Here is a 112,574-nt window from a genome sequence, read left to right as displayed (position 1 = left end):
GTTTGTACTAGAATCTTACTATTAGTGACTGAAACTCCAGATTAACTAACTTGGGAAAGCCTCAAGTGTCTTTACCTCAAACTTTCCCGTTGTGGCTCAGTGGAAACAAATCCAGTGAGGAACCAAGAGGTTGCCAGTTTGATCCCTGGCCTCACTCAGTGGGTTAAGGATCCAGCGTTACCCTGAGCTGTGGTGTACGTCAAAGATGTGGCTTGGATCCTGCATTGCTGTGGCTGTGGTGTAGGCCGAAAGCTGTAGCTCTGATTCAAGCCCTAGCCTGGGAACCTCCATGTGCCTTGGGTGCAGCCCTAAAAAGACAAAAAAAAAAAAGTCTTTCCCTTTTCTATCTGGATTGAAGAGTAAAAACAATTGTATTTCCCTTTAGACATTATTACTAAAGTGCTTTTTGCTGACTGAAGTGGTGCTCTGAGCTGAACTTGGTTGTCTCCCTTATTGTGGCAGAAAAGATAATGAGAGTTGGGAGTCACTAAGCCCCCACTCAGGAAGGAAATCAGACCAAGTCGTGAAATAGGGAGGGACTGGAAGGGGGCAGGGCAGTGGTTAGGAGGGGCCTCTTGGAAGAGATGTATCAAGGGGATCAGGTTCCGGAAAGCTTTCAGGATGAGCATCCTGTATGTCATGGTTTTAAAGGCCTGCATGGTCTTCTTTGCCCCTCCCATCAAAGGTGGAGTCTGGATCCCACTGCTGGATGTAGGCCGGTCTGGTAATTTGCTTTGATCAAAGGGAGTGCTTCTGGGAGTTCCCGTTGTGGTGCAGTGGAAAAAAAACCGATTAGTATCCATGAGGATGAGGGTTCAATCCCTGGCCTCCCTCAGTGGGTTAAGGAGCTGGCATTGCTGTGAGCTGTGGTGTAGGTGGCATATGCGGCTCGGATCCTGCGTTGTGGGTGTAGGTCTGATTTGACCCCTAGCCAGGGAACTTTGATATGCCATGGGTGCAGCCCTCAGAAAAAAAAAAAAAAGTGTTTCTAATAAGCTTGCTCATGGCCCCTGCTGCAGCCATGGGAAAAGCCTGCTGGAGAAACTGCAGCAACAGCCAGCACTGACCCCCAGACCTGCGACTGCTGGTTGCCCACTGCCACTTGCTGCCAGGTAAGACCAACCCAGGCAGCTGGCTCAGAACCACGAGGGACCAGAGTGAGGGCTGTCCCAGGTCTGTGCAGGATGTTGCTTTCAGTTACTTCACTGGATTTTCATAGTTTGGGTTGAATGTAGATGAGTTTATTTAAAATTTCCAACATCCTAAATAACAAAACTTACATAATTCTAATACATAATTTACTATATTAGGTAGTTATGCGTTAAAATCAAAGTTGAAGTTACTGAAATAGATAAAATCCGTTCAAGTTTCCAGTGTAGAATGTGTCACAAAGATAGGGATTAACTAATGCAATGTTGACAGGTTTTCTTTTGCTAAACGTTAGAGAAGAAAGTTTGTTCTGACTTCTGAAATGTAAGGAACAGTTCTGCTGGATAAAATATTTACCAAAAAAAGAAAAAAAAATCTTAGAAGCACTTGGGAAGCTGGCAGGCAAAAACCCGAGAACCTAGGAACCTAGAAAAGGAGGCCCTGTGGCTTGATGCTGTGGAAACTGAGCCATGCTTTCCAAGGCCCCACACAGGAACCCTAATAGCTATGACCTCAGGGGGTAACCTGACTGGATAAAGGCCAATTAGAAGTAAGCCTGCTCTTAGCTCAGGGAACTATATCCAATCACTTGTGATAGAACATGATGGAACATAATATGAGAAAAAAGATGGTATCTGTATGTATGACCGTGTCACTTTGCTGTAGAGAGGAAATTGGCACAACATTGCAAATCAACCATAATTTAAAAAAAAAAAAATTTAAAAAGGAGTAAGCCTGCTCTGCTGAGGTGGGGAGGAGAGTAAAGAAGAGATAGGTCAGAGGAAAGAACGGGAAAGGCAGAGGAAGAAGGGATGAGGTGGGAGAACTGAGGCACGGCCAAAACCCCGTCACTAGGATGGGGAGAGAGACTGCCCCCCAGTGTTCATGTGTTAGAATAACCAGGTGGAGTCTCGCTGGCTGGCTGTGTTGACAGAAGACATGCTTTAAAAGGACAATTCAGGGAGTTCCTGTTATGGTGCAGTGGAAACAAACCCAACTAGGAATTATGAGGTTTCAGGTTCGATCCCTGGCCTCGCTCAGTGGGTTAAGGATCCAGTGTTGCTGTGGGCTGTGGTATAGGCCACAGATGTGGCTCAGATCGGGGCTGTAGCTCCAATTCAGTCACTAGCCTTGTAACCTACATATGCCGTGAGTGTGGCCCTAAAAAGCAAAAAAAAAAAAAAAAAAAAGGACCATTCCGTACAGGAAACTAAAAGGTGATAACACAACATATTTTAAGTTTTTTAATTTTTATTGATATATCATAAAAAGTCCATTTCAGTTCAGTGAATCTACATATATGTATGTGTATATATATATACGTATATGTTTTTATATATATAAAACCACTACCCATTTCAGTTCAGTCCATTTCAGTTCAGTGAATCTACATACATATATGTATGTGTGTGTGTGTATATATATATATATATATGTATATGTGTGTGTGTTTATATATATAAAACCACTACCCAGATCAAGATATGGAACAAGGCTGACACTTTCGGTAAAGGGCCAGATAGTAAAAATTTTAGGTTTTGTGGGCCATGCAGTGTGCAAATGAATGGACATCACTGTGTTCCAGTGTAACTCTTTTTAGGAAAACAGGCAGAGGGAAGGATTTAGCACATGAGCCATAGTTTGCCAACAACATACAGAGTGTTTCTAGCACCCAGAAAGTTCCCTCATGCCCTTCCCATTCAGAGGGTAACCACAAGTCTGGTTTCTATCTCTATAGTTTAGTTTCACCTGCTAACATCTGCCTTACACCCTTTTATGTATGTGTTTTATTTCAAGAATTTAATAAGAGGTCTTGGGATTTCCCATAATGGCTCAGCAGTAATGAACCTGACTAGGATCCAAGAGGACACAGGTTCGGATCTGGCGTTGCTGTGAGCTGTGGTGTAGGCTGCAGACGTGGTTTGGATCCTGCATGACTGTGGTGTAGGCTGGCAGCTGCAGCTCCAACTCGACCCCTAGCCTGGGAACTTCCATATACTTCAGGGCCCTAAAAACCAAAAAAAAAAAAAAAAAAAAAAATTTAAGGTAAAAAGTCTGGCTTAATGAAAAGGATTTATTATAGAATGATTTTATTTTTGAGCCTGTCAGGAACAGAGTGCAGTGCATTGATTCCAGCGACAGGGCTGTGTAGTTAGGGGTAGAGGTAGAGGTCTTTTGTGAGTGGTCAGACTTGAGGTGGGCGTGACAGCTCAGACCTCAGCTCACCTCTTTCAGAATTTTTCCTTTTACCTTTGCCTTTCAACATTTTGAATGTGATGTGTCTGGATGTGGGTCTCTTCGCATTTTTCTTTCTCTGAGTTTGTCATGCTTCTTGGCTGTGCGTTTTTAGACAAATGCTTTTTGTTGAATTGGGGGAAGTTTCCAGCCATTAATCCTTAAAATATTTTTCTGTCCCTTTTCTGTCTCCTCCCCTGGTACTCCATCATGCATATGTTGGTATGTTTAGCGATATTCCACAGTGTCTCTATTTCCCTTCATTCTCTGTTTTTCAATTTCTTTTCTTTTCTTTTTTTTCTTTTTCTTTTTAGGCCCTCACCCTCAGCATATGGAGGTTCCCAGGCTAGGGGTCAAATGGGGAGCTGCAGCTGCTGGCCTACACCACAGCCACAGCACCAGGTCCAAGCTGCATCTGCGACCTACGCTGCCCCTTGTGGCCATACCAGATCCTTAACCCACTGAACAAGGCCAGGGAGCAAATTTGCATCCTCGTGGAGACTATGCTGTGTTCTTAATTCTCTGAGCCACAATGGGAGCTCCTGTTTTTCAAGTTCATAATCTTTGTTGATCTATCTTCAAGTTCACTAATGTTTTTCTTCTCCCAACTGAAATCTACTATTGACCCTTCTAGTGAATTTTGTCATGCACTTTTCAACTCCAGAATTTCTATTTGATTCTTTTCTTACCCTGTTTACCTCCTTATTGACCAATACCTCAGTTCTCTGAGGAGTGACTGTTCTCATGACCATCCCTTCAATTCTTTAAATGCTCAGCAGTGTTTGGTCTGAGGATCTGGTGTGGCTTGGGAATGTGTTCAGGCCTGTCCAGTCCCACTCTGACTGTCCCTGAGTGGGTGCAGCCTGCACGCTCCTGGCCCCCAGGGCTGAGTGGGATCCTGGGATGGCTCTTCTTAGCTCTTTCCCTTGTTAAACTTCGAACTGGGCTGCCATTTTGCTTTTTGCTATTGGTATCCTGGAGCCCCCAGCCCCCTCTTAACTGTCTGCCACCAAGATCGCTCTTGATTTTGATAGTCCCCTCAGGCACAGATTTCTCCATTCTTGGTACCAGATAAAAAGTCAGTGCTCTCCGTGCAGAGCTGCTGAGTTGCCATTCGCAGAGCCTGGGGCAGGACTCCTCCATAAGTAGGTGCTGGGAAGTAGGGGGGCTGGTAGCCCCCAGTCTTCTCAGAGCACACCTTCCAATGTGAAAACTCCACCCTGTGAGCAGGCTAGTGCAGGGGCGATCAGAGCCCCCCCGATTTTCAGCCTCTTCCCCTGGGGCAGAGCCCTGGACCACGGGAGCCCTTCCTCTCCTGGCTGCAACTGCCCAGAGCAGAGCTTCTGTCATGTGACACGGGGAGTGGGGGCAGGACAGGATCGCCTGTGACTCAGATGCCACAGGCGCTCACTCTTCTCATTAACATGCAGATTTTCCTGAATAAATGTCTCTCCATTTGCTGTATGCCTCTGGGCACATTTTCAGAGACTAAGTTATTTGGTCTGTATAGATAGTTCCCAGCTAAAGCACTGTTTCACTGGCAGAGGGTCAGCTGAGCTCTGCACCTTTCCATTCCAGAAGTCCCTCCCTGGCAGTCGTTTGAGCCTTGGCTGGGCTGCTTGGAGTCCAGTGGTTCAGCCAGAGATTTGTAGGGCTTTCATGCAGATACCATGAGGCTCTCTTTTCTAGAACTTTCCCATTTACTTCCCAGGGTCTGTTTGTCCCCAACTCTGCCCTCTGGTTCTGCAAGCCAGTGAGCTGGCCCTGAGCTCAGAGCCGTAAGAGTGGGAAACCCTCCCTCTTCTTCAAGTCTCTGCTCCCCTCCAAAGACTTCCTGCTGTGGGTCATGCTCCTGGATTTCCAAATTTTGAAAAATATTTTTGTCCAGGAGTTCTCTTGTGGTGAAGCAGTTTGAGGATCTGGCATTGTCGCTGCTGTGGCACAGGTCCAATCTCTGGCTTGGGAACTTAGACATGATGCAGGAGCAGCCAAAACACACACACATATATAATTTGTCCAGAATGGTTGTTACTTGAAGGAGGTTGTTATTCCAACAGAGCTACTCACTAGACATGGAACTGTGCTCCATCTAGTGTATCATTGGTTTTAATGAAGATCAGGGAAAATGTTCCATCATGAAGACATAGAAAAATTTTTTTTGAATTTTGCTATTTTTATTTTAAAAAGCACATTTGCAAGAATGCATTTACCTTTATATCATAAAGAGCCAGCAAAGCAACTAACAAGGTGGAGGGGGGTGGTGGTTATTTTTTTTGAGCAAAGCCTCCAGTCAACAGACCATACAGCCAGAGGCCTGTTTCAGCCACAATCAAGCATTTCTCACAGTGACCAGCACTCAGATTAAGAAACCGGCTTCACAGATGCTCTGCATAGGTGGGACTTGAGTTCAACCAGATTTTTCTGCTGCATACCCGATCATTGTATCATACTGCATTATCTTAGAAAGCTAAGGACAAAAAAATCACAGTTGTTATCCCAAAGAGAACCATGCCATGCCCTACCTGGTAAGTTGGCATAAATTCCACATGCCAAGGGCGTGGCCAAAAAAAGGTGAGCACAAAAACCTTAACCTCTTGATGTGCAGTGATTTTGTGGGGTTTTCTGGGTCTAGGGCATAGCGAACCTTTAGAAGTCAGCTCAGGAGCCTACCTGAAAAGGAGTGTTATATTTAGAGCTGTGATTTCCCTTCTTATCCTTCAGAAACACTCACAGAAGGCTCCCAGGTGGCCTCAGTTGCCCAGGTGTTGACAAAATACAGGTGCACAGGACATCAACTCTGGCCTGGAGTCACCTGTGCCTCCTGCAAGCCTCCACTCACGGAGGAGAAGGCAGGCAGGTGTGAGGGCTTGGCCGGGAGCACAGGAGAGCATCGAGCTCTGTCCAGAAAAGTGACCCAGTGCCGCCCGCACGTCCATCAGCTCACGTGCTGTTGCTTATGTCACCACATCCTAGGCTGAGCATTAAATTCCCAGGGAGTCTGGGAAAGGGTCAGAGAGGAAGGCAGCTGCCCTGGTGCTGACTGCGGCTTCCTTTTCGATAAAAGGCCTGATGCAATTTCAGTCCGTCAGAGCCCTAGTGGAAGCTGCAGTCAAGTGTTGTTTATGCTGAGACCCTTAACGTTTCATATTTGACCCACTGCACTTGACATAAGATTTCCTCCCGGATCACTTTATCGTGAGCCGGCTCACCTTGCTTTGGGCTCCACGTGACAGAAAGTTACAGCCTTGGAAATACCATTTTTTTGGCTTTGGCGGGTATTGGCTTGATGTGGGATCTGAGGTCCCAGACCAGGGATTACTGCCCCTGGCTGTAGCCGCGAGAGCGCCAAAAGCCAAGCACTAGGCCACCGGTCAACTCCCTGACACCAACCCTTCATTAACTCGCGGTAATTGCACTTAACAATTAAATACACAGTGAAAGAAAGATCGGTCTATAAAGATAGCATTCAAAAGGATGTTTCCACTCGGATTGTCCTTGCGTGATTCCACGAATGCACAACCACCTCCCACTTCGGGTTCCAGGACCTCCTTCCCTAGGCCTCAGGCACAAGCGCGGAGCAAGGCTGTAAACAGGTGTGGGCGGCACAGGTAGCAGGCGGGGCCGGGGGCCGCGGCGCCCCCTGTGGGCGGGGCGGGGCGGGGCGCGGCGGGGCGGGGGCGGGGAGCGCAGGGGGAAAGCAGCGCGAGCAGGCCCTCTAGCGGCTCAGATGTCCTTCCCGCAGTCGGGGCACAGGATGTCATCTCTCTCGGTGACGAAGCCTCGCCCCACCAGCGACAGCGAGCACTTCTTGCAGTTGAAGCAGTCGTTGTGCCACTGCCGCTCCTCGAAGGAGATGTACTTGGTGCCGCCCAGTCCTGTGGGCGGCGGGGAGGGAGCAGGTGAGGATGGGGAGGAGGCGGGATGGGAGGATGGGGGGGGAGTGGGGAGCGACGGGGGGGGGGAGGAGGGGGGGGTGGGGAGCGGCGGGGGAGGGCGGATGGGGATGGGGTTGAGGGGGAGAGGAGGGAGGGGAGGACCAGCGGCGGGGGCGGGGAGGGTGCCCTGGCTGGGTCGAGTCCAGGCCCCGCCCGTTCATGGGCCTGGGTGCTGGGCTGCACGCCTAACTCGGATTCTGGGCTCGGGTGGGGGCGCTCTTGAATGAGAAGCAGAGAAACACTCCAGAACAACACGACAGTCACCATAATAAGGAGCCGACTGCGTGGATTTGCCTGTCTCACCGAGTTTCACTCCGGTGAGCGAGAGGCGGGGAGCCTCTCGCTCCTTGACGGGGCGCCCCAGGCCTGGAGTTCCGAGGTCCCGGGCTCATGGACAAGGTGCTAAAAGGGGCGCAAGGGAGGATAAACCGTGTCTCCGTGGCGGAGGGCACACGGAGACGTACGTGGACACAAGTCAGGGCTCCAGCGACCGGTGGGAGGAGGGAGGTTGCAAAGCTGTGTGGACAGCAGGGAGGGAACAGGAAGGGCGGAGCATTTCAATTCGGGGGCTTGACTCCCACGCCTAACCTCATGGAGTGCTTAAGGTACCCTGCCGCCTATGACCATGTGGTTGGTCCGTCTAGCCACCGAGCAAGAAAATGCAGACAAACACGGGGTTCTCTTTGGTGAAATTTGGATCACGAATTCCAATACTTTCCAGAAAGAACAGTTCAGTTTGCCACACTGAGAACAAAGGAACCACACTGGCTACTCCATTCCTAATCATTGGCGGTCTCAAACTAGCAGAAGGTCTGTGGTTCACCCCACAGTTGCCGCCTTTAGTAACATAACTGCCTGGGCCGACCATGGGGCAGCTTCAGCCTAATCCCCTGGGACGGTGATGACAGCGCTGGGCGTAAACCCAGCTCTCTTTCCTTTTTGGCTGCACCGAGGCATGTGGAAGTTCCTGGGCCAGGGAACGAACCTGCACCGCTGAGGTGACAACACCAGATCCTTAACCTGCTGGGCCACCAGGGAACTCTGCCAGCTCTCTTTCTGATACCACACTCCCTCTGCTACTCATGGAGCCATACAGCAAAGCTTTTCACCTCTCTCCCTAAAATCTTAAATGCTAAGGTACTGACTGCCTTTACCAACCCTGAGGCAGAACCAAACCAGGGATTTAGGCCAGAAGGTCTCAAGCTTTTCTGTGTATCTGAATCATCAGAGAAGCTTTTAAAAACTGTAACACACAGGTCATCTCCGTAACAATCAAATCACGGCCCAGGCAGCTGACATGTTTGAAGCTCACCAGGGGTTTAAAAATGTGAGCAGGACTTAAATTCATTGAGTAATAAAAAATAAATAAATAATAAATAAATAAAATAAAATGTGAGCAGGACTTGAGTCTGCCTGGCATCTACTCTCCACACTGAATTATTGGCAAGTTCTGTAGTTCAGCTAGATTGGGGCTCTGGCTCTGCCCCAGTCTTGGGGGTGGGGTGTGAAGAAACAGCCTGGAGCCTGCCCCCACCCTGCAGCTTGGCCTCAGTGGGAAGGTCTCCCTGAGAAGCCAGGGAACATCTGCTCCTCACAGCACAGCCGCGGAGCCTGGAGACACCACCTGCCCCATGCCTGTGCGGCTGTCACATACACACAGCCTGCGGTTTGGAGGAGAATCCACGCAGAAGCAGAAATAAACCTGTTGAGAACAGACCAGAGCGTTTCCGGGAAACAGGTGAGCTAGAGGGAAGGGACCAGCAGCGGGACAGGAAAGCTGGTTTCCCCAAGCTGGGGAGACCCAGAGAATCCAAGCACAGTGATTCACCTTTTTGACCTTCAGAGGCAGGGGCGGGGCCCCGGGACACTCACCACTGATGGGGTTGGCGCAGCCTGTACACTTCTTGGCGTACAAGTCGCAGAAGCAGCCCAGGCAGTAGGCGAACTCGTCACGGGACGTGAAGCGCTGGCCGGACAGTGGCTTCTTGCAGGCAGTGCACACGAAGCACTCCCTGTGCCAGGGCTGCTCACGGTACGTGACGCCCCCGCTGGTGATGGGCTGGGGGTGCAGAGGGGCCTCTCAGCTTCCCGCAGGGGCCCGCTCCCCTGCTCATCGGGCTACTGCCTCTGGAGGATGCAAAGCAGGCTCCTCGCCCAGGACACGCTCCCCTCCAGACTGGCCCCACCCCTTCCCCAAGCTTCCAGGCCTCTGCTGCAGACCGAAGACCCCCGCTTCCACTTCAAGGCGCGAATACCAGGATGTCTGCCGGGACAGCGCTGCCTCCTGGTGGGCAGGTGAGGCTGGGAGACTGCGGCTCGAGGCTGGGGTTTGAACTCACCCCTTGACCCTCCCAGCCCCTTTGTACAGACCCTCTGGCCTCCAGGATTACCCTTGAGTGGAGGAAGGAAAAGGCTTAAAAGACACGGTGGGATGTTCCTGTCACGGCTCAGCGGTTAACCAACCGGACTAGCATCCATGAGGATGCAGGTTCGAGCCTTGGTCTCCCTCAGTGGGTTAAGAATCTGGCGTGGCCATGCACTGTGGTGTAGGTCGCAGACGTGGCTGGGATCCTGAGATACTGTGGCTGTGGTGTAGGCTGGTGGCTACAGATCCGAATGGACCCCTAGCCTGGGACCCTCCATATACTTCGGGTCCGGCCCTAAAAAGACAAAACAAAAACAAGAAACAAACAAAAGATACAGCGGGGCTGACCTCCACCCTTGGCCTGGCTCCTTGGAAGGTATGGGAAAGAGGAGCTCAGAGCCTGCCTTCTCACCCCATCTTGTGGTCTTAGGGCACTGGGAAGCCATAAGGAACAGACTGTGCCTCGATTTCATCTAGTACTTTCTTTTCATTGGCTGCTCTTCGTATTCGTTTTAAGATGGACAAAGAACAGAACTAGTGAGGCCTCCATCGATGGGGGGTCTCGGCCTCACGGCCGAGGGCAGCAGAGATGGAGTGCAACCATGGCACATTAGCACGTGCGTGCATTTTGCAGCTTTAGTGCTGCTGCGTCATTGCTCCTTCCGTCCTTCCATAATGACAGATATTGCTTCCATTTGACATAAGTAAACCGAGACCCAGAGAAGCTGGCTCACCTGAGCACACACGGCTAGTTAGCAACAAGTCAGGAGCCAGAGAGCCTGAGCCAGCTTCTCTTCTGTAAACCATGATGAACCACACAGTTATGTAGCCACAGATAGTTTGCTGGGAGCAGACTCTATGCACCTGGGCTGTGAGGTCCCTGGATGAAGAGTTGTGTCTGAGATGTTCCTGTGCCTGGAAAGCATGCCCCTGACACCCAGCACCCCAACTCCGTATCCCCCCCTCCATCACCATCAGCCTGCAAGTGGCTCTGCAGGACTGAGATACAGGAGCGGGCATCCCACCCAAGGATGGAGGGTGAACGCTCAGAAGAGAATCCTGGGAGAGAAGGATTTTTTTTTTTTTTTTTTGCCTTTTAGGGCCACACCTGTGGCATATGGAGATTCCCAGGCTCAGGTCGAATTGGAGCTACAGCTGCCAGCCTACACCACTGCCACAGCAACGCCAAATCCGAGCTGTGTGTGTGACTTACACTACAGCTCATGGCTCCTTAACCCACTGAGCGAGGCTAGGGATCGAACCCACAACCTCATGGTTCCTAGTCAGATTCATTTCTGCTGCGCCATGATAGGAACCCCCAAAAGGAAGAATTTAAGTGGTAAAGGAAAATGGAACTGAGACAGGGAACTGAGACAAGGGCTCAAGGCAAGTTAGCAATGCCTGGCCATGGGTAGGTGCAGGCCAGGCAGCAGCATGCCAGTCAGGGTGCCGCAGTGCAGGGAGGCAGCTCCGCGGGACCCACAGGTGATTCGGGGCAGCTGCAAGCCCAGAGCCCAGCTGGCTGGTGACAATGGAGCAGTGGGGGGGGGGGGGGCAGGAAACAGCCTGCAGGGTTGCAGGCCTGCCAGATTTCCACTTCTTCTCCCTGCCCCACCCACCACCAGGTCTAGGGCTGGTGTCTTGTTCATGCAAGGAGACAGTAAGTTCTTCCCTTTAATGTCAGGTCACCAGCACATATTTGGAAAGGTTCTAGAAGCAGAAAGGAGAAAGGATGACCTCAGAGTCAAGGGATGAAGGGAAGGCAAGCCAGGTGTCACTCCCCAGCCTTTGTGTCTTACAAGCCAAGCCCTTGAGGAAGGGCCACTAACAGGTGTGCAAGGGCGGGGGCGGGGCATGGGGAAGGTACCTTTTTGCACTGAATGCACTGCAAGGCGTGCTGTTTCTCATAGCAGGGCACACAGAAGTTCTGGCCGTCCTTAGGGATGAAGCTCTTGGTCCCGATGGGCTGCTGGCAGCGGTGGCAGGTGAAGCAGGTCTCGTGCCAGCTGCTGCCCTTGTATTCCATCTTGCGGGTGCCTGGCAGGAGTCAGAGAGGAAAGAGCGGAGTCGTTAAGGATGGACTGGGGGACCTGGGATCCGTGGTCCAGTCCTGGGATTGGCAAGTCACTTTGGCTCCCCAAGGCTGGGCATCACTTCTATTTTCTGTGGTGGGGGGATTCTTGTTTCACAGCAGCACACCCCGCTCCTGGAGCAGAATCAGTATCTGTACAAACTCAATATTTATGTGTTAAAGAGGGTGATGATGAACGTTAGATGGAAAACACTTGTCTCTCTCTTGGCCTCACAGAGCACGCCCAGAGAGCGGGCACAGCTCAGACCCAGCCTCGCAAAGCATCAACCTGGAGCACAAGATCCCCATGACAAACGCTCGCCTGGTTCTCAGCGGGATGGAAATGGGTGGGTGTCAGTGCATCAGGGTTTCCCGCCTGCTCCTCAGGGAGGAGCCTCTGCATTACCCACTTGGCACAGCCGGCTGTGCAGACCCTGCTGTGATGAGTCTCGGTGGTTAAAACCCACCCACCTCACTCACACTTCCGTTTAGTAGTGTTCTGATCTCATGACATCATACTTCATTTGAAACACTATTATCAGTTGATGCCTTTACATCATTTCTCAGGTGGCTATGAAGTTCTCAAGAGCTGAATGCCTCTGGTTCACCCCCTCCCCTGCTCCCCATGAGCTTCATTCACAGCTCATGGCCAGTGAATTCGTGGCCAGAACATTTGTTCTGATGTTTTCCCCATTCTTTGCCAAAAGGGAAACTGCGTATTTATAGAGAGATGGTTCCAAGACTGACATACATGCAAAGCAGTGCTGCCAGCAGGGGGCGGCAAAGCCCCTTCATCCAACCACCTGCAGATGTGGGCCCTCTTCCTTGAGGAAGGGGTGTCTTTTTCTGATTCAAAGTAGTAAGCGAGGAACCAGAAACCCAGCAGAGCTGGGTGACAGCGTGAGCCTGTCCGGAGGCGGTGGTGCGCCTGCCGGGTGTGGTCGGGAGCCAGCATTGCGGTCTGTGACCATCTGTGATGTTCCTGGAGGCGGAGGCGGGGGAGTGGCTGAGCTCTGCACTGTGAGCTTCTTGTCCTCTTTGTCTAAATTCACTGCAAAACCCACACTGCTTTCATCTTGATTGGGTTGTAGAACTTTCAAAAATCAAACCAAGGAAGGAAGCTAGCTCTCGTCTAGTTTTTTGGTTTTTAAAAAAATATCTAGTGCTTGCATTTCTTTTCTGCATACATCAGGCCTTTCCTGGACACCCCACCTCTGGTGCCCAGTCCATTTCCTGGGCCATTTCCTGACTTTTCTGTTGAAATCAGCTCGTCCTTTGAGACGGCATCAATGTGACGGCCCTGAGGGTCCCTTTCTCAGCTGCCCTGCTCTGGGCTTGTGCCTCCCTCCCAGCAGGTGCCAGCCAAGCTCCTCCACCGTTTCCCTACGCAAACCCCAGCGGGCGAGGTGGCGAGATGCACGTTCCTGGAGAGGAGGGGGGGCCATCGAGGACCAGCCGGCCTCTTGGAGGAGGTCTCAAGAATCTCAGGGAAAATTCACATCCCACTGTAAGATACACTTATATTTGTCTCTGTCCAGACGCCAGTTTACATTTTTCTCCCCAATCTGGAATTTCTGGGCCGTTGCCCTGGGAAGCTGCGCCTTTCCCCCCACATGTGGTCCATGGTTCACTGTACCGGCAGCTGGGCATCCTTGTGGGCGCTGGTCAGGCTGCATCTGACTCTAAATTACCCCACAGCCTTCGTCCTCTTCACGTGTCAGTGTGAACCCAGCCATGTGGAGTGGGGTGACTCCGCAGGTTACCTCAGCTTCCCCAAACTGCCATCAAACCCGAGCCCTCGACCTCTGTGGTAGATGAACCACCCAGGGACCAAATTTTAGGCTCTTCTCACCCTCACTGTGTGTGTGTGTGTCCAACAAGATTTACTTTTTTACATCCTGTACTGAAACATTGCATATGGTATCTTTGCCTACTCTGTGTTTTCAATAAAGATTCCGCTCTCCCATAAAACTAAGCTCCTACCCCCAAAAGCAAAAGATATCGCCTTCTCCTCCCCCATCACCCGAGAGGTCACCGAGCACCATTCCTGGTGCTTGACCAGCTGCAGCCATGCCTTCAGGACAGGACCTGCACAGGGGTGTGGCTCTGAAAGCCACTCCAGCCCAGCAGGCATTTGGAGCAAAGATTCAGGGCAGAGGGGAGTGGGTGCGGTCCCACCTGGCATGATGGCCTTCCTGCACTCCTGGCAGCGGGATGAGTACTCCTGCGAGTAGCAGTCAGTGCAGAGCACCTGGTCCTCCTTGGCAGCAAATGGCTTGTCCACGAGGGAGCTCCTGCATCGCGAGCAGTGGAAGCAGGCCTCGTGCCAGTGCCGGTCCTTGTAGGATAAGTCCTGCAGACACAGGGCACACAACACGGTGAGGGCCAGGGTGTGGGGGCCATGGGGGGTGAGGGGACATGATGGCCCAGCTGGGACGGGGCAGGTGGATGCTTGGGGCCGCTTTTAGACTGGTGGAAGTGAGAGATGCTGTTGAAAAACAAGTGGCTTTCCTCTGGGACTCTCTGTCAGAAACAGGCAGCAGGTTAAAGTCCTCAGTGGTTCTTCCCCTGGACACACGGACCACGGGGTCCTCTGGCCACAAGGAAGGTGGGTGCCCCGACTGTGGCAGCAGTGACTGTGGTGCCCTGGGAGAGGGGCCAGGCTAAGGATGAGGTGAACTGGGTGGAAAGAGGGTCGGGACAGATTCCCAGCAGGAGCCACCAGCTGTGCATTGAAGACCTGAGGGTGCAGGAAGCTGGGCAGAGAAAGGGCACAGACCGGGAGGGTGAGACGAGGGGCGCCGGGGGGAACTGTGCCCCAGGGCACAGGCTGGGAGAGAGCCAGCTGGCTGGACCAGGAGCCTGTCTGCGTGGAGGCCGGTGCCTATTCTGTGGTGGGAGAGTGGAATGAGTGCTGGGCTCGTGTGTGACAAGGGGGCGTGAGGTGGGGAGGAGGCTGGAGCAGAGACAGTGGCACAGACAGACGGCCCTGCAGAGAGTGGACAGGCACCAAGAGGGACGGACAGAGACGTGCCAAGAAGAGAAGTCCTGCTTTTCAACAAAGAGTGGGAAGGAGAAATGAACCCAGGAGAGAAAACAGCGTCGGCTCTGTGACACCTTTAGTCTCGCCTGAGGAATGACAGGAAATCTTCTCATGTGTGTCTTTTAAAGTGCAGTGTGAAAGTGCCAGCACAAAATTATCAGACCCTGTCTACACCCAGCTGTCCCCAGGACGGGATTATTTATCCACTGCTTTAGGGTTCCCAGCTCTGACCCAAGGCCATCGTCCCCTCCAAGTGAGGCAGGAGCAGAGCCACAGGCCTGGCTCCCCCGCAGGGCCCCCAAATGCCTGCCGCTCCCAAACCAGGAAGCCGTCATGATGCTGAAAACACACATCCTGGACTCGATTAGAAAGCCCCCAACACCCACGAAACCTGGAACCCAAACTGGAACAGTCTCTTTGGCTAGAATACCAGGGTGTGTGCATGTCTTCCCAGAGCCTTGGCTCAAACTAAAGTTATTTGATCTTGTGATCTGTTTGCACCTTGTTCTAATTCAGGCAATTTTGAAAAATACAAAGAGGAAGCACTCTGAAAACAGCTGGGTGGTCCTGGACAATGAACCTGCCCAGGTCCCTCACACACTCCAGTGAGAAGCCTGCTTCCTGCAGCAGCTGGGGGTCAAGTTATGGCCAATGCAAGACCATCAGGAGGGAAGGCAACAAGCGTAGGACTTTCTTAGGACAGGACTGAATGCCTTGTTTCTGAGGTTGCCTCTCCCCGAGCCCCTGCACCCTAGGCGTGGGGATAGAGGCTGCCTCTCACTGCTCCCCAATGCCTGTCCCCTCCATACTGTGGACCCGACTGAGGGGCATGTTAATGAGGGCCTGAGACCACCTGTCTCTTGCATTTTTGGCCTCAAGTACTTTCAGGTGTTTTTTGTTTTGTTTTTTGTTTACTTTTGCTTTTTAGGGCTGCACCTGTGGCATATGGAGGTTCCCAGGCTAGGGGTCAAATTGGAGCTGTAGCTGCCAGCCTATGCCACAGCCACAGCAACACCAGATCCGAACTGCGTCTTCCACCTATACCATAGCTTACGGCAACGCCAGATCCTTAACCCACCAAGCAAGGCCATGGATTAAACCTGCAACCTCATAGTTCCTAGTCAGATTCATTTCCACTGAGCCATGACGGGAACTCCTGGACTATTATTCAGCCTCAAAAAGGAAAGAAATTCTGACCCACACTACAACATGGACGAACAGTTAAGTAGGTCAGTCCGAAAAAGACACCGAATTATTCCACTTCTATGAGGTCCTGGAGTAGCAGATTCTCAGAAAGTAGATGGTGGGGCCAGGGGCTGGGATGGGGAAGGGTGGATTAGTGTTTAGTGGGGACAGAGCTTCAATTTTGCAGGAGGAGATGTTTCTGGAGGTGGACAGTGGTGATGGTTTCACAATGGGAGTGGACGTACTTAGCGCCACTGAACTGGCACTTAAACTTGGGTAGGATGGCACATTTTATGTTGTGCGTATTTTACCACAATTAAAAAATTAAGTTTTGATTATTACATGGCAGGTGAAAAGTACCATTTCAGGAGTCAGGGCGGTTCCCTGTGTGTGGACTCGTTACCTGTCAGGATGGTTACTGGGAAAATGCTATCGAGTGTTTCCAGGCTCCAGGAGCCCCCTGGAAGAGCTGAGAGCCCGGGGTGGGGGATGAGAGGGGGAAGGGGACCAGGAGGCCTGCTTCCTGCAGGAGGGTCAGCACTGCACATACAGGGGCTGCAGGCTGTGAGTGGGATGGGGAGAGAAGAGTATGAGTCTCAGGGCATCTGTCTTTGGGGGCTGACCTTCAGAACAGCCGAGGGGACCCTCCAAGGTCAGTACTGTGAGAGCAAAGCCACCAGCTGTCACCAGAGGCCCCGGATAGCGAGTTCCAGGAAGACGAAGCGGTGTGTGATTAAGGGGGCTAGACTGTCATGGGAAAGCTTATTTCGAACCTTCTTGTGGGAGTTTCTGTTGTGGCTCAGCAGTAACGAACCTGACTAGCATCCATGAGGACACAGATTCAATCCCTGGCCTTGCTTGGTGGGTTAAAGATCTGACGTTGCCGTGAGCTGTGGTGTAGGTCACAGATGTGGCTTAGATCCCATGTGGCTATGGCAGTGACGTAGGCTGGCAGCTGCAGCTCCGATTCGACCCGTGGGCTGGGAACTTTCTTATGCTTCAGGCACAGCCCTAAAAAGACCAAAAAAAAAAAAAAAAAAAACCTTCTCATGGATCAAAAGCACTGCAGAAATGCACTTTTCCTAACCCTAATCCTAACCCTAACAGTAACCCTAACCCTAACATTTCGGGCATGAAAACACAATAGCTAAGTTAGTAATAGCTGATCTGATGACAAATGTTGGATGCTCGCAAGTTCCTCCCTAAATCTTGGTGCCACCTCCCTGCCCTTATAAGACTGCAGGCATCAAGGCAGCACTTCTACATCCTCCAGAGGCCCAGACCCTCCCGAGGCTGCTGACCACTTGGTCACTTGCTGCCCTGTGCCCTGTCCTCGGGGGAAGGACTGACCACACTATGATGACACTGAAGAGCCGGCCTGGCCCTTCCAGGCTGGTGACAGCAGCCACCCCAGGAGGCTGGTCGCCACCATCCTGCTCAGATGCCAGCTCAACTGAGTCACTGGACATTCATTCACGAGGAATGACCCCTTCACAGCTTCTCCCTCCCCGGCCCCTCTCGCACATGTGCACACACTTTTCTGCATTAACACTGAACAGTCCTGAACATTCAAGGATGTCTGATCGTCTCAAACCTTCTGATGCGATGTTTTCCCTGAAGATAAATCTCAACCTACACCCACGTCCTCGAATGCCACGGTCAGCCACAAACAGTCTCTGAACACACCAGAATCCCGTCAGTGGTGGGAACAGAACTGGTGCCAGCTGCAGTCAGCGACGACTGTCCCAGGCTGAGGTCAGCTGACACGCAGGCAGGTGGGAGACCCCGGTCACTGCCCTGCACACCTGCTGTGCCATCAGTGCCCTCGGAGACCCCAGGCCTGAAGGATTTCACCCCAGCAGTTAAACTAAAACCCTGGCTCCGCCATATGCCTGCTTCGGCTGTGAGCAAGTCATTCTCTGCTGCCCATGAAGCAGGGATGACGACGAGGCATCAACCAGGGTCCTGGCGCAATGTAGCTGCTCAGGTCAGAGTCCAGCTCATGAAGGCAGTGTCAGGGGCCCCTGGGCTGAGATCCCAGTTACTCCTGAAGACGGGATAGTCAGACACCCTCCCCTAAGCTCCCGGCTCTGACTCAGTCCCTCTGCTCTGCACAGTGCTTCCCACCTCCACGGTCCTTCTCAAGCTAAAATTCTTTCTCTTAATCCCCTCCTGCTTGTTTGGAGCCCAACAATAACCCCACAGAATTAGGGCTTATTTCTATTTTACAGGTCAGGAAGTTTTAACACAGCGATGCTAAAACACGTAGGCCTGTTCCCTCCCATGGGCCCATGGCCGCAAGGAGCTCAGACACAGGTCAGCTCCCATCTCTACCTGGCCCGCAGCATCTTTACAAGTGGGTCCTGCCCAGCCTCACCTTTGCCCCGGGCTCCTCAGTCACCCGCAGCCCTGTCCACGCCAGCCCTGGTCTTGGGGCCCCTCTCCCTGTCGCTGTGCAGCGTGAGGGATGCTGGCCCTACAGGACTAGGTACCACCCCACAGGCACCGGGAAGAGCCCACGTCACACATCTCGTTCAAGACAACAGAAGGAAACCCTTGTGTGATGCTGAGCCCTCAGGTCCTGGTAACTCTCCTGCTTGGCTCTGACTTTGTGTGATCCTTAGAAGTTTAAGTCTGAGTCTAGCCGATAATTCACATCACCGCCCAGTCCTGGACTCCCTTCTGTGGGCGCGGAGGTGGGAAACGCTGCCCTCTGTGCTTACTTGGGGCCCGCGGGACTGGACTGGAAAATGGCACAGAAAGACCGAGGCTCCAGATAAGGCTGATCGAATGGGGAGCCCGGGCCAAGCAGCGCGGCCCACCCTGAGGCGCGTCTGAAACACGGCGTTCCAGCGGCTCTTCCTCTCGCTGTGTTCGCAGCTCCAAGAGTTTCCGTTTTTGTTCTCAGTACCCAGCCAGTCTCATCTCACTTAATTCTGTCATGTACCCCACGTGGTCCCCAAGGATACCATTTAGATGCTAGAAGCTAAGTCTGGACACACGGACTTTCAAGAAAACTTTGACATGTCCTCGAAATACCCTGATTTTAAGGTTCTCTGGAGAGAGAGTGTGAAGGAGGAAAGAAAGAAAGAAAAAAAATCTTCGACACATCCCAGAAAAAAACACTAAGGCCAACCTTGTGCACACAGAATGTCATAAATTGCAGCAAAATGTTTGATAAACAATGTAAGATTAGGCCCAAACACTTCCTTTCAGATTTTCCATTTTTCCATTTCAAAAACATTCCCAATATGGAATGTGCCCTGGTTGAGACTCAGCTGAGCCTTGGCGCAGGGTGGGGGGAGTCAGCAGCCCAGAGAGACCCCTCGGCCCTCTGCCCCAGTGAAGGCTGGCAGCTCTGGGCAGCCGGGTCACTCACCCCTGCTCTCCACGTCATCCACCCCTCTGGGCTGGGAGAAATTCAGCTGCTGATTCCCAAACCAACCTTCCTCAAAATCAGGAGATTTCACCTATGGCTGGGCCTGCAGCGCCATCCAAGCTCAGGGCTTTGAAAAGACGTTCTGCACCGTGAGACTGTCAAGTTGAGGTGTTTGCAGTGGCACAGGCATTCAGACCCTTGAAGGAGGACGATGGTGGAAACGGTGGCACTTGCTTCGTGCAGCCCTGTGCCAGGCATCCCTTGGATGGCCCATTTCATCACCAACACGGTCCCATGAGGTCGGCAGCCCTGCGTTCAGGTGTAGGAACCCAGGCTGGCAGGTGGCACGGCTTCTGCACGTCACACGGCTGTCGCAGGTGGACTGGGGCCATCAGCCGAGCCTCAGCTGGGTGGGCACTAGGTCACTGCTGCACACTGTGCTTTGTGCCCTAAGGTGACCCTGCTATTCCCATGCACTGAGCTTGGCCTGTATTTACCCCTGCTCTGCTTTGTTCCCAATTCTGAGGCTCCTGCTTTAGACAATTCCCATTAGAAAGACTTCCCGTTTCCAGGAGAACGCCTAAGGAAATATACGTATCTTCAGTTCTCATTACAAACTCCATGGACAAATTTCATGGAAACTCGAAAAAGGTGAGTCACCCATTAAACACTTAAAAATCTCCCAAACAAATAAAAAAGTGCCAGATTGATGAGCTGCATTGTGAGGTTGTATCTGGAGCTGCAGATTCTCCCAGAAGAGCCCAGAAAGGCCAGCGCAGTAGCTTCTCTCCTAAGGCAGCCTGGCACAGGGACATCCTGACTTACCGCCTTTGTCCTCTGTCTCAGAGTGCCCTGGTTGCTTTCTGCCCAACAATCCCAGAATGTTTCTGTCCTTCAGGAACTTTCCAAATGTGGGCTGAGAAGCTGTTAGAGTTTGACAGGTGGACTTGTGCCAAACTGATCGTGGATGCGATTTTCCCATTTAATTATGAGGAAGCTGGAAAGAGTGTTACAGGAACACAGTCCTGGTCACTGGAAGGGGCCGGGAGAAACGGGGGAGGCAGATACCTCTTACTCAGGACAGACCGCTGATGGGTCCCCCATCTCACCACGGAGCCCAGGGCTGGTGTCCACCCAAGGCTGTGGGACAGGACCCACTGCCTCTCTCTCCTGCCTGCTGACCCTATAACCCTGGGAAAATCTTCAAAGGCTCCACCTCAGTGGCCACTCTGTAAAACAGGATGAAGAGTGCCCCCCCCCCCCACCGACAGCGGGGGGGCGGGGGTGGGGGTCGTCAGGAGGAGTTTAGTCCTACCGTCACGGCACTTTCCAGGCCCTGCAGTAGTAATCGTGGGGTGGGGTAGCTTTCGAGGCTACCATTGGAAGCCAAGCCTGAGAGCTGGTTTTAGACCTGCCGGTGGTCCTTTGAGTTACCGCGTCTCCCTCTTCACAGCCCCCTCCGGACACGTGGGTGCGGGGGCCTGGTGGCTCATCCAACTTCATGGCGCTGTTCGCAAAGACCCGGAAAGCCCATTGTCTGAGCCAGGGGTGCAGCCCAGCATTTGCTGAAGGCCCTGTCTTGCTGATGCAGGACCAGTGCTCATCTCTGCTTGAGAAACTAACTCCTCTTTAGTTTCTTGACTTTCTGAAGCTCAGGATTTAGGTAGACCCATCCCCCCAAGACATCTGTAATCAGGCCAAAAGGAATGATTTTGCTCATGTCCATAGGTGTCCAAGAAAAATTTCAGTAACAGCCTCAGGTCAGAGGATCATGAAACTGTATCTGCTGTCTACTACCCCACTGGCCATAAACACGAATCATTTGACCCTTGGGGGTTACAGCATTTCCTCAGGGTCTCTACACAGAAATAAAGAACTTAACTGAGCGTCTGCATGGAAATGACACTCAAACACAGGTACCGTGGGAGCAGGTCCTGAAGTCCTGCCTGCCTCCTTGAAAAGACAGTGGATACCCACAAAATCAGCCTTGTCCCTGAAGGCGTGCCAATATTTTTTTATTTTACTCTATTCTGTTCTGTTCTATTCTATTCTAGTCTTTTTAGGGCTGCACCCACAGCATATGGAAGTTCCCAGGCTAGGGGTCGGATAGGAGCTGCAGCTGCCGGCCTACACCACAGCCACAGCAACGCCAGACCTGAGCCACATCTGGGGCCTACACCACAGCTCATGGCAATGCCAGATCCTTAACCCACTGAACGAGGCCAGAGGTTGAACCCGCATCCTCATGGATACTAGTCAGGTCCATTACCCCCTGAGCCACGGTAGGAACTTCTGTCAGTATTTTAAATCATTCACACATCCTTCAGAGGGAGACCAAGTGGGGCTCGTGGCACCTCTGCTATTTTCAGACAAGTAAACGACCACCAGACCTGCCCGTTCAGTTTTCTCTCCCCAGCCCCTCGCCTACCAGGCTTGGGGTTCACTTCCCAAAATGCAGGCATGTTTTTCCCGCCCTTGCTTCTTCCACAAAGCCAACTACATAATCATTCCTGAAAGCTGAAACCATCCAAAGAGTCAAAAGCCCCAAATGGCAAGTGTAACTGTAAGTTCACCTCTCTTTTCCTTCCAAAAATGCGCAAAATCACATGGCGTAACTCCAGACAGTGAACAGCTCTCCGGGTTGAAAAGTTCAGTGCGATTAATGCCCGACTGTGCAGCAGTCTTGTTGATTTTGGCCCCATTGAGGAGATTTTTGTTTATTTGCTCATGAAGCATGTACTGACGGGTAACTGATTTCAGGGGTCTGTCCACTACATGACCTTGAAGAAATGCCTGGTGATTTGTGGTTTTGTTTTTGCTTTAGCCACTAGCCAAGGATGCCTAGCCTCAAATCGCCAAGACATCTCCTTTAAACTAGAGTTGTTCTTTGTCAGGATAATATCTGAACCTCTCATTTACTTACGTAAAGCCTTTATAAAATAATAATTTTCTGTGTCTTAGTTCTTCCTCAAAGTGGACATTTTTATTGATGTCTCGCTAATGAAAACTGATAAGAAGATAGACTCATAGACATAGAGAACAGACTCATGGTTGCCAGGGGAGGGGAGAGGGGAGGGAAGGAACAGGAGTTTGGGATTAGCAGGTGCAAACTATGGTATATATGATGGATAAACAACAAGGACCTACTGTACAGCACAGGGACTCTACTCAATATGTTGTGATTAAGCATAATGGGAAAGAGTATTTTAAAAAAACAATGTATGTACATATATACACAAGTGAATCATTTTGCTGTACAACAGAAATTAGCACAACACTGTAAATCAACTGTACTTCAATGAAATAAACTTTTTTAAAAAGGGAGAAAAAGGAGTTCCCATTGTGGCTCAGGGGGTTAAGAACTCGACTAGTATCCATGACGATGTAGGTTCCCTCCCTGGCCTCACTCAGTGGGTTAAGGATCTGGTGTTGTCACAAGCTGCAGCATAGGTCACAGATGTGGCTTGGATCTTGCATTGCTGTGGCTGCGGTGTCGGCCGGCAGCTGCAGCTTCGATTTGATCCCTAGCCTGGGAACTTCCATATACCCCAGATGCAGCCCTAAAAAGGAAAATAAATAAATAAATAAATAAGGAAAAAAGAAAACTGATAAGGAGAGAGGGCAAAGCTTCAGAGAGGGGGGAGAGGGAATGTATTACAGAAAGAACAGTAAAGCAGCTGGAAGAGGAAAGAAGCTTGAATTTATAACATTATCTGCTACTCCTTAGAGCTCTGAGCACCTTGTAGCTACACACCATGAGAACCCCATGAAACAGGCTCCCTGGTTGTATCTCCAATTTAGACATGTGCAGATGGGCACAGAGGGGTCAAGCCACCAGCCCAAGATCACACAGCCAGCAAGACACAACCAGGATGGAATAGGGCAGTTTGGCCTCGGAGATGAATGCCGAGGAACTCAAACAGAGGTCAGACAGAGCTGGAGGTGGGAAGGCAGGCAGCTTTGAGAGAAGCAAGGCCAGCTACTTTTGCTCCTGGTAGCAGCCAAACCTCTGGACATGTTAGAGTTCACACAGGCCAAACTCTGAGTCCTGTTTCCCTTCTGCACAGTGTCTACCTCCCTGGAGCCATGACATGTGGCTTCAGCTCTGCTCAAGGGGCCAAGTCCCCAAGACAGATGTTATCCATCCATCAGTGGTAGATTGTCACTGAATACCCGGCAGCAGAAACTGGTGGTGCAGCCACCTGCTTGCTGCCCGTCCCCAGGAGGATGGAGCAAAAGACAGGAATGAGGAGAAGCCCACAGGGCCACTCAGTCCCCCTGGAGACCCAGCTTACTGACTCCACAAGCAGCCCCACATCCTGATCCTCACACCAAATGGATGAGAGCCCCTGACACCCAGAGAAGGCAGGGCCTCTGAGCCCCCCACCCACCTGGAGTGGGTGCTGGGCCCCCGAGGACACTTGGTCTGCAAATGCTGACCACACAGCACCTGCCTGTGAGTCAGCTCAGAGGGAGTGCTCTGCCCTTGGGGGAGGCGGGACTTGGCGGCGGGTTAGATAAGGGTGATCACGGGGTGTACTCAGCATGCTGGGTACCCCCAGGGAAATGGTGAGGGGCCGCGGCCAAGCCCACGGCAGAGGCTGGGAAGGCTCTGCTGATGGTCCAAGCCCAGCAGAGGGGACTCAAGGGCGTCTAAGGCGATGAGGACCAGGACTTACGCAGGAACTGTGTCCAGCCCAGTGTGGGGGGCTGGGGGGCTGGGGGAGGGACTGGGCCAGGGAGCATGGGGGCCGAGGGGGGGCCAGTACCTTGCAGTCGCATCCAATCAGCTTCCCACACTCCTCGCATGTGCTGGCGAAGAGGGCCTCGAAGCAGCCCACGCAGTAGGGCTGCTCCTCCCGCAGGACATACTTCCGGCCGAAGAGGGAGTTCTCACAGTGGTGACAGTCGAAGCGCTCAGTCATCGTGGTGCTGGACTTCTGCCACCTACCAGGGAGCAGAGAAAGGACAGGTCCGGGTGAGCATGGAGGCCCTGGGCACACGGCAGTGACCTCCTGCTCTGAGAGGGTCACCTCCACTACAGCAGCTCATCCTCCAGGGGGGCCCAATTCACACTGTCCGTGGAAACGGTCCCAATTGTCAAGGATGCTTTTGAAAAACTTGGTTGGGGGCAGTTCTGGATCTGAGTGCATCCCGCCTCTTTAAAGTCCCAATTCTTTTTTTTTTTTTTTTCCTGTCTTTTTAGGGCCTCACTTGCAGCATAGGGAGGTTCCCAGGCTAGGGGTTGAATCAGAGCTGCAGCTGCTGGCCTACACCACAGCTCATGGGAACGCTGGATCCTTAACCCACTGAGTGAGGCCAGGGATCGAACCCACATCCTCATGGTTCCTAGTCAGATTCGTTAACCACTGAGCCACAACGGGAACTCCAAAAGTCCCAATTCTTGGTGCACGGGTCAGAAGATGTGATCTCAGGGTGGGGCACAAGGAAGAGTGGGCATCAGAGCCCTCATTCCCGGGAGCGAGCATCTGCTCCACAAGTGGGACAAGCTGGCATCTTTCCTTCTCCCCGCCCCCCAAGTCGCAAGGCAGGGGCAGAAACAACATGCTTATGCCTATAGAGACTTTCCCTGAGCTCCCCTTGTGTGACTCGTGTATTTGAACAGGAAGAAACCACAGGGGCCAGGGAGGGGTGTTGGGAGCTGATGACCCTGAGGCAGAGAAAGCATCAGCCTGACCCCGCTTCAGCCAGACACACCCCCTCCCCACCCCGAGCAGGAAGAGCTGTCCCCAGGCCTCTCTCCCAGAGGACAAGATCATTCTCCTACCCCTAGGGGTCCTGAAGGAGAAAAGGAGAGGCTGGCCTCCACGGACAGGGATCACCGTGGTGGGAAAGGCAGCGACAGAAGTCAGCGGCCTCTCCAGGCCACACCTCGAGCTGCATTTTTCTGGAATGAGTGTGGCAGAGTGTGTGAGCAGAGAGGCCGGGGTGGGGACAGAGGGAGGCGGGAGGTCTCGGCTCCCCTCCTCCTGGGGTGTCATTCCTGTACGAACATGTTCAAACCACCCCAGAGAGCACCATCTGCCCTGGGATGGCCAGGTGTGGAGAGAGGCCTCTGCGCCTCTAGAAACACAGGCCACCTTCTCCAGAAAGACCTTCTCAGGGGGCAATACTTCATTTGCTCAAACTGAAAAGTTTTATCAATTATCAAATACGGAGACAGGCTGGCTGTGCCACTCTGAGCCAGGTTTCACGAGCTGTAACTAAACTTGACTCAATGTTCAGTCATTCCCACCCCCTTAAGAGTGAAATTCCAAAATAATATCCTATGATGCAAATAAAACAATGCTGCCTAGCATTTATTAATGTTGTACTCTTGAGTCTACAAGGTCCTGATAACTATAAGCAAAGAAATGGACAACTTTCAAGCATCCATATTTGGTTACTTCTGTGTTTACAGGACAATTTCTCTGCAAGTATTGAACACGCAGCTGGACACATGTGGTGATATCCACCCCTCTAAAGTGCTCTTCCTGGAATTAAAGAAAACCTTGTCTGGACATCCCTGCAACAGTATCACAAGATGAGGCTCTTGAGAATTTGAATTTTTGTTCTGAAACCCAACATATAAATATCCTTGGTACAAAGGGCGTCTCAGGCTACAGCGGCGATGTTGCCCAAGATGCAATGCTTTCCTTAATTCAAGGAAATTCAGTAATTCCTCAGTTACTGGCCTTGAAAGTGGCCACTGTTTCATTCATCACAATTGAGGGCTGTCCTGCCAACCTATAGGTTTTTCCAATTAAGGCTGCAGTTTACCTTGAGAACCTTGTTGCCTATTCTGGTCACATAGATTTAAGAATGACTTGAGGATTAGAAATAAGAAGGAAAGCTGCTAGGACTAGAAATGATACAATTTTTAAATTTGGAAACAATTCGGGAGATAACCTACGGACTACTTCATTTTAGGGACAGAAACACTGAAGGCCAGGAATCTTAATGGGAACAGAAGATTCATAAGAGCGTTCCCAAAGAGCCCTCTCACTTAGGAAAAAGAAACTCCCGATCTATACGGAAAGGAGGGCCCATGAGGGTCTGGACAAGCAACTGGACAAGGAGCCAGCCTGCAGGCCAGTAACCCCACTGGCACCACACCTATGAGGAGCCATGAAGGGGGGCTGTTTCCCCCCAAGGCGATGCCCAAGGGATGCTCAGATACCTGAGATGTGCATTCTCCTCCTCTGATTCCGAAGAACCAGGAGGGAAATAATCTAAGAGTGGAAATCATGACAACAAGCAGGACTCCACATCAGCCAAACAGGACCAAGACTGGAGGCTAGCGGGGACCACATCGCTGTCATGGATCCCGACTCCCGGCAGGACCTATCTGGCTGAGGCCTGCCTGGAGGGTCCAGGGGCTCCCGTGTCTGTAGGGCCGTTTCTGATGCTGGTGGATCTCTCTCCCACCTTGTTGTGTCTTATCTTCTCTAAGAAGTGACTACAGTTTCATTGATTAGGGAGCACTACTGCTTAAGCCAACAGCTTGGGGTATAAAGGGTCGTCGCTAATTAGGACCAGACAGAAACTCCCTGGACGGATTTCTGGAGTTACAAGAGGTGGAAACCCTAAGAGTCAGAATAAGTGGTTTTGTTTTCATTTTTTCTTCTCCTTTTTAGGGGCACACTCGAGGCATATAGAAGTTTCCAGGCTGGGGGTCAGATCGGAGCTATAACTGCCCACCTACACCACAGCTACAGCAACTGGAGATCTGAGCTGCATGTGTGACCTACACCACAGCCATAGCAATGTGGGATCTGAGCTGCGTCTGTGACCTACACCACAGTTGAAGGCAACACTGGATCCTTAAACTGAGTGAGGCCAGGGATGGAACCCGAATCCTCATGGATCCTAGTCAGGTTTTGTTACTGCTGAGCACAACGGGAACTCCAAGAAAGTGTTTAAAACCAATTCTTGGACAAAACTTTCCTTGAAAGAGACATATGAACCAGCACATTCATTGCAGCATTATTCACAATAGCCAAGACAAGGAAACAACCTAAATGTCCATCAACGGATGACTGGATTAGGAAGGTGTGGTATATATACACAATGGAATACTACTCAGCCATAAAAAATAACAAAATCATGCCATTTGCAGCAACATGGATGGAACTAGAGACTCTCATACTAAGTGAAGTCAGAAAGAGAAAGACAATTACTATATGATATCACTTATATCTGGAATCTAATATATGGAACAAATGAAACTTTCCACAGAAAAGAAAATCATGGACTTGGAGAATACACTCATGGTTGCCAAGGGGAAGGGGGAGGGAGCAGGATGGACTGGGAACTTGGGGTTAATAGATGCAGATTATTGCCTTAGGAATAGATAAGCAATGAGATCCTGCTGTGTAGCACTAGGAACTGTATCTAGTCACTTATGATGGAGCATGATAATGTGAGAAAAAAAGAATCTATACATGTATGTGTAACCGGGTCACCATGCTGTATAGTAGAAAATTGACATAACACTGTAAACTAGCTATAATGGAAAAAAAATCATTATATATATAAAAAAATAAAACTAATTCTTCTCTCATCAAATGCTACCAAATAGGAAATTATTTTACAAAATTGTGTATTTAAGGTTATACTATCAACCTCAAGCCTCTTTTTAATGGGAAAAATTTAGACACCCTCCCTCCCCCCTGACTCCATTCTTTTTTTTTTTTTTTTTTGGCCTCACCCACAGCATTCGGAAGTTCCCAGGTGAGGGATCAAACCTGACCCACAGCAGTGACAATGCCAGATCTTTAACCACTAGGCCACCTGGGACCTTCCATGACTCCCTTTCTAAAATCTTTTAAAATGCCTGATTTTTCATTCATTCCAGATGCATTCGTTGAGCTGGAACAGTGTTAGATGTTATGCAAAAGGCTGGAGATAAAAAGATGAATAAGACACAGGCCCTCCAAAAAGGAACGTACATTCTAGTGAGGAAACAGATGCCCTATATGTATCAGACTCTAAAGTTCCAGGCTTAGCGCAGTGATGGAGAGACCTCAGGGTCCATGGGAACCCAGAGGGGACCCTGAAAAGGATGGCTTCCTGGGGAAATGTCACCTGGGCCCAGAAAGGGTTATCCAAGTGATACTGTAGCCAGTGAGTAGAGGCTTTGGAGACAGGAAACAGGTTGGGGAGCAGACACCCCATGAAGATGGGGGTGACTAAGGTCATTTCAAGAGTAGTAAAGATAAAGCTGAAAGACAGCTGGGGAAAAGCAGGGCCTGTGGCCCTGTGGTCATGATCATGGACATGAGCTAGCCCTGCAGCCTGAAGTCGTGAAGGTTTACAGTGTGAAAGCCTGACTTTGCTTTGAGGGTTTGAAGGAGATAAAACCGAAAGGCAATGACTCTTACAAAATGTTTTCAAGGAGTCCAAAACCACTTCTGAATCATTTCTTCAAATGAAAGCAGGGCATCTGGGTTCTGGAGGCCTCTTGTACCTAACTGTGCACAAGCTGCTTTTACCCACTCTGGACCCAGGAGCCGTCCCTGCAGGTTACACATCACTCCTGCCCATCAGCTGGTGTGTAGACAACAAACGCATGAAGCAGCAGTGGGCCAGGAGGCACCTAGACCACAGGTGCGACTGCAGACTTGCTCTACCCATAAATGGGGCCCATATCCCAGCTCCTGGAGTTCTTCCCCTCCCCCGGGGGTTGAGTTCTCTCTGACGTCATCCCGCTTCTGGCTCTGAACAGCCAGGATATCTGAGGAAGCCGGATCCTAGGGGACAGGTTTACAGCTTTGGCCTCAGGCCCAGCCAAGGGCGCGAGAGAAAAGTCCCAGGTGTGGCTGGCAGCCTGGAGTGGAGGTGGGGTGGGGGTGGGGGGAGCACTTTGATCTAGAGTCTCCCCAATAGTCAGTGGCAAGGATGCAGGTTCAGAGAGCAGCGGGCAACGTGCAGGGCTCAGCCACGGAGCCTAATGACTGTGTTCAAAGTCCGAGGGCTCACACATGCGGGCTAGTTTCACCTTCTCAGATGGAAGAGCTCTCCAAGTCTGAGGGCTAGGAAGAGAGAAGGAGAAAAGGGAGGCAGAGAGGTGGGGACAGGAGAGAAAGAGAGAAGGAAGTAGATGGAGTAGAGGGAGGGAGGGTATTTTGAGCCAGGACTGTGTGCATTTCTTCTTTTTTAATGAGAAACACTTCTTGGGGCTCAAGGGCAGCTCAGAGGTTTAGGCATTGGCTTGTCCTTCCTGAAAAGAAGGCCTCTTGGGCCAGAGTCTCTGTGAAGCCTCCTCTTCAGCGTTTTGGGTCTTTTTTTTTTTTTTTTTTTTTGCTTTTTAGGGCCGCAGGTGCGGCATATGGAGGTCCCCAGGCTAGGGGTCAAATCGGTGCTACAGCTGCCGGCCCACACCACAGTCATAGCAACGAGGGATCTGAGCCGCGTCTGTAACCTACACCACAGCTCACGGCAACACCGGATTCATGAACCACTGAGTGAGGCCAGGGATTGAACCTGCATCCTCATGGATACTAGTCTGATTCATTTCCACTGAGCCACGATGGGAACTCCCTCTAACTGGTACTTTAATCTGACCCCAGAGATGTCTTTCTCCTCCCCCTTGAAACGCCAGCATTTTCCTCTCTTCATGCTGCTTGATGAGACTCCGCTAACACCGTGGATTCCTCAAGGGAAGTCTGTGAAAATTCTCAGAGCCTTTCCACACCCCGGGAAGCAGCCCCCGGAAATCAGACTTCCACAAAGCCACACCAGCTTTAAATCCCGCCTGGGTCCCAGGGCGTGTCAACAACCAGGGCTTTTTGGAGACAATTGAGAAAATTGGTCCATGGCATATAGGCTCTTTTAAAGATTGCATCTGAGGGAGTTCCCATTGTGGCTCAGCGGAAACAAATCTGACTAGCATCCATGAGGATGCAGGTTCAATCCCTGGCCTCGCTCAGTGGGTTAAGGATCGGTGTTGCTGTGAGCTGTGGTGTAGGTTCCAGATGGAGCTTGGATCCTGAGTTTCTGTGGCTGTGGTGTAGGCCAACAACTACAGCTCTGATTCAACCCCTGGCCTGGGAACCTCCATATGCCACAGGTGCGGCCCTAAAAAGACAAAAAAGAAAAAGACTGCATTTGAAAATGCACTGTTTTCAATCCAACTGGGAACCATGAGGTTGCAGGTTGGATCCCTGGCCTCGCTCAGTGGGTTAAGTTTTCGGCGTTGGGGTGAGCTGTGCTGTAGGTTGCAGATGCAGCTCGGATCCCGAGTTGCTGCAGCTGTGGTGTAGGCCGGCAGCTACAGCTCCAATTAGACCCCTAACCTGGGAACCTCCATATGCCTCATGTGTGGCCCTCAAAAGACAAAAGACAAAAAAAAAAAGAAAAGAAAAAGAAAAAAGAAATGTACTGTTTTCATGACCCCACAGGACACTGTGACTGCCTGTGCATGTCTCCATCCCCCCTCAACCATCAGGGCTGCCGAGGTGGCAGGTGCAAGTCCTGATAATACCTGGAGAATGAACGAACATACGGATGGATGGCGGGGAGCACAAACATCACAGAGCACAAACATGGGGACCACATTCCGAGTGGAAACAAGGACTGTGGTACATGAACAACCCACTTTGTAGAGCAAAGCCCAAGGCAATGTGGTTTGGAACCGGATGCTGTTACAATCACTAAGGACTGTAACGCAAGAGAGGCTGAGCTGCATTCTTTCTCCTATGCCTCCAGCCTCACCCCCTTCCGGATACACTGCTGCTTCCACAGCGGGGAGAATTTTTCTTATTGTGTTTGGATGCAAACTCATGTGAACACACAGCTGCAGAGCCTGGGTGAGGCCAGGTCAGGTCAGGAAGCAAAAGCCCTCCAGGAGTTGCTTCAGCCTCTCTGTGTGAACTGCCAGTTGCCTTGACTCAGGCTCCAGGTACCGGTATGGCACGGTGGCTTAGAAATCCGAGACCCTCTCTGCAAAGGCAGGGACCAGAGAACAATGCACCAGTTGATCTCTCTGTGGACAGCGAGAGCCACATCCAAAAAGGTCACCCCAATGCTCTTTCCGTTAGTCCAGCTGAACTGTTCCTTTCTTTCTTTCTTTTTTTGGCCAAGGAAGTTCATGGACCAGGGACTGAACCCGTACCACAGCAGTAACCTAAGCCATAGCAATGACAACACCAAGTCCTTTACCGCTAGGCCACCAGAGAACTCCTGAACTGTCTCCTTCAAATAAAAATTCTGGTGAAAGGGAGGCAGGCATCAGCACAAGGGGTGCTGCTATTTAAAAAAATACTATCCTGTCTTGAAGATCCATTCGAAATCAATTCTGGGATCCTTGGTAAGAATGGCTATGCCTACTGCTGTGGATTTATGCAGTAATTTACTGAGCCTTTACTGTGTATAAGGCCAGGGATTGGGGATGGGTTATGATTCGGTCCATAAACTGGTAACTTTTAAAAATTTTGAAAAAGCATGATTTGTCTACCATTGTTTTATTAGGAAATGTTTTGTGTGAGAGATAGCACTTAAAAATAAGGTGAACTGCTGTCTTTGGGATTATCTTTTGGATACTCAGTAAGGAAAAGAAGTAGGAAATAATGTCAGATTTCCAATGTTAAAACCATAGAATAAGAAGAGTGACACTTGTTTCAACATCCTGCAGACTTGTAAATCCCATCAACAAGAATGTATTAAGTAATCTCTATTTTCTGCATACTCTCTCTTAGGGCCTAGGAGATTGAGATAAAACACAGTCTCCAAAGAGTTTATTCTAGTTCCAGCTCCAAAGAATTTAAATCACCTCTAAGACACTATCTTGTAATTTAATCTCAAAACGTGTCAGTTCTGTCAGCATAGGACAAGCAAAATGACACAGGCCAGAATGGTGTGTGGCCTCAGATCCATACTGACACCTGTTGGCCAGGGGTGGGGGGGTGTGCTGGGGGCCCCGGAGCTGGGGGCCCACCTCTCTCCCTCTGCTTCCTAGGAACGTGTGGGCCAGTTACCCAAGCTTTGGTCCACAAGAATGAAAGGAAAAACCCTCACTTTCCTTCGGCGTCTCCTCCCATCTCCAAAAGGCAGCTCATGGTTTACTCTCATCTGCCTGGCTTTCTATCGGCGCTGACCCTGACTTTCACGAATTTCCAGCCTCCACACTGGCCTTGCAACCCTGACCCTCATGGCGTGTCTTCAGCACAAACCACCAGGACCTGCCATGACAGGCGTGCACACCTCCTGCAACTCCCTTGGCTGCCTCTTATTTCTTCCACAAGTTGTACCATCCAAACTAGTCGGCCCTAGTTTCTTTTTTTTTTCTTTTTTTCTTTTTGTCTTTTCTAGGGCTGCACCGGCGACATATGGAGGTTCCCAGGCGAGGGGTCGAATCGGAGCTGTAGCTACTGGCCTACACCAGAGCCACAGCAACGCAGGATCCTAGCCGCGTCTGCAACCTACATCACAGCTCACAGCAACGCCAGATCCTTAACCCACTAAGCAAGGCCAGGGATCAAACCGCAACCTCATGGTTCCTAGTGGGATTGGTTAACCACTGAGTCACGACGGGAACTCCGGCCCTAGTTTCTTGAAACATAAATATTTACCTGCTCCAAGGATGCCCTTTGACAGTGCTTCTCTTCTGGGCACAGATATCACCTGCCTCACTTAGAAACACCTAAAGGAGGGCGTTCCTGTTGCGGCACAACGGAAATGAACCTGACTAGTATCCATGAAGATATGGGTTCAATCCCTGGCCCTGCTCAGTGGGTTAAGGATCCAGTGTGGCTGTGAGCTGTGGTGCAGGTCGCAGACATGGCTTGGATCCAGTGTGGCTATGGCTGTGGTGTAGGATGATAGATGTAGCTCCGATTAGACCCCTAGCCTGGGAACCCCTCCATATGCTGCACCTGCAGCCCTAAAAAGCAAAAAAAAAAACAAAAAAACAAAAAACAAAACACCCACCTAGAGGAGATCTTTAAGGTACAGGCTAAACCAGGACAGGAAAGGTGTGGCTTATAAAGGCCAAGGGCGGGTAGGGTGACATGTGATGTCTGCACTCAGATAAGGTGTATCACGCATGAGAACTGCACTGACGATGGAGAGACTAGAGGCCACCTCATCAGAGACCCATGAGGGCAACCACATTCTATAGGAAAATGAGGAGCACCAGTAGCAAAGGGGTGATGGAATCTTAAGGAGGCCAGGCTGAGAGCTGGTGGGAAGAATCTGAAGCAGCTACTGGGGAACTGTCGTAGTCAGGGTTCTCCAGAGGAACAGAACCAAACAGATATACACATATAACATGAAGAGGTTTATTATTAGGAATTGGCTAGTATTATCGTGGAGGCTGGAAGTCCCGAGATCTGTGGGTGGCAAGCTGGAGACCCAGCAGAGCTACTCCATGGCTCTAGTCTGAGCTGAAGACCTGAGAAGCAGGGGGCCAGTGGGTAAGTGCTAGTTCCAAAGCCGGCAGGCTCAAGACCCAGGATGAAGTGGTGGCTTCAGTCTGGGTCCAGAGCCCGGAAAAGGACTGTGTCCCCGCTCCACAGCCAGGCAGGCAGAGTCCCTCCCCCACTTCTCATTCTACTCTGGTCTACCTGAATATGAGGCCACTCATGCTGGGATGGGCACCCCAGTCTACTAATTATAAAGTGCCTCCAGTAACACCCTCACAGGCGCAGGCAGACATTTGTGTCTGGCACCTCCTGGCCCCATCAGGTTGACACAGAATTAACCCTCATGGCAGCTAATGCTGAAACCCTCCCTTTAGGACAAGAGATGCCACTCACCCGACCAAGTCGGGCTGCCGGGTCGGTCCCCAGAAGACAAGAGAAGGGCTATGCGCTTAGTTCAAGGTGGTCACCTTCAGGAAGTGGCCTCTTAGGATAACCCATGACAGATGTGGCTCTGATAAAAGTAGCATAATCACATGACCCAGGAAGCATCCAATGTCCCTGCTCCCCAGAGCTCAAGGAGCTAGGCATCCGATGGCTGGTTCAGAGCCCCTGTGGATGGATGAACTGGGGCCCAAGCCCTGTAAGCTGGGGAACTAAAACTGGCCCTCAGCGCAGGACAGGAAGAGAGCCTGGGCCTCTCGAGCCCAGTCTGATTTTCTTCAACATCCTGCTGGGCCCTTCTGTCTACACTTTAGATTCTTTCAGTCGTGGAAGTGGTTTAACAACCATCTTGGGGGAAAGTGTGCAGCCTAAGGCCTCAGGGAAATGTTTGGGTGAGCTCTTGGTTAGCCTTGGTTACAACTCAGGCTCTCAAGTCAAGCTGTCAGGGGTCAGCTCTCCAGGCCACCATTTCTAGGCCGGGAAAGCTTGAGAAAAGTTACTTTGAGCTCTCTGTGCATCAAATCATCTGTAGCAAGGGTAATGACAACTTTGTATACATTGCTCCTTTTTTGTTGTTGTTGTTTTAGGCAGATGAAAGTTCCCAGGTTAGGGGTCGAATCCAAGCTGCAGCTGCCAGCCTATACCACAGCCACAGCAACATAGATCTGAGCCTTGTCTGTGACCTATACCACACCTCGTGGCAACGCTGTATCCTTAACCCACTGAGCAAGGCCAGGGATCAAACCTGTGTCTTCATGGAGGCTCATCAGATTCGTTTCTGCTGAGCCACAAGGGAACCCCCCCTCCCCGCCCCCCCGACACACACACCTTTTTTTTCTTCCATATACACTGCTGCTGATGTGCAGGCTAACATCCCTGGAAGCAGCCACTTCCTGGGTATTTTCTAGTTGTGGAAACTGAGGCACCACAAGATAGGTGACTTGGCCAAGGCAGCACAGCTGGATGGACCGGGACATGGGCTCAGGCAGCCTGGCTCCAGCCCAAGCTGGCCTGCCACACCTGCCTCGTGGCATGTTTGTGCTTGAGACTGCCCCACAGTGCCTGGAACTGCCTGGCCGGTGGTAAACCAACATAGCCCTTCCAAAATGCATCCTGTACAGATGTATTTAAAGCCCACAGGACAATAAACACTATGGAGACCTCATTCTATATGTTAATTAATAATCCTTAAAAATTCTGGATAAAAACGGCTGTGAAAAAAAAAAGTCTATGAAAACACAATGAAATGTCCTTCTCGATTTTTTAGGAGTTTAGTTGTCAGCCTAGGAATCCCTGTACTTTTAAGACTTTCCTCAAACGTTTTTGAGTCCAAATCACTTTCAGAATACCAAAGAGACTACCTCTAAGGTAGCCTCACAAAACACATATAAGCGGGTTAGCGCCAAAGGAGTAAGAAGTATTTGACCACGTTCTTTTTTTTTTCTTTTTTTTCCTGTCTGCACCCATGGCATATGGAGGTTCCCAGGCTAGGGGTTGAATCAGAGTTGCAGCTACCGGCTACACCACAGCCACAGCAATGCAGATCTGAGACACATCTGCAACCTACACCACAGCTCACCGCAACACCGGACCCTTAACCCATTGAGCAAGGCCAGGGATCATACACGCAACCTTATGGTTACTAGTCTGGGTTTGCTAACCACTGAGCCACGATGGGAACTCCCTGTGTTCAGAACACAGTTGTGGTTATAAGCCCCAGCTCTGATTTAGTGCCTCCCAAGAGCATCACATTTAACCGGATTAGACTAGTCGGAATGGAAACCCAAATGGGAACTCAAGGGAAAGAGAACCGATTTTTCATTTAAAAACAAAAGCTAAAACATTTCCCGCAATTTCAGGTATGCTCAGATACTACATCAAGGGAATTTAAGATTAGCACTTTTTTCGTTTAAAAGAAACCCCACTTTTTTCTTAACCCTGGTGGTTCCATTCTTTTAATTTTCCCGCGGACCCATACCTGAGGCCACCCACAAGTGCCCAGAGGACCCACGTGGCCAGCGCACCACGACCACTAGCTTGGTGAACCTCCTCTCCAGGATGCAGGCTGCTGGCCTCTCCCTGGGATGGAGAGGGGTCCTTCCGACCCAAGGTACACCCGGGGTGTCCCCTTGCTTCAGCTCCGCTTTCCAGGGTGTCCCCCCAACTACCCGGCCCCGCCATCCCCGGGGTGTCCCCTCCTCCGCCAGCTCCCCAGTCCCTCGGCCAGGCTGGAGCGCACTCACCGCGCGGCTCACTCCGGGAGGTCCGGGCATTTCTGCCCCGCGGGGAGAGGTGCACCCCGCCCGGAGAACCCGCGTGTCATTTGACCAAATAAGGAGACGCTCGCTGGGAGGCGCGGGCGACGCGAGCCGGGCGTTTGGGCGCCTGGGGCTCCGGATCCGCGCTGGGTACCCCGGCCCTTTGTTTGCCGCAGGCGTGTCCTCGGTTCCTGGTCTCGTCGGCTCAGGTTCCGGGGCTCCAGCCCGGTCCTGGCGCTCTGAGGCCCGGCGGGGAAGTTGCGGGGGCGGCGGGAATGGGCGGCCACTTACCGGGTCTGCAGCTGCGGGAGGCGCGCCCGGGGCGGAGGCGAGGGTGCTCAGGGCGGCCCCGACGGCCCCTCGGTCACAAAGTCAGCCGGCGATGGCAGGAAAAATGGGTAAGGCCAGGTCTTTGTTCCATTGGGGAGGGACAAGGAAGGTCCAATCCCCCACACCCCAGGCCGGTCGTCCCCTCCCGGGCAGGAAGACCGAACTAAGATGGAGAGAGCGCCTCCCACAAGCCAAGCCCCGGCCCCGCACCCAGCCTGGTGGGACGGGCACCGCCCGAGGAGCGCGCGGCTTGGGCTGGCCTGGGACAGGGATAGGATGGAAATGTCCTCCACGTGCAGCCCGGCGCAGATGGCAGATGGATGCCAAGGCAGAGGAAAAGGGCCGGGGGCAGGCGTGTCACATTGCACTCAGTGGGTCTCAGAGAAGGAAGAGTTCTTGGATTGCGCTCTCTTGCTTGATGCTCAATGTCCCCTGACATTTCAGAGGACGGAACCATAGAACCCAAGGGCTAGCCTATCAGCCACCACCTACTGCCAACCAGCTCTACGGGGCATCCTCTTTGCTCCTTAGCCCCCAAAGGTAAGGGTTAATTCCCCAGTTTATAGGGAGGAAATTTCAGCTCAAAGAGGTTTGCTCAGGACCTCCTGAGTGCTAATTAGAGTAGCTGAGATTTGATGTGGTGTCTGTCGATGGCAAAGCCAAATTACAGGGGAGGAGGTGCCCCTAGTCCCATCAGTCACCCTAGTGTCTCCCCTGGATGGGGGGGGGGCACGGAGACTCGCCCCAGAGCTGAGCCCCCAGAACCTCCCTCCTGAAGATGGGAAGTGTGGGCTCCAGACCCAGACCTGATTTCCCAGGGACAGTCAAAGCACCATGATCTGGAAATCCAGTGCAAATTTGCTGCAAAGCCTTTACTCTCTGCAGTTACCCGCATGTGTTGTCTATATGGTTGCAAATTAGAAAATGATCTCCTCCGTCTCAAATGATGAGCCTAAAGCTTGTTTGTAAAAACAAAGGGGAAAAAATGAAACACTAATTTCTGCATTTATCTTATTTCTTCTTTGTTTTGGCTTACTGGATTATCTTATTTTTTTTTATATTTTTTAAATTTCTGAGTTAAATGTTAAATTCATTTGTTTTAATTTTCTTTTTAACTAATATACTTATTTAGTTCTATAAATTTTCTTTTAATAACATGTTAGCCATGTCACACAGATTCTGATATGCTGTGTTTTCTTGATTATTATTTTAAGAAATCCTACAATTTTGTATATTTCCTTGACATAAAAGAATAAAGGAACATACTAAATGACCCTATAGAGATATATATCAGCAAAATCCAAACTCTGGAAGCAAATTTACTCAGTTTCTACAATAATATCACTCAGAAAAAAAAAAAAAGGAATTAAGAAAGAAAGGAAGGAAAGGGATGGAGAAGGAAATCAATACATTAAAAAAGACTTAACAGGGGAGTTCCCATCCTGGCTCAGTGGAACCAAATCTGACTAGGATCCATGAGGACGTAGGTTCTATCCCTGGCCTCAAGCAGTGGGTTAAGGAACTGGCGTTGCTGTGGCTGTGGTGTAGGTTACAGATACAGCTCCGATTTGACCCTTAGCCTGGGAACTTCCATATGCCCTGGGTGTGGCCCTAAAAAGACACACACACACACACACACACACACACACACACTTAACAAACTGCAATGGATGCATGGATTTTAGATTCTGAATCAAAAAACAAACTGAAAAAATAAGCTTTCATGAGATAATCTGAGGAAATGTGACACTAACACGTGATGACCTTAATCAATTAATATTAATTTGTCATAGGTATGGTAATGACAGTGCACACACTCACATATTTTTAAAGCTCTTATGTTTCAGAAAGAGTACCAAAATATTTACCAGTGGAAAAACATTATGTCTGGAGTTGTTTCAAAATAACTGGGGTGAGGAGGATCTATAAATATATAAAGGAAACAGCACTGGCCATAGAAGAACGGTAGCCATTGAAAGGTGGCGGCAGGTATGTCCAAGTTCATTATACTCGTCCTTTTCCTGTTACGATACTTGAAAAATTCCGTAATAAAAATAATTTAAATTATAAATGCATTTGCCCTTAACCTAGCATTTCCTTTTAATGGAAATTATCGTACAGATGGACTTGCTCCTGGATAAACAGATATCAATATACAAGAGTAGTCATAGAATAGTTTGTAATAGCAAAATATTGGACCAGGTTATATGTTCACCAACAGGGCCTAGTTCAATATCGCGTGGCACATTTTAGAATTATTTCTATATGCAGCTGTTAAAAAGAACGAGGTAACTCTTTACAGATTTGGCACGTTGTAGATAACAATAACCGTTTGTGTTGCTAAGGAAAGAAAGGGGAAAGGCACTATGCGCATACAATAGTGGGGTATAGAGCTGGGTAGCTGGAGGTCAGGAGTAGAGGGGAGACTGATTTTTACTATATTTCCTTGGTTTTTTGAATTTTGAGCTATCCAAAGGTACTGTCCCTTCAAAAATTAAGGTATTTTATAAGTTAAAGCAACACATGCTTCTTTAAGCAAAAGAGGAAACATTTGTTAAACCAAGCTTTAGAAAGCCAAAGGCAATTTGCTAGAGAAGAATTAGAGGAAGGAGAAATGAATTCTGGGCTTGATTACATAGGTACTTTTCGGAACAATTTTAACCAAAGAACAAACTACTGAAAAACAAATTTTCAATAGACGGTCTGGAGAAATATATTTTGTAAAGCTCTGTCTTGGGCATCATCGTCCAACTGTCTCTCCATATCTTAAGAGGTTGGTTCCAGGACCCCCGAGGACACCAAAATCCGAGGAAGCTCAGGTCTCTTATATAAAACAGCAGAGCATTTGCATAGAACCTCCTGTACACATTAAATCATCTCTGGATTACTTCTAATACAGAAACTACCTAAATAGCTGTAAATGCTATGTAAATAGTTACCAGGCTGGCAAATTCAAGTTTTGCTTTGGGGAACTTTCTCGATTTTTTTTTTTTAAATAGTTTCCATCTGAGGTGGGTTAAATTCTCAGATGCAGAACCCACTTATATTTGGAGGGCCGACCCGTATTCCCAGGACCCTAATGATTGTGCATGCATATCATATGTGCTTATTAAATACAGAAGTTGGACCACAGAAGAATTGTTTTAATATGTGACAAGTCTTTCATTTTGTAATTGGTTACTTCACAGTATAGCAGATGGAGTATTATAGAAAATATGACACTATCTATAGCAAGATAGCCGATCTCTGGAATCTAGCCTGGATTTGAATTCCTGTCCTGCTGACGACAAGCTCTGTAGCCCCCAGACAACCACAAAACCTTCCTAACCCTCGGTTTGCTCATATGTAAGATGGGCCACTGACAGAGTTTGCAGAACTGTTGGGAAGCTGCTTTGACACAGTGCATATAAACTGCTTACCACTAGTGCACCCTTGGCACACAGTAGGCTCTCAGGGTATATTAGCTTTTTTTCCGTGGGTAAAGGAGAGATGAATCCAGAATAGGAAGGAAACGTGAAGGTGGTTAAACAGTACGAAGGTTTTTTTTTTTTTTTTTTTTAGTTATAAGATTATCCTGCGGATGTCATGGAAGAATGGTGACTATAATTAACAACACTGTATGGTTTACTTGAAAGTGGCTAGCTAAGCAAGTCAATCCTAAAAGTTCTCTTCATGCAGACACACCAAGGTTGTTACCTGTGTGAGGTGATGGATGTTAACTAATGCATTATGGCCATCGTTTCACAATGTACACAAAGCTCAAATTGCGCTGTACCCCTGAAACTAAGAGAATGTCATGTATCAATTGTATCTCAACAAAGAAAAAGCAGGAAACAGACCTAATTCTCATCAGTAGGAAGGAATGTGGTTTAGGTCCTGTTCTAAAGATAAAAGAGGATCCTTTTGCAAGAAAAATTCTGTGCTATAGATAAAAGTCTAGTTCATAGGAGGACCAATACTAAGAAATTATATTTCCTGGGAGAGGAACCCAGTGGTGATGCAGATGGGTTATTCAAGTCTTCTCTGATTTTTTTTTTTTAAGGCCATACTTGAGGCATATAGGCGAGGGGTCAAATCAGAGGTATAGCTGCTGGACTACATCACAGCCACAGCAATGCCAGATCCAAGCCGTGTTTTCGACCTATATCACAGCTCACGGCAATGCCGGATCCTTAACCCACAGAGTGAGGCCAGGGATCAAACCCGCATCCTCATGGATTCTAGTCGGATTCATTTCCACTGAGCCACAACAGGAACTCTGAGTCTTCTCTGATTTACTTCAGTTCTCCTGTAATTCCCACACCGGCCAACACAGGCCAGATGTCTTCTTACCCTCGGGTGGGAGAGGCCCGGCTCGGGACCAGGAAAGAAAAGGAAGGCTTTACAGGGTAGGCCAGTGGTTCTCCAAGTGGGATCTGAGACCAAAAGCATTCGTATCACTCAGACCTTTGTTAGGAGAAAGCATGGGCAGGCCAGCTCTGTGTTTGAACAAGCCCTGCAGATAATGCTGATGACTGAGAGTGCTCTGGGGTGAAACACCCCTACAGATCCATCTCTGGACTCCGTAATTTACCAGAAACTTCTATGGGGGAAGGGAATAGGAACAGAGACACACTAATCACAGGCCAGGTCCGGGGACTCACATGCAACTGCAAGGATTACTCACACTGTGGGCACTTCTCAGTGAGAGGCACAGACAGAAGAACCCTTACAAGGCCCGAAGTTCTAGCTGAGTCTCAGTGATACAAACACTGGAACTGAACTCTCTTCCGAGCCTGAGAGGAGGGCCAGCTTCCAGGCATGTGGGCCTGTTGCAGACCCATCTGGGGGTTGGTGGGGAGGCACCTGGGGCCCTGGCCACTCCCAGCAATAGCTGGAGCAGAGGCTCCCAGCATCACCCTAGCCTCCATCTCAACAGAGATCTTGGCAATGTTTTTCTCCCATGAAGCAAGGATTTCTCGCTGGCAGTTAGTCTGGCCCACTCCAACCCTGGGCAGGAAGCTGGTGGATGACCTGCCCCTGATTCAGAGGGAATCATCATAATTGCCTCGTGGTTAGAGAGTGAGTAAGCGTCTCAGATCATAAAAGCTGGCAGCAAGGGGGGAGGGGAAGGGAGGGGAGCCGGCTCTGGAGGCAGGGCGCCTGCCCAGCCTCAGACACCTGCCTGCCTTTTCCTAACAGCACAGATTGCAACCGGATTCAGCAGGAAACCCCCTAGGGCGATGGCCTCACAGGCTGGGTGCTCACTGCCTGGGCCCCTGAGCTTGCGGAGCAGACGGGGAAAACTTGGTTTGGTTACAGTAATGATAGATGGATGGATGGCTCTTGAAGGACCCAAGACTTTCAGAAAGAGCTCAGGCCTCACAAAAGGCAAACGCTTTACCTGCCCTTCCCCCACCACGCTCTGGTTAGGAGGGAGATGCTTGGCTGGTCCTTAGACGAAATTTCCACATCCCACTTCTTCATACTCCCCCTTCCTCACACTGACTCCCGGGTGTGTTAAGCCTCCAAACACGTCTGCCTTTGAGCCAAACCCACAAGCAGCTCTGGGATCCTGGCCCTGCCATCCTTGCCATCCTCCGTTCCTGCGTAACTGAGCATCTGATACGAGTTTCCAGGGTGCCCTTGTGAAGTCAGAACAGTTCTGGCCTCTCTTAACGACCAATGAAAGGAAGCGGTTCACACCGCAGCTCCTTTGGGTCTGTTTCGGATCAGGAAACACTGGGCTGTTTCCGATGAAATTATTTCTACTGTGGGCCCAGAAATACTTTGCTTCTGGCTCTTTCTTTGGGATCGTTTTGTTTCCGATTCCAGCTCTTTTCTGTAGCAATTCTTTCACTTCTCTGCTTGGCAGCAGTTGTGGGGTTGTTTTTTCTTTTTTTACTTTTTTTCCTGTCAGTGAGTCCAAAATCCATTTTTAAAAAGTTTGAATGTCCGAGGTCTGTGCAAACCTGGCAAATCCCTGTTTTAAAGGAACCATGTTGCGACCCTAAACTTCCTGCAGCACTTTGACATGCAGCCTCTGATGGTCCTTCCTGGCGTCCCTGATATGGGAGCTTTTCATGCCTCGCTTGTTTCTCAGAATGCTGGTTTCCAAACCACACTGCAACTGCAGTTATTCTTTGCGAAGTAACTTTTATGAGTCAACACTGTGACTTTAAAATCCTAACATTTGTCTTGGGCCACCAAAGTCCTTTCATACTGTTTCTGCTTTGGTCAGGGTCATTAACAGAAAACCTGGTGGTCTAGTTGCTAAGGCCTAGGCGCCTGGTGGATGGGGGAGGCATGCGGCGGGCAGGGCTCCAGGCCAGGAACGCCAATGGAACAGTGTGTACATGGCCACAGTTAACAAATACCCTCAACCTCACCTCACCTGGGAGACAAAGGGTGTGCCACCTCTCCTACCTCAAAGGGTTAATTATCTAGTTTTTGTGCAAGTTCTTTTTTTTCGTTTGTTTGCTTTTTAGGGCCACGCATGGGGCATATGTTAGTTCCCACACTAGGGGGTCGAATTGGAGCTGTGTCTGTGACCTACACCACAGCTCACGGCAACACGGGATCCTTAACTCACTGAGCGAGACCAGGGATCAAACCCACTTCCTCATGGATGCTAGATGGGTTCCTTACCACAGAGCCACAGCGGGCACTCCTCCAAGTCGTTTTTATGGCTAATCAATAATTGAAAGTTTCCTGGAATGTCTCCTGTGGACGGCTCTTCAGCAAGATGTGGATCTGTGTGTGATGAAAAGCTGTAGTTTAAGTTGACTTGCGGTCTTCTAAAAAACAAGTTAAGGAATGAACCGGGGTTGGGGGCGCCTGTGGGAGCGTCATCTTGCAATCAGGTGCCTATTTATCCACAGAGACTCTGCTGGAGCTTTGAAGGGGTCCACGCCCTTGGAGGGCGCTGCAGCCAAGCAGGTGGGGAGCTGGGGCCCAGAGACGGGCATACAGTTCCTCCCCATCCAGAGGCCTGCTTCCAGGGGGATCAGAAAGAAGGCTGGTTCGGACAGCCTCACAGAGCCAGCCGGGTCTGCAGGAAGAGTCAGCTTATTCTGGACACGTCTCTCTTCACAGACGGGGCGCATACAGTCCATGGATGTCAGTTGACAGCCTGACTCTGCATTGACTTTAGAGGAACAGCCATTCATCACCACTGTTACAGCACGTTTCCTCTGCTTTGCTTTTCTGACTGATGTGGTGGCACGCTCTATAGAGGAGGGTGAGAAGGGTGTGGATTAAGAGTCTTAGCAGATTCCTGGCTTCTCCTGTGGCCTGAAACTCCAGGGGGAGAGGTGTCTTCAGCCGGGCTCTGCATCCACCGTGGTGCTGGGGAGCAGAGTGCTGGCGGGAGCCCATGGCAGCTGCCATGACTGTGCCACTTCCCAGTGGCATCAGGAAACACTGGAGATGGTGGCAGGAAGGGCCCAAAGGAGGGGATGTCTAGTGTGATAGGCCTTGGGACATAGTGAAGGGGCCTCCTGGGAAGAGGGGCTCCTAGAAGCACAAAGGGACAGAGATGGCAGGAAAGACGCACAGAGGAGAGGGGGGGAAGGTGGGAAGGTGGTGAGGGCAAGTGAGAGGGAGCGTCCGTGTGGGCAAGTGAGAGGGAGCGTCCGTGTGGGAGGGCTGGAGGGCACAAGTTCACCATCCTCCTGGAAGCTGGGATGCTTTCCGAGGAAAAGGTTACTGCCAACCTCTCCATGCCTTGGCTTCACTCCTGCCATTCCAAGCAAGGCCACAGCCCTGTGAGCCCAGCAAGATGGCAGCTGAGGGAAGTTTCACAAAGGGGATCCACCAGCTTGGATCTCCCTTCCTGTTGAATGGAGCTGTCAATGCCAGCCGTGCGGGCGCTCCTGAGGTTGGTGCGCATTTGGTCTGCAGTCCTGCTCAGGATGCACAGCAGATCATGCAGTATTAGGCTCCCTGTCCCAGAATGAGGAGGCAGAGAAGTGATGACAAATCCATGCTGCAGCATCCCAGGTTGGTGCTGGCTTCCTCTGGAGTCCAGGCTGGAAGAGCCGGGAGCGCTTTTCCCCAAGCAGGTAATGCAGCGTGGCTCCTGGGACCTCTGCGGCGGCTCTGCCAGGTGGACTGCTGCCTACTCCCTGCTTCCTGCCACAGGGCCAAGGCCAAATTAGCCAGGAGGAAAGGCATTCCAGGAGCTCAGAGATTACCAGGCTGGGGTGGGAACCCCAAACTACCCTCTGCCCTGGCCAAGCTGGAAGCAGGGTCTGGACTGGGGGGAGCCTGGAGCACCGTGGTCCCACAAGACAGGAGCAGGGCCGCAGGAGAGCTTTGTCTTCCAGGGGAAGCAGTTTGCCAGCCAGAAGGAGACCCAGGGTGGCTTTACTGGTGAATCCTGGCCTGAATGCCTCCTCCTTAGAAGCAGGCAGTGCACCAATCACAGAAGTAATCCCAAATAACTGAAGAATGAGTGGTTTTCTCCTTTCTGTCCTGGTGGTGGTGGGGCAGTCTTAGCAGATGGAGCGGGAGGGTTAAGCTGAATGTTGGTCTGTGTGAGTCCATGGCAGGGCCACCAACAGCCACTTTAACTGAGCATCCCCAGCAAGCCAGGCTTCAGCACACCCTGCTCTGAATGTTGGCAAACTGCCTGCTGACAGAGGTGAAAGGGCAGTGAAGTCTATTCTAACTACTAGTCTCTGGGAAATGTGTCATCCACCACCCTGCGAGTTCATGCTGGTGTCTGAAACCAACACTTTGGACTGTCTTACTCAGACCAGGAAGGTTTCCTGGCACAAGGAGCCAGAGGGAGGTGAGTGGACATCTTTTTGTGTGGTTTGTGTTTCTATGATGCTGACAACCATAGGGGTCCACGCAGGTGGAAAGAAATGCTGGAAGGCTCAGGTGAGGAGAAGTGACATCCTTCAAGAAGACAGAAGTTAGCGCCCATCCTTCCAGAAAGGAAGTTAGTGTCCTTCCAGACAGAAGTTAGCAATGCTGCAAAGCTGAAGACAGGAGGCAAGCATTTAGAAATTCAGGTGATAGAAATAAGCTTAGGGAGTTCTGTTGTGGCTCAGCATTAATGAACCCAACCACGAAGATGAAGGTTCGATCCCTGGCCTGGCTCAGTGGGTTAAGGATCTGGCATTGCTGTGAGCTATGGTGTAGGTTACAGACGTGGCTCGGATCTGGTGTTGCTGTGGCTGTGGTGTAGGCCAGCAGCTGCAGCCCTGATTCGACCTCTAGCCTGGAAACTTCACATGCCTTGAGTGCAGCCCCCACCCCACCCCCAAAAAGAAATATATTTAGTTATTTCAGGAAGCAACATACTGTGTATTAAACCAACCTCAGGTAGGATGTTATGAGACCAGTACCTAGAAGGGTTTAATTTTAATATTTCCGAGTTCCATTTTGTCATTTACAAAATATTCACCATGCTGGACCAGAATCCATGGCTTGTTTATTAAATCCTGAATGTAAAGGTCAGGGCAGGGCAGGGGGCAAGTGGTAATATGAACCCACATAAAAGAATTCCACACGGGTCTCCTGGGGCATATTAATATCATTGCTTGAGATATTCAGACTCATTCATTTCCATCAATAAAACTGTTCCTAAAATTAAGGCAGACTCACATCCAATGTACCTTCAACTGCAGACAAAACTAAAGAACATAAGCATGATTTCCCAGTATTGCCTTGGAGTTAAAGTTTTAAAATGTAACTTTAAAAAATGAACACAGATTAGAACTCTAAAAAGTCTATTATCAAAGACCAATGCTGTCACACTTAGAGCAAGTTTTTGAAAAAATGCTAAGCATGATATGGCAACATTTCTTTCTCATGAATCCTTTTCAAGCTCCACTGCAGAGCCCTGTCTCTTATTCCTGGTTTGAGTTACAATCTTTCCCCCCACTCAACTCAGAATTCTAATCTTTGAAGTGACAAATTTGTGTATGATCTTGGAACTTAGAGCTGTTTTGATGTTAAGAGCTCAGATGTTAAGAGCATCCTTCTCCTAGCAATTGGACTGAAGGAGGTGGCCAAGAGGAAGCTATTGGGCAGGAACTTGCTGTTTGCACTGTGAGTCACCTTCACAAAGCCACAAAGTTAAGAAAGCTTGGGCCATCCCTTCCAGAGCTTAAAGTCCAGTGTGTCTGGAAGGGAGGGTTCCAGCTTGGTAAAGATAAAGTGCCAATATGATCTGGTCGGAGTTAAGATAATAGAAAGCATATCCCACGCCGGGTATATATTCAGAAGAGTGGAAAGCCAGGTCTCAAAGAAACATTTGCACTTGCGTGTTTATTGCAGCCTAATTCACAGCAGCCAAGAGGTGGAAGCCACCCAAGTATTCATCAGTGAATGAAGAAACAAAATATGGTATAGACAAACAAGGGTAGATTAGTCAGTCTTTAAAAGCAAGAAGGGTCTGTTTGTTCATGACAGGCTGCAACATGGACGGTTTTGAGGATGTTATGCCAGGCGAAGTCAGCCAGTCACAAAAGAAATGCTGAACGATCCCATTTAGGAGGTACCTCCGATAGTCAAATTTATAGCGACAGAAATTAGATGGTAGGGGACTGGGGGCTGGGAAGAGAGGGGATGAGTTGTGTAATGGGTACAGACTTTCAGTTCTGCCAGAAGGAAATGTTCTGGAAATCTGTTGTACAACAACGTGAATATACTTACATGACTGAACTGTACACTTATAAACAAAGATGCTAAAAAAAAAATCAGAAAAGTACATGTGTAGAAAGTGGGGGGAACACACGAGAAGTGCTTAGTCCAAGCTGCAGGTGTGCAATGGCTAATTTTATGTTGACGGGGCCGCAGGGTGCCCAGACATTTGATTAAACATTATCCTGGGCATATCTATGAGGGTATTTTGGGGTTCAGTTAGCATGTGACTCGGTAGACGGAATAAAGCAAATTGCCCTTCTTTATGGGGGTAAAGCCCATCCAATCCACTGAAGGTTTACACAAAACAAAAAGGCTGACCCTCCCCTGAGTAAAACAAAATTCTTTCTGCGTGACAACCTTCAAGCTGAAACATCTGTATTCTTCCTGCTTTGGGACTAGAACGGAAATAAGGGTTCTCCTAGGGGTCTAGCTTGCTGACTCACCCTGCAGAGAGCTTGGGACTGCTCAGTCTCTCTCTCCTTTTTTTTTTTTTTTTTTTTTTTTTGCTTTTTAGGGCAGTACCCAAGACGTATGGAGATTTTCAGGCTAGGAGGTCGAATTGGAGCTATAGCCACAGCAACCCGAGATCGGAACCACATCTGTTCATGGCAAAACGAGATCCTTAACCCACTGAGCGAGGCCAGGAATTGAACCTGCGTCCTCATGGATACTAGTTGAATTCATTTCCGCTGCGCCACTATGGGAACTCTGTGACTGCAGAGTCTCCATAATCACGGCACCCAATTCCTTACAGTAAATCCCAGAGACACATATCTTTGGAGAACACTGATTGACTCAGTGATAAAGCGTCCCAGGAAGGCTTCCTAGAGGGGGTGTCATCTGACCCAAGCCTTAACAGACAGGCACTAGGTGGCTAGGTGGCCATTTGGCCAACATGAATGGGGCACCGAGGCCAATGGGACTGGTCAAGGCCTGGGTCAGAGTGTGGCACCAGTTCAGCATCACTGGAGCCAGGGATGAGGCTGGGGAACTGTGCCCAGGCCATGGGGAGACAGGTGCCACGTCGGGGAGCTTCATCCTATGAATATCTCCCACTCCCACTAGACCCACCCAAGCGAGCACGCAAGCCTGAGGCCAGAAGGGCTGGTGATTCCAGGCTAAACAAGCTCAGAGGTGTCTTTAGTGCAGGATGTTTCAGAGCCACCACCCCTCCTTTTTCTGTCTTTTTAGGGCCACACCCACGGCATATGGAGGTTCCCAGGCCAGGGGTCGAATTAGAGCTGTAGTTGCCAGCCTACACCACAGCCGCAGCAACGCGAGATCCAAGCCGTGTCTGTAACCTACACCACAGTTCATGGCAACACCAGATCCTTAACCCACAGAGGGAGGCCAGGGATCAAACCCAACTCCTCACGGACACTAGTGGGGTTCATTAACCACTGAGCCACCATGGGAACTCCTTTTTTTGTTTGTTTGTTTGAGAGTCTTTAACAAGCCAGAGTGTAGCACACATCTTCAGAAGAGGATGTTGTATTTTAATACAGATCCCTCTCCTTGTCTAATTCTGACTCCCACTGAGATGGGGAAGGAAGCCAGTTTCCATAGCCTAGGAGGAGACTGGGGCCATTAAAAGGGCTGGATGGGAGTTGCCCGGCCAGCTCTTTGGGTAGATGACTCTGGCTCAAATATACGAATCTACCTGGGGCTCATTTAGAAGGTTTAGATCCTCCGCCCGGACCCTCTGGAGTCCCCTTGGGTCCTGTTTACTGCTTCTGTGTGGACTGGATTCACGCCCCTCTCCCTCAAGTCTGACAACCAGAGGCAATGTCTACACTCAAGAGCATCTCTGCAGGGTGAAACCTAATATGGGTTCACCCTGTAAGGAAATGCAAAGCCCTGTAAGGAAAAACTTCAAGAGTGACACCTCAAAGGAGTATGGTTCCCCACGAATGGTCCTACTTAATTGATGTCATTTCCTCCTTCTTTCTATTAAAGCAATGGCCTCATTCAAAAAACAAAACAAAAACAAAAAACAGCATCTCTGCAGGGTCAGAAACCATGGGCTCACTCAGCCCTCCTCTTCCCTGTCCTGTTTCCCCACTTCCTACGGGGGTGGGGGCGGGCACTTGCTTGTTAAGCCACACTCTGCTCCTGGCAAACCCAACCAGGGACAAGTGGCTCTGCTTAGTCCAAGAAGGCATATGAGGAACAAGGGCGACAAGACGTGGGAGAGGGGTCAGCTTCAAGCATGTTAACCGTGTAAATCGGGAGAAATTATGGTCGGCGACTGGATGGATACTGAGGATGAGTCTAAGATAATTTCTTTGGCTTGGATAACAGGACGGTACCAGCATCAGGAAGAGAGAACAAATCAGTTGTGGTGGGAGATGGATGCAGTTCAGACCTATTGAAACTGAAGCACTTTGGGGACAGCCACCCAAATAGAAAGATTTTCCAAATTTGTATGAACAAGCAGGGCCGGGGTGTGAGTGGGTGATACGGACATAAGGCTCATTAGATAAATGGTAGTTTAAAAAACAACTATCAGGAGTTCCCGTCATGGCTCAGTGGAAACGAATCTGATTAGTATCCATGAGGACACAGGTTCGATCCTTGGCCTCACTCAGTGGGTTAAGGATCCGGTGTTGCTGCGAGCTGTGGGGTAGGCCACAGACGCAGTTCAGATCTGATATTGCTGTGGCTGTGGTGTAGGCTGGCAGCTACAGCTCTGATTCGACCCCTGGCCTGGGAACCTCCATATGCCGTGGGTGTGGCCCTAAAAAAAAAGACAGTAAATAAATAATAAAAAACAACTATCACATATAAAATAGATAAACAACAAAGGCCTACTATATATAGCACAGGGAACTCTACTCAATATTCTGTATTAACCTATATGGGAAAAGAATCTGAAAAAGAATGGATCTATGTATAACTGAATCACTCTGCTGAACTGTTGGAGGCATGACTATGTGACATGACAAAGAGTGGAAAGAAAAGACTGGCGCCATAGAGTGGCTGTAGAAGGTCAGTCTATACAAAGTCTTGTGACTCTCTAATGACCCTTGAGGCAAAACAAATGAGAACAACATCAAAAAATGGCATCTTGAAAACAAGATTGCTGAAGCACTGATGTTGCTTTTGGAAAACCATCAGCTCTGACATTCTCAGGACTGGAGCCTTGGGGGGTTTATGGGAGAGGCCATAGATGGCTTGAAGCAATCAACAAATTATGGCCTGGGAGGGCTAAAACGTTTATGGTTATTTTATGTGCTTAGGAATGACTGTCCTAGCATATCTTGCTTCCAATAAGTCTGAAGTAAAATATCGATGTATCCCTGAACGTATCCCCTGTACGTATCCCCTGCACGTACAAGGAAGTAGAAAATAGTAAATAAAAACCATGAGTTGGCTCAGAGGGTTGCTATTGCCTCTTGAAGGCAGTAGTCCCCTGATCCCCACTCTATTTCTGTGTCTCTTCTTATTTCTGCGGCACCGCTGACTTTGGGACCTGGGTTGACGAGCAGGCCTCGTCACTGAACACCTAAAACCAACACAACATTGTGCATCAACCATACTCCACTATAAAATAAAAATTAAATTTAAAAAAGGTAAGTTACCCAAGAGAGGCTGTGGCTTGTGAGAAGTGGGTCAAAGTTCCAGGAGTCTCCAGGGTTTGAGGGGCGGGCAGAAAAGAAGCATCAGACAGAGGAGGGACCGGCCGGGGGGGATGGGGGGACCAGGAGAGAGCAGGAGACCCATGACTGAAATATTCCTGAGGATTGTGGCTGGGAGCATTGAAGGGCAGAGCCTCGTGGAAGGCAAAAGATGACAGGTAAGGGAGAATCGAACAAACTATTCAACTTGACGGTGGAATCCGCCATCTGTAAGGAGTCAGGTGGACCCTGCATGGGGAACAAATGCACACAGAACATCTCCTAAGAGCCCAGGGCACATCACCGTGCAGAGCAGCCACCAATGGGAGGAGTCCTGGGAGACAGAAATGGAGGAGGGGGTGGGGGTGTGCGGGGTGGCGGGCGGGGAGAAAACCCTGTTTCCCTACTTCTCCTTTTTTTCCTTTTGAATTTTGATGATCACTGATGATCTACCAAATACAATGAACTAATACATTAAAAGGTGATATATCTTTTCACAGCAAAGACAGTTTAAATAATGTCTTGAAATAATAAAATCCCGTAATGTCTGTAATGATGGAAGGGCAGGGGCCTCACAACAGGCAGTGAAATATTTTGTGACACATTGGCCAGACCAAAAAACTGTGAAAAGCGCATTAGCCTGTGCTGGGAAAATGAGCCCAATGAAAATCTGCTCTCAAAATAAGTCAACAACAACAAAAATAGTAACCAAAGCAAATCCCTTAAAAGCTCAAGAGGTTTAGGCACCTCTGAAGGATTTCTCTGTGGCCTTAACCCCAAATTAAGCAGCAGGGGTCACTGGAAATGAAGGATACAGCACAGGCAGTACAGTCATCAGGATAATGTTTTGTGTAATGGGGATAGGGAAGAACATGAAGGGAACTGAACTCTGTGTGTGGAATCATATTCGGTTGATCTCAAGTTTACTTATTTACTTATTTTTTTGGCCTTTTTGTCTTTTGAGGGCTGCACTCTCGGCATATGGAGGTTCCCCAGCCTAGGGGTCGAATAGGAGCTGTAGCCACTGGCCTATTCCACAGCCACAGCAATACCAGCTCAGAGCCTCGTCTGAGACCTACACCACAGCTTACATCAATGCTGGATCCTTAACCCACTGAGTGAGGCCAGAGATCGAACCTGCGTCCTTGTGGATGCTAGCCAGATTCGTTTCCGCTGAGCCACTATGGGAACTCCTATATTCCGTCTGTTGAGGTTATGTGTTTTTTAGTTGAAATGTATGAAGAAAATGCAGCCTCACAGATATGTTGTTGGAAAGACAGGTGTTTCGTAGCCATTTCAAGTAACTGTCAAGATATATATTTTTTTTTCTTTTTATGGCCGCACCTGTGGCATATGAAGTTCCCAGGCTAGGGGTTGAATTGGAGCTACAACTGCCGGCCTGCACCACAGCCACAGCAATGCAAGATCCAAGCTACATCTGTGACCTGCGCCTCAGCTCACAGCAATGCCCCATCCTTAACCCACTGAGCTTCTTGCTTTTCCTGCTGCTGGAATAGACCTGACTCAGGCAATGATGTCTCTGCCTCCCACCTGATCTTGCCACCCCCCAAGCCCCCACCACAGGAGTGATGATGCCTCTATATTGCGACACAGAACTAGGTGGGCCCTGAGCCCCAGGTGCTGGGGACAGGGTCCAACACAGGCCATGAGGCAGCTTATTGAAGGACTGGAAACTGCAGCTCAACTATCAATTATTCTGTACAACCACTGTGGAAATTAGTAAGGAGGTACCTCAGAAAACTAAATATAGAACTACCATATGACCCAGCAATCTCACTCCTGGGCATCTATCCAGACAAAACTTTCCCTGAAAAAGATACATGCACCCGTATGTTCATTGCAGCACTGTTCACAATAGCTAAGACATGGAAACAACCTATATGTCCATAAACAGATGAATGGAATAAGAAGATGTGGTACATATACACAATGGAATACTACTCAGCCTATAAAAAAAGAACAAAATAATGCCATTTACAGCAACATGAATGGAACTAGACTCTCATACTAAGTGAAGTAAGTCAGAAAGAGAAAGATAATTACTATATGATATCACTTGTATCTGGAATTTAATATATGGCACAAATGAACCTTTCCACAGAAAAGAAATTCATGGACTTGGAGAAAAGACTTGTAGTTGCCAAAGGGGAGGGCAGGGGGAGGGGGATGGACTGGGAATCTGGGGTTAATAGATGCAAACTATTGCATTTGGAATGGATAAGCAATGAGATCCTGCTGTATAGCACTGGGAACTCTATCTAGTCACTTATGATGGAACACGACAGAGGATAATGTGAGAAAAAGAATATATATGTGTATGTGTGACTGGGTCACTTTGCTGTACAGCAGAAAATTGACAGAACACTGTAAACCAGCTACGACAGAAAAAATAAAAATCATTAAAAAAACCTGTCAATTATTCAGAAGCCACTTGAAGAGTTTAAAAGCATATTTCATGAACAGCAATCCTTGACAGATAAGATTATCTGCATTTTGGAGAAGAAGCGACTGCAGTACAGAGAGGAAGTATTTGCTGGAGCCCTGGGATGAACTCGCACATCTCTGCAGGTGAAAGGTGGTTTCTCTTTACCACCTGCTCCTCTGGGCAGAGGGGCGGCTCGGCTTCAGCAGAAGGGCTGCACCATGCCAGCCGGCTCCCCCAGAGCCGATGCAGTGCTGCATGTGTCAAAGTGCCTTCAACTTGCTTTCTGGTCCCATAAGGAAGACAGAAAAGAGAATTCCCTGCCTTCTGAAAGGTGACACGTTCTTAGTTACTGACCACCATTCCCAGCCCCACCCCAAAAAAGTCAATATTCATTTTTGAGATATGAAAGCAACTGCATCTAAGACACCTTAACCAAGAGATAGAGTGCCATAATTCAAGTCAAAAGTCACCAAAATCAGAATGAAAAACACATGGCCAAGCATGGAAATAGCATGTCTATTAAAATACCTTTGCCATTTGCTTTCTCTCTCCTTCCAGACGTCCTGCCTCCGGCCGTTCCCTTCTGCTCTGCCCTGATCCCCCTCCTTCCCCTAGTCGGTGGTCACGAAAGGCAGTCTTTGATGTGGGGGTAACCAGTGAGCACCCCCGAAGCCCTTCTGCCAAATTACAGGAAGAGGCTGGAAACCCAGCAGGGATGCAGAAACCCAGACACAATGCGGAAGAGGCTGGGCCCTCAGGCTGCGGTATTTTTACTTATTTGGGGGCCCAGGAGGGAGGTGAATTAAAGCATGAGCCTCCAAACTTGGGTGCACGTCGTGCTGGGGGGAGATGCTGGGTGGGCAGGGTCCTGGGCTTCTCTGCCAGCTCTGCTCACATGGCACTCTCCCTTGGGTAAATGGCACAGATTGCTGCGTTTGGGTTTTTTCAGTTCCTTTTTCTGTGACGACTTACATTGATAGAGCTGATCAAGTAGGAAAGCATTTCATCATCTCCAGCCTAAAGGATCACACTAAGCCATCTGCAGAGAGAGAGGAGTGTCTGAGAGGTTCAAAGGAGACCTAAGGGTCCGGGAGAAAGGAAGTCTGTACGCATGCTTAGAGAATCGAGTCTCCATGTCTTTTTTTTTTTTTTTTTTTTTTGCTTTTTAGAGCCACACCGGCGCCATATGGAAGTTCCCAGGCTAGGGGTCCCATCGGAGCTGCAGCCGCCAGCCTACACCACAACCATAACAACACAGGATCTGAGCTGCGTCTGTGATCAACACCACAGCTCACAGCAATGCCAGATCCTTAACCCACTGAGCGAGGCCAGGGATTGAACTTGCAACCTCATAGTTCCTAGTCAGATTTGTTTCCGCTGCGCCAGGATGGGAACTCCCTCCATGTCTTTGACAGCAACACGAACACAAATCTTTACATCCCAACCTCTTCCCACAGCCCCACTTGTGGCGCTGGAAATACTTATCTTTTCTATGTGAGCTGCTTTCTGTTCTTTTCTGTTCCATCTTTCCCCCGTTCTAGTCTATTTCATTTTATTCTTTAAAATGTGTGGGTCTCCATCCATTAGATGGGTTTCACAGCTCACCGAGAACTAGGAAGCTGACCACCACTTCGAAAACCTCACGTTTGGGGGGAGATGCAGGCAAAGGAGAACTCAGGGTTCCCTTGTGGAAGGACAGCAGAGAAAAAAGCACCAGATTCAGAAAAATGTCACAGACCTCAGCACTCTCAGCTGTCTACAGCCTGCTGGGAAAAGAAGAACATCTGACTTTACCACGGTGCCCAGGGTGAGGGTCACATCCTAGATGTTCCTTATAAGAAGCTTGACTTCCGGTTTCTTACCTTCCTTGTGAAAGGAACAAAAATGTCTGAACAAACTTCAAGTGTAGTGGATGTTTTTGAAATGAGGTTCCAGTTGTGGCCAGGGGAGCCTGAGACTTGTGTGGGTAATGATTTATGAATGACAGTGGAGAGCTTCTAAGAAGTCAAGTGACGTCTATGACAGTGGCTGGCCAGGGTCTTTGTCTCTCAGGGATCCTCCTTCAGTTCCTACACTGGGTCACTCACGGTTCAGGAATGGGTGACAGCTTAGTGAGCAGGACAGAGTCTCTGCTTTAACGGAAGAAGGGACACAAATCTTGGGGTGGGCACACATGTGAGATACATGCTTGGAGAAAAAGGAAACGAGGGCAAGGAGCTACAGTGGCAGAGAGTGTGACTTTAGATGGGACGTTCGAGCCGGCTCTCAGATGCGAGGGTAGAGGGAGGAAGGTGTGTGTGGTTTTCTTAGGGGAGAGCCTGGCTGACTAGTGGCACCAGTAAGTGCAAAGGCCCTGGGGCAGGCACGGCTGGGAAAGGGCAGGGCAGCTGGAGCAGCCTGGATGGAGCAGGAAAGGAAGATTAGGTCACATTCCAGGGCCTGGAGTGTGGAGGGCTCTGGAGATTAAGTCGCCCTGGATCCTATTTTGATTTGAGAAGGCGCTGGAGACTTTTGGCAGAAGAGCAGTCTGATATAAGCTGGAATATGATATCAAAACTGAAAGAGAGACGTGTGGTTAAATTGAGCTCACGCTGGTCTCCGGAGCTGTCTGGCTGCTCCTGCCTGAGGCAGGCTAAGGTGCGCTGATGCTTCCCAGGAAGCAGTGAAGCACTGCCTGCAAAAGCAGCAACAGCTCAGGGCGGTGCAGATGCAGCCACAGTTAACACCAGATGCAAGCTGCATCTGCGACCTACACCACAGCTCACGGCAACGCCGGATCCTTAACCCACTGAACAAGGCCAGGGATCAAACCTGAGTCCTCATGGTTCCTAGTTGGATTTGTTAACCTCTGAGCCATGACGGGAGCTCCCAGATGTTAGTATTAATTGCCTAATAAAAATTCCCTTCAAAACATTATTATGATCATTAATCATGACTTATGCTGTGTACCACAGGGTAGGGAGTGAGAGTATCAGGCCTGTTTCCAAGCCAGTAGCACAGAAGGAAAAGCACCTGCCACAAGGAAAACTGCTGGCTCCTTCCTGGGTCTTAACCTTCTCAGCCTGATCCAACACCACGGCCCAGGCCAGGGAGGGCTTCCCAGCCAGCTGCTGAGCCAAGGCACCACTGTCTCCCAGGACTGACTAAGGAGGCCAACCCCTTCCTAGGCTTTGAGGAGGGGAGAATGAAACACAACAGTGAAGGGCACACGGAAAGCCTCATGGGCTCACCCCCATGCCCTGAGTTGGCACAGCCTGGGTTTGGATCCCAGCTCCCCTGCTCCTCTGAGCCCCTCACTCCTCAGGGCCTGGGGTCCTCATGTACAAATGAGGAGGCAGAGGCAGTCATCGTAGAGCTGTCGTGTGTGCATGTATGCGCACACATGTGTAGCACGCCCAAGGGGGCTGATCCCCCAGCTCTCGAAGACCAGCCACTGCCCCTCCTCTAACCAGGAGCTCCTTTCAGTTTACATTTGGAACTCAAATTAGTCCCAGCTGAGATCTTTAGAGAGTTTTTTTTTTTTTTCTTTCTGTTTTAACTCTGGGGAGCCAGGACACCTCTGTTTAATCTTTTCTTTCCTTTTTTCTCTTTACAGCTGCACCTGTGGCATATAGAAGTTCCCAGGTTAGGGATCAAATCAGAGCTGAAGTTGAGGCCTACACCACAGCCACGGCAACACCAGATCCTATGTCCAAGCTTGCGGCAACACCAGAGCCTTATCCCACTGAGTGAGGGTCAGGATCAAACCAAATCCTCGGAGAGACAACTTCGGGACCTGCTGAGCCACAGTGGGAACTCTCATTTGCTCTTATAAAAGGTTGCTTTTTAGAAACATTTCAGAGAGAACAAAGAAAACAAAGCAGCCCTGTTCCTAGGTCATCAGGGCTCCCGCCCCCCCCCCACCCACACACAGTGTCTCAGCTTCCCCAGGGCCACGCCCCTCACCTGGTAGGACCACTTGCGTGTTCAGCTCAGCCTTGATCCTGTTCATCCTGGACTATCCAGCCTTTTATAATTCCTCACTTCCTCGGCCTTCACACCACCATCTACACAAGCTCTACCTCGAGTGCTTCCTATTGCAAGTAACATTCCTGCAGAAACACCAGCGTGTTCCTATAACATCTCTGCAGGCTGTTCAGACCGCAGCCTTCAGAGTGTTCTCTTGTTCCAAACTGGAGCCCGCCGGGTCCCAAAGTCCTGGAAGCCAGGCTCTGTCTGTCACCAGAGTGCACCTTCTCTGGCGATAACACTTTTCTAGGCCTGTTTCCTTATCTGAAAATAGGAGTAACAAAAATAACTGCAATAATAATAATAATAACACCCACCTGTAGGGTGGTTGCGCGTTAGGTAAGCTAATTATATGCTTCCCAGATATAGTGATCATTCAATAACTTTTACCTACTGTTTTAAGAGGCTAATCATTCTGATGGGTTATTTACAGTTTTTATAATTGGCAGCAATAATTAGAAAATGCTTTCCATTTGTATGGAATTTTGCCATAAAAACTTTCATGATTAATCTCAGTGTAGAAAATTTAGCAACCTACTTAAAGTGTAGAGAAAATATAAAATTACTAATCTTATCCCTCAAAAATAATAATTTTGTATATTTTGGTATTTTTTTCAGCACTTTTATGTAAGTTAAGAAAATTATAGGAATATAGCTTTGTATTGATTTTTTTAAATTAAAAGTTCTATGCAAACTTTATTTTTGATGATATGCCATACCACAGCTATATCACTATTTAAATTTACTCGACTTTTGAGCAATCTCACTGTTTATCATTTTAGTTATTACATATAATATATTGTCATGGAGTTCTCATCGTGGCTCAGTGGTTAACGAACCCGGCTGGCATCCATGAGAATGCAGGTTCAATCCCTGGCCTCGTTCAGTGGGTTAAGGATCTGGCATTGCCATGAGCTGTGGTATAGGTCGCAGAGATGGCTTGGATCCCAAGTTGCTGTGGCTCTGGCGTGGGCCAGCAGCTACAGCTCCGATTCTACCCCTGGCCTGGGAACCTCCACATGCCACAGGTGTGGCCCTGAAAGACAAAAAAAAATAAAAATAAAAATAAAAAATATTATGTTGTCATATAACCATGTGTGCCTTCATATTATTCATTTATCTTCCCACAAAGACAGGGATCTAGAAAGAAGCAGAATAATCAACACCCTTTATTCTTCTGTGTTCAGGCTTTATTTATTTATTTTTTTTCTCTTATTTTTATTTTTTTGTCTTTTTGCCTTTTCTAGGGCCACACCCGCGGCATATGGAGGTTCCCAGGCTAGGGGTCCATTTGGAGCTCTAGCCGCCAGCCTACACCAGAGCCACAGCAACTCGGGATCCGAGCCGCGTCTGCAACCCACACCACAGCTCACGACAACACTGGATCCCCAACCCACTGAGCAAGGCCAGGGACCGAACCCGCAACCTCATGGTTCCTAGTCGGACTCGTTAACCACTGAGCCATGACGGGAACTCCCTGTGTTTAGGCTTTATAGGCACAGTCCTGAGCCTAGACAAAAAGTGCCCTGGTGGCCCCTGCATATGGCTGGGACTGCTGGCTACCCACCCCTTCGTGCTCATCAGACGGCTCCCAGGCAGAGAGAGAAGTCTCAGTGAGTTCTTCAAAACCAAAAAGAAATGTTTGCACTTTCCCCTTAAAATCTAATTGTGCAATCTTAATAAAACACCTGGAGCACATTTTATGTGTTGTTGGCTTGATAAGGTTTTATTTCACTTTAACTTTTCAGTATTATTTATTTATTTATTTATTGGCCACAGCATGTAGCAGCTTAATGTTGAATCTCAGTTCCCAGACCAGGGATTGAACCTGGGCTGCAGAAGTGAAAGCACTGTATCTTAACCCCTAGACCACCACAGAAGTCCCCTCAGCATTACTTTTTAACTATAACAAAGTATTCTATTAAAATGAATTTTTATTCCTTTTCTATCTAAAATTTATCTTTCAAAAATTTTTTTAAATTTTTTGCTTTTTAGGGGTGCACTGCAGCATGTGGAAGTTGCCAGGCTAGGGGTTGAATTGGAGGCACAGCTGCCAGCCTACACCACAGCCACAGCAACTCAGGATCCAAGATATGTCTGTGACATACAACACAGCTCACGGCAACGCCAGGTCACTGACCCACTGAGGGAGGCCAGGGATCGAACCCACATCCTCATGGATAATAATCGGGCTCATTACCACTGAGCCACAATGGGAACTCCCTTTAATTTCAATTTATACTCCCCATTTTATTATTTTTGGATTCAGCTTACTCTATACAACACAGGGGGAGATTTCTTTCCTCTCTTCTAAAGCTAGCATTAAATTAATGGTTGATCTACAGCAGAAATCAACAGAACATTTTAAATCAACTATGATAAAATTTTTAAATAAAAAATTAAAAAACAAAAAATAAAATAATTTTAAAAATAAATTAATGGTTGATCTTACAACAGGACCTCTTAGAATCAATAAATAGTTAATAAATAATGAAATGCTGAGTTGTTATCTTTGAGTAGTAAGACTACACATGTAGTCTTCTCTCTACTAGTTTGTATTTTCTATGATAAACATATATTTGTATAGTAAGAAAAAAAACAAAAGAGAACATAAACACTATGAATAACTTCACCTCCTTCTTTGTGGTGTTAAAAATAAAACAACAGGCCCCAAATGGAATTGCATATGCTAAGCCCACCTCCCAAAACTGAGGCTTAATTACAGTTCCAGTTCTCCCAGAAATGGAGCCTTAAACCAGTTGATCAGGAATGGCTTGACCAGGACAGTTGGGTCATCTGCCTGATTGACCCCTGTCATCCCCTAAAGGAAAGTAACCTTCCAATAACCAACCCACATTTTTGTCAAGTATGGCTTCCTTGTTAGAGGCTCCCTTCTGCCATTAAAAGTCTTCCACTCTGTCCAGCTCCTCAGAGCTCCTCTCCATCCGCTGGATGGGGCCCTGCTTGATTCATGAATCACTGAATCAAACCAGTAAGATCTTTAACATTTACTCAGTTGAATGTTTTTAATAGTGGGGAGAAGAGAATTTAAAATCACTGTCTTGGCTACCTACTCTTCAATATGAAGTATTTTAGAGACCAGTGGAAGGTGTGTAGGTACCTGTTTTAGAGTTGAGGGTTGCAGAGAGAAGGAGAAGCATGGTTCAGCTCCCCAAATCAGTGGAAGCACTAATAGAATGATGAAAATCTAAAGGTGTAAAATGTCCTTGAAGATAGCGAGATGGGAGTGAGCCGGTGAGAGTACACTTTATGGGAAAATACGCAGCTTGTCACGGAAGTGATTCATTAAGATTTTCTTAATAATATAGAAGGCCTATATGTAATCATTTGAGTCAACTGGTTGACTACTCCATTAAAAACAAACAAACAAAAAAACATTGTTAGGATAGAATGGATCCCAAATGTAATACTTTATTACCGTGCATTTTGTTTTTATAAACCCAGCAACAAAACTAAGAGTCAAAGAACGTTCCTCAAGAAATGAAACAACCATAAACCTAAATAGAGCAAATATATGATAAAGAAGCATTAGCCTATAACACAGGTGTTAATCCACCTGTTGACTTCAGAGTTATTTTTTAAAAACTCATCTGTCAGTTTTTTGTTTTTTTAGATAGAACTTGATAAAATGCCTTGCTTGGAGACTGGCAGGAGGATGACACCTCTTATCACTTGTGTCATTTTATCAGCATTAACATTACCTTGCAGCTGGCTCTAAAGCATTACCCAGTACTGTGTCTTGCGTTATCTCCTGCTCTAGAAATTAGTAAAATATTAATGCATTTCCTTGTTAAAGCACACAACGGTGATCTGCACTCTCGAACCATCAGCTGTTAACAAGTCAGCTTGTATAAACACACTTTCCCAGCAAAACCAGATTCATCACTAGTTTGCCTTTTCCCCCCAGGCTATCCGGAAATTCTGTCAGGGAGAAAAAAGCTCAAGGGCACTGTGGTTTTCCCCCCCTTCCGGTGTTGATTTTTATCATTTTTTTCTTTTTCTTTCCTCTTTAAAAAAAAGCTTTCCGGTGTTTGAAACTCAGAATAAATGCCTGATTCCCACTGAGAGAGGGTAAGAAGAAAAGGGGTTCCCCTGGGTTCTTAACATTCCTATGGGTCCTTGCCATAGCTTCAGGGATCTCGAGAGCTTTGCTGCTGGTGGGAACCAGCTGCCGCAGCCACCTTGGTCCCCTTTGGGGTCTGAGTCCACAGTGCCCGGAGCTCCCTCTCAGGGCTGGAACACTCCCTCCGCACAGTGTGGGTAGGAAGGCTGGCAAGGGAGAGGAAGAGAAAGGAGAAACTGGAGCCTTACCTGGCTGGTTTCAGCCTGACTGGAGGGGACAGTGGCTGCTGAGCCAACCGTCCCAACTTGTAAGCAGCTGCCGGCAAGCTGGGCTATAAATAAGGCAGGTCCAGAGCTCAGGAGATAAGAACCCAGCCCTCGCTCTTGCAAGCCTTTTAAGGTATGCAAATTAAAGGAGCCTCAGCCCCTAGATGGGAAGGGGCTGCCAGCCACCATCTGGCCTGCCTGCCTCAAGGACATCCCGGGCCTGGCACCTATTCCGATGATCCCAAGAGGAGGAGGCAAAGGGAGAGCCGGGGTGCCAGGAAGGGATCTCCCTTTGTCAGACAAGTAGCAGAGCGTCTGAGGGCCGCCCGTCAGGTTGGGGGGTTTGTCACTGAGGCACAGAAGCAGGAGGAAATTTCCCCAGGACACACAGTGGCAGGAGTGGATTTTCAGCAGAACCCCACCCCACCCTGGCTTCAAGAGCATTTGTTTAGGAAGATTCCGGGAAGACAAGGATTGGGCTTAATAAACCCTGGGAACCGGGGAAGTTAGGGGTGGGCGAGTTACAGTCCTCACCCCAGATCCTTGCACCTCAGCCTGAGGCGAGTGTTCCTGGAGCCAAGTCATCTTCTCTAAAGAACACGAACTCTTACCACAGCCTTTTAAAATCATGTGCTGGAAGAGTAGGGAGAAGATTAACTTGAGGGAGCCACAGATCCTGATTCCTCCCTACATTTCTTATTTATTAAATTGCTTCTGAAAGGCGCTTCATCCCAAGACAGCGGTCTGCGTGACCACTGTGATTCCAGGTCTGGGAATTTACTCTGAGAGAGAATCACGGATGTGGGCAGAGAGGCAGCCACGGGGACATTTCCTGCAGCTCTTTTCGTAATTGGAAAAAGCTGGGAACAACCTGAGTAGCTAATAACAGAGGGCTGGTAAGTACGTCCATAAAGGAAATACCCTGCATCCTTTAGAAATGCCGTGGAAGAGTGTTTAATGACACAGAAACTGTATTATGACCATTAGAAGTAAGAAAGCAGGCTGCCTGAATGGGAAGACAGGGTGTTTGTAGTGAGTGACTGCAGACATCAGCCCCCACACACACTCTGAAAGGCTGTGCACCAAATGTGAGCATGAGGCTATGGGTTGATGGAGCTATGGGTGGTATGGTATGGGCTATGAATGGCAGAACCAGGGCTGATTTTATTTTCTTCCTTGGCTCATACACAATCACTAAATGGTTTACAATGATCTTGTATCACTTTTATAATAAGAACTTTCATTCCATTTGAAACCTAAGTCTCTGAAGAGGTCCCCTCAAGACTCAGCAGAAACGAATCTGACCAGCATCCATGAGGACGCAGGTTCGACCCCTGGCCTCGCTCAGTGGGTTAAGGATTTGGCACTGCTGTGAGCTGTGGTGTAGGTCATGGACAAGGCCTGGATCTGGTGCTGCAGCTGTGGTGTAGGCCAGCAGCTATAGCTCCGATTCGACCCCTAGCCTAGTGGATATGGCCCTAAAAAGACAAAAAAAAAAAAAAAAAACCCCACAAAAAACACTAAGTCTCTGAGAATCAGAAGAGAGCTCTCTGTGCCTCTGTTAATGAACCCACATTTATTTTAGGATCACAGGGTTTCTTGGGGTCTCCCCAGTGCCAATACCAATGACATGACATAGCAATGCCAACAGGGTCCCTAAGAGTCCCCAACAAACAAGGTAAGTCAAGAGAAGTGAGAGAAAAAACAAAGCAATAAAACACTGAGAAAGAAGAGTGAGAAGTTAGAGAGTGCATGTAACGGGGTGACAGGACCAACCAGAGCCTCAGCTCAGCCGTGCACATCTCCAGTCGGAGCCTGGCCACTGACACGACATGTCAACATTGTATGGTCTGTCTGTAGGATTTGCATGTTCTGATGACAACTCACTCTTCTTTCTGACCTTAGTATTGACATCCAAGCCTGTGGGGTAGAGCACTTCCCACTGGTTTCCCAGGGTGCCTGGTACAGAGGCACCCAATCTTCCCACTGCTTCTCTTTCAGATGCCGAAACCAGAATGGGCCACCCCTTCTGTGAAAAAGACCTGGTCCAAGGCTCACACCAGGCAGCTTCAAAGCACCTGAGCTGCAGTTACAGCAGGGGGCCTTTAACAAAGCTCATCCCTCTGTCTGAGGCCAAGCAGCCCTCTGGGCTGTTCTTTGCAGCTTTTGGAGCCAAAGCTCCTCCTGGACAGTCCCCCTAAAGCCTACCTAAGGCCAGCCTCCGATCTCAGCGCTCACTCTCACTTGTGGCTGAGGGCCCTGGTGAAAAGGGGCAACTCCAGCTTCAGGCCAGTTCCCCAAACAAAGGAAGACATCAGGGCAGGTATGGGTGGAAGAGCAGCTTCTCCTGGAGGAAGCCAGGCCTGAGGCAAGAAACTAGGGTGCCCACGACACCTCTGCCTCTGTAAGGGGTGGTTTAAGGGCTCTTCCTCAATTCCAGGGGCAGCGCTTGGAAGCATCTGCTGCGACACTCTCCCTTCAGCCATGCTGATTCCGTTCCTGGGACTCGATCCTGGGAGCAGATGGGCTGGGCCTTCTGACACTCACCGACCCCTCCACCAGCAGGCACGCGTGGGCAGCAGCAGGAGGCTGTGGCCCAGGGTTCCAAGGTGTGGCCAGGGCTGGGGGTGCAGGGAGAAGCCCTGAATGTGGGTGGGGCACTGCCTCTCTTCCACGATACACAGAGGAAAGGCTGACCAGAACTTCTTGATCCAGTGTTCAGAAACTCGAAGACCAAACTGAAGATCATCTAGGTTTGGAACAAACATTGATTTTAGCCAGCATCTAAGTATGGGGCCCCCACTGGGAGCCAGAAACTGGTAGGCAGAGCATCGATAGAAGATGGGGACTGACAACCCAGGATTGCCGGGACTTTGTCCCTGGCACCAGCACTGCCGGCATATTGGTTCTCAGGCCTTTTGCCCACAAGGTCATGAAATCTCCTTGTGCGTCCATCTGTACATTTTTTTTTTTTTCCAATAAATAGTCATTGTGCTTCTTCCATGTGTCAAGCACTGGGGTAGGTCCAGGAGTCTCCACCCTGAAAGAGCTCACAGTCCCCCATGTACTGTCATTGCCTGAGCCTCTCGCCTTGAATCTGGGGCATTTTCCCTCCTGGTCACTGTCATTGCCATTTCCTGCTGTGCCCCACTGTTACCTTTCTGTGGCATAGTTGTCACCAGTGCTCCTTGCCCTGGGGTGGGCAGCCTTAATCTTTCTATGGACTTGGCCCTACTGCTCCTGGGACCTCCCACAACTGAGTTTTTTAAGCAGGATGGGCACCTCCCCCAGCTGCCCTAGTCCCTAGGGTCCCAGAGGCCCACCCAGACTGACTGCCCTCCCTGAGTGCACAGGGGCTGAGGTACCTGCCTCGAGCAGGAGGGAGCTAGTTTCTTCTGCCCCAGACAGATTTCCCCTCATTGGATGAGCAGATTCCATGACGGTAGAAGATGAGCTAATCAGGCAGCCAGAGAAGGACCAGCAGGGGGCAGGAGGAGGAGCCCTTATCAATGAGGCCAAAAGCTGCAGAGAACAGTTCCCTGGAGTTGAGACAGGGAGGAGCATCACCTCCTGTACTGAAAGAAGCGAGAAGGAAGGAGAACCCCCTCCTCATGCTGGGACGTCCTTGATGCAGAACCTGCTTGGGGACCAGAGGAGAGAGGTTACCAAGCACACGGCCTGCTGCCTGTCACTCCACAGAGCCAGGAAAGGCCTGGCATTTGCTGCCACAGTGTCCTTGTCTGCTCCATGTGCTATGACAGTTATCTCTCCATAAACATTCCTTCTGCAAATCCCAGAACAATAAACAGGCCAGAACGGCTGCATAAACGTCCAACCATGTGAATACAGCTGCAAACAGCTCTGGAAAGTTTCAGCCTGAAAAACAGCATCACCATTTGTTGGTGTGACAGAATCCAGGCATCTTTTCTCTTGAACTTGGCATAGAAATGTCAAAGCTAACTCGGTGATGACCAGGGTCTCAGGGGCCTGTCAGCCACCACACCTGCAGGCAGAATGCTTGTGCGTGCCCAGGACTGACCTAAGCTTTCCTCACGGAAGGTGCCTGCCTCGGACAGGTCACTCTCCTTCACATGCCAAAAGCATAAAATGCCACACAACAGCAGAAAGCATTATTCCTCAAACTCCTCATACTGAGGACTCCAATAGTTTCTCCCCTAAACCCCTATCAAATCTGCTCTTACAAGCATCATCCCCACCAATTCACACTGTAGATTCTCTGCCTAAGGTCATCCTCTGCTTTTGTTCTCTGGCTTTGGGTTGGGTTTGGCCAGGGGAGGGGACCAGCAGAAAGAAGAAAGGAGAGAGAGGTCAGGTCTTTTGTGCTCCCTGCAGGTGGCCCTATCCTCTAGGGAAGGCCTCTCCAGGCTCTGGTAACAGTTCTTCCTCTGGACACTAAGGGCTGAGGGACCAATGATGCATACAGCGGCTAGTTCCAAGGTCCTGCATTCTCCATGACTGGTTTCCCTAACAGCCCACGTCTTTTGAGAGCATCCCTTTGGTAAAACTCTCCTCCAGGTACCTGGGTCAGGTGTGGCCTCTCTCCTGCCTGGACCCTGACGGATGCAGAAGAAAAAGATCAAGTGTCCTCAGAAGATAGAGAGAACGGGTATCGTGGCCCCCAGCCCTGGCCCCACAGGGCTGTGAGTGACCGGGAGGGTGGGTGTGACCAGGAGATTGCATCTAGGGATGCTATACCCACTGCCTGGGGTTGCACAGGCCTCAGTTGCTGGTGCACTAAACATCAGGAGGGCACCAGTAAAGCCAGGGGGAGAACGTTCTACTGTGTTGGGGGAATGGATGCCCAAGATCCTCACTAAATTGCCATAAGGGGGGCAGTTCCCATTGTGGCTCAGTGGTAACAAACTCGACTAGTATCCATGAGGACACGGGTTGGATCCCTGGTCTCACTCAGTGGGTTGAGGATCCGGCATTGCCGTGAGTTGTGGTGTAGGTCACAGATGCGGCTTGGATCTGCTGGTGTAGACTGGCAGCTACAGCTCCGATTGGACCCCTAGCCTGGGAACTTCCATATGCTGTGGGTATGACTCTTAAAAAAAAAATTCTGTAGGGGAAATAAAACAATATTTCCTGCATAGCCGGGTTTCTAGACCAAGATACATATCTGCTTTAATGACAGCTCCACCTGACACTTACTGAGCTCTTATGATGCATGAAGCACCATAGAACGCACAGCCAGTGCCTGGTGGAGCCAGCCTTGGATCCGCATCCACGAGCTGCCTGGTCATGCTGTTAACAGCACACTTCCTGGGCCCTTCCCTGTAGGGGAGGCTTGAGAAGCAGCTGGGGAAACACCTGGGGTTCTTACTCTGTACTCCCTCCACTCTTTATCTGCCTCTTCTTCTCCTGCCAAAGGAGGGAGATGAGGGGACCTCTGAGTGGCAGGAGACTTGAGAGTCTGAAGCCAAACCCAGCTGGCCTCCAAAAAGTAAGAGGCCTCCGTGAACAAGAGGCCACTGGTTCACAGGTGCGCCCAAGCTCCTGGAAGCTTCCTGCCTTCTTGAGTGCCAGTTGTTGTTCCACAGGGGCTGACATTTGAAGCCAGACTAATGAAAGGATGGAAAAGACAAAGAGAACAGGGTTCTGCAGGTGGGCGCCTTGCTTCCACCTCCACAGGCCAACCCGTCTTCCTGCTCACTCCCAAGTTCATAAAAGCTGAAACTAAAGAGCCTGGAGAAAGAGAGGGAGTCATCTCTCAGCTGCCGTTTCCTGCATCATCATCAGAGAGGCGCACTACATTCCTGTCCAGGCCATTAGCGTGCTTACTGACTCTGCTCTGATTGCCCTTCTGGTAACCACCCCATCTAGATGGACCTTCCTCAGAGCCCCCACTGCAAAGGCCCAACTGTCCAGCTGAGTGTAAGCAAGAGTATTCCCGAATCAGAGTTCTTATGACTCATCCTGCACTTGCAGAATTATTTGAAAATGTCCTAAATGCCCAGATTTATGGATACAAGTTCCAGAGGAAAACCCCAAGGTAAATACATTTTTAAATGTTAATATTTTATTGGGGTAGAACCTACATGATATACAATTGACCATTTCAACCATTTTAAGTGGACAGTCAGTGGCATTAAGTATATTTACATCGCTGTGCAACCATCACCACCATCCACCCCCAGAACTTTTCAAAACGGAAACACTGCACCCCACCCCCGCCCCAGCAACCACCACTCTACCATTTTCATCCCTGTAAGTACCCCATGGAAGTGGAATCATATAGGATTTGTCCCTTTGTGACTGGCTAAAGGAAACAAAATTGTGTTTCCTTAATGCTCTCACATGTCACTTCTGATTCCAAATGTGTCTTTTCTCCCACACCAACCAATTCTCCAGTTGTCTGTGGACACCCAAAGAGTGCCCCGTGACCCACTCCAGCTCTGACACTGTCTGGTTGGACAGTGTCAGATTCCAGGTGAAGGGCTCAGGCCATCAGGCACCACGGCTTCAGATGCCCCCTGCTGAACTCTGACCTGCTCTCTCTGCTCAGAGGGTCCCAAGACCCTCCTCAAGTTTTATACTTTGCTAGAATGGCTCACAGAACTCAAGAAACCTCCCCCCTTTTTTATGTTTTATGTTTACCTGTTTAATGTGAAGGACATAACTCAGAAGCAGCCAGATAGAAGAGAGGCGGGGGGCAAAGTACAAGAGGAGGCCCAGCCCCTCTGTCCACACCCCGCCCTGTGGGTTTGTAGGAAGCTTCCCGCTTCCCCCCACACAACGGACTAAATCATTAGCAGTAGAGATAAGCACCCCCCTCCAGCCCCTCTCTTCTCTGAGGTGAGGAGAGGGATTCAAAGTTCCTACCCTCTAATCACGTGCTTGGTTCCCTTAGCAACCAGCCCCTCAATCCTTAGGGGCTTTTCAAAGGGCCACCTCATTAACATAAATTCAGGTGTGGTTGAAAGAGCGTTGTTATGAATGACAGAATACTCTTTCACCTTCATCCTCTGAAGCTACTTTAGGATCTGGTACAAAATATTACAACAAAAGATGTTCCTTTTGCTATGATCACTTAGGAAATTACAAGAGTTTTAGGTGCTCTGGCCATAAAGCTGGGGACTATATTTATGTGACTGTACATCTCACACTGGCTTCTGTCACCTATAGCACAACGTCTTTGAGGTTTAGCCACGTTACAGCCTGTGTCAGAATTTCCTTCATTTTAGGCTGACTCATATTCCATCATCTGTGTGTATGCATGTATTTATCTTGTTAGAAAGAAACTACAGGCCCCAAGTGGGGTCCCTTTGCCCTCAGCACAGCAACCAAGACTTTAACTACAGTTTCAGCCTCTCCCCAGAACGTGACTGTCAAACAGACAATCTGAAACTTCCTGGCCAGCACTAGTGAGGTCATCTGCAAAATAAGACCTCTGCCCCTCCCCTCAGGGAAGGCCACCAGACATGAAACAGCCCTTTCTTTCTTTCTTTTTTTTTTTTTGCTAACAATTTCCTTGTTCCACCCTCCTTCCACCTTTAAAAACCTTCCTTTTTTTTCCCTCCCAGGGCAAACAGGGAGGGGTCAGGACTGCTGTAGACAGGCTGGTTCCCAGGCTGCCTTCCAGGCAAGTAGAGCTACAGATACGTGAGATAAGGGGCCTGTGAACATCAGATTAATTCACAGGTTGTCAGACTTACCAGCCAGAGATACAGCAGGTGTTCAGCACCAACCCTGCTGAGTGCACAGGCTCTGTGTGGTTTCCGCTGCCCCACTTGTCCCTAGGTCATGGTGAGATGACCAGTAAGCAAATGAGGCTGGTGTTGACAGGGAGGGAAGCCCCCAGCGGATGACAATGCTGGCCCTGCAGGCCTGTGGGGGCCCTGTGGGTTCACACAGCAACAAACAGCAACAAAGCCTGAGCTCTTGGGAAGGGGTTCCCGGAGGAGTAAGTGCTACTTGGTGGAGAGACTTCAGTGAACCCAAAAGCAAGGAGGGGGGGACCATGCACACCCTTGGGTCTTAGAGGGGGTGTTGGTGCAGGGCTGGGGGACATTTACAGAGCTGCTCAGGTAGTTCTATTGAATCCATCTCTACCACCATCCCTTCCATCTGAGAACTGGCCTCAAAGGCATTTAAAACAACTCTCTGGAGAAGAAACTAGAGCACAGAATCCCTCAGGTTCTTTTATCATGACCTGACCTGTCATAGTATTGAGGCAGAATACTAACTCAGGTAGTCAGTGGAGGAGCATGGACTTCAATGTGTTCTTTGATATGGCTATTGATTAACATTTGTGGCTTAAGGGCTCCAAGGAGTAACATCCCCACAGGGCTTGTTTGCTGTTGGGAGTGTACCTGTGCCCAGATGGACATTAATCCCTAGCCCCCTGTGACTCAGGCTATGGGAAGAGAAGGGCAAAGAGACGATGAGACTTAGGGGACATTTCCACCCCTAAGACCCCTGTTGGACAAGGACTGATATAGGTAACTGGGCAAGGCCAGTGGGAGAAAACCACATCTTTCTGGACCCCACGTTGGTACCCCCCATCTTCAAGGGGTAAAAACCCTTATGGGACAATAGAGAGGGGGGCTCTACTCCCCCCCTCCCAGCTGTCCTGGGAGCTGTTTGCTTTCCTTTAATAAAGACTTTTCTTGCTTACTGCCTGTGTGTAGCAAAGTTCATTCTTTGGCTCCGTGAACAAGAACCCGGATTCCGGTAATATCTTTCCGCCATAAGTGTGTTGTTTAAGTCCTATGTTATCCACCAACAATGTACATTAGGAGTTCTGTTCATCTCTTCACTCAATGGTGCCTCAATCACATGTTGATTTGCTTGGCAAGTCCTGCAGTGGCCTCTTCCATGAAAGGCACTGTGCTGCCACGCAGCTCCTCATCACCTTAGAAACCTTCGCTCTGTCATACTAAGGAGACACTTCCATGTGAAATCCATGTTTGGTGATTCATTCCTGACCACCCCACCCAGTTGGCCTTTAATTACCTTGTTTTATCTTTAACCACTCTTCAGCTTTGTGAAATAGAAAACGAAAAGTTTGGATCTCTGACAGATGAAACTGTAGAGGAAAAACAAGAACCACTAGCAGTCTACAGTCCCAGGAGGGCTGACTTTTCAGACGGCATCACTGACTTTAGCTCACGCTCAGCACAGAAGCACAACTCAAGACATGCGGACCCAAGTCAAAGACGTCTTGGAGGCCAGGCCACAGCTGCTGCTGTGATAACGGATGTTTATTTTCCGCACTCCTGTGGAAGTCAGTCCTGGCCCCTAGCTAGTAACCTGAGCCCTGGCGCTGGCCTGGTCGAGTGCTGATGGAGAACTGCAGCCTTGGTGAGAGGGAAAGGTTGACTGTGATCCTCTCGCACTATGAAGAGAATTTAGGAACAGGAGTGGACACTGGCTCAGGAGGCAAAGAGTGGAGCCAGTGTAAGTTACCAAGTGAAACACAGAATCTCTGAATTCAGAAGCTGGATGTCCATCTAATTGTGAGATGCTGGAACACCCAGTGGGCTATTTTTATAATCTTAAGGGAAGACATGAAACATTGAAGTCATAATGGAAAACACTGAATTGAGCCACAAGAAATATAGGCAAAAAAAATACCATATGCAAAGATTAAAAGGTAAACACAAATTGGAGGAAATATTTATAATCTATAGGGCCAAGTACTAATACACCTAAAGCAGTTTGTATAAATTAATGTAGGACAAACAATCCAACAGAAAAGTAGGTCAAGAACATAAAGCTGATAATTTAGCAAGCAACTACAATAAAGAGGTCAATAACCTTATTTAAATGTGCCAACCTCACTAGTAATAAAATAAATGCAAATAAAAACAAAATTGAGATGTCATTTTTTTCTATCAGATTGGTGAAGATTAAAAGTTGACATTACTCAATGTTGATGGCACAAGAATCAAAAGGCAACTCATATGTAACTGTTGGTGGGAGTAAAAATTAGGTCAAATTTCTGGAAGACAGTTTGACAATGTTTATTAAAATTTTAAATGAGGAGTTCCCATTGTGGCTCAGTGGTTAACCAATCTAAGAACCATGAGGTTGCAGGTTCGATCCCTGGCCTTGCTCAGTGGGTTAAGGATCCAGCACTGCCTTGAGCTGTGGTATAGGTTGCAGACGCAGCCCGGATCCCGCGTTGCTGTGGCTATGGCGTAGACCAGCGGCTACAGCTCCAATTTGACCACTAGCCTGGGAACCTCCATGTGCCATGGGTGCGGCCCTAGAAAATACAAAAAGACAAAAAAAAAAAATTTAAATGAACCTGGCCATTCATGTAGAAATTCCATTCTACTTTAAATTCCATGTTCTAAGAAGATGTTTGCTAATCGTGAAAAGATAAAGATGCAAGAATTTTCAACAAAGAGTTACCTCTAGTAGAAAAAATGGGAACCAAAATGCTCATCGACAGTTTTAGTCAAATAAATTACTGTACATCAAAACAATACATCACTGAACATAACTCAATCATAACTCATAACTGAGTAAAACATCTAGAACATATATAAAGTTAAAAAGGCACGTTATTAAACAGCATGTTAAGCAGGGTTCCATCAATGTAAAGTGGGGTGTTATTTGCTGTGTTTTTACACATGTGTTATGGAGAGAGCTGTCCAGAAGTATGTATTGTCAGGGTTGTTTTTTGTTTTTGTTTTTGTTTGCTTTTTAGGGCTGCATGCACAGCATATGGAAGTTCCCAGACTAGGGGTTGAATTAGAGCTACAGCTGTGGGCCTATGTCACAGCCACAGCAACACAGAACCTAAGCTGTTGACTCATGACAACACCGGATCCTTAACCCACTGAGCGAGGCCAGGAATCAAACCTGCAACCTCATGGTTACTAGTTGGATTCGTTTCCACTGCACCACAGTGGGAACTCCCCCCCCCCCCCACCTTTTTTTTTCCAGTGGATTGTTAACATTAGACCCTGGGTTGTTTTCTTTGAGTGGTAGAAAATTGGGAAGTTTTTATTTTATGCTCTACATTTTTCTGAATTATTATTTTTTATAAAGGATATGTATAATTTTTAAATAGAAAAAAGAAATTTCTTTTTTCTTTTTGGTTGGCCATGCCCAGCGTACGTGGAAGTTCCCGGGGCCATGGATCAACCTGACCCAAGACATTGCAGTGACAATGCTGGATCCTTAACCCACTGTGCCATGAGGGAACGCCGAAAAAAGGAACATTATTTTTGATAACATCATACATTTTCATGGAGATTCAGCAGCTGAACTAGAACTCAAACTCCTCTGCTTGGATTCCTTATCTATTCTTCCCCACATTGTCCTGCTGCTGGTCTACTTTTCAGCAATCCAAAGCCTTAGGTACTGCCCCTGAGTTAATTAGTAAGAGGATGAAAAATAGGAAGATTCCCAGATTCGCCCACTGTCAGTGGGTGAAGAATTTCTCCATCCCCTTCTGAACATCACCCTATCAGCGACGACAATAATGACAAGTGTCTGCGATCTAAGAGGACAGAGCACTCCAGTTCAATTCTGTTTTTGTAGAAGCACCAAGATAATAGTTGGAGAGTACACCCATCCTTCTTGACATCTGCCTCACAGAGTTACAATCATACCACAGTTTCCAGTTTGTCCTGAATAATCAATACTTAAGCTACCAGATGCTCACGTTTAAACTGAATATGCATTTGGACTTGTTCACACCTCCAACCTCCAGCATCCTTTGATATTATGCTGCTTTGCTGCTTTCTCAAGCTTATTATAGGCTATACAAAGCAGTATGTTCTCATTCTTGTCCTAACCCCACTCACTTCTACTTTAGGGGAAGCACTTCAGTCCCTGTTCACCAGGAACAGGTTGGTCATCAACCATCGTCTTTTCAAGGCTATTATCCCTCTTGACAAAAATCCTCAGTTGTATTCTGCCTTCATGGGGCCAGCCCCTTGGTTGCCTAACTCCAGTTTCATTGAGTCTTTTTGAATCGTAGCAGCTAGAATTCCTAAAGAACTCATGGTAGTTTGTGCAGAGACGATGTTAGAAGATCTGCACCTTTGAGTGGCTGCCCAACCATAGTGAAAGCAGGTTCAGGGTCTCCTGTGCCAGGTGTCGATATTCACATGGATGAACCTGGTGGCAGCCCAGCAGATTCTTGGGGAGGCCCAGGCATCTAAAGGCGATTGTGGGGAGACATTTGGGGAGCCTGCAAAACTGCTGTCACCAATGGATATGGAATATTTCAATATTTTAACAACTAGATGATAAGCCTTGGTTACATGCTGGGATGATGGTTTCTGTCTCATTTTCATCATACTATCATCAGGGTTGCATTTCAAAGATGAAAACTGTACTCCTAACTTAGATTTCTCATTGAGCACTCCATCTATCTAGTCAAGTAGAAGTAGTATTTGGGTCCTTTCAGAGCATGTGCGTTGAACGGGTTCCAGGAACGTGGATCATCAATTCCAGACTTTGGACCACTTCCTCTAGCTACTATTGCTGTGTCAAACACACAACACAGCTGCTTCAAGTTCCAACACTTGAACCCTACTGGTGAGAGTGAGCTGGGACTTACAGAAGTCAGAAGCAGGCAGGTAAATCTTTAAAAGACAACTGAATCTATGGCCCATAATCATGGAACTACGTGACATCTATGTCATTTGATCGCCAACCATTACTCCAAGGGTCATGGATTGCACCAAAGAAATTTCTACTAAAAAGTAGGTCTTCATTTGCTAATCCTGTATTCCATGTCAGCGCTTCCTATTTTGCTCACTTCCTTTCTAAATTGCAAGTCTCCACTTCATCCCTCACTCCCAGCTTTATTGAGATATAACTGACACATATCACTGCAAGTTTAAGGTGTACCATATGATATGCTACATTGCGAAATGATTATCACAGTAAAGTTAGTTACGCATCCACTACTTCACATATTTACCTTTGTTTACGTGGTGAGAATATTTAAGATCCACTCTATTAGCAACTTCCAAGTATAAAATACAATACTATTAACTAGTCACCATGCTGGACAACAGATCCCCAGAAGTTATTCACTTTGTAACTGGAAGTTTGTACCCTCTGACCAACATCTTCCCACTTTCCTCTACCCTAGCCCCTGGCAACTGCCATTCAACACTGTTTCTGTGAGTTTAGCTTTTTCAGATTCCACATGTGTATGAGATCATGCAGTATTTGTCTTTCTGTCTGAGATAATTTCATTTAGTATAATGTCTTCAAGGCTCATCCAAGTTGTTGTAAATGACAGGATCTCCTTCTTTTTTATGGCTGAATAATTATAATTTCACATTTTCTTTATCCATTCATCTGTTAATGGAAACTTAGGTTGTTTTCATATCCTGACAATCATGAATAATACTACAATCTCTGAGAGAGTGATTTCATTTCCTTGGGATATATACCCATGAGCAAGATTGCTGTATCATATGGTGCTTCTATTTTTAAGTTTTTGAGGAACTGCCATACCATTTCCATAGTGACTGTATCAATTTACATTCCCACCAAAAGTACATAAGGGTTCCCTTTTCTCCACATCCTCTCCAGAATTTATCTCTTTTCCTTTCAGTAACAGTCATTCTAACAGGTGTGAGGTGATATCTAACTGTGGTTTTGATTTTCATTTCCCTGATGATTAGTAATGTTAAGAATCTTTTCATGTAGCCATCGGTTATTTGTATGTCTATCCAGTTCCTTTGCCCATTTTTTAATCAGATTACTTGTGGGAGTTTTTGGCTGAGTCATACAAGTTTCTTATACACTTAGGATATTAACTCCTTATCAGATATAAATTTGTAAATATTTTTTCTCATTCTGTAGGTTGCTTTTCATCTTGTTAATGGTTTCCTTTGCTACATAGATACTTTTTATTTTGATATAGTTCCACTAGTTTATTTTGCTTTTATTATTTGTGCTTTAGTGTTATATCCAGAAAATCATTGCCAAGACCAGTATCAGACAGCTTTTTTCCAATGTTTTCTTTTAGGAGTTTTATAGTTTCAGGTCTTACATTTTAAGTCTTTAACCCATTAAGAGTTAATTTTGTGAGCAGTGGAAGATGGGGTCCAATTTCATTCTCTTGCACGTGAATATCCATTTCCCAACACACTTTGTTAGACTTCCCTTTCCTTATTGAGTGCTCTTGGATTCCTTGTCGAGTATTAGCTGACCATGCAGGCAAGCTGACCATATAGACAAGATTTCTGGAAATCTCAATTCTGTTCCATTGGTCTATGTGTCTGTGTTTATGCCAATACAATGCTGTTTTGATTACTTTAGCTTTGTAATATTGTTTGAAATCAGGAACTTTACTGCCTTTGGCTTGGTTCTTTTTCATTACTGCTTTGGATACTTGGGGTCCTTTGTAATTTCATATGAATTTTACAATTGTTTTTTCTATTTCTGTGAAAAATTCCATTGGAATTTTAATAGGGATCACCTTGGGTCTATAGATGGCTTTGAGAAGTGTGGACATTTTAACAATATTAATTCTTCTGATCCATAAACACAGGGTATCTTCCCATTTACCCGTGTCTGCTTCAATTTCTTTCACCAATGGCTTATACTTTCACCTCCTTCGTTAAACTTATTTTGAAGTATTTTATTGCTTTTGATGCTATTATAAATATGATTTTTTTCTTTATTTCTTCTTCAGATAGCTTGATATGTGTATAGAAATTCAACACAGTATGTGTTGGGGAGGAAGAAATTTTCCTCTTCTTTTCTAGGTTCCTCTGGCTGGTCTAAGAATTAAGTTGACATGAGACAGATTAACAGGCAAAAATCAAACAAACGTTTAATAACATGTATACTTGGGAGAGACCCAGGAAATCTGAATAACTAACCAAAATGGTCAAAACATCACCTTAAGTATCATCTTCAGCTGAACACAAAAAAGGATGTTGAAGTTAGTTGTTTTGGGACTTTAAAAGGGAGAAAGGAAATTCACATGGAGATGGAAAAGTGAGGACTGGCAAACGAATGTTTGTTGGGCCTTCACAGACAGCGGGACACAGAGAGGAGTTTTAACAAACAGACTTTGTGGTTCTTCCCTGTCTACAAGCTCTAGTGATCAATGGTTATGCTCCCTTCCTAGAATAGGTCTTTTATCTACATTCTTTAGACAGCTAAGGGGGAGGTCACAGTTTCTTCCTGACTCTTCTGTTTTTAAAAATAATCAACCTAAATTAATTTTCATAACAAGAGACACATTTGGGGGTGGCAAATTTTGCTCCCCTATGTATGGGAAGAGCAATAAGGCAAGATAAGAAAAGGCATCCAAATTGTTAAGGAAGAAGTAAAATTGTCACTGTTTGCAAATGAAATGATCTTACATATAGAAAACCCTAATGACTCCACCAAAATACAATTACGACTAATAAATTCAGCAAAGCTGCAAGATACAAAATCAATATGCAAAAGTGAGGTACATTTCTCCACTTCATTTTTTAAGACTTTTATTTTTCCATTATAGTTGATTTACAGTGTTCTGTCAATTTCTACTGTATAGCAAAGTGACCCAGTCAAACATATATATATGTATAGTCATGCATCTATCTATCTATATATATAGACACACATACTCTTTTTCTCACATTATCCTCCACCATGTTTCATCATAAGTGATTAGATACAGTTCCCTGTGCTATGCAAGATCTCATTGCTTATCCACTCCAAATGCAATAGTTCACATCTATTAACCCCAAACTACAGTCCATCCCACTCCCTCCCTCTCCACCTTGGCAAACACAAGTCTGTTTTCCAAGTTTATGAGTTTCTTTTCTATGGAAAGGTTCATTTGTGCCGTATGTTAGATTCCAGATATGTGGTATCATATGGTATTTGTCTCTTTCTGACCTACTTCACTTAGTATGACAGTCTCTAGTTCCATCCATGTTGTTGCAAATGGCATTATTTTGTTCTTTTTTATGGCTGAATAGTATTCTATTGTGTATATATACCACCTCTTCTTAATCCATTCTTCTGTTGATGGACATTTAGGTTGTTTCCATGTCTTGGCTATTGTGAATGGTGCTGCAATGATCACAGGGGTGCATGTATCTTTTTCCATGAAAGTTTTGTCCAGATATATGCCCAAGAGTGGGATTGCTGGGCCGCATGGCAGTTCCACATTTAGTTTTCTAAGGTACCTCCATACTGTTTTCCACAGTGGTTGTACCAAGTTATATTCCCACCAACAGTGTAGGAGGGGTCCCTTTTCTCCACACCCTCTCCAGCATTTGTTATTTGTTGACTTGTTAATGATAGCCATTCTCACCAGTGTGAGGTGGTACCACACTGTAGTTTTGATTTGCATCCCTCTAAATAATTAGAGATGTTGAGCACTTTTTCATGTGCCTGCTGGCCATCTGTAATACTTCTATTCAGGTCTTCTGCCTATTTTTCAATTGGGTTGTTAGTTTGTTTGCTGTTGAGTTGTGTAAGTTGTTTATTTTATTTTTTATTTTTTTTGAGACTAAGCCCTTGTCAGTTGCATCATTTGAAACTATTTTCTCCCATTCCATATGTTGTATTTTTGGTTTTTTTATGGTTTCCTTTGCTGTGCAAAAGCTTGTCAGTTTGATTAGGTCTCATTGGTTTATTTTTGCTTTTATTTCTGTTTCCTTGGGAGACTGACCTAAGAAAACATTTGTTGATGTCAGAGAATGTTTTGCCTATGTTCTCTTCTAGAAGTTTGATGGTGTCTTGTCTCATGTTTAAGTCTTTAAGCCATTTTGAGTTTATTTTTGTGCATTGTGTGAGGGTGTGTCCCAGTTTCACTGATTTACATGCAGCTGTCCAGTTTTCCCAGCACCACTTTTGAAAAGATTATCTTTTTCCCATTATATATTTTTGCTTCCTTTGTCAAAGATTAACTGACCATAGGTGTCAAGGTTAATTTCTGGGTTCTCTATTCTGTTCCATCAGTCTGAATGTCTGTTTTGGTACCAGTACCGCACCATCTTGATTACTGTAGCTTTATGATATTGTCTGAAGTCTGGGAGAGTTACGCTTCCAGCTTAGGTTTTTTTTTTTTTTTTTTTTTCCTCAAGATTGCTTGGCAATTGGGTCTTTTATAGTTCCATATAAATTTTTAGATTGGTTGTCCTAGTTCTGTGAAAAAATGTCATGGGTAATTTGATAGGGACTGCATTCCATCTGTAGATTGCTTTGGGTAGTATGGGCATTTTTATGGTATTTATTCTTCCAATCCAGAAACATGGAAAATCTTTCCATTTCTTTGAGTCCTCTTTAATTTCCTTGATTTTTATAATTCTCAGCATATAAGTCTGCACCTCCTTAGGTTTATTCCTAGGTATTCAATTTTTGGGGAGTTCAATTTTAAAAGCATGTATTTTTATATTCCTTTTTCAATATTTCATTGAGTTAGTATACAGAAATGCAACCAATTTCTGAATGTTAATCTTGTATCCTGCTCCTATGCTGAATTCACTGATCAGTTTGAGTAGTTTTTGTGTGGAGTCCTTAGGGTTTTCTATATATAGCATCATGTCATCTGCATAAAGTGACAGTTTTACCACTTCTATTCCAATTTGGACACCTTTTCTTTCTTTTGTCTGATTGCTGTGGCTGGAACGTCCAATACTATGTTGAATAGAAGTGGTGAGAGTGGGCATTCTTGTCTGTTCCAGATTTTAGGGAAGGTTTTCAGCTTTTCTCCATTGAGTATTATACTGGCTGTGGGTTTGTCATAAATGGCTGGCTTTTATTATGTTAAGGTATGTTCCCTCTATACCCACTTTGGTAAGAGTTTTTATCATGAATGGATGTTGGACTTTGTCAAATGCTTTTTCTGCACCTACTGAGATGATCATGTGGTTTTTGACTTTTTTTTGTTAATATGGTGTATGACATTGATTGACTTGCGTATATTGAACCATCCTTGTGAACCTGGGATGAATCCCACTTAGTCATGGTGTATGATCTTTTTTATATGTTGTTGGACTCGGCTAAAATTTGGGGAATTTTTGCATCTATATTCATCAAAGCTGTTGGCCTATAATTTTCTTTTTTGGTAGTATCTTTGTCTGGTTTTGGTATTAGGATGATGGCAGCTTCACAGAATGTCTTTGGGAGTGTTCCTTCCTCTTCAACCTTTTGGAAAAGTTTGAGAAGGATGGGTATAAGTTCTTCTTTGCATGTTTGGTAGAATTAGCCTGTGAAGCCATCTGGTCCTGGGCTTTTGTTTGTATGGAATGTTTTTATTACATATCAATTTCATTTCTAGTGATCGATCTGTTCAATTGATCTATTTCTTCTTGATTCAGTTTTGGTGGGCAGTATGTCTCTAGAAAGTTGTCCATTTCTTCTGTGTTGTCAAATTTGTTGGCATATATAATTGTTCGTAGGATTCTCTTATGGTTTTTTGTATCCACTTCATTTTGATTCTTCTAGCCTCAGACAACCATCATCAGGGCCATTCATTATCTTCCTATATTTTCATTTCTTTCTATTCCCAACTAGAGCACAAAAGAGGCAGGAAAGCTTTCAAGCACCAGGAAAAGGCTCTCAGGACTTTCAGGAAATGAATGCCAACAATGAACTATTAATGTGAATGATTATTCTCTGAATCAGTGAACAAATACCAGTCCTTCCATCCTTTGCCTCTCCTGTTCTTTCTGATGCTTGCTTCAGAGGATAGAGTTCTGGCTATTGGCTGTACCATAAAGATGAGATTAGAGGACATGAATTAGATTCTTAGGGGATTAGAGGACAAGAATATTACCTGGGATTATTAAGTCAAAATCACCTGGGGATAGTCCTGGGCCCCAAGTCACACAGTGAAAATTCTCTTTCTGAAGATTAGAATACTTGTTCTAAAAGTTACACTTTAAAGTTAGCTTTGGGAGTTCTTGTCGTGGCATATCAGAAACAAATCCAACTAGGAACCATGAAGTTGTGGGTTCGATCCCTGGTCTCGCTCAGTGGGTTAAGGATCCAGCATTGCTGTGAGCTGTGGTATAGGTCGCAGACGTGGCTCGGATCTGGCATTGCTGTGGCTCTGGCGTAGGACGGCAGCTACAGCTCCGATTCGACCCCTAGCCTAGGAACTTCCATATGCCAAGGGTGCGGCCCTAAAAAGACAAAAGACAAAAATAAAAAAAAAAATAAAGTCAGCTTTGGGCCCTTTCTTGGAAGGGAGAGAAAATCATTTCAGTTCAGGGATATGTGGGGATGAAAAGTTCTATATGCTGTACATTGGTACATGTGTTCTCTTTCTGTGTGTGTAAGCATACACACTTGCAAAGCACTAAGGGAGGCTCAGAATCTAAGTGTGAACACTTCCCTAAGTGCATTGTTGGCGCATATGAAAAAGGAACATTTTGACCAGAATTGCTTTCCACATACCTGCCAGCCAAGTGATCCTGGAAGGAAAATATATTGCTGGAGTAGCTTCAGAATCTTCCAGTTGGGCTTAGCTGAGGACACTCTATCCTGTCCTAGCTAAGAGGTGCTACGGAGGAATTAATCAGTTGGTCAGCTGGATTATTTTAAAAAATGGTAAAGATGGGATTCAGGTGTTTGAGTACAAGGTTATACCCACTTCCAATTGGATTAGATGCACAGAAAAGCTCCAATTAAATCACAGACAAGGCAGCAAAGGAACATCAAGAGTTAGCCTTAATGGAATACTCCAAGGATTTCCTCAAGGTCTATGTATTTGATAATACATCTTCATTTTCCTAATTGTGCTTTTTATATTCTTCAGATACATTATGAAAGTGGAAGTGGGGGTTGACATTTTTTAAAAAAGACCTGTATATCCATGAAAATGGAAATACTTAATTTGAGTTTTTAGGTACACAGGTCTTGAGTAATCTTAACATTAACAGAATTTTGGAATCCTCAGGCAGAGATAATATTGAGCTTCTGAGCATGCCAGGACTAACAGATTGATTCTCATTAGGCAAGCACACTGTTGCTTATATTATGCTGGGTGGTCAGCCTAGTTGCAGGGAAGGGGAGCAAGCATACTGCAAATGAGTTTTTGCAAAGGCATTCAGAGCATGGAAGCCAGTTTAGTTAACACAATAAAATAATTAGCTATAAAACTCTGTAAATGGGATTTCAGATGGAGGAGAGTAGGACAGAGAGGGTCAGAAGTTAGAGAGCAATGGGATCTAATCATTGGCTATGAGAAGACTTCAGAGCCCTCCAGGTGAGTCATATCCTGATTTAAATGTTAAAATGCTATTATGTGCAATGCAAAGCTCTTTATTAATTATGCTTACGTGCAGATTAAAAGAACTGTTCATAGACCTCAGCATCAGAACTTGAAAGAAAACATTAAATTAAAGATAAAGATATACAGTGCGCTTACATAATATATTGGTATTATATACACATATAAGATTATAAACTTGGGAATTTTCACATCTACACACTTTTGAACCAGAGGAAACAGAGCACATTTTGTCAAATTTAAGAGCCTCTTTAATCATGCTGGGTGCTTGGCATGAAGCCACACTGAACTTTGGAAATTATAAAATTTGTTTACCCTGAGTAAAATACAATTTCCTGTTTAGGGGCCTGGGAGGAAGAAAGCCTTTTAAAAGAGGGTTGTTGAAATCTCCTAAAGTGTCCTTGGACAGTGAGAAAACAATAGTTGGCTGCATTAAGTGCAAATGTAATAGAAACATAGGGATTATATTTCACTTAAAGTACACATGAATGTAAAAGTTCAGGAAGGGAGAGATTTGGTTTTGCTGAAATAAAATAGTTGAAAAATGGTTGGTGACATCTGACAAACTCAAGATGTGACCATATTGTCAACCTCTCCTGGAAATGAACTCTTACCTGCATAAAACAAGGGGCCCTGTGCTTTAAATCATTTCACAGTACTGGACCATCGTAACTTATGGAAACCGTGGAAAGTTTTAGGGTGACACAAATTCACCAGTAAGACTCTCCAGATACACAGGGAGGGACCTCAGTAGTAACTGATTCTTTGACGTTTTATCAGTTCCACAGGGAAGATATTTTAACAGAGGTACAAAGACTGACCTTTGACTGGTGGAAGTCAAGGGTGGTGAAAAAGAGGTTAGCAATCCTTTCAGGCTGGATTCCTACCATAAGGCGGGAAGCCATGGGCTTAGGGTCTAACAGGAAGTGGGTGGGAATTTCCAGGAAAGGATGAAGTGGGAGGAAGGAAGTGGAAGAGGAGGATGGGGGAGAAAAGAACAAGGGAGCCAGAGGTGAGCAGACAAATAAATGAAAGATGTGCAAGTGAGAGGAAGGGGTCAGAGCCACCTCATCCTGATTTAGAAGATATCCAGAAACAAAAGCTGGTGAAAACGCTTCTAAACCCCCAAACAATGAACTTGGCAAGGAGACAAGGCCACTCCTCTAAGAAAAAAACATTAAAAATAAAGTAGGTAATAAACCCACCTTCCTAAACACATGGTGAGGAGCTAATCCAATAGAGCCTCTTTCTCCCAATCATACTTATTTAGCCTTACACACAGGTTTTGTTCTCTCTCCAAAAAAGATGGCATCTGTTCAACAGGTGACAGCTGCTTACTGTGATACACAAATTCTTAAAATCACACTATTCGCCCATTTTTCCATCATCATCCATTTTGTCACCAAAGATCATGAGGAAAAAGGCCTCCTAAATTACTATTCTATTTTGGGAGGAATCAGAGAGGACTCTGAGCAAGAATCCAAAATCTGTTTTCTATTGTGAAGATATTCATTGATTTAAAAACCCTGAAGGTAAGTGGGAAGTAGAAAAAGGAGGTCATATGAAAGCAAAAAAAAAAGTAAACAAAAGAAAAAAAACCCCAACAAAATGAAAACATCCTACTTTTTCTTTCAAAACCCAATATCAGCCAGTGGTCAGCGAGTTTGAGCAGCACAGGTCAGGATCCATTTCCACCTGCTCTGAAACCCAGGATGGAAAAGCCAACTAATTCAGTAGATAATGATGCTTTCAATAGTTGGTACCAAGCTACACTTCCTAAATTGTAAGCCAGGTGCTCAATTAGCTCTTCTTTTAAAAAAAAAAAAAATCTTTTTTTAAAAACTTCATCATGGTAAAAACACTTAGCATGAGATCTATCCTCTTAATAAATTTTTAAGTGCACCATATAATATTGTTGACTCTAGGTTGAATGGTGTACAGCAGATCCCTAGAACATATCCATCTTGCTTAAATGAAACTTTATGCCTGTCGATTAGTAACTCCACTGCTGATTCTATGAATTTGACTGTTTTTGGTAACTCATCTAAGCAGAATCACACAATATTTGTCTGGCTTATTGCATTTAGTATAGTGTCCTTGAGGTTCCTCTGTGATGTCTCATATTGCAGGATTTCCTTGTTTTTTAAAGCTTAATAGGATTCCATTTTGTGTATACATTCCACATCTTGTTTATTCATTCAACAGTTGATGGACATCTAAGTTGCTTCCACATACTGGGTTATTGTGAATAGTTTTGCAATGAACTTGGGTGTACTGATATTTCTTTGAGATCCTGATTTCAATTCTTTTGGATAAATACTCAGAAATGGAAAGTTGGATCATCTGGTAGTTTTTCTTTTAATTTTTTGAGGAACATCCATCCTAGTTTGTTGAGAGTTTTTAATCATAAAAAATATTGAATTTCATCAAATGCTTTTTCTATACCTATTAAAATGATCACATATTTGTTATTCTTATTCTATAAATTAACTAATTTTCTCATACTGAACCATTCTTGGCATCCCAGAGGTATATCCCACTTATAACCACATATAATCCTTTTAATGTGCTGTTGGATTAGATTTGCTAGTATTATGCTGAGAAATTTTTCATCTATAGTCATCAGGGATATTGGCCTGCTGTGTTCATTCTTGTGGTATCTTCTTCTGGCTTTGGTATCAGGGTAATACTGGGCACATAACATGAGTTTGAAAGTGTTCCGGAGTTCCTGTCGTGGCACAGTGGTTAACGAATCTGACTAGGAACCATGAGGTTGCCGGTTCGGTCCCTGCCCTTGCTCAGTGGGTTGGCGATCTGGCGTTGCTGTGAGCTGCGGTGTAGATTGCAGACGCGGCTCGGATCCCGAGTTGCTATGGCTCTGGTGTAGGCCGGTGTCTACAGCTCCGATTCAACCCCTAGCCTGGGAACCTCCATATGCCGCGGGAGCAGCCCAAGAAATAGCAACAATAACAACAACAACAAAAAAAGACAAAAAAAAAAGAAAGTATTCCTTCCTCTTCAGTTTTTTTGGGGGCAAGATTTTAAGAAGAATTGGTGATATAAAGATCATAAATGACTACTATGGACAATTATATACCAACAAGGTGGATGACCTAGACAAAATGGATAAGTTTGTAGAAGCATATAACCTACCAAGACCAACCCATGACAAAAGAGAGAGTCTAAACAGAGCTATAACTGGCATGGGAATTGAATAATCAAAATAATTAACTACCTCTCAACAAAGAAGACCCCAGGACCAGATGGCTTCACAAGTGAATTCTATCAATTAGTTCTTTATTCTTGACAATTTGTCTCTTTAACTTCCAATTGTGCTATCATGGAAGGTGATGGTATCAGATAATCTTTCCTTCTTTAACCTGTTCTGACATAAATAAGTATAACCAAAAAGAGGGATCTTAATATTGGGTGTCACTAGCTCCACATTCTTTACGTGGGTAATAACTTTTCTGCTCACTTCTGTCAGTATAAACTCCTTTGGTTTAAGGAATTCTGATCAAGACTCCAGAAAAAATGTGCAGATTTGGACAGACTGTGTTCCTTGGATAACCATGTCCCTGAGAGAGTCAAACAAACAAACACAAACAAATTAGGAATGTCTACAGCTTCTCTGTTATCGTGTTCTCATTTATAAATTGGTATATTTATGGAAAGTAAGCTTTTCTGAGTAAGCTATTTTCAGTAACATTCCAGAGGCAAGAAATTCAAAGTCTGTTTTGCTTAAATTGCAAAGAAAAAATCTAAGGGGGGTAGTGGAACAAACAGTTGAGCAAAAAAGCTGATGAATGTAACCTGATTTGATAGAACTCATTTGCTTAAGGTGTTGTCTTTTGGCCAGCACCGCTGGGGCTGAAGCCTCCAACCCTGGAATGATTTTCGAGTGGCTTGATGATCTGAGCTGACCAGCGTGGCCTTTGACTCTTCTCCAGAGTCACCCACCTGCAGCTGGAGGGCAGCACCCTGTGCACATGGCTTCTGAGGTTCTGCCCATCCAGCTCAGGGTTTCCCCACTCCTACCTACAGCCTTAAGCAGCTTGCATCACATAATTTATACACTTGCCTGGCTGCTGTAGGCACAAGCGTCTGCATCCCCTAGACCCTCTCTTAAAGGTGGCAGACTCAGTGGCAAATTCATTCTAAGAACCTTTGAAAGAGACACAAAAACATAGAAATCGCCTGCCTCCAGTATGCCCCATGGCCACCTGGGCACCTCCCCAGCAGGCATTCTTGTGTACATAGCCTTGATTTTAGAACATAATTCAAGTCTGGGTTGACCTAACCAGGCAGGCCCACCCATCCGACCCCACTGCAGCCTGATGGTGTGAGAATTTTCAGGTCTTCTACAGGCTTCCTAGACAAAAGGGTCCAGTCCTGAACTAGACCTTCCTTGGGGTTCATGCTTGAACCAACAGTTCCTGCCACCACCACCCTGCCCTCAGTGTAACACCTTGACCTCAATCCTAGCATCAATCCACCTATGTTGATTTCTCTCTCCCAGCTCAGAGAGACCTTCCCTGACACCCATCGTTCAAGACAGGGGTTGTTTTGTGCTCTTACAGAGATTTGAAGACCACAGTGGGGGTCCTAGTGCCTAAGAGTTTCCTAGAAAAGCCGTAATTCAGAGTTTTGGTCTTTCTCTGTAACTGGGCATGGTCTTTAAGCATGAGCTGGCTCTGAAGCTTGAGGAAGGCTGTGGACACTTTACTGCCCAGGTGTCGGCCAAAATCCATGCCTACAGCATTCACACACCCTCAAGGACTAAGATGGTGCCTTCTAAAATCTCACATGCTGAAAATTTAGTTCTCTTCCTGAGAAATATTCTAGTACCGGCTCTCAAGAGAAAAACTTTTTCTCTAAGAGTGATGCCCGCTAATTTCAGAATTAGAATACTGGTGTTCTCATCTTGAATTAGCCTTTATAAGCAGCGTGGTTTATTTCTTCCAATCTTTATTTTGAACATATGTTAGAATTAGAACTAGTTATATGAAATATATTGGAATCATGTTTTCAATACTGTTCTTTCCATTTAACACTTAGTAAACTTTTTAAAAAAATAAAACGAACTTTTTACTTTGAAAGCAATAGTCAATGGAATGCTAGCAAATAAAAAGTAAAGGAGTCTTGCTTCAACTTGGACTCGCCAAACACATACAGTAGTGCTGCCCAGGGAGACACAACTTTACCTGTTGTTCTTCTGAAACAATTTAAAAGTCTATGCTTCTTCCTCTATTTGGTCATTTATCAGATTAGGCTTAATCTATTAACTTTCCAGAGTGTGGAAAGGTCCCTCTTCCTCTTCCTCTCTGCCCCACTCCAATTTGAAGAATTTAATGCCTTCATTCTGCGTTTATAACTTTTGGTGACATACATGAGTCTCTATTTCATATTTCACTGCATTTAGTCATTTCCTCCTGTTTTTCCACCAGGTAAGTAGAGGAAAGAAATAGCCGCCTACCCCTGCAGCCCTTGGCTCTTCAGCAGAGAGGTACAGGGTGGACCTCTGTACCACTTTTCTTGGATGGGGTTTCTAACAGATACATTCTCTTCTTCAATGGTACTGAAAGGGTTTATCTGTGCTTGGCCTATAGGTTGATATTAAATACTGAAAGAGTGAAGTTTTATAGTACTACAAAGATGAAAATATGTTAGAAGAACCAAACAGTAAAGTTGGACATATAAGAATAAAATACCTAAAGCATTAAACCTGTGCCTCTTGAAGGAGAAAGACCCAGTTTTTTTGATTGATGCTGTGGCTCCCATACTGCAGCTGAGGTGCCCTGCAATAGCAATGCATCTCACAGAGACTCTAGGGTATTTCAAATCCTTGTGGGGGAGACTGCATCCTTGACATCTGGTCCCCTACATGTGGACAACTAGCTCAAGGTCATTTGCGCTTTTAGCACCAGAGAGAATTCTGTTCTTTGTCAAAGATAGTCACTGTAATAAAATAAAAAGAAAGGAAGCAAGTGGTAGCATATTAGTATGCAAGGGCTGCTATAACCAAATACCATAGACTGGGAGGCTTAAAAAACAGAAAAGTATTTTCTCACATTTCTGAAGGCTGGGAGTCCAAGATCAAGGTGTCGGCAGAGTCTGTCTCCACGGCCTGCAGGTGGCTGCTGAAGGGGTTAGGACATGCCACCCCCAGATATACCACTTTGGTATAAGGACTTGATAGCTCTGAAAGCATTTGAGAATCAATGGATGCAGGAAGGGTTCTTTGCTCTCTCTTATCTGCCCAAAGCAGGGCATAAATGTCCCTTTGTGAAGGCGCTCCCCTCCCCCGGAAGAGAGACTCTAATCACCAGAGGAGGAGGTCACACCACAGGAGTTTGCATAAAAAGACCTCATTAATATAACGTTTATCATCCAATACTTCCCTCATCTATTTCCTCATCATTTCCTTAAGACTTATCTTCCACTGAAGCCAAACCCCCTAACTTTGTTAAGATGTTGTATATGTTCCTGAATCTAACTGCCTTTTTGAGTTCACATCTTTCCTGTGAACTCCCATGCATGCAAATAGTAATAAAAATTGTGTCTCTTTTCTCCTGTTAATCTGTTAGTTTAATCTGTAGCTCCCTAACCACTGAACCTAAGAGGGTAGATGAGCAGGTTTCCTCCTAAAGCCACTTTCAACTGTGTCCCCACAGGGTTTTTTCTCTGTGCACAGCTGTCCCAGATGTCTCTTTATTCGTATAAAGACACCAGACCTGTTGAATTAGGCCCCACCCATGTGACTTAACTCTAGCCACCTCTTTAAAGACTCCAAATACAGTCATATTGAAGATTAGGTCTTCAACATACGAATTTTAGGGATCCGAGTCAGTGCATAACAGATGGTGTTCCATCTAAGGCTGATACTTGAAAAGTTATTCAGTGCCCAACAGGCATACGTCCAAAGAGTAAGAAATTGTGTTTATTAAAGAATGAAATAAAATTTTTTTCTTTTTTCTTTTTTTTTTGCTTTTTAGGGCCACACCTGTGGCATATGGAGGTTCCCAGGCTAGGGGTTGAATTGGAGCTGTAGCCGCTGGCCTACACCACAGCCACAGCAACGCCGGACCCCAGATGCATCTGCGGACCTACACCACAGCTCACAGCAACACCACATCCTTAACCCACTGACCAAGGCCATGGATCAAAACTGCATCCTCAGGGATGCTAGTCAGACTTGTTTCCGCTGAGCTACAATGGGAACTCCTAAAAAATTGTTTTTCTTTCAATTTATATACATATATATACATATTTTTTCATCAGTTACTCTGTTGTTAGGGTGTAAACTCTCATCAAATTGCTTGAACTGAACTCCTCAGTAAATAGACAGTTGGTATTTCTTTGGCACAGGGGCACCATGGGACAATGTCCGAGGCCCTCGGGTGCTGTGGATGGAGGACATTCAGGCTGGTCTGACGGTCGATCTTCTCTGCAGGCATAGATGATGTGAGGTCCCCACCCTCACTTTAGTGACCATCCTCACTCATGTCCAGAGGAACTCTGCTCTACACAGCCTACTGATACGAGCCACAGAGGAATAGAGGCCTGGTAGAAACTTTTGACTTTTCAATAAGCATTACCTTTGGCTTTGAAGGTAAACAATGAAAACCAAACCAAACTCCAAACACCTCATTCATTTTTTTTTAAATGATTTTTACTTTTTCCATTATAGTTGGTTTACAGTGTTCTGCCCATTTTCTACAGCAAAGTGACGCAGTCTCTCTCTCTCTCTCTCTCACACACACACACACACACACACATATACACACAGCATTCTTTTTCTCACATTATCCTCTATCCATTCAGTTTTAAAAAGAAAAATCTATGCATAGCACCATTGGGCAAAATGGGCCTGTCTCCTATTCACACATGCCCACCCCCACTCCCAATCCTGGATGAAGTGGAGGAAGGGAAGAGAAAGCAGAGGCAGGTGCTGGAGTGACGTCTTCACCAACCCCATGGGACGACTACTGGAGGGGGAGGGTTTGGGAGTCCATGTGTTCAGTCCCGAGGGATGACTCAGGAGGGCAAACAGAACCCCAGAGACCAGGGCTCTGGGTGACAGAGGAAGAGGAGTGCTGGCAGTGGGACTGGGAATTAGAACTCAGTGTACCCCAACCTGGATGATCGAAGAACAGACTGACTTTACTGGGAAGTGACTAAAGTGACTACTTGATCTTCTCCGTTACATGGAATGGAGCTCAAAGTAAAAGTTAAAAATCACACATGGGAAAATAAAAGATACATTTTTACATGTTTGAGGTTTTTTTTTTTTAATGGCCACACCCCCAGCATACAGAAGCTCCCGGTGCCAGGGAGTGACCAGAGCCACTGCAGTTGGATTCCTAAGCCACTGAGCCACAGGGGGAGCACCCATGTTCAAGTTTTTAGATAGAAAATGTCACACCACTGTCAGCTCCATTACTTTATGATATTTTTTTCTTTATAGGAAAGAAACAAAGAACTAAAAAACCTTTGAGACCCAACAGATGAATGTGGAGAATGTGGAGAGGTTGTTTCTGGGAGTGAAGCTCTGCTGGCACATTGACTATTGGACTTCAGAATTTTCCCCAAACTGTGAAGGAATACAATTTTGTCGTTTTAAGCAAACTTGCAGTGGTTTGTTACAGCAACCTTAGGAAACTAAGCACTTATCCAGTGCTCAGTCACACTCACTCCTGTGCCCTGCTGGGCCTTGCACCCACAGTGGCCTATTTACTCATTTACTGTCCAGGAACACTTTCTTGGGGGCCAGGCATACCTGGAGGCTCCGGCGAGAGAAGAAAGCAGCCCAGATCAGTCCCCACCTGCCTGGAGAGCAAAGCTTAGTTATTATAGACCACAGTTCTGAGTAACCAAACAACGATGCTGGAGGGGCAACGTGGAGGTGGCGGTGAGTGACAGCCCATGAGGAAGGGCAAGTGAAGCAAGGGCAGCGAGACTGTCATCAAGGAGCCCCAGGGGAAGGGACTCGCAGGTGAGAAAGCGACCGCAATGCAGAGAGCCAGCTCTTTGGAGAACATCTGCGCTGAGTGTGGAAGAAAAACCAAGTGACTGGAGGGCCCTTGGGGTTGGTGGGTTTTTCCACTTAATGATAAAGGTGTTGCAGCAGCAATGCTGCAAGAAGTGCCAGGAGAAAGGAAGGGATGAGGTGGGAGAGCGGTAGGATGACACAGGGTGGGCCTCGATGGGGAAGGTGGGGACCCGGCCAACAGGGGGTTGGCGCCCCCAAGCAGGCGGGTGGGAGACGATGGGGGGGGGGGGCACCTCTTTTCCCAGCTGAAAACTAGCGTGGAGCCAGGCGTCCTGCCCAAAAGTGACATGGCAGTGACCAGACAACCTCAGACTGCGGCACAGCCCGCCCGCCACCCTGTTCCTTCCCACAAAGCTGCCCCTAAGTCTGTGGGTCAAATGCCCTCAGCGGCTTCCGGTTGCTTCCAAAACGACAGTATGAACCCTGCACAAGAGACCCATAGACGCCACCCCCCCCCCAGGTTAAAAGCAGCCAACTGCCCAAGAGGGACACTCCTGGCCCTCCTCCCAGTCCAACCGTCAGAGCGAACCCACACTTGTCACCTCAAAGCCCATTCATAACTCCCAGGGCATGGACACAGAATCTAGGGAAGGAGATAAAGTCTAACCTTTTTCTTTTCCTCGGTGCTTAGCCTACTTGCATGGGCTCACAGCAGGACACGCGCAGAAGCCTCGCCCCCAGCCCTTCCGACCAGAACTCCCGGTGCAAAACGGGCCTGGCTGGGGCCATGCGCAGAGGCGCTGCGCTGGCGCCTCAATCCAAGATGGCGGCGGCGGCGGGCCGTGTGCAGCGAGGCTTCACTGGCACCTTGGTCCAATATGGCGGCGGCAGCGGGCCGTGTGTAGCACAGCTGCGCAGCTCGAAGAGAACCCCGCCCCCTTCCTGCCTTGCATGGAAAGCTGGCACACCCAGCCTGGCGTGGGGAGTCTGGGTGTATGTCTACAGCTGCTTTCAGCTAGGTTCGCTGATGGCAGGGTAAGTTGCCTTCTTCTGAACGAAAGTCGCCTTTGTTGCATTGGCACCAGCGACTGGGAGCGAGGACCTTTATTGAGGCCGGATTCGTGGGACGGGCAACAGCTATTTGCAGGAGGCAGCCCTGGGGGTGGGGGCGGACGCAGCCCAGGCCGGTGCAGGCAGCACGCTCAGCTTTGGGTCACTGGGGACCCTCATGCTCCGCGGGACCAGCTCTGCGCATTTCCCCAGAGAATCTGGAAACCCGGAGTATTCTGCAAAAACTCGCCCTTCCAGAACGCTCCACAAGCTGCAGCAGAGCCCTCTGCGGGCTGCAGCTGGGCTACGAGGCCCCGGTTAGTTGCTCTGGATTTTCAGAACCTGAGCCGCCTTCCCCGGCCACCCTCCACCCTTCCTCCTGGCTCCTACAGACACCCACTTCCCGGGGCGTCCGGTAATCACCGTTTCCCGAGGCAGAGGACCCGGCGGATGGTGGCTCACCTCTTGTGAACAGTTAGCCCCCTCGCGGGTTCCTGGCCTGAGGCCTGGGGTTGCCTCCTCCGACTCTGCCCCGCCTCTCGAGTGAGCAGATGACGGCACCTGTAAGTGCTCAGGTGCAGCCATCAGGCTCTATCACTGGTCTTGTCACCCCTGTTCCTCCTTGGTGGGGGTGGCGGTCACTGGGGAGAGCCGGCCTCCCGTGCGGACATGAGCCCGGTTCAGCGCTGAACAGAGGTGGTGTCTGCAGCTCCTGATCTCTCTGACAGTGATGACCACAGGCCAGCTAGACCCAAGGCCCAGAAAGCATGGAGTCAGGAGAGCAGCCTGGCCAGCCACTGGTGTGGGTGGGCTTGCAGGGTTTGCTGAACGACTTAATGCAACAAATGGCCTGCCCCTGAGCCACACCTGCTTTCTGAGCTCCACAGGGGAGCTGGTTTCTTTTTTCTTGCTTTTCTTCTGTGGCCCCTCGAGGGCCTTGGGATGGTTTTCCTCCTTCAGTTTGGACGGCAAGACTCCCTCTTTCAAATTATTTTAAAAAAAATTTTCCGCACATTTCTCCAGTTCTTTGGGGAGCATATGGTTTCCAGATAATCTGGTGCCAGACAGCCTTCAGCAGGAAAACATTTTGTGCTAACTGTTCTATTTTGGTTTTGAGTCCTCTTCCTCTCCCCCCAGCAGACATAAATCGTATGTAAATATCTGCCAGGAGGACAACCTCATGAAACAGAAGCAGAAAGACAGCTGAGCAGCGGCTGGAATGGGGCATGCATGGTGGACAGAGGAGCAAGATTCAGATGGTAAGTGCAGGCAGGACTCAGGCGTTCCAGCAGCCCTGCTTTTCTTTCTTTCTTTTTGAAATTTATTTTTATTTTTTGGACCGAACTCATTTTTGGCATGGAAAAGTTCCTGGGCCAGGAATCGAACCCACACCTCAGCAGTGACTCGAGGCATGGCGGTGACAATGCCAGACCTACTAACTGCTAGGCCACCAGGGAACTCCAGCAGCCCTGCCTTTCAAAGAGATGGTGACTATTTAGCACAAAAGGGAATGGAAATGAAGAGCTGGATGTGTTTAAACCTTCCAGGCCAACGACCAGCCTGCCTGTCCCTCTGTCCTGGGCCCACATCTGGTCACCTGACCTGAGCACAACGGGAGCCGGGGACATGCCACCCTGAGGGCCTGCAAGGGACATGGCCCTGCACTGTTGTCTCTCCTGCTGAATATCAGAAGGCCACTGAGAACAGTCTAGGAGTGTTCAGCAGGACTCCCATTTTAATCTGTGTGAAAACGGCACGGCCATAACCTGTGAACAGGCGGTAAGCCCAGTTGAGAGGCAGGCAGGCTGTTTGCTGTGGCTGCTGCAGCTCCAATAATGCCTGACAGGAAGGACCAGGGTGTGTACACACACACACTCCAGAGCCCAGCCCTGCACCAGGGCATGTACCCACCCACCCACCCAGAGCCCAGCCTTGCACCAGGGCATGTACACATACACACACACACACACACGCGCGCGCGCGCACACATACACATACAGGCCCTGCACCAAGTTCCCCTGTGTTACCTCCCTCCAGCCTAATAGCTCAGGATGTGGGTGGTATCTCAACTCCTACTTTATAGATCATGAAACTCAGCTTAGAAAAGTCAGTCTGTGCTGGGAGCCACACAGCCCTAAACAGAGACACCCTCAGGCTCCTCGCTCCCCAGCAGTTCTGCCTTCTCTCTTCCATGACCATCCCTACCCCTCAGTAATAATGGTGACAGTTTGGGGAACTGTTGCATCACATGGGGTGCTTTCCCCAGAGGATCCGAGTTCACCTGTGTCTACACCTGCCAGGGGACACACAGTCTTGGCCAACATTTCTGCCGGGTCAGGCTCCTTCCAGCAAGGCTGACCCACCCAGCCTGCTCCCTGGGCGGCCAGTGGAAACCAGAGGACCCTCACAGCTTCCCAAGGGCCCTGCCTGATCCCTTCTGGCCCCAGAGCAGTCCTTCTTCAGGCCTGACCCTCTGCTTTTGTGCACATTAGAAGCTCTTCTGAAGCCCAATTTTAGAACTGAACAGAAGAGTGATGAGTAAGAAATTCTGTTAATGGTTCACTTTGGCCAAGCAGCCCGGGGCATCTCTGAGGCCCAGAAGCAGCTCATGCCCTGAGCCCTCCCAGGTTCATGCCTGGACCAGCGATAGGAGATGAAATAGCTCTGAGGGTGGAGCAGTGAGACCTGGGCCACAAGACCACATAGAATAGTTGGTCACCAAATCCTTTTTCCTAAGTTCCGGTTTGGAAAGTCTGACTTGACATTCATGGAAGTGATCCTGGCATTTACTTTTTATGACAAGAACAAGCCCAGTCAAATCATCGTCCCATACTCCCTGTCACTTAGGGCATGACCGGAGGTCCTGGATTGGGGCAAGAGGGGAACAGAGACCCATGTGGCACTCTTGACGGCTTCTTAATGAGTGGTCAATTCCGTTGCATCAGGGGAATCAGAGTCTGAGGAAAGGACTTTGGGTTTTGTTGTTTCATTCTTAAAAACATACCTTTTAGGGACTTCCAGTTGTGGCACAGCGGAAACGAACCCGATTAGTATCCATGAGGATGCAGTTTCTACCCCTGGCCTCGCTCAGTGGGTTAAGGATCAGGTGTTGCTGTGAACTGTGGTGTAGGTCACAGACACGACTTGGATCTGGCATTGCTATGGCTGTGGTGTAGGCCGGCAGCTGCAGCTCTGATTTGACCCCTCGCCTGGGAACCTGCACATGCTGTGGTGTGGCCCTAAAAAGCAAACAAAAGAATGAAAACATACCTTTTCTAAGAACTTGGCAGTTTAAGTTCCAGCCATCATCAATCACATTCCTCAGGCTCAGAAATCATGGAAATGCGTGCAAAACGTTTGTTAGTTCTTCTCAGAAAAGGAAGGAATTCTTTCAGATGAAAAGTAAACAGACACATCAAGAACATTGGCCTAAATTCAATTCTCTACTTTTAAGTAACTGGAAGGGAGAGAAAAGTGGTACCCTTTTCACTTTTCTTGATTGGTGTAAAGAACACTTTTAGAGGAAGGCACACTTGCCCCTTGAGGCATCTGTGGATCTGTGGCTACATCCTCAGCCTGTGAGATCCACCAAGGTCTATACTCACTGAACCAAGAGTCAGATTCATCAAAGAACCACCCCCACCTCCCCGGTCCATTTCCCATTTGTGCCTTTTTCACACCGTGGTAAAATTTAGCATCTCATCATATCACTTAAAACTTAGCATCTTAACCATTTCTGAGCGATTTGGTGGCACCAAGTACAGTCACAAAATGTGTGGCCACCTCCCAAACCTGTTCCTCTTCCCAAACAGAAATCCACCACCTACTAAGTGCTAGCTCCCCACTGCCTGCACCCCACACCTGGCATCTACCATCTACTTGCTCTCTTTGTGAATCTGTCTACTCTAGAGGCCTCATACAAATGGAATCACACAGTGTATGTCCTTTTGTGACTGGCTTACTTCACTCTGTCAAGTCTGGAAAGTTCAACCATATTGTAGCCAGTGTCAGAATTTCTTTTTTTTTTTTTTTTCTTTTTTGGCCACCCCACAGCATATGGAGTTCCTGGGCCAGGGATCAGATCACAGCCACAGGGACAACCTATGCCACAGCTGCGGCAACACAGGATCCCTAACCCACTGTGCCAGGCCAGGGATTGAACCTGCATCCCAATGCATCCAAGGTGCCACTGATCCCGTTGTGCCCTATGGGGGACTCCAGAATTTTCTTCCTTTTTAACTCTGCATAATATTCCGTTCTACGGAGGGACCACACTTTGTTTATTGGTTCATCTATAGATGGAGACTCGGTGGCTTCGACCTTTTGGCTCCTGTGAGTAATGCTGCTGTAAATATGTGGTACAAATATCTATTTGAATTCCTACTTTTGATTCTTTTGGGTTTCTACCCAAAGTGGAATTCCTGGGCCATGCAGTAACTCTGTGTTTAATTTCTTGAGGAACTGTTTCCCATAGAGGCTGCACCAATTTACACTAGTGGCAGCAAAGCACGTGTATTCCAACACTGACTCCTTCAGGAGGGTAATCATTGCCCGCCTCTTGCTGGCTGAGAATCAGAATTCGTTTGAAGTGATAGTCTAATGAGTATTAGACGTTCTGCCGCTGCCTTGTTTGTCTTCTCTGGCGGCGACCTTAGGCGCGTCTCTAGCACGACCTCTCTTCAGACATTATCGGTTCCAAGAAAACAAATGAGAGCTTGATAATTGGGTATTTTGGAGGAATGCGCGTTCCTCTCCATCTTCCCGGAACCCACTGCATTCTTCGGGCCCCCTGAGTCTTCAGAACACTCAGGCCAATGATCCTGAAGCTGTTTTTCTAACCACAATTATCCAAATCCTGTTTTGTTTTCCATTTCCTTTCCAAGGACTCCATTTGAGTCACTTAAGTTTTGAGGGCAGTCAGGATATTTTCCTGGGTTGTGTCTGAAGGCCAGTCCATGGCCTCAACAGTTGGCACCTACGAGGCCACCTGCCAGGTAGTCAGTGGAGGAGCTTTGGCTTCAATGTGTTCTTCGATATGGCTAATGATTAACATTTGTGGCTTAAGGGCTCCAGGGAGTAACATCCCCACAGGGCTTGTTTGCTGTTGGGCTGCCCAGTGTACCTGTGCCCAGATGGACATTAATCCCTAGCCCCCTGTGACTCAGGCTATGGGAAGAGAAGGGCAAAGAGACCATGAGACTTAGGGGGCATTTCCACCCCTAAGACCCCTGTTGGACAAGGACTGATATAGGTAACTGGGCAAGGCCAGTGGGAGAAAACCACATCTTTCTAGACTCTACATTGGTAACCCCCATCTTTAAGGGATTAAAAGCCCTTATCAGACAATAGAGAGGGGCCTCTTCCTCCCCCTCCCAGCCTGTCCTGGGAGTTGTTTGCTTTCCTGTAGTAAAGACTTTGCTTGCTTGTTGCCTGTGTGTTCACAAAGTTCATTCTTTGGCTCCATGAACAAGAACCTGGATTCCGCTAACATCTTTCTGGCATCACCAGGACCTCCATCTCACCTGAGTGCAAATCTCTGCTTGGCAGAGCGTGTGGAGGGCTAGAGAGGGGAGTAGGCTGCCCAGTGTCCTGCTTGTCACGCAAGGAAACTGGTGTCATGGCTCTTCTCCAGAGTTGGTCAGGACCCCTCCCGAAGCTCTCGGTGTTTGCTGTGCCTCAGATGTCGTCATTATCTGGGCGACCTCGCTTGTGCAGAATGCTTGAAAGTCAGCACCTGCCAGAAGGATAGTGACATGGCGCCCTTGTGCTGGGTTGGTGCTTTGATAAGAAACAGATCCTGCTTCCAAGGCCAAAGTGAACCTGGCAAACTCAGCTATGAGATTAGAAGTGCATGGAACGTGAGAAACTGCTAGTGACAGAGGGACAATTTGGGATGTGGCCTCTTCCAGGAAGAGAATCCACTGTGTCCTCATTATGCTGATGAAATTGCTCCCAGGCCCAGGTGCCCGGGACTCATCAGCTGTCACTCCTGTCGTGCTTTTGAGAGGGGTTGTGGGGGGACGGGCGGGAGATCAGGTTCTTTCTCCTACCTTTCTTTTTTCTTGTAAATATAAAAACCTTTGCCCTCAAAGGTGAGCCACTTATAAAGAAAGGCTAAAAAGAACAAAAGAAAAGGGGGCTAAAAATGAAAACAATAGACGTTTCATCCATGTTGGGGCGAGATGGAGAGCTGTCTCACAGGACACCTGTGACTGCAAAGTGACAGAATGCATCTCGGCACACAGTGAGCCCGCCCCTTTGGCGCTCATCCCACTGAGTCTGTTGGCGTCTACACACTTGCAGGAGGCAGTATTTCTGCTTTTCCAATGATGAAAGCAGCCACGGACCCCCCCTTCCCGTTAAGTCCGTTGGCAGAACTGCATGTTGTCGGTATCAGCCACTGAAGTGGAGTCTCTTAAAATAGGCCTTTGGGACTGGGTGACACGGCAGCTAAGTGCTGTGTAAAAATAGACGGCCGTGCGGGGTCTGCACTTGCCCTGACGCACGCTCACCACCCCCTCTAGGCTGTCAGCGCCTCTGTCCTCTGAGGTCCCACCTACTCCCTGTTATCTGCCTGCTTCTTAACTCCACTTGCTCTCTTCCTCGTGGTCGAACCCGGAATGGTTTCTGGGTAAGGCACAGTAAAACACAGCCTCCGGCGTTTGGAGACCGAAGCACATCGTTAGATACCCATTCATCAGAAAAATGATACAGGTGTGTAGTTAGTCTGGATCTCCACAAACAGTCAACCCCAAGATTAGGGTGGTAAGGTATCATTTAGAGCAGTCTAGCAAGTGGGAAGATCTTAAACTTGAATATGTTTTGAGGTTACTGCTGTTGTTTTCATGGCACTTTGATACTACTCTTGCCCTCCTTATTTTTGAGCAGGTATCGAAGAATCCCTCATCTGGCCAGCCTTCTGGTCTCGCCAGGACTGCCATGCACTGCTGTGTGTGTTGTGCACTGCTCAAGACCAGAGGGCATCCTACCCAGGACTCTGGGGTTAACAGTGCCTCCTGGAGCCCTGCGGTGGACAGCCCACCCACTCATGACATCCTTGATCTTGTCTTCTCAGTTCTTTCTGTTCTGTAGATCCTGATGTGGCTGGTAGGTAGGAATGGTGAGAGCTTCAGGAAGGGGGACGTTTGAACTGGAAGGCACTTTGTAGTCCCTTTCTGGCCAGATTTCACTGTTGTGTTTGTTACCCACGCCGTCTCCATTTTCCTTTTTTTTTTTTTTTTAGGACCGAAGTCATGGCATATGGAAGTTTCCAGGCTAGGGGTCCAGTCAGAGCTGCAGCTGCCAGCTTACACCACAGCCATAGCAACTCAGGAGCTGAGCTGTGTCTGTGACCTACACTTCAGCTCACAGCAACACCAGATCCTTAACCCACCGAGCAAAGCTGGGAATTGAACTCATATCCTCATGGATACTAGTCAGGTTTGTTACCCTGAGCCACAAAGGGAACTCCTCCTTTTTCCTTTTAATTGATCAAATTAAAAGATAATTGGTCTTGTTCTAGGACGTTGGAGAACATATTTAGGACTATGGGCAAGAGTGAGTTCTCCCTCAAAGCCACTCTTTGCTCTCATTTCTGGGCCCCTGCCATCCACCAACCTGAGAAAGATAAGGATGTCGATAAGCGTCTCTTTCATTATTTTTAAATTATTTTTATTTTTTTCCATTGTAGCTGGTTTAGTGTTCTGTCATTTTTCTACTGTACAGCAAAGTGACCCAGTCACACATAAATATATACATTCTTTTTCTCACATTATCCTCCATCCTGCTCCATCACAAGTGACTAGACAGAGTTCCCAGTGCTGTATAGCAGGATCTCATTGCTTATCCATTCCAAAGGCAATAGTTTGCATCTATTTCTTTCATTATTTTTCTCACCTTCATTTTCTCTGTTTGCTCTTTCTGGAACACCAGTTATCTTGAATGAAGCCACTAGTTTTCTTATTTATTTTTTTTCTTTTCTGTTTCCTTCTTTTGTCTTTTTATTGTTTTCTATGAGATTTCTTTAATTTTTAACTTCAGCCCTTCAAACTGAATTTTTACTTTTGCTCTCATAAATTTATTTTTTGAATCCATTTTGGTCATGAAATGCTCCTTTTTTAATTAAATCTTGTTCTTATTTCATGAGTATAGAATCTTATCTCTAAGCATACTAATTTTAGTTATTTTTTTAAAAATTATTTTACTGCTGCATTTTCTGTTTCTTACGAGTTTGTTTTTCTAGTGTTGGGTTTCGTTGCTGCCTTTCATGTTAGAGATTTTCTTAATCTTTGATCTTTTCCTGTACTTTCATAAAATTTAAGACTTCAGAAGCCTTAGGTAAATTCCCTTTATTTCTCATAGCATGATATTACTCATCTTCTATAAGCCAAAATTGCCTTCAGAAAAGAATATCAGATTCCACTTTTGATCCACTGTGATTCGATTTTAGTTGAGTGTTACATGTCTGATACTACACTTAAAAAGCATTTTAAGAATTATAACTTACAATTTTCAAAGTGTGAAGTACACATTTCTAGTATTATACTCAAAAATGTTCTTAAAAAGAAATATTCCTGGATGAACTTAGTTTAACATGTTGGTCTTTATTGCTAGAGATCACCTTGCAAGAAAGTGAGGCATTTGTCACCGTGGCCAGGAAGTATGGGGTGGGGAGTGGGACAAAAGCGATGGGCCTGGGGTGGGGAAGAGGCTTGGAGATGAGCTCCAGGGTGGGGGGACAGATGGGAAGGCTGGTCCCCACAGAGAACTGGGGGTAGTAGCTGGCAGCATGAAATTCTATGTGCCCAGCACGGTGTGTGCCAAACTCTTGGGTCCCCTTGTTTATTTATTCATTTATTTATTTTGTCTTTTTTCTATTTAGGGCCGCACCCGCAGCATATGGAAGCTCCCAGGCCAGGGGTCAAATCGGAGCTACAGCTGCCTGCCCACACCACAGCCATGGCCACTCAGGATCCGAGCAGCGTCTGCAGCCTACACCACAGCTCACTGCAACGCCAGATCCTTAACCCACTGAGTGAGGCCGGGGATTGAACCCAAGTCCTCATCGATGTTAGTCAGGTTCGTTAACTGCTGAGCCACGACGGGGACTCCCCCTCTTGCTTATTCTTTACAGTTGTACGATATCTTTTTCCTGTTTTGCAGATGAAAACCCCGATGATCAGAGATAAAGCAAAATGCTTAGATGTATGAGTTCTAGTAAGTGACAGAATTGCCATTGAAGTCTAGTTTTGCCTGAGTCCGAACCCTGGATCACAGGCAGCCTCCAGACCAGATGATCATGTGGACATCTGTACTGGGGACGTCAGGATGAAGAGGCAGAAATAGAGCCTCTAGAGTTCTAAGTCTGCTTCCTTACTCAGAAAAGTGTGTTTTCATGCCTTTCTCTTTGGGACTTCTGGCTCCCATCAGGCAATAATACCAGCTCTTCCTCCCGTCGCTGAAGCACCACACTCTTCCTGTTTGAGAGGCAGCTTTCATGGTGATGGGGCTTGAACTCTGCTCTAAGCAGGCAGCAGTTTCTTACTGCCTGGTGTCAAGGCTGCTGCTGTCATAAATCCATACTCCTCGGGCCTCCAGAGGCAGCTGGATTCTGGGAGTTGTCAGTGGTTGCTTTGCTGATGGTTCTTGCCGGGTGATGAGCAGTGCCAGAAGGCCCCTCCTGATCCTGGGACCTTACCTGCTAGGTGTGTGTGCAGAGGCTAGCAACTTTTCAGGCATTTCACCCTCTACTCAAAGAAGGGAAGTCTGAAAATGAAAGCCCCGTTTCGGCTGAGTGCTTGCTCTTTGGGCAACCTCAGAAGCAGAAGAGCAGACCTGCAGAGATTTAAGGTGCTCTGTATTTCTGAGTTACCAGCATATGCTCTTTTCTCTTGAACTCTCACAAACTCAGGTTTGATAATTAGTAGCCCACTGACCTGGGGTCAGAGTTCCTGAATCAGGAAGAACAAGGAAACAGCTCCTGAATTAGGAATAGCCAGGGAACAGAGCAACTGAATCAGGAATAGCCAGGGATCAGCTCTCGAAGGAAAGCACAACACCCCCTTCCAATGAGTGTGAGATTGCTATTCTCGGGCAAGAAAATTCCAGCACCACCAAGGCCTGATTTTGAAGTTTTAAAATTCCAGCGCAGAATCCTCGTTATCCTCTGGGGTTCTGCCAGCTCCTGAAGTAGAAGCCAGCCTGGTTGCTTGCCTTGGCCTCCAGGGTGGAGAGCTCTTGAAGGCATTCAGGCTGGATCCCCCAAGGGTGGAATTGCTGCTTCTCAGGGACTCATTAGCCTGTTTCGTCCTAGAAGCTCAGTTTCTGCCTGAAAATCAGGCCCACACTTGCAGGGAAGAGTTTGCTCTTAGATGCTGTAGCCTCTTCTGCCCTCAGCAGAGCACTCCCGGCCTTTCTGGGGGTGCGGACAGACGTCCTGATCTTGTTGGCAGGGCAGGCCCCAGAGGGGAGGTGGTGGCCTGAGCCCTTATTATTATAAATAGTCTCCGCTCTCCAAAGAGAGGCCTGTGTGACTATCTCAAGTTGCACGTTAACAGAGTTCTAGAGAAAGCAAAGTTTCCAGTCGCCTTTTTGATAAACACATTCTTGGAAAAGGGCAGCCTGCTACCTAGTGAGCCACCCTGGGGAAGGTATTTTGAGCGAGTCTGAGGCTGTCTGGACTCTCTGTGCCCACAGTTTGAAGTCTCGCTGGTTCCATCCTCAAAAGTGACGTGTCCGGGCCAACCAGCAATTTTTATCAGCATTGGCACGATGTCTAATTTCGGGGCCGTGGGGGACCTGGATCCTGGACGAGGGATTTTCCAGGGCCTCCTCTCTGGCTGGATGTCCCCTGCCAGCATCATGCCCATGGCTGCAGGGTTGTGAGGAGTGGGGTTCTGTATATCTTTCAAAGTTCTGCCACTTGTCACTTGCCCTTTTGTGTGAACTCTGCTGTCCAGCACACATGGTCAGGCCTTTCATGGGAGTGGCCTCTTGAGAATCAGTTTCTGAAATGGCTCCCAGTCTTGTTATCCGGGACAGGTCAGGAGAGAGAGAGAGAGAGAGAGACAGAGGGAGAGTGTGTGTGTGTGTGTGTGTGTGTGTGTGGTCTCAGAGGCGCCATTCTTCCTCCTCTGCTTGACCCTCTGGAGTTGATCTTCCCTCATCACTCTCCCACCCTTGAAGTCTAGATGTTTCTCTCGGCCCCACATCACTGTATACACAGGGGACTTTTCCTACTGAGCCTAAAATCCACCTTTTACTGTCAGGAGTAAAGGAGTCTCCTGGAACTCCTTTGTACCTGGTATTTCCCGAATAGTCCCCAGAAAATTTCTGGACTGACTTTACCATTATTGTGCATACATAGTTCCCTGCTTGGGGCCATGAGCTGCCTGCAAGGTGGCCGAAGTGTTTACAACTGTGTGGTCATCTTCTCTTCCCCCTCTGTCTGCTTCCCACCTGTTTCACTTTAACTCATCTAAGAGCTTTTTTTTTTTTTTTTTTTGGCTGGGCTCTGGGCCTGCAGAAGTTCCCAGGCCAGGGATCGAACATGCACCACAGCAGGAATAACGCATATCCTTAACCAGCTGAGCCACCAGGGAACTCCTTGATACAACTATGTTGCATCATATAAAATTCCCATTTCTTCTTCTTTTCTTTCTTTTTTTTTTCTTTTGTCTTTTTTAGGGCTGCACCCAAGGTGTATTCAAATCGCAACTGTAGCTGCCAGCCTACACCACAGCCACAGTAACTCAAGATCTGAGCCGCATCTGCAACCTACACCACAAGTCACAGCAGTGCCAGATCCTTACCCTTCTGAGTGAGGCCAGGGATTGAACCCGTGTCCTAATGGATACTATAATTGGGTTCATTACCTCTGAGCCATGATGGGAACTCCAAAATTCCCATTTTCGAAGTTCAAATTTGTAGAATATTGACTTTGATGTGGTTCCATGTAATATTTTTGTCAAATAGTGGAACAACCTCTAGAATTCCTTCCCAAATTCTGTTTGATCCCCCAAGACACACATCACTATTCCCGAGAAGTAATATTTCCAAGAAGATCAAATCAACATCAAAATAATATGATACTAACACCATGATAACTTAATTATGATTCACTTCTGTCCACCCCTTCCCCAGCCAAGTGATAAACACCTTCAAATCCAATTAGGGTATTTTAATGCCTCCTTGTGGTCTCAGAGATGACAGTGCCAGAGATTCTATTTCTCCATTTGTAGATTTAGATACATAAGAAAGGAAAAGCAGACATGTTGGTAATAAAGCAAAGTCAGCCATGAGATGGTCAAACCAAGTAAATAATTCATTATCAGCTCTGACAGTCTGAATATGGTTTTTTTGGCCACACCCGCAGCATATGGAAGTTCCCAGGCCAGGGACTGAATTCCAGCTGCAGCTGTGACCTACACCACAGCCATGGGAATGCTGTGTCCTTAACCCATTGTGCTGGGCCAAGGATTGAACTGCACCTCTGCAGCAACCTGAGCCTCTGCGGTTGGATTCTCAACCCACTTCACCACAGTGGGAACTCCTGAATATGTTTTTAATAGAGAATATTTTTTTTGCATAGGAAAATAGTTGCATAGGAATAAAAGAAGGAATTATCATGTGAAGAACACATAGAAAATAACTGATCTAAGGGGTGATTGAGGACCCAGGCAGAGCAGAGGGGAATGTGTGGACCCTTTGCCAATATCAGCCTGGTTAGGGGAACAGTGGTGAGAATAACTCCCAGAGGCTCTTCTTTGTCATTGTGTGCCTGAGGGTTCTGAAATGGGAACAGAAGGGGAAGACCCGGGGAAGGTCCTTGGGGACCCAGGGAAAGTCTTTGCTGAGCCGTCTAAAGAAGAGCGTTTGGAGGCAGGAAGGAGCCTGGATGTGTGCCATGTCAACCTCACTGTGCTCTCGCTGGGTGACCTGGAGCTTGTCTATTCAGCTCTGGGTCTCGTCTCCTGAAATTTGGGCTGATAAAATGGTTGTTGCAGGGCTGTCACCATACTAAGAGTAGAAACTATGGGAAGCATTTGGTGAGGTGTCACATCAGTTCTTAAAGACGTGTCGGAGCGCATTCAGAGTAACACTTGTCTCCACTTCCAGATGCAACCGAAACGTTGGAAACATCCGAGTCCACTTGCTTGGAAATAAGAGAGTTCCCTAGTAAAAGGGATCCTGTGATCTAGCACTCGGAACATCTCACAGGATGTCATCTCCATGCTCTTAATTAGGGAAGCTGTGAAGGCTCAGAGTTTTAAAGAACAAGAACAATCGGAGTTCCTGTTGTGGTGCAGTGGAAACCAACCAGTATCAATGAGGATGCAGGTTCGATCCCTGGCCTTGCTCAGTGGGTTAAGGATTTAGCGTTGCCGTGAGCTGTGGTGTAGGTTGCAGATGCAGCTTGGATCTGGTGTTACTGTGGCTGTGGTGTAGGCCAGTAGCTATAGCTCCAATTGGACCCCTAGCCTGGGAACTTCCATGCACCACAGGTGCAACTCTAAAAAGCAAAAAAAAAAAAAAAAAAACCAAGAAAAGAATGGGGACTACTCATGGACTCATGGGGGTTAAAAAAAAAAAAAGGAAACCACCAAACTGTTACAAAAAATATATAATCTAGAGTTCTCATCACCCCTAGGTTCCCAGGCTTACCAGAAGATAAACACCTAGAAAGCTAGGATTCTGACCTAACATGAACCAAACATTTGTTTCTTTAATTTGCCTACTTTTGTATCTGGCTTTCTTCTGCACTCCCATCCACAGTTAAGACCAGTTATCTCAACATCAAATTGGGCTAAAAGCTTAGTCTGATCTGATGCAGTATTTTCCACATTTACTTTATTGAAGTATAGTTGATTTACAATGTTGTGTTAATTTTTGCTGTATAGCAAAGTGATCCAGTTATTCATAAATGCATTCTTTTTCATATTTTTTCCATCATGGTTTATCAAGGGATCTGAGTATAGTTCCCTGTGCTGTACAACCTTGTTGTTTATCCATCATATATATAATGGTTTGCACCTGCTAACCCGAAACTCCCAATCCTCCCCTTCCCCGCTCCCTTCCCTTCACAACCACAAGTTTGGTCTCTATGTCTGTGAGTCTATTTCTATTTTGTAGATAGGTTCATCTGTATCGCATTTTAGATTGCACATATTAGTGGTATCGTGATATTTGTCTTTCTTTTTCTGATTTTGCTTAGTATGATAATTTCTTAGTATGATAATTTCATGCTGCTGCAAATGGCATTATTTTGTTCTTTTTTATGGCTGAATAGTATTCCATTGTATATATATACCGCATCTTCTTAATCCATTCCTTCGTCAATGGATGTTTAGGTTGTTTGCATGTCTTGGCTATTGTGAATAGTACTGTAATGAACATAGGGGTGCATGTATTTTTTGAATTGGAGTTTTGTCTGAACCTCTGCCCAGGAGTGGGATTGCTGCTGATCCAATATTTTAATCAGTCCGTTTAGAGGTAACCAATCTCTCTTCCTAAAATTCACCTTCCCTCACGTAGCCTCCCCCTTCCCACGGTCCTTCTCTGCTTCTCCGAAGGAGTGGGAGGCGGCCAGTGTAGCAGCTGCATGAGACTGGGGAGGCCAGGGTGCTGGAACCCCTGGGAGCCCCTGTTCTGCCCTCTGGCTGCCAGGGACACAGCCTGTCCCCTGCCTGCCCCATGCCCTGCGGCGTTGATGGCAATCTCATCCTCAGTGATGTACCTGTGATCTGTTCCTCAGGTCAAGCCCTGTGAGGTCTCTGGACGGCTCATTCTTACTCATTTCCTCTTGGAGACCTCAGGACCTGAGGAATAGCACAGCAGGGGGTTCCTGAGTTTTCCTTTGGCCTCCAGTACCCAGAAGTAGGTGGGAGAGAAGCTGACAATCTGAAAACACTGGTGGGTGAGGACAAAAAAGCCCCAGGAAAAGTTTGCTCTCTCTTGCCAGAGGACCAGGAAAGGGGCAGCCTAGCAAGTTAAAAGGATAGAAAAAGATGTACACTGCAAACATTATTATTTATTAATTTTGGCTTTTTAGGGCCGTACCCATGACCATATGGAGGTTCATAGGCTGGGGTCAAATCAGAGCTGCAACTTACGGCCCATACCACAGCCACAGCAACGTAGATCCGAGCCACGTCTATGACCTACACCAAAGCTCATGGCAACACTGGATCCTTAACCCACCGAGCGAGGCCAGGGATGGAACCTGAATCCTCATGGATACTAGTTGGGTTTGTTACTGCTGATACATGATGGGAACTCCCTGCAAACATTATTTTTAAGAAGCAAGAGCAGCCGTCTTGATATTAAAGTAGAGTGCTGGACAAAGAAAATTATGAGGAACAGGGAGATAAAAGGACCATGATAAATAGGTCAGTCCACCAAAAATACACAGTAGTCGTACATGTGCATGTGTCAGACTGCAAAACATGTAAAACAAACACAGATAGAAGTAAAAGGAGAAAGAGACAAATCCACAGTTACAGTCAGAGACCTCAACACCCTCCTCTCAACAACTGCAAGAACAGCCAGATAGAAAATGGGTCAGGATATGAAACTGAACAACACTGTCAACCAGTAGGATCTATTTGATGTTGATAGAACACTCCCCTCACAACAGCAGGATACACTGGCAACAAATGCTGTCCATGCTTTCCCTTGAATTGACAGATTCATCCTGTACATTATCAGGAAGACGTCTGCCAAACGCCCAGTCTGAAAAACCACAGTTTGTTGGGTGTTCTTTCAAGAAAACAGCATTTGTGAAAAACTGGCGGGTCCAACTTATAACTCACATGACTTCACCAGTACAACCACCTTGCTTTGATCGAGGAGACATTTTTCACCCTTCCCATTGTGTCCCACAGAGTATTAAAATGAGGAATATCCAAGAGTCCGTATTTGGAGTTCCCACTGTGGCTGAATGGGATTGGTGGCATTTGGGAGCCCTAGGATGCAGGTTTGATTTCTCACCTGGCGTAGCAGGTTATGTGTCCAACATTGCATCTTGGGTTGCAATTGTACCTCAGATCTGATCCCTGGCACCAGAACTACATATGCCGCTGGGAAGCCAAAAAAAAAAAAAAAAAAGAGTCCATATTCTATATAGTTATAATTTTTACTGATTCAAGGAGGACTTTTTTTTTTTCTTTTTGGGGCCACACTCTTGGCATATGGAAGTAACAAGGCTAGGGGTCAAATTGGAGCTACAGCTGCCGGCCTACACAGCCACAGCAGTGTAGGATCCAAGCTTTGTCTGGATCCAAGCCTACACTACACCACAGCTCACGGCAACACCGGATCCCTAACCCACTGAGCGAGGCCGGGGATTGAACCCTCATTCTCATGGTTCCTAGTTGGATTTGTTTCTGCTGAGCCACAATGGGAACTCCCCAAGGAGGACATTTTTAAGTGAAGCCGTCTTTTGAGTGCAAACAGAGCGTGCATAGAAGTGAGTAAATACCACTGCCTGATTTGTACTAAGGGACCAGCAATGTGAGCTACTCTTGCTTTGGCAGTAACACTTTAGCGTTATTATAAAAGCACTTTGTTTTGTTTTTTTGTTTTTTTGTCCTTTTGCCATTTCTAATACCGATCCCGCAGCATATAGAGGTTCCTAGGCTAGGGGTCGAATCGGAGCTGCAGCCGCCGGCCCACGCCAGAGCCACAGCAACTCAGGATCTGAGCCGAGTCTGTGACCTACACCACAGCTCACAGCAACACCAGATCCCTGACCCACCGAGCCAGGCCAGGGATCGAACCTGCAACCTCATGGTTCCTAGTCGGGTTTGTTAACCACTGAGCCACGACGGGAACGCCTATAAAAACAGTTTTGACCTTGAGGACCCCTGGAAAGGGTCTTGGGCACCCTCAGGGGTCTGCTTTGAGAACCACTATATTCTGGAGCAAAAGAAGACCAGAACTGGCCAGGTATTAACTTTTCCATCTTCATTGGGGCTATTCTTTCAGCCCTGATCCACTCGTTTGGAACGTATATAACGACTGTCCCTGTGCCCAGGTGGGAGCCTTCACCTTCACAGAAGGTCCCCGTTGAGTTGGGAACCAAGGCAAAGTGAAGGATTAGCAGGTTGTGAAGACCTAGAGTTCCCGCCCGCTCTCTTACTTAGAGTCAGCCATGCACCATGTACCAATTCATTGCCTTGTATTCTTTGCGGATGCCACAAGTGTTTACCTGGTCCTGTTCATGGGATCCTTCCCAGCTGGGCTCAGACTTCCAGCTCTGGTCAGAACCAGGAGATCACTGCAGCGCCCCAATCTGAAACTCTTAATTGCCTGCTGACCTCACCAGAGAGCCGGCGAGCTCAAGTTCAGGCAGTGACAAGCCTCCGTGATCTGGAGGAAAACCTACCACATTTCCATGAGTCCCAGCAGCCTGAAACAAGACACCAGACCGCTCAGGCATCGGCTTTATTTTTATTTACAAAAAATGACATGGTGAGCTTTTTCCTATTTCCTTTTGCTAGAGACTTGGGACTCACAACGATCGGCAGGCTTTAACCGCATTATAAATTTATATAGGGTCGGCTAGTGCCTAAAACACGGGCTCGCCATCAGACAGTCCTGGGATCTGATTTCAGCTTTATCTCATACCAGCTGTGAGCACTTGGACAAATGACCTCATCTTCCTGCGCCCCAGTTTTATTCATCGGTAAATGCGGATAGTGTTATTTAACCTTACCTTTGTTAGATGATTCAATGATATAATTCACGTCAAAAACCACCTGCATCCATCCTCATGAAAGAGATTTTTCTGGCCCAGGTAGGAAAGTTTTTAAGAAATTATTTTGATGGACGTAGCCCCCTCCTCACTTTCCTCAGGTCCGGGAGCTGCATGTGGACTTCGAGGTTCTAGAATCACTCTCTGGTGGATATTTGCTGTGGATCCAGCGCTGGCTGAGGCATTTGAGGGAATCAAACAAAACGCAGAGCTGTGACCTTAAGGAATAAATAATCTAGCACAAGAGACAGGATTTGAAGAGAGATGCTAGGACCACTGACAGAAGAGTAAGAGTTGGAGAAGTCCTTTTAGAGGTCATCTAGTACAACCTTCTACCCAATGAAGAAGGTACTTTCTACGGGAGGTAAATAAGTGATAGACCAGCAACCAGCTGGATGGACATCAGCAGCAGAGTGCCAGTAATAGCTAATAATAACGCTGATTGAATGCTTATTGTATGTCAGACTTTGTTCTTCATGTTTTACATATATTATTTATTTAATCCTCTTGGAAACTCTATGGGATAGGTAGTATTATTAGCACTATTTGTGGGGAGGGAAACCAAAGTGCTGAGAAGTTAAACAAATAAAAGGAGCACACGTGTCAAAACAGAAGGACCTCAAACAAAATTTTCACCACTCTTAATATTTTTTCAAGATGATTTTATAATGTATTTTAGCCTACATGCTCAAATGGGTTCATGTTAATTTTCTATTGGTTCCCACTTTATTTATAGTTTAAATGTAATCTGATCAGAGATTTTCTTGTGCTTCCATATTGGTTCCTTTAAATGCCTCCGTCTTCCTCTTAATTGACCTCCCTTATGGTTACAAGTTTCAGCGTGGTTATGGTGGCCCGGGTGTCGTGTCTGTTTCAAGTTCATAATTCAGGTGCCTGTTTGTTAATCTCCTGCGTGAAGTCCTAAGAATTATGGCCACTCCTCTTCCCAACACCCGCTCCAGAGCGAGACCTCACCCTTCCTGTAAGGTCGAGTCTGTCACCTCCTCTTTTCTCCATAGAACAACATGTTATGATTTCCTTTAGGCATTTTCTTCCTCCCACCCAAATTCCAGTTTACATTTTATGTGATCAGTCAGTAAGCCTCCTGACAAATTGTTTGTGCTCAGAGATGGAGAGGTTTGAGGTGAGGACAAGGAACAGTCACTCACATGGGCTCTTTTTATGGAAGATGCATGAACATAATTCCTTGTTTGGGTGTTGGATGAAACCGCCATAGAGCATCCGACTGAGTCAATGAAACAGTTTTAGATGACATGGCAAGAAGAGTGACAAGGAAGGAGAAGGGAACAAAGGGGAAGAAGCAAAAGGTCCCTGAGACCACCTTCCCCCTCCCATCAAGCCAAAGACCCCCCCTCAACTCTCCTCGTTGTGAGCCTCCAGTGTCTTCTCTGCTTTTCTGCATCTTTATGCTCTTCTTCCTAACATACTCTTCCTTATCTTCCTCCTGTAGTTCACACTCACTCCCTACTTCTCACACACCCCTGGCCATGGGACACTGTCCAAGAAACACCCTCCCTGGGATGCAGGCACCTATGGTACGCGGTCCCAAGAGACCCTCCCTTAGGGAAAACAGGGCTGTGGTCCCCTTACTACATTTCAGCATTTCAGTGCTGTCATCTCCAGTCTGAGCCACAGCCAGGTCCTACTCTGCCTTCTGCCGTTGAACCTCCAGGTCTTGGTCTTTGATACGTGAGTATGACACGAAAAATTTGATCTAAACACTAGAGACTGTGGATCTGAAGGAGCTGTGCCCTTAAATGAAAACTTCTGCAGCTTTTCTCCCACTTGCATACTTTTTACATACGTGTCACTCGATCAAATGGGAGCACATGAGTTACTTCCTATGTCAAGTAGTCTTTGCGGAAATTAGTCAGATAAAGAGAAATCTTTTCCTCTGGGCCTTCTGGAAAGCAAGCCCATCTGGAATGGTGATTTCGCACAGTCTGGACTCTGCCAGATACAAAGAGCTTTCATACTCAGCACACTTCCCACTGGGAGACTGGGCAGGGTTGGTGGTTGGCCTTCTTTAGAGTCTGTTTGTCCACCTGATCAGTCTCACGGAGCCAGCAAAATACAAAGGCTGGAAATCCATTTCCCACTTTGATTCAGACCATCCCAGCCACCCAGAGGCTGGCCCACCCCCCAGAGGGCAGATGGATCTGCCACAGGTGTCATTGGTCAGTCAAGCCTCCCCTCTGATGGACAGCAGACATTGGCAGAACATTGCAAATCAGCTATAACAACAACAACAACAAATACACAATAAATAGATAAAGGCTAAGGAAAGGGAGAAAAAAAAAGCAGGCTCCCAGCCTGAGTCTGCCCTGGGGATGGAGCTGCTCTGTCCACCCCCCTCACAAGAGTAGGTCCAGAATCATCTCCTCCAGCCCGTCTGTCCAGCGCACCAGCTCCCAAGGGGCCAGCCGTTGTCAGGTCCCAGATATACAAACAAGCCATGGCAAGGGATCTTGTTTCCAAGGATTATTTTTAGTTGAAATCAGCACCTCCCCCAATTTTCCACATTTCTAAGGCCCTGATTTATCTCCTATGGCTCCTTTCTCACCCTGTCCATTTCCCCTTTTCTGGATTTGTTGCCAAAGGAGTGTGAGGTGTTTCCATCCCCTCATCTCTCAAGGGAGTGAAGAATGAGTGTCACCTGGTTCCCAAAGCGGCCTTGAGGCTGGCTCGGAGCAGTGCCTCCTGTCGCCTGGGAGGCCTGACCTGCAGAATCCATCCAGATCTGTTTTCTTAG

The 112,574-nt window shown here is 47.5% G+C and overlaps 1 protein-coding gene across 5 annotated transcripts; it reads right to left on the bottom strand.

Annotated features, from left to right (window-relative positions):
- Positions 1-5,613: 5,613 nt before the first annotated feature.
- Positions 5,614-109,786, bottom strand: FHL2 (four and a half LIM domains 2). Of its 5 annotated transcripts, none has more exons than XM_047781319.1 (6): positions 109,763-109,786; positions 24,132-24,309; positions 13,934-14,108; positions 11,552-11,721; positions 9,192-9,378; positions 5,614-7,259 (listed from the first exon to the last, which is right to left on the bottom strand). In XM_047781319.1, exons 2-6 carry the CDS (start codon positions 24,285-24,287, stop codon positions 7,108-7,110), a joined length of 840 nt encoding a protein of 279 aa, XP_047637275.1. In that variant the 5' UTR covers positions 24,288-24,309; positions 109,763-109,786; the 3' UTR covers positions 5,614-7,107. The 5 variants fall into 5 exon arrangements, with proteins under 5 accessions (XP_047637275.1, XP_047637271.1, XP_047637274.1 ...); XM_047781315.1 differs by lacking the exon at positions 109,763-109,786 and adding an exon at positions 61,796-61,916; XM_047781318.1 differs by lacking the exon at positions 109,763-109,786 and adding an exon at positions 53,984-54,291.
- Between the last annotated feature and the right edge of the window lie 2,788 nt (positions 109,787-112,574).

The sequence above is a fragment of the Phacochoerus africanus genome, chromosome 5 (assembly GCF_016906955.1).
Source record: "Phacochoerus africanus isolate WHEZ1 chromosome 5, ROS_Pafr_v1, whole genome shotgun sequence".
NCBI classification, from domain to species: Eukaryota; Metazoa; Chordata; class Mammalia; order Artiodactyla; family Suidae; genus Phacochoerus; species Phacochoerus africanus.
Note: the sequence above shows the minus strand (reverse complement) of the source record. Positions and strands in the feature narration are given on the sequence as shown.

Coding starts and splice junctions, on each gene's coding strand:
- FHL2 (XM_047781319.1), bottom strand. CDS start 24,287: ATGACTGAGCGCTTCGACTGTCACCACTGTGAGAACTCCCTCTTCGGC. Junction 11,722..13,933: donor CAGGAAGGCCATCATGCCAG/GTGGGACCGCAC, acceptor GACTCCTGCCAG/GCACCCGCAAGATGGAATAC. Junction 9,379..11,551: donor AGTGCATTCAGTGCAAAAAG/GTACCTTCCCCA, acceptor CTGCACCCCCAG/CCCATCACCAGCGGGGGCGT.